The sequence below is a fragment of the Monodon monoceros genome, unplaced genomic scaffold, assembly GCF_005190385.1.
Source record: "Monodon monoceros isolate NGI ecotype Baffin Bay Population unplaced genomic scaffold, NGI_Narwhal_1 Super_Scaffold_2, whole genome shotgun sequence".
Lineage (NCBI taxonomy): Eukaryota > Metazoa > Chordata > Mammalia > Artiodactyla > Monodontidae > Monodon > Monodon monoceros.
The window spans coordinates 63,717,467-63,851,763 of record NW_021703776.1 but is presented as its reverse complement, the minus strand read 5'-3'; the positions used below and the strand labels follow the sequence as shown (position 1 = coordinate 63,851,763).

The 134,297-nt window shown below is 37.7% G+C and overlaps 1 protein-coding gene and 1 long non-coding RNA gene across 4 annotated transcripts in view; both read right to left on the bottom strand.

Annotated features, from left to right (window-relative positions):
* Nucleotides 1-13,177: 13,177 nt before the first annotated feature.
* Nucleotides 13,178-115,982, bottom strand: SEPTIN7 (septin 7). Of its 3 annotated transcripts, none has more exons than XM_029233162.1 (14): nucleotides 115,751-115,982; nucleotides 114,214-114,215; nucleotides 78,377-78,479; nucleotides 60,155-60,261; nucleotides 48,214-48,314; nucleotides 46,914-47,048; nucleotides 41,245-41,362; nucleotides 38,159-38,251; nucleotides 37,161-37,257; nucleotides 35,686-35,737; nucleotides 30,981-31,106; nucleotides 19,262-19,397; nucleotides 15,238-15,377; nucleotides 13,178-14,229 (listed from the first exon to the last, which is right to left on the bottom strand). In XM_029233162.1, exons 1-14 carry the CDS (start codon nucleotides 115,809-115,811, stop codon nucleotides 14,190-14,192), a joined length of 1,311 nt encoding a protein of 436 aa, XP_029088995.1. In that variant the 5' UTR covers nucleotides 115,812-115,982; the 3' UTR covers nucleotides 13,178-14,189. The 3 variants fall into 3 exon arrangements, with proteins under 3 accessions (XP_029088995.1, XP_029088994.1, XP_029088997.1); XM_029233161.1 differs by lacking the exon at nucleotides 114,214-114,215 and adding an exon at nucleotides 108,436-108,440; XM_029233164.1 differs by lacking the exons at nucleotides 114,214-114,215; nucleotides 115,751-115,982 and adding an exon at nucleotides 80,034-80,050.
* A 16,424-nt stretch (nucleotides 115,983-132,406) lies between these two features.
* Nucleotides 132,407-134,297, bottom strand: part of LOC114901246 — a 79,228-nt gene continuing 77,337 nt past the window's right edge. The window contains exon 5 of the long non-coding RNA XR_003795085.1: nucleotides 132,407-132,692. This is a non-coding gene — a long non-coding RNA (uncharacterized LOC114901246). The remainder of the gene's footprint in view (nucleotides 132,693-134,297) is intronic.

Genomic DNA, 134,297 nt, shown 5'->3' with positions numbered 1-134,297 from the left:
GTAGGCTTGATGGAGTCTGTGGCAGGACCTCCACGGTTCATGCCCATCATTTTTGCCTGTCCCCCACCTCACTGGATGGCCCCTGTAGAGCTGCCCTAGTCACCCTCCCAGCCTCAGGACCCATGCATCACTTGCCAGAGCAGGTAGCCCCCTCTTGACATCTTTTCTTTACCTATAGATTCCCTCTGAGCCCACACTCACCTCCCTTACCAGTGTGAGAGAGATCTTTGAATGTATGACACATGTGGTGCCACTGTGTGTTCACATGTATTTTAGATAATAGGAATGGTAGTGGGCTTTAGACCCTGTTCCGTTTCTTACCTTTCTTCCTCAGCCCTGTGTTGTTGCTGTGTATGTATGGTTTGTCGTTCCTCGGGTCTCTATCAGTCTGATGTCAAGAAAACCAAAACCACTAGATGAAAAACACACTTCAGCAGTTTTGTATGGTGCTGACTTGCTGAGATTCCAAGACCCAAACAAATGTTATCCATGTTATCTTTGCATTTCACTCACGAGGAATTATTCTCCTCGAGATGCACATAATGTCAGATTTTCTTCCCTCTGATTTATTATGAACCACCCACTAAAGACTGGGAGGCATTTAAAATCAGTTTCCTCCTTTGGGTCTCACAAAGACTCTGGGTGGGGGTAGGGGTCACACAGCCCCAGAGAGGTCCCCCAGGTGTCCAGACCAGGGTGGCTCCCCTCTCTGGGCAGTGCTGGGCCTCACCCCATAGCACACACACACTGGCCTCCTGCCTCCATCTGGAAGGACCCTGCCAAGGAGGGGGCCTCCAGGGCAACCCCATGCCCTCCCCGCTGGGCCTGCCCAGGACCCTCCACACGGGCCCACCACGCCCTGCAGCCATCTCTCCCTCACAGGTCTGCGCAAGGCTGCTTCTTCCCGGCCCCTCAGAGAGAGAGGGCAGGCTCAGGCCACTGTCTGCTTTTCACACCTCCAAAACACAACACATGCATTCTGCCCCTTTGTGCCATGACAGGGCATCAGCCTTAAAACCACAAAGGTTTTCTGGATGTAAGGAGGGGTCTTAAGAATCTTGAGATCTTAAGGATACCAAATTCTGGTTCTCCTCCTGAAGAAGAAACATAGCTTTCGTTTTTTTCCTAATTAGTCATAAGTCGACTCTGCTCCCACCCCACAAGGATGAACAGAATTACTTAAACAAAACATCCACAAAACTAAACAACCAAAAATTCTCAACCTCTCACCCAGCATCCTGCTACGCTGATATTTACCGAGCACTTGCTGCGCTCTAGATGCTCTGCTAGGCACTTGATAGAAGCGAGCTCATTTTATCTTCACAACGATGCTGCAAGGAAGAGATAACAGTCTCTGTGCTCCAAATGAGGAATGTGTGACTTAAAAAAAAGTTGGGGAACTTCCTCAGCATCGAGTAGTAGAGCCAGGACTGGCACCTACCTGATGCTTGTGGTTGAGATTTGTGTAAATATTCTGGGTTGAATGGATTTTATAACCCAATGCCTTTCATCAATAGAAAACTGCATACCATCTGCTAAGCCTTCCTTTGTCTAACGGTAAGGACAACTTGCTGGATTACGTAGTGGATTCTGCCTGCCCCTCCCAGGGCTCTGCCAAAGCTCCAGAAATTCATTCTGTTATGTCTTGTGCTGCCCTGGTCACTGCCTTCCTGGGATGAGCGGGGCCAGGCTCTTTCAGAAAAGGTTGACAAGAAGTTCAGCCACAAGGAAACTGGTCTCCTACTTCTCCCTCCCCTCACTTTCAGGGGGATTGTTTATGTTCAGTGACAGAACCAGACAGCAAAGGGAAGGCCCTGGAATTGGACATCCAACAGCGGGTACCACAAATCACCCCTCCACAACATCCCCAAGAGAGACTCCAGTTGCTGTGAGGTCTCCACTGGCCAGGTTTGACTTTGACTTTGTGGGTTCTCACTTCTTTTGAGGCCAAACTAGTCTTTCACTCTGCCAGCCCACCCATAGCCCCTTGGCTGTGTCAACTTGAGGAAGCAGGAAGCATCACTCATCTGCTGCATGTTTCTAACTATGGAAAATTAATTCCAAAGGATGGATTCATGAATCCAATTGTAAAGGTGCTACACTGGCACATTTCTTCACTGTAGCAATACCCATGACTATGGGCCAACTGCCTTAAACACGGGGAAATCACTTCCCATCAATTGCTCCTTTTAGTATAAGAATTCCTTAAGCTGTAGGTGAGGAAGAGATCATCCCAGTCAGACAGATGGAGAAACTGAGGCAAAGAAAGGATGAAGGGCTTGTTTCTCATCAGAGAGCTGGAGAGCAGAACCTGTCTCATGCTTTTTCCCTCAGACCAAGTTTTTCCACCTGATGCTGTAAGGACCCACACCAAGTTCATGGCCCTCAAAATGCCTTTTATTTCTTAAAATCCAAAAACATTAATATAGCCCCAGGAACTTAGTGCCACTACAGCTGCTGAGGCCAGGAAAGGTTACTCAGTGGAAGGAGCCTGATGCTGGGCCAGTGCTGCCCCCTGGTGCCCACTGGGAGTTGTGTTCCCAGCTCTCCCAAAGGGGGATCCTGGCACACACTTGCTCCCCGCTTCATCTTCTCCAGAGAAGAGGGATGAGGACAGACCGGCTTCCACCCACACATCCATTCCTATAACTAGACCACCTGCCAGGCAAGGTCAGCAGGCTTTTCAAGTGGCCAAAATAACCCTGTGAGGGCCCACAGAGTGCTGTCACAATCCCAGGAGAAGCACATGAGTGTGTATCAAACCCCTTTTCCAGAGAGGTCCCCCATCCACTGAGAACATGGTAAGGTCACTGGGGACTCCTAGGCCAGGCTGATACTCAGGAGAGGTCAGTGTCTCCCCCTTCCCAGCCACCAGAGAGCTGATGCCCTATTGTCCTTGACCACTGCCCAAAATGGGCACCACTGGGGTGATCATCCTCCCCGACCCTAACTTCTCCCTGACCCAGTCCCATTACTCCTAAGCATTTCCACTGGACACTCAGGCTGCCCTACACCATATTGCAAAGAGAGCAAACTCCCCTGGTATAGGCTGAAGGTTCCTTCCACCTCCTTTCGTTCCACCTCCTGCTCTCCCAGCTCTTCTCAGATCTGGCCTCCTTGTGATGTTCAGGCCCCCATGAGAGTAAGCAAGAAGCAAGGAGGAGAAGAGCCACCGCCAGGCAGGCTGGGCAGGGCCAGGTCAAAATGTACAGAGGCTGTAAACCCTTAAAGACTAGCACCCCACCCCCCATCCATCCAATTCAAAATGAAAACCAATTTAAAATTGTAAACAGTGCCAAAAAAATCCAGGATTCTGACAAAATCTTGTTTCCCATGGAAAATAATTTGATGTCTCTTTAAAAAAATATCAACCAGCAAACTTTTCTCCTCCCCAGTTTTTGGAGACATAAGCGGAAGTTTGATGTGCCTGTTGGGCAATGCACACAGGGTTGGGGAGGGAGGGAGGTGAGGTAGAGTGTGGAGTCTCTAGTAAGAACAGGAGTGGGTGGAGACAGTGATGCGATGGGGAGAGGGAACTTGAGATTTCAGAGGGGCAGGGCATGAGGAGGGGGCTGCTGGAGAGGGGAAGGTCTCTGGAGATGAGGTGACCATGGTAGCCCCAGCCATGGGGCCTCAGGAGTAGAGAGGAGCCTTGGGAGGCCACCAAGGCCTCCTGCCCATTATGGTAATTTGGGCTTTGAACTGGCTGCACTGGGTTCTAGAACAGTCATTGTCACTCTCTGTCTTGGGGAAACTTGGGGCCAGTATGCTAAAGCCCAGGCCAGGTCCAGGCCAACGTCAGTCCCCACTGGAAAGCAAAGGGAGAAGAATGAAGCAGTGATGACTCACCAACTGCTGCTCCCAGGGAAATGCGATGGTGTGGAAGGCACTTGACCATGGCTGCTGGATGCTTAGAGACAAGCTGTCCATAGTGATCTCGCATGGTTTGCAATCAGCTCAAATCCAATCCCTTCCATTTACATGACTTCAGACTCCAGTTAAGTTACTTGACTGCTCCTGCCTCAGAGAGGTAGAATGGTATGTAGAGAGGCAAACTCAATGTTTTCTTTTCTCTTTCTTAACTATTTTTTAAATTATGGAAAATATATATAACATTAAAATTTCATTTTAACCATTTTTAAGTGTACAATTCAGTGACATTAATTACACTGACAGTGTGCAGCCATCACCACCATTTTCAAAAATATTCAACACTCCAAAGCAAAACTCTGTACCCATTAAGCAACAACTCCCCATTTCCCCTCCCCGAAGGGCCCGGTAATATCTAGTCTACTTTCTGTCCCTGTAATTTTCCTATTCTAGATATTTCATATAAGTGGAATCATACATTTGTCCTTTTGTTTGGTGTCTTTTTTCACGTAGCATGTTCACCCATGTTGTAGCCTGTGTCAGAATTTCCTTTTTATGGCTGATGAATATAGTCCACTGTATGTATACACCACATTCTGTTTATCCTTTCATCTGTCCATGGACACTTGGGTTGCTTCCACCTTTTGGCTATTGTGAATAATGCTGCTATGAACACAGATGTGCAAATACCCGCTCTAGTCCTTGCTTTTACTTCTTTTGGGTATATGCCCAGAAAAGGTATTTCTGGGTCATATGGTTATTCTATGTTTAACATTTTGAGGAAACTTTAAACTGTTAATGTTTTCTTTATGTTTGGTTGTAATGTTCTAAGAGTCTAAGTTACTTTTTTTTTTTTCTAAGTTACTTTTGTAACATTCTTAAAACTCTTCCCTCAATAAATTAATAAAAGGTCTTGAAGTGTTTCTGAAACAAAATAAAATCCAACAGTTGAGTGGAATTCAGGGTTGGCGGGTGCTCTGGGAGCCCCCTGGAAAGCCACCTCCTGGCACAGGGTTGCAGGGTGCCTGAGGATGCTGTCACCTTCTGTCCCAACAGCCACCGTCTGCCGCTGACACTTGAATGGTGGCCCGTGAGGTAAGGCAGGGTCTGTATCCACAGATCCTAGCCCCCACTTGACCCCAAGAGATGGGAGGCCCGAGAGGGAACTGGCTGGAAAGGCGCGGGGCAGCCTCGAGAGCTACTTGCATGGGGAGCAAGGCCCTGCGCGGGCTTCTAGCACCGGTGGGGCCAGGCTGAGGCCACTACCTTCCACTGCCTTAATCTTCGAAGCCCCCTTGAGGTGGCAGTGCATTTCTGTCTCACCGAGGAAAGCGGAAGTCTTGGTGTGGGAGAGAGGACACCTGGCTGTCCCGTGCTCAGAGGTCAGATGGAGAGAATGAGAATGAATGAACGAATGGATGGTAGAGAGAGAAGTGACACCTAGGCTCAGGTGTCAACCCGGCCACTGATCCCATCCAATCAACTCACAGGGTTTATTGGTGATGAAGAGGTCCAGGCCCAGGGATGCTGAGTTGATTCCCTTTAAATTTATTTGAAGGAATATGCAAGCACAACAGCCAGAACTGGGAGCTTTGGGCCATAATGCAAAGTGCAGTGTACATAAATATGAACATACAAATATATAGTTGAAGATAAGAACACTCAAGCAGGTCCATGTAGCAAGGGACTGAGGCCTCCTGACATCAACTTGTCAGTTATCTGACAGGATCTATAAATGTTAAGTCTTATTAAAAGCTCATTAAATATCATCAAGTTTTGATTATTATTCTATTATATGAGAATTTCCTTTTTTCTAGGAAATACACACCTAAGTATTTAATATAAAGGGCATCAGGCTTCAAAAGACTCAAAAATGGTTCAGAAAAAAGTACTTTTTGCCAAAATTGAAAATCAGAAGGAAAAAAGTTCATTAAAAACCTATAAATGGGGGGACTTCCCTGGTGTTCCAGTGGTTTAAGAATCCACTGTCCAATGCAAGGGATGCGGGTTTGATCCCTGGTCAGGGAACTAAGATCCCACATCCTGTGGGGCAACTAAGCCCACGCGCTGCAACTACCAAGCCCGCGCGCCCCAACTAAGACCTGACACAGCCAAAAATAAATATATTTTTTAAAAAATCTATAAATGGGGAGGAGGTATTTGACAATCCATTGTAGGTACCAACAGGAAGCCAGCCCTGTGAGGGGGGAAGTGCTGAGATGTGGGCTTTGGGTGCACCCATGACCCACGGAATAGGGGCCAGTGTAAACCCTGGCCCAGGGTGGGCAGCAAGGAGGGAGGGAGAGAGGTGCAGTCTCATGGGGGCCAAGGTTCGGGGGCTGCCTGGGTGTGGGGAAGAAGGCTGTAGGCCAGGTGGAGCTCCACAACAGCCAACACAGGCAAAGCCCGAGCTGGAATGTGGGGTGTGCATGGGGTGAACTGGTTCAAATGCCCAGGTTGGCTGCAGAATTGGTACTTCATTTACCCATAATCCCTAGGGGGAGACAAGTTTGCAGGGGAGAAGTGGTACTGTTTGGCTCACAGTTTTTATTTCTGTGACCACGGCTTTGCCACCCACCCTACTGGGCCTGTTGTAGTTCTTCACTGTGATTTTTCAAACTTTCAGGCAGGGGAAGAACTCCTGCTCTCTTCTCTGGTTGAAACTGTAAAGATGGAAGCCTGGAGTTAATTAAGGCCGTGGGTTGGGCCTGTAGGGACATCTGATCTGAGTGGGGAGGAGGCAGTGGATAAAATATTCTGCGTGATGCCTCCCAGAAACCTTGACAGAGGTTTATGAACCTAAAAGGCACAGACCTGCTGACTTTGTTGATGTTGACACATAAGCCTATAGAAACTCACATATTTGGGCAAGAAGATGTGTACAGAAATGTTCACTGCAGCGTTATTTGTAAAAATGTTTATCAAACAAAATACTTAAATCATTTTATTAAACAAAAATTTGAAAAACTATTTATTAAACAAAACGATAAAATGTTGTAGCAGTGGCCTCCTGGCACTCCAGCTTTTGTACAGCTGCCTCCCACATTGAACAGGGCTGAGCTGCATCAGCAATAAATAGCATATTGAAGAAAGGACATTGTGTGACTTCCAAAGCTAGGTCATAAAAGACATTGTGGCTTAAACCTTGATCTCTCTTGGATCACTTGTTCTGGGAGAAAACCAGTCACCATGTCAGAAGGACATTCAAGAAGCCCTATGGAGAGGTCCATGTAGTAAGGGACTGAGGGCTCCTGACATCAACTCGCCAGTGATCTGACAGAGTCATCTTGTAAGCAGGCCCTCCAGCCAACATCTTTAATGCCATCCCCCAGCCAGAACCACCCGGCTAATTCCTGACCTGCAAAAACTAAGAAAACAAATGTTATTATTACAGTTTACATGTTATCATTACTAAGGTTAGAGGGCAGTTGTTCCTTTGCATACAGCAATGGATAACTAATACAAATATTATATAATTTTACAGTTAAATTTTAGTCTTCTTTTTTGCTTCTTTTTTTATTGGAGTATAGTTGATTTACAATGTTGTTAGTTTCAGGAGTACAGCTAAGTGATTCAGCTTTATATATATATATTTTTTCAGATTCTTTTCCATTATAGGTTATTACAAGATATTGAATATGGTTCCCTGTGCTATACAGTAGGTCCATGTCGTTTATCTATTTTATATACAGTAGTGTATCTGTTAATCACAAAGTCCTAATTTATCCATCCCCCTCCTTTCCCCTCTGGTAACCAGAAGTTTGTTTTCTATGTCTGTGAGTCTGTTTGTTTCATAAATAAATTCATTTGTATCATTTTTTTAGATTCCAAATGTGATATCGTATATTTGTCTTTCTGACTTACTTCACTTAGTATGATAATCTCCAGGTCCATCCATGTTGCTGCAAATGGCATTATTTCATTCTTTTTTATGGCTGAGTACTATTCCATTCAATATATATACCACATCTTTATCCATTCTAGTCTGCTTGTTATTAATGAGGGATTAAAATGGCCATGTCATAAAATTCTACAGATCTTTCACTGAGAATCTATGTGAACTCTGTATTTGGCACATAGCAGGTACTCAACAAACACTTGTTGCTTTGCTTTTCGATGATTTTGTTCCCTTGCCTCAATTTCCAAGTGAGCTTTCTCTCCTTTGATAAATAGGAATTCTTCCCAGTTTGAATACTGTCAAAATGTTCACATTTGGTAGGATGAGTTCCTCAGTCCTCATAGTACAAGTTGGAGAGAAAGCCCATCTCCTCTTTGGGACATGGGTTATACTTGGGTCAATCCCAACTGAATAAAGAGTTCACAGAAGTGAGCTTGCCTCAGTGGCCTCTTCTCCATCTTCCAAGCATGACTACGAGGGATGAGGCCTAATTAAGCACTAATGAAGTAGAGGTTTGGGAGAGAAAATGCCAACTTGAGTTCCTTATACCTTTACCCAGCAACCCGAAGGTCTAAGGAAGATTTAATTTTGGCGTCTGAGTGAAAGAACTGTGTTCCTAAAATGTTAATTACAACACTGCTTTTTTTTTGGTTTGAAACATAAACCACACTAAGCCATAGATTTGTATAATCAAGAGATTTATCCCTAGGAAAAAAATTGACAGCTATCCCAGCTCCCAACCAGACAAAGCATATATTCCTTTACTTCTGAAAAGCAAGGGGAAAAAGCTCACATTAATTCTGGGGTCTGTGCCACGGCACCTATCACTTCACCCACCATTTGCCAAGTTGCTTAAATTAGTAGCTTACCCCAAACACAGGGAACTTTTCTGGGCTTGGAGCATACATTTAAATATGAAAGAGCCCAGTGAAATTCAAAGACAACAGAATTAAATGAGGGGGGAAAAAGTTGTAAGCCCCTGGTAGACCTAGTTCAGTACCGCACACTTGGATGAGAAGCAGACTCCTACTCGTGGGGCTTCTGTAGTCTGCTGTTTCCTTGTAAGTAGCCAGGGTGAAACACTGTTCCTTGCAACACACCTGTAAGCTAGGAAGCTAAGGACTCACTTTGAAGAAGGTAACCAAAAATAGACACTTGTTGGCAGCGTCTTACCATCTCCGCCAATTAGCCTCCCACCTTATGCCAAGTCCTCACAGATCTCTATTCTCAGAAGTGTCAACTACTACTACTTCTCCCTATCCCAAAGGATTTCAGAAAGCCTGAATGGCATTATGTTTCAGCAGGTCCACAAACACTGCATCTGGGTGGCCAGTGGGGTTTCAGGCTACCCTCTGAGAGCCTGGCACAGAACAAGGTCTCCTTTCACTTGACCCTCCTTTGCTAATACAATGCTGTTTGGCTGGGCCCAGCACTCCATGGAGCAAATGTTCAGGCCAAGAATAGTCTTCATTCTTCCTGTGAAGCTTTGAAAGTCTTCTAAAGAACACAGGAAATTGTCAGTCCCTATTTTCTGCTGAAAACGGCTGACACTAAACTCTGAACGTTCTATAGATTAATCCCAAATCATGGGAACCAAGTTTTCTGGAAAAGCAGCAATGTTTTCATAGATGAGATACTGATAAACCATCTCAGCATTACTTCCAAAGAAGTTCAAGTTTTAGAATTCCCATTACTAGCACTGCAGAAAACCTGCTCTTAACCAGAATTACCTTATTTCCATAATGTACCCTACTGTTGAAACATACCTCATTTAGTAACTCCAAAAGGCTGTGTACAAAGAAGCAGGTCTGGACACTTATCATGGCACCATGCAAACTTACCTAAAAGTGGGAAAAGACAATACTTTTGTCATGGCCCTGGCATCACCACATCCATCAACATTCTGGGAGAGGGGGGAGGTGTTGAACTGTTTTTTTGTGTTAATTGAATTTTCTTAAAATTCAAGGATAATCTCTCAAGGTCCAGACACCTTCACATGTGCAGTCACAATGTAATCTTCACTCTGAACCAGCAAGGGAGATATGGGCCCTACTTTATGGCTTAAGAAACAAATATTCAGAAAGGAAAGGCAACATAGTTTATACAGAGATGGGATTTGAACCTAGATGATTAGTGTGTCCAGTGTTTTCTAGCACACACCAGGGGGTCATATGGCATAAGACTGAAGCACACAGGTCCTGGTGTTGCCAAGACCAGTTCAAACTCCAGCTCTGCCAGTTACCACCCGTCTATTGGGTAAGTCACTAACCATCTCCAAAGCTGTTTCCACATCTGTAAAAGGATGACACTGGTATCTATTAAGGATTAAATGAAGATAATGCACATAAACCATTTAGCTCACTGTCTGGGGTAGGGTAAATATCCTAAATGAAGGACATGAACTTTTGTTTTCACTTGCAAGCTATTTATTAGAAAGGATTTCAATTTACTGGAGTGGCAGACAATAATCTTTCCTTTTACATCAAGTAGGACACCACAGCAGTATTCACTAGGACTTCCTTGGGGATTCAACAATAACTGAATATTAATCATCTACATACTACCTACAACCATACTAAATCAAGGGCTTCCAAAGTAGAGTGTACTAGATAATTCACTGGGACTTGGGAAGAGTGCCAAACTTTTTTTCAATTTTTAAAATTTTGTTTCATAATATTCATTAACAGTGCTACATGTATATGATTTACTATACAATTATAATCAGATACATGCTCAAAAATATTTTCTTAAGGAAACAGGATCAGGTTTGGAAACAGTGATCTAGATGACGTGCTAAGTCAACACTTTGCTGTTGTTGCGTTATCAGACAACCTTCTTTCCTTCTTATTTTTCCTCACCTACTATACCCTGACTTCCACATTCCTAGGTCTTTCTCCTAGAGAATAAAAGGCACAAAAGGTGCAGAGTCAGAATCTGTAGGTTGTACTGTGACACTAAGCTAATGAGTCTGAAAAGCAGGAGTTTCTAACTCCTCAGCTTTCTAAATTACAACCTGAGCCACACAGAAATAAGCCGTATGTCCAATTTATTATCAACTTCCCCAGTTACTGGTGAACTTGATAAAATCAATTAGATCTTATTTCCAGTAGGTGGCAGTAAAACTCTGCCATGTGGTGCCCAAGATGTTCACTGGCATTAGTGCATACTTGGTCAGTCTCACTTAATTAAAAAGATGGCATAGTGGTTAATGAGTGACTTCAATTATATAATGCCTCTGACAATGGAGACTAGGTATTGCCCGTTTTGCTGTTTACAAGCTAGCCTTTCCTTATGCCTTCCTGAATGTTATATGTATTGTGAATAATCACCTAACAGTTCTCAAAAATCCACAGGCCATATAACAAAAAAGCCCTCAATATGCTTGAAAAGCTTGGAGCCAACCATCAAAAGACCCAGTCAAGTTGTATGGGTCCTATATCAGATTCAGATAAAACCTTAGGCATGACATGGATAAAGACTATTGAAAGTTTTCACTAGGGAAGTAGAATAAAGGTGACTTTTATTAAGTTATCACAATGTACAGAATTTTTAAATGGCATCTATGAGAACCTTTTTCAGCAGTACTTACCAGTTAGGCAGGCGGTCAATATAAACTTCCTCATTTTGCAGTCTCCAAACTTGGTAGGTTATTCTTAACTTCCTAAAACCAAACTTTTCTGGTTAGGGGTGTTAACCCAATCTCTCTTAACCTAAGAACGAAACCAAACAAAAAAACCCCTGCACATTTACTTACAGCTATTCCTGAATATCTGATTCTGGTCTTGAAATAAAAGCCAATTTTTTTTTTTTTTAAGCCATTTGTAGGGCTTCCCTGGTGGCACAGTGGTTAAGAATCCGCCTGCAAATGCAGGGGATACGGGTTCAAGTCCTGGTCCGGGAAGATCCCACAACTACTGAGCCTGCGCTCTAGAGCCTGGGAGCCACACCTACTGAAGCCCGCACGCCTACAGCTAGTGCTCCACAACAAGAGAAGTCACCGCAATGAGAAGCCCGCGCACGGCAAAGAAGAGGAGCCACCACTTGCCACAACTAGAGAAAGCCCGCACACAGCAGCAAAGACCCAACGCAGCCAAAATAAAAGGCATTTGCACTATAGTATATTCTCCAATAGAAGAAAGCATTTTAGGATTAACAAAAGTTTTCCAAGACAATCTTTAACTAGTAATGGTCATCAAATAAGGGTAAGTATTTACTGCAGTATTTTTTTTTTTTTTTTTTTTTTTTTTTCGGGCCTCTCACTGTTGTGGCCTCTCCCGTTGCAGAGCACAGGCTCCGGACGCGCAGGCTCAGCGGCCATGGCTCACGGGCCCAGCTGCTCCGCGGCATGTGGGATCTTCCCGAACCGGCGCACAAACCTGCGTCCCCTGCATCGGCAGGCGGACTCTCAACCACTGTGCCACCAGGGAAGCCCTACTGCAGTATTCTTAAAATCACGTTTTTAATGCCCTATACCCTATAAGATCTGCTTTAAAAATAGCACTCCAGGGCTTCCCTGGTGGCGCAGTGGTTGAGAATCTGCCTGCTAATGCAGGGGACACGGGTTCGAGCCCTGGTCTGGGCGGATCCCACATGCCGCGGAGCAACTAGGCCCGTGAGCCACAACTACTGAGCCTGCGCTCCACAACAAGAGAGGCCGCGATAGTCAGAGGCCTGCGCACCGGGATGAAGAGTGGCCCCCACTTGCCACAACTAGAGAAAGCCCTTGCACAGAAACGAAGACGCAACACAGCAAAAATTAATTAATTAAAAAAAATACTCCAGGGTGAACTTATATGTAAAGTCAAGATTCTGTAAGGTGAATAATCTTCCTAATATGCTTTACACTTTATATCTATATATCTTTGAAAAGCAACAAGATCTTTCAAGCATACTGATTTGTTTAAACCCACCAGCCTCTGATGTAAACAAAAATATTGGCTAATCAGAAATATCAGTTACTTCCTTCTGCTTGGATCACTAATTTTAAAAAGTAACAGATATGATGAAACTTTTTAAGGTAACAAACTGTGTTGCATTAATTATACTTAAAATATCATAAAGCATTTTGTTAAAATCTATATCATTTGACCTTATAGTGAAAAGAAATTATACCACCCTCCTTCCAGTTAAAAAATTTCAGTCCAAGGACTTGTGAGTTCATCTGGGGAGTTGAAATTCATTCTCAGAGAAATAACGTGTTAATAGGAGACAGAAATGAGTAGAGAGATACTATACCCCGTTAGTTAGTTAGAAAATCAGGACGTATGCATTCTAAATGAAACAAACATACAAGAGAAAAGATAAGAGTTACAATCATGGAGGAGGCAAATTGAAGCTGAAAAGCTTCTTTCCAAACACACTGTACACTCTTGTATATCAACTGTAGAATATTTAAGACCCCACGCTCAGTTACATCACAACATTGTTTATTATGTGAATTTTTTACAATACAAACAAAAAAATACAGAAATGCAATATATGAATACAGCTAAATGCAGAATGGTGACTTTTTTTTCTTTTCAATAGGCCATGATTCCCATTTCTAGTAAAATAAAGAGACTGCACATAGGTAGAAATAGGTTGGTTGTTAGCTTCACAATTTTGCCTAGAAATGATCTATAAATGCATTTTTTCCCCCGCTACTTACCACAAAGTGTAAAAGGGAATTAAAGTTTCCTTGTTGGTTCCTACCATATGAAAGATGCTATATTCTATTTTAGCAGGGCCAATATATGGAAAATACCTAAATTAAATGTTATTACAAAAATGAAGCAGTAATGAGATTCTGGCTAAAGAGGGCACTAAATGAGAATAATATATATTTAAAGAATCCAAAACAAACAAACAAAAAAAGAGGTTGTTATAAAAAAGCTCTAGGTGCATTGTAAGCATATAGGTTTTTTTTTCCATGTGTATTTTTAAACAATGGAAGTGTCAAAAAATAGGGTCAACTGTGTTAGACTAAATTACATTATTGTATATGTTGCACTGAATGGAACCTTTGTATTATAATTATCATAAAGAAGCATAGTTTGCATCATATTATGGCAATTTATCCTCAATGAAAACCTTCCAGAGTCCTTTTATTTTGGAATATCCTGTAAACAATCAAACTACCAGAACATGATTGTACAACAGTAAAATGTTTTCTTGCATTAAATTGAAGACATCTGTTTAATAAAAAAAGAAAACATAGGAAAGGTACTTAGAGCTGTTAGTTTCTAAGTACACAACACCCTAGACAATTAAAGGCATCTTAATCTCCGTCAAGAACAAAAAATAATAATAATAATTTTTGTCATGCTGTTAAATCCATCATTAAGGATAAAACCGGTGCAAATTGGTCAAACGGATCCAACAAACACTGATGTCCAAGCTGGCATGTTGGCAACTAATATGTAACTGGTGGTCAAAAGAGGGTTTAAAAGATCTTCCCTTTCTTCTTGTTCTTTTCCAAGGTTCTAAATGATTAAAGGAAAATAATCAAAATGAGTGACCACTTTATAAACACAGATAACATATGGTAGCAATAGCTAAACCAACTACAACTGTGTTGGATTTTCAAACACTACGATTTCATTTAAAAATTAGAAGATTTAAAGTTAACACTAAGGACAATACTAGTCTACAATATTATTTTCTTGGACAAATATTTGACAAAATTCCAAGACAAACAGTAAAAAAACATGACAAAAACCCATTTTTAATATACAAGCACAATTTTTCCTAAATGAAACAGTGCAAATCAAAAAAGATCAACTGACATCAACCAGAGTATCCTTTTCTCCTACTGCCATTTGCATTCTGAAATGCTTCGCTTTTACAAATATATTTTCTTCTTCCTTGGGGAAAAAGTTAATAAAAGGATAGTGTTGAAAATCTTGAAAATGTTTAGCAGTGAGCGTAAAGTGCAGAATCCTTATAAGGATACAACTTTTCAGTTTTAAATGGGACTAATGAGGAAAAGAAGAAAACCAAAGTACAAATACTACTGATTTTTGTGTAAATTAAGAGTAACTAATTAGCTGCATTAGGAATTAGATATCCAAAATTTTATCTTAATGAAATAATTCAACACAATTAAGACATACCTCTAAATGTATAAAAGATCTTTGTAGCAGTGTTCTCTATGTTTGCCAAAAATTAAATACAACCATTATGTCCAACATTTGATGGGAAAAGGTGAGCAACTGATTATGGTGAATCAACTGAAGAGAATGTTATGAAGCTACTAAATTATGAAGATTGTTAAGTCATGGAAAATGTTTACAGTGAAAAAAATATTGTTATGACAGACTGCATCCATCTATATAAAATAAAAGATTCATCCATGAAAATTATCTGTGCTTGGGATTTATGATAATGGATGATGTCTTTTTAAATGTTATTTTAATGTTTTTCAAATAAATAGGAAAATAATTCTTTAAAATATTAATACACACATTTCTTGGGAATCTGATATTAGATACCTTGAAGAGTTCTGTTGCTCTAAAATACGTTGTTGGGCTTCCCAATTTGCTTTCTCATCTTCAAACTGACGACGTTTTTCCTCTAATTCTTTGTGCTGTGCTTCCAGATTCTTTTTCATTTGCTCATGGCGCCGTTGGAGCTAATTCAGAGCACAATATATAAAATAAAACTGTTTGAGAAATCAGGAGCAGAAGTACATTTCATCCAAGCATCCTAATGAGCATTCAGTTCTTATGCTATAAATTCAAAGTATCACCTGGTTTCAGCACTGTCTAAAATTTTAGCACTAAAATTCCTCTGCCTATAGGACTTACCACCCAAAAGGCCAGTGATCAAAGAGAGTAATCTTGGTAAACAGGGAAAAAAAGAGTACAATAAGCTACAGTGTGTAGCACTTTATAATGGGCATACCCTATCTTATCATCTCATTTTTCCTTACTCACAAAACATGTAGGAAGCTGGGCAGGGAAGACACCACTGCTCCCACTTCATAGATTACCAAACAGTTGCAGAGTTTATGTCACTTGCCCAAAGTCATTAGCCAAAAAGTGGCAGAACCAGGATTTGAACCTGTCTTGTAATTCCAAGTTCAGAAAGCTGAGACAAGTGAAATGAAAGCAAATAGATGAGGATCTAAGAGTTACAAGATCACAGGATAAGGTCCCCGATTCTTAAAAAGCAGTGTTTCTCACATATCAGTCTTCGTACAAATCACCTGAACGCTTGTTAAAAATATATAATCCTGGGGGCTTCCCTGGTGGCGCAGTGGTTGAGAGTCCGCCTGCCGATGCAGGGGACACGGGTTCGTGCCCCGGTCCGGGAAGATCCTACATGCCGCGGAGCGGCTGGGCCCGTGAGCCACGGCCACTGAGCCTGCGCATCCGGAGCCTGCGCTCCGCGATGGGAGAGGCCACAACAGTGAGAGGCCCGCGTACCACAAAAAAAAAAAAATCCAGGAGCTGAGTCTTTATAAATTGGATTATTTAAAAAAAAAATTAATGCTATAAAGAATGCTGGCTGAAAGATGGGGAACACTCACGCAAAGTAACTGCAGAAACAAAGAGCTTATCTAATAGTTCATTAAATAATTCATTTAGGTGCTAGTTAATCCATTTCTGAGGAAAACAGTCATAGAAAAAAAAACTACAATGAATAACTAAGAACTATTAATATTAAAAACTTTCAGATGTCCAGGAACGATGTTTTATTAAAGACTGTTATTACACCAATCAATTATCATCTTGAATTTGGATTGTGATTTCGCCTACAACTTGTTTTCTTAATTACTTTGTAAACCCACAAAAAGTGACTTCATATTCATTCCCATTCCAAATTATTTCACGCAGTTCTTACAAAACAAAACCATCTAAAATATATTTAAGCAAACATGAATCAAATTTGAGGTAACATCTTCCTGATGACAGCAAACAAGTTACTAAGAAAATGTCAGAAAATAGGAACACAGGAAAATGCCTTTGGTTATTTAAAAAAAAAAAAATGCAAGGGAATTATATACACACAATTCAGAATAGTCACCTCTGAAAAGGAGAGAGAGGGATACAATAAGGGAGAGACACAAAGGGGCCTCAAATGAACTGATGATGCCTTATTTTTTTAAGCTGGACCACAGGTTCACCAGTGCTCATCATTCTTTACCTGTACATTTCTGTCACATATACATATCTTTGTGTTAACTGCATGTAGGTTAAAAGTACAGGTCACAATCCCTCACTTCCTAGAAACCCTTGGGGTTAGATGTGTTTCACAGTTCAGAATTTTTCAGATTTCAGAAAGCCAATACTACTTAGAAAGGTCTATATACTCTATTTACAAAACAACTCCTGGGCTGTCTAAGGTAGCACCTATAACCAAACACATTACTATTTTTTGCAGTGAAGTATATAAATATTCACATCAAGTGGGATAAAACTATTAGTTCTATGTCTGGTTTTGCAGTTTTCTGAAATTGTGGATACGTGATTGTGGACTTGTCTACTGATTAAGAACAAAGTTAAGTGTATTCAAATAATGGCTTACAGCTATGCAGCACAGACCAAGTTAATTTATCTTTCCTCTCATGTAAAAAAGGGAAATGGACAATAATATCCATCCTGAAGGGCTGTGGTATGAATTAAATGACATAATCCATGAAAGATGCTTAATACTGTGCCTGATACACTGTGCTGCTGGATATTAGCAACTGTGCCCCGAACAAATATTTCTAGCACTTGAGAAAAAACAGTATTAAACAACGTTAAATAGGTTTCTTCACCTATATATTTACATACTTATATGGCTTACTGAATTAGGAGAAACATGGTCAAGATCTCTTTACAGGTCCTTTTAATGTTAATAAAGATTCTATCCTTCAAAGAGCAGTTAAGTTTCGCAAAACTCTGTTTTCACCATTCACAGTAATCGTAAAAACTCTCAAAGGGTTCTATAACTACAGTTTTATAATTGTTTGTTTATAACATTTACTCTTAGGAGCAGGCCCTAAAATATGTCTATACCAAATGTAAATTCAACTCCTAGATTTTCATCATAATCTAAGTGTGAAGATAATGCAGACTCTTGATTACTCCTGTTTTTATTCACCTTCTGATACGGATATTCCAGATTATTTATTAATTAGTGAAGGGGTAGAGACTTGGATGGATAGATTTAATAAAAAGCTAATTAATAAAAAAGACTAAACTTAATCTCCTAAATGTCGTCTTAATAACAGATGCCAGGGATGCTAGTTCTGCAGTGCTTGGTAGTCTTAGACCAGGAGGAGCTATTCTGTATCCCCACTGAATTAAGCATATGATAAATACAACAACAGCGAAAGTTTTTTTTAATAAGAGATTACATGAAAAGCCCAGTGATTTAAGAGAAATCTAATGTGGAATAAAAACATTTCCTCAAAATTACTGAATACTTTACTCCATGCATTCCTTCTACTCAATGGATCAGAGTATTTTTGGTTATGTATTTAGTCAAAGAAGGTTTATGTATTTTATGCAGTAATTCATTACAAAAGCAAAGAGACCAACTGTAAGGATCTAACAGACTAGATCGGAGTCTCCTTTTAATATATTTAAACACAAATATTATTATATTAGTGGAGTCACATATAAACACAGGGATCTCACTGAATTTTATCGTTAAAAGTAATTTTAGAAGTATTTCATATTAATGTCATCCCATATATTTAAAAGTAATTTTCAGCACAATGATAATAAATCTGTGCTGAGAAATTATACTGAAATTGTTGATTTATTTTGTGTTTACCTAGAGTTTCTTCTACTGCTCTTGGACATCAAGCCAACTACTTACTGTATAGATGCTTGTGTTAGTGTGGGTTTTTGCCTCCATCTTTTATTTCTTATCACTTATTGAAGGATATGTCTTCATGATCTTTTTGATTAATAGAAACTAAATATATGCCTCAACATCTAGAGAGATTCCAAGGTAGTATATCAGCTTGCTGGAATGCTTTGTCACTACCCTACCTGATTTTTGTTAACAGTGGGAATTACGTTGACACTATATTACAAATAAGGCCCAACTCATTTATAAAAATCACATTTCTTCATTTTTTCCTCTGTCTGTAATTTACCCTGGCATGCCTATAGTTTAACTAAGGTTCTTTCTTTTTCATTCGTATGCAAATAAGTCTGGTCTATTATTATTACCCTTACACTAGTTTTTATTCTTACATCCACCTAAAACTCTGATCTTTACTTTTCTTATATTGACTAGATGGAATGGCTTATAATTTCATTTCTTATAACTTGTTAATTATAGCTAATAAAATTTATTTTAAGTATTCTATGTCTTCCTACCAAGTATACTTGTATTCAAATACATATTAAAATATATATTATTGTAAACATAGTGCTTGCTTTTATTTTTCCATTTTATTGTTAGCATATTATATTTGAAAAAATCTAGAGAAAAGTTATCTATGAATTTTATTAAAGGTATTTGTTAAAGGAATATTGTGCCTATAAAAGGTGAAAATATTAGGTTGATTACCTCAGCTTCAGAGTCCTTCAGTTTTTGAACTTTTTCTTTGACCTTCATCTCAAACACCTGCTCCATCTCCATCTCCATCTTCTTCATCTTAGCTACATGCTCCCTTCTTTCTTCTTCCATTTGTGCAAGAGGGCTCCTGTGAACATTAAAGATAATCATTAAATGTCTAAAACTGAAAAGTGTAATACAAAACTCTGAAACAGTGATGAAAACAAATGAGCTGCTGTGTGCCATTACTAAATTCTCTGCTGTTTTTTGAAAACAAGTTTCAAAATAATTTTTCAATTATTCTGACACCACCTTAAATGACATGGAACACAGATTTGAAGTTTTATATATGAACATGTTAAAAATTCTTTAGAAACTTTTAAAATTTATAAATATTTACAATTTAGAACTTCCTTCCATGAAGTTTCATAGTTAACTTGAAAATCTCTAGTGAATAATTATTATGAAAATAGATCTACCAAAGGCAACTATTGGCAGAACGTTTCTCTAAACCTAATGCATATCAAATCTAAAGATAACACATAAAATAAACTGTAGAAGGAAAATGGAAAGGACACATTCCCTAAATACATTCTTAGAAAGGAAAACTAGAAGAAAATTACTTAATTTTGTATTTTAAACAAAATTTTAATGTGAAAAAAGGTACTGAGTTAATGAAGTCAATACATGTAGAATATTTTTAGTTCTATAATTTTCCAAGTGTTATAATCTCTCCTTTTAGACGACTACTGACATCACAATAATTCAAACCTATTTTGGTTACTGAATTGATATGCTAGAAAAAACTACCAGGCAATACCTAGAACACTCTTCGTTTAGGCAAGCAGAGTATTTCTAGGCCACTTAATGTAATTTTAATGCTCTTGAAAAATTCATTCCACCTATGTCAAATATTTTAGTGTCTTAAGTTTTAAAGATGGTCAGTGATCACACACACATGAGAGAGAGAGAGAGAGAGAGAAGCAGCAAATGAATATCTTTACATTTCTGAAATGCCAAACAATAGACACAAGCACAGTTAAATAAAAGTAGTTCCCTCTATTGACATTAAACTCCACAGGCTCAAATCTCTGCACAATTTTGTTCAAAATTTTCATGTTGAAAAATACCACAAATGAGCTTTATGGGAAGGCTATAGTATATTTACAGACACAAGAGAATAACCAAGTATCAGTAACCTATTACAGCCCCAGGGAGGAAACAAAAGTGGGCTCTGTGGCTTTCACGATCTCTAAAAACAATTCAATACACTGGGACAACTTAAAAGAGGCAGGCCCTTTTCTGACTTTATTGATAAAACATGTTTATTTTGCCTCCACAAAAACTGGCTTTGACCATTTAATTGTACATATTAAATTGGCGAACTTTATCTCAATAAAGTGGTTAAAAAGTTAAATCATGGCTTAAAAACAAAGTCAGGCTTTGTATTTCATTTATAACTTCAAGGCTAGTCACTTTAATCCTGATTTGACACACTTGATTATGGTGACTTCTCTCCTTACAAGGCTGAGTATTTTGACCATTACAACACTATTCGACCCTCTCAAGGAGGAGGACAAGAGAGCAAGATGGAAAATATTAAACGAGCAACAGGACAGAAAGAACACTGGCTACTGATTTTTCTTAGCAAAAAGGAAGGACAAAGATGTGATGTACTGTTGTGACCAAAAGGATTTGGTTTTGCAGTTAGTGTAAGTTAGAACAAAATGCTACTTAACTAAAGGATATTCCTTCACCAAAAGAAAACTTACAAACCTTCAGTATGTCTTAACAATTAAACAATTAATCAGAAGTTCTGAAAATGAAAATAAACCAAACATTAACTTAGAAGAAGAATCAATATTCAAAAAGTGAGGTAAACTGAAATAAATTTTAAAGCATAAATATCATTATTTCATTAAAAGCCGATAAGGCCCTTCATATTAATATATTTCTCATCTTTATGGCAGGTGTTTTTAATATAGGGGCCTCAGATCTCTTGGGCAGACTGTCAATGAATGCCCTGAAATGACATACCAAATAAATGTGTGTTTGTGTTGTGTATTCATGCAAGCATTTTTCCAGTGAGACGGTTCAAAGCTTTTGCTTGATTTCTGTAAAACTCACTTCTGCCACTCCCCAAAACATTTTTAGGCTCTAGAAAAAAAAATACTCATAACGATTTTTTAATTGGCAGTCTTAAATAACTGAAACTGTATGTTTAAGCAACTTAGATTATCCAACAATACTGCTGCAATTTGAAAACAAATAAATATATTGTAAAAAATTATAAAAAACTAGAATTTAAAAAAATAAATTAGAATTCACACAGAATTGAGATTTTAAATATATACTCTTACTTATAATAACCTATCTATAAAATGCTCATTTAATTTCATCCTTGGGAGGAATAAGGCAATCCATATAAATGTAAAGAATTTGCAGTATAATTTGCACATGAAAAGGCTACCACCTTACCAAGAGTAAACACTGTCATCTAGATTATTATTTAAATAACTCTTGGGGGAAAATAGAAGACTGCAGAGAAACATGCTATGATGTTTTGAAATTTGCTTTTAAATTCAAATTTTAAATATTAAAAATCTTCACATACTAAAACTGCTTATGTCTTCAGAAAAACAACCACTTACATGCCTTCAACTGTGTCATATCTAGAAGAACAAAAAATACAGAGACTTAGCACACTTAAAGTAAATGACACTAAAAGCAGCAACTAAAGGCAAATCCACAGATTTCACAATAAAAGTATGTGCCCTAAAACAAAAGTTTATGGCCAAATTTGTTGAAGCTAGTTAATTTCTTTTCCAAATTCTGTTAGTAATCCCTATACCAAATCATTATGAAAATAAATAGGCTGTGCAATTATCTTCTGACAGCCTGCTCAAATTTCTAAACTTATTTAAATATGTATACTTTCAAAGAAATTAGCAATATTTCACATTTGAGATACTTTAAGCTTTTCAGCCTTGTAAAACTACTTGACCCCTTAACCAAATGAAGTGATATTACAGTATTATAAGAAAATGGTTACATGTATCTAAAATGAATTTTTGGAAGCCTCTCACCAGTCAAAATGATGTTTCAAATCTAATTTTTAAATTAATTAGCACCCCAATTCTAGTCATTTTTATTAAAGTGATATTTAGAAAACTGTAACACAAAATTGTGCTTATAATGTAGAAAATGCAGGAAAAAGGATCACTTTTTAAAAGATTAATTTTATTTATTTTTTATACAGCAGTTTCTTATTAGTTATCTATTTTATACATATTAGTGTATATATGTCAATCCCAACCTCCCAATTTATCCCACCACCACCACCAGCCCGCCACTTTCCCCCTCTGGTGTCCATACGTTTGTTCTCTACATCTGTGTGTCTATTTCTGCCCTGCAAACCGGTTCATCTGTACCATTTTTCTAGGTTCCACACATATGCGTTAATATACGGTATTTGTTTTTCTCTTTCTGACTTAATTCACCCTGTATGACAGTCTCTAGATCCATCCACGTCTCAACAAATGACCCAATTTCATTCCTTTTTATGGCTGAGTAATATTCCATTGTATATTTATTTGTACCACATCTTCTTTATCCATTGGTCTGTCAATGGGAATTTAGGTTGTTTCCATGACCTGGCTACTGTAAACTGTGCTGCAATGAACTGGGGTGCATGTGTCTTTTTGAATTATGGTTTTCTCTGGGTATATGCCCAGTAGTGGGATTGCTGGGTCATATGGTAATTTTACTTTTAGTTTTTTAAGGAACCTCCATACTGTTCTCCATAGTGACTGTATCAATTTACATTCCCAACAACAGTGCAAGAGGGTTCCCTTTTCTCCGCACCCTCTCCAGCATTTGTTGTTTGTAGATTTTCTGATGATGCCCATTCTAATTGGTGTGAGGTGATACCTCACTGTAGTTTTGATTTGCATTTCTCTAATTAGTGATTTTGAGCAGCTTTTCCTATGCTTCTTGGCCATCTGTATGTCTACTTTGGAGAAATGTCTATTTAGGTCTTCTGCCCATTTTTGGATTGGGTTTTTTTTTTATATTGAGCTGCATGAGCTGTTTATATATTTTGGAAATTAATCCTTTGTCCGTTGATTCGTTTGCAAATATTTTCTCCCATTCTGAGGGCTGTCTTTTTGTCTTGTTTGTAGTTTCCTTTGCTTTGCAAAAATTTTATTACGTCTCATTTGTTTATTTTTGTTTTTATTTCCATTAATCTAGGAGGTGGATCAAAAAAGATCTTTATGTCAAAGAGTGTTCTTCCTATGTTTTCCTCTAAGAGATTTATAGTGTTCCGTCTTACCTTTAGGTCTCGAATCCATTTTATTATTGTGTATGGTGTTAGGGAGTGTTCTCATTTCATTCTTTTACATGTAGCTGTCCAGTTTTCCCAGCACCACTTATTGAAGAGACTGTCTTTTCTCCATTGTATATCCTTGCCTCCTTTGTCATAGATTAGTTGACCATAGGTGCGTGGGTTCATCTCTGGGCTTTCTATCTTGTTCCATTGATCTATATTTCTGCTTTTGTGCCAGCACCATATTGTCTTGATTACTGTAGCTTTGTAGTATAGTCTGAAGTCAGGGAGTCTGACTCCTCCAGCTCTGTTTTTTTCCCTCAAGATTGCTGTGGCTATTCGGGATCTTTTGTGTCTCCATACAAATTTTAAGATTTTTTGTTCTAGGTCTGTAAAAAATGCCATTGGTAATTTGATAGGGATTGCACTGAATCTGTAGATTGCTTTGGGTAGTATAGTCATCTTCACAATATTGATTCTTCCAATCTAAGAACATGGTATATCTCTCCATCTGTTTGTGTCATCTTTGACCTCTTTCATCAGTGTTTTATAGTTTTCTGAGTACAGGTCTTTCACCACCTTTTGTAGGTTTATTCCTAGGTATTTTATTCTTTTTGTTGCAATGGTGAATGGGGTTGTTTCCTTAATTTCTCTTTCTGATCTTTCGTTGTTAGTGTATAGGAATGCAAGAGATTTCTGTGTGTTAATTTTGTATCCTGCAACTTTACCAAATTCATTGATTAGCTCTAGTAGTTTTCTGGTGGCATCTTTACAATTCTCTATGTATAGTATCATGTCATCTGCAAACAGTGACAGTTTTACTTCTTCTTTTCCAATTTGTATTTCTTTTTCTTCTCTGATTTCCGTGGCTAGGACTTCCAAAACTACGTTGAATAACAGTGGCGAGAGTGGACATCCTTGTCTTATTCCTGATCTTAGAGAAAATGCTTTCAGTTTTTTACTATTGAGAATGATGTTTGCTGTGGGTTTGTCGTATATGGCCTTTATTATGTTGAGGTAGGTTCCCTCTCTGCCCACTTTCTGGAGAGTTTTTATCATAAATGGGTGTTGAATTTTGTCAAAGGCTTTTTCTGCCTCTATTGAGATGATCATATGGCTTTTCTTCTTCAGTTTGTTAATATGGTATATCACACTGATTGATTTGTGTATATTGAAGAATCCTTGCATCCCTGGGATAAATCCCACTTGATCATGGTGTATGATCCTAGAAAAAGGATCACTTTTTGTCATCACATTTCAAATGAAAGTTTTTTTATTAGGTGACTAGAAACACCATTTAAATTATATCATTACCTGCCTGCTTTTTAATGAAAACTCTTCTTCACACACGTAGATAAGCTAAAGCTTATAAACTTAAACTTGTCAGAGAAATTTAAAGCAACTCAGTCAAAAAAAATGAAAAGACCTGGTAAAAAAAATTTTTTAAAAAGGCTACAATATAACCTGAACAGCACATTAACCCCCCAAAGATACAACTTAGCTCCTTTCAGGGATCTATTCAAGGGGTGACAGTTCCTGAAAGCCACCAGATGACTTACCCTTTTCATGTGACCAACAACAGAATCACAGCAAGGACCACACTTAAGGCTGACCCAGTAAGGCCCTACTGTGGCTGTCTTACATGACCCACATTTTGAGTGTAATGGAAAGACAACCACATTTAATTTAAATTATGTGTGGTCTTTTCTGAAGAACTCATTAAGCAAATACATTTACATATTTTTGCTTCAGTGGTATGGTAGGTCACTATGCATACAGACATGTAGCAATTTTCATACAAAATTTTCCAAAGGAATTTCACTTAAAATAAGAATTTCAAAGAGCAACAAAAATTTCCAAACATTCTGGGAAACAACAGTTACCAGCATTTTATTTTGCCAAGTGAGAGTGTTAAAAATAAATGTAAATAAAACAACACTATCATTATATTTTCATGAAAGGACACATGAACAAGAGTAAAAGATATAACTGAATAAATTACTTTTTTTTTTGGAAAAACTTGGGACAAATTTCAGAAAATTGTCTTTATATCTCTTTATATCAATGAAAACTTTGTCATGTACCAAAAGAGTTCTGAGGATTAGCCTTTAGAAACCTGTATTTTCAGTCATTTATAGGAATTCAGTTATCCAGAGTTTTCCCAAGACTACAGATGGAGAAGGCTGTAGAAAACTAAAATAAAATTAACATATGGGAAAGAGGTAACTCCAACCTGACCACCTCAATAAAGCAGGACAGATATAGAAATAAAGTGAGTCACAAGTTTTCTGGCTTCTCGGGGCACATAAAAGTTATGTTTACACTACACTGTAGTCTATTACATGTGCAGCAGCATTATGTCTTAGAAAACAATGTATATACCTTAATTGAAAAATATGTTATTGCTGAAGAATGCTAACCGTCATCTGAGCCTTTAGTGAGTCACAGGAGGAACATCAAAGATCACTGATTACAGATGAACATAACAAATATAATAATAATAAAGTTTAAAACAGCGGTCCCCAACCTTTTCGGCACCAGGGACCAGTTTTGTGGAAGACAATTTTTCCACAGACTTGGTGGGGGGCGGTGGGGGGGGTGTTCAGGTGGTAATGCAAGCAATGGGGAGCGATGGGGAGCAGCAGATGAAGCTTCGCTTGCCCGCCACTCACCTCCTGCTGTGCGGCCCGGTTCCTAACAGGCCATGGACCGATACCAGTCCGCGGCCCAGGGGTTGGGGAACCCTGGTTTAAAACCTTGTGAGAATTACCAATGTTAACACAGAGACATGAAGAAAGCAAATGCCGGTGGGAAAATGGCGAAGACAGATTTGCTTGATGCAGTATGCCACAAACCTTCAATTTGTAAAAAACACATTATCTGCGAAGTGTAATAAAGCAAAGTGCAATAAAACAAGGTATGCCTGTAAAAGATGTAAGGAAGACCATGAAGGAAGAAGCAAGTAAAACTTTAAAAAAGCATGTTGAACAAAAAAGGATACCTCTCCCCTTATTGGGGATTACTTTAAGAGATCTGCAATCCTGACATGGTTAATTCTCCACTTTCCTTTACAACCTTGTTGAGTCTCTTTTAATTTGGAACCTGACCTCCCTTTCTGTTACTTCTAACCATCCTCCAGCCTCCGGACAGGGGTGGGCAAGATATACTCTCCCTGAGGAAAACAGATGACTTGATATTTTCTTTGCCAGACACAAGTGATACCTGAACATCTGCTAAGAATAGAGCTCACTTTTCCAGACTCCAGCCTTGAGACAAACCAGTATTTGATAAGACAAGCTCAGCTATGTTTCAGGTTTTAACCATATAATCAAAATCTTGGGTTTTGTCCCCAGCTTTACTGAGATATAATTGACATATAATATTGTCTCAGTTTAAGGTATACAATGTGATGTCGAGGACCGCTAACATAAACAGAAAGGCACATTTTGGAACATATAAACCAAATACCAAATATTTTTATTTTTAACCCATGGTTCAGTACACTCTACAGTCCACCCAAAACTGGCTCCGAAAATTAAATATAAGAAAATTAATCTACTTTATGCTTAACATTAAAAAAAATTAACTTACATTCTAAAACCAAGTGTAATTAGCACTCTGTGGAGTGTACACTGCCAGACAAAGGTTAATGTAACTATAAATTTTAAATAGATGTATATCTGTATGTGTATGTATATGTCTATATATTGTATAAGAACAATTAAAAAACACAGGTCCATCAGCAATCAGATGAATAAATGACCTTATTCGCAAGTTTCTTTCTCAAATTCCCTGCAGATGCTGTTTAGAGACCATACGAAGTAATAAAGTGATAAAATGACCACTTTTTTTTTTTAAAGGACCAAAGTTCAGTGGTCTTCAAACTGAGGTCTCTATTTATATGAAGAGACTTACTTGAGTCTGTGCAGTTTTAAGAGAATCAATTTCCAGATCCTCAACTTCCATACAAAATTTTGCCTAAAGTGATCTGCCTGAAAATTTCCAAGTTAACAGACAGTCCATTTCTCACATTACAGAAGAAAGACCTACTTCTTACCTATCCCTTACTAAGGTACACTGTAACTGAAGGTATGAAAACCTCCAGGTGACAAGAGAGAAGTCTCTTTCAATGATTAATCAAACACTATAACATAAACCTGTAAGAGGGCATGGTGTGGTGTCAGGTGTTAGAAACATGGTATTTGGGTCCCTGTCAGGATGCTCTGAATTAAGATATATAGCAAAGGGAGGTGGCTGGAGAACTGGCAATTTCTCTTTAATGACTCTACCTTTTCCACTCTGAGCTCCCTGAAACCTCAATCTCTCCGTACCACCATTATCAAAGGATGCATTGCTAGGGAGAAAAAAGTCCCATGGGAGCAATACAAATAGAACATCAATAAGAAGCCCAGACTCACATTTGCTTACTTTACATATTTAAGTATTAGCCATTCTTTTCAGTTATCTGTGGATGGGTTCATAGCTATAAAGAAAGGCACCTTACATTGGCTAAAGCACCATAAATTGCTGGTACTGATTTTTTTTTTCCCAAAAATTCAACTGGAATGAACAGCTAACATTTTCAAGACAATACTAGATAGAATCAAAGGATAAAAATTCCAAGTGACTTCTTTCAGGTTCAGTATGTATCATTCAATAAAGTAGTAAAAACCTAATTTAACAAATCATATATCAATACCTGTTCTAATTACAACCATTCCCCAGTTGGTTCAATCTTCAAAAATATTTATTTTTCTATTACTTAAAGTAAAATTAAATAATATACTAACTCCTGGGGCAATCTGCTTTTTAGCAGTACAAACTTTTTTATTATTTTCATAGGCAAAGTTTAGACATGATTCATCTCATTAAGAAATACACTTCCAATAGAATCCTACTTTTCATGTTTTCACCTGGGTTATAGTTTAACTCAAGTAATCCACACTAGAATTCTGTATATGCAGAAGAATTTTAACACTATTTTTCTCTGAATTACCTTACCTGCATCCAACAGTAAAAAATATCCCAATAGCACTATTTTAAAAGCCTTAAATTCAAACTATGGAAAAAAACATCCTTATTTCTAGCACATTAACAAATGTTTAAAAGAAAAAAATCGAACATTAAGTGCATACACTTAATGTATGCATTTAATGAAAGATATGTACTGACAATACATTTCGCTTTAACATATTACAAAATTACCAGTGGCTTTAATTGTGTATGTTTTTCTTTTAAACAGTTAAAAAGTCCATAAACTAGTGAAATGCATTTAAAATGGATTCAATTTTATGAACAATATTCACTATGATGGATCTTTATATTTCTGTGCTAAATAAGAGTTGCTTGATACAAATTCTGCAAAAAAGAAATAGATTAAAAACGTTGCCTTTTTTCATGCACTGAACCTTACCTCAAGTAGAATCTTGTATTTTAAATATTAAAAAACATCAATTTTTAAAATAGCAGTAGTAAATTCCTAGAAGTCAGTGTTTTGCAAAGCATGCGTTTGTTACTAATCACCTATATCGAAACCATCAAGGGTTAAAAAAAAAGGACAGGGGTGGTGGATTCCCTGGCGGTCCAGTGGTTAGGACTCCACACTTCCACTGCAGGGGGCATGGGTTCGATCCCTGGCTGGGGAACTAAGATCCCACGTGCTGTGCGGCACAGCCAAAAAAAACCCCTCAAAAACAAAAAATCATCTAGGGTGCTCATTAAAAATACAAACTCTCAGGCCCATCCCACATCTCTTGAATCAGAATCTCTTGATAATGACTGAGTCTAGAAATTTACCTTTTTACCAATTACTCTTGGACTTCCCTGGTGGCACAGTGGTTAAGAATCTGCCTGCCAACGCAGGGGACTCAGGTTCAAGCCCTCGTTCGGGAAGATCTCACATGCCGCGGAGCAACTAAGCCCGTGCACCACAACTACTCAGCCTGAGCTCTACAGCCCGTGCGCCACAACTACTGAGCCTGCGCTCTAGAGCCCATGCACCACAACTACTGAGCCTGCACTAGAGAGCCCATGCTCCACAATGAGAAGCCCACGCACTGCAACGAAGAGCAGCCCCCACTCTCTGCAACTAGAGAAAGTCAGAGTGCAGCAACGAAGACCCAACGCAGCCAAAAATAAATTAATTAATTAAAATTTTAAAGTAAAAGCAATTGCTCTCCGGAGATCTCTAAAGCCAAAAATCTAGAAACTGATCAATAAATTTCCTCAAATAAGCACGCTAATAATAGTGTAAGAAGAAATTCAAAATTAAGAAAGAGATTAGGGGCTACAACCCAAACATCATGAAGAAAATAAACACAGAGTTAGGTCCAAGATCAGTTTTAAAAGAGAACTGCTTGTGACTCTGCCAATGATTATTAATGCTTTGTGCACTTTCTTATGGAATTTAGGGCCACTGTGGAGACATAACTAAAAAAGCAAAAAGGAACATTTTTCTCTTCCATTATAAGGAATGCTGACCACTATAACACAGTATTGCTACTTTGAGAACTTGCTTCCCTTATTATTTATTATGCAGATGATCCTTCAGGATTATCCTCTAATAATAGCAATACATAACACCTGGCTAAAAATGTACATACGTTGTTAAAATGGTTTTCATAATACTTACGGTCTTCAACAACCCCAAATAAAGGAAAAACAGGGAACAGACATGGTTACCAAGTCTATACCAGCTAACTCACCAGCCTCCTCACACATCTCTTTTCCCTACACCATCATAAAACCACATCTTGAAGATACTAGCTCGGGTGGGTGAAGCTATACACTCAGGAGTCACTCACACCACTCTACCAACCAACAGAAGAAATCCAAACTCCAGCTAATTTACTCCCTGGAAATACACAATAGCAATAGAAAAGGTAACCAAGACTACAATAATTAAACGTTCCTTTGGTTTGGTCCTGTCCCTTATTTCTATATAATCTTCTAGTAAACACTCTGCTTCCAAAATGGTTTATTTTAAAAAGACATAATAAAAGGTAGAAGCTCTATGTTTAGTCTCTTTAAAGAGACTATGGGATATTTATCTTAAAGAGTAAAATGGGTTTAAGGGTTACTTGGTAGAAACTGTTCTCTTCCCTTAAAAAAAAAAATGCTGAAGGAGCTATTTGATTTCTAGTTGGGGATCTATTAAATGTGTTATGTAGGTTATTAAGATGATGGCAAAGACCAGAAGAGAATGCATGGCTCTTTCACTTAAGGAACAAGGTTATAAAACTACACTTCCTCCAACAAACAAAGCTTGACAATATAAATTTGACTGTTGTACCTAAAGAACTTTATCCCAATTTTCTATTGAGTAGCCAAGAGGAATTTGATGAAACAATATGATTATTTACTACATAAACAATACCTTTTCTGGAGGAAACAATGTATACTTACTTAGTAAGCTGCCCTTTATTCTTGTTATTATCAACTCCATTGTAAGTCACAGCTGCCAGTTTTCTGCTCCGGTAGTTCTCATAGTGTACATTATTAGTGACATCTTTCAAGTCCTGCATGTGTGTTCTGTCATAAATAAATGACACATCAAGAGTTTGCTTCTATTAAGAAAGCTTTGGTGTAAATTCAAAATTTTAGTAAAACAAAAATTTCAGACTTAAAATGAGCAAAAGACTATTCTTAAGGGAGATGGCATCCATCTGTCTTCATTCACATGTAAGGCAGAGTAAGACACAATGAGCTAACTTGACACCAATGGAAAATTAGGTTCCAGATGAAAGTTTAGGAGCATAAATCCTCTCAAAGCAGTTACTAAAGAATGACATTTCTAGAGAAGAGTATTTACCTTTTTAGTATATATTTTATTTTACTAGAGAAGGAAAAGTAGATTAGCTCCTACTAAAGTTCACAAAGCAAAAGAAATTGCTTTCCTTTTAGCAATATTATTAATATTTGAGTTTTTATTCAGGTAATACATAGGGACACTTTAGATCACATATCAAGTTGGATGCAAACTGGGGAATTTTAATTTTGAGTAAATTTCTGTTTAATCAAATTGTCCATTAAATGTGGTATTTTGGTTAAATGAATGTCTGCTCATAGCATATCTATCATACATAAAATCAATCCATAGGAGACAACTATACAATACATGAGACAATTTCATCATTCCTTAATGTTTCAAGATGCTACAAGACTCCCTGAGCTGCTCTACGGTATCCTTTACCAATGCAGCAGTGTTTTTGGATATACGTGGTGTGGGAGTATTCTGTATCATTTGATCTTCCCTTTTCTCATCATTCATTCCTGTAGCTGCAATCCCCCATCTTTCATCTCCACCACTTTACCAAAATTCCCTTATGGGAGACAAACATAAAGGTGTTACTCTGTATTTATTCTTCCTGATATCCAGGAAACAGTTACTACTACTTTCCCTTTTGTAAACAGAATGTGATGTTCAATTACTCTGATTCACCTAGTATTGGACATTTCCATGCAGTTTTCTGATAGTTTAACTCCTCCTATTTCTAAGACTGTGTTTTCCACAAGCCTCATCTCCCTTTATGCTCTGTCCCTTGATGAATATATCCTCTCTATGGCCACTAGAGTTACACCTAAAGCTCTATCCTTCTGTACTTCAGTCAAGTCAGACAGTTCCTTACTCCTAGCATATCCAATGACTGGGACTGAATAGTTCATGTTAATTTGTCACTGACTCTCAAACTTCAGAATTCTACTGCTTTGGAAGCTCTCTTTGCAGTCTCGAAGTCAAACCACTCTAACCCAGGACAACTTTCTCCTTGGCGGTCAGTCATTTTTTTGGTACCAATATATGTTATAGGTGACACCACATAACGTTTTCAACTATACTGTAAACACTCCCTTTTACAAAAAACATGCCATCACCTTTTGTACTCTTGCCACAGATAGCACATAATGGGCCCTTTAAAAAGAACTGATTTGAAGCTGAGTTATAATAAACACTGTTGACTTTCTAAAATTACTGTTATCAGTTTCTCTAAGCAGAGAATAATAACTGTGCCAATATGAAACAATCTTCTTGTAATTTTTAAATATTATCTCATCAATGAATCACTGAAAAATAACTAAAGGACCTGAGGTAAAGTACTTTAGCAGCTGAAATACAAGATGTATAAAATAAAAATAAGGTGGACTTATTAACTAGTTGTTAAACTATTTTTGTTAATGTCATCAAATTTTAGATAGTGAAATATTTTTCCCTTTTACTAAAATAGCTTTCTTTATGATTACCTGGTTCTGGTATTTTTCAGGATATAGAAATCTCTATTTCCACTTACTTAAATATTTTACTTTATCCTTTTAAAAATCAACCCGTTCCTCCACTCTGAAAATAATTAGTAATATAGTTTTCTCCACAGTTTCCGGAATTTATTTATCTTTTCCATTTCTTATTGCTGATAACAAAGCACTCTCTTCTCTCCTTTTGTTTTCCTTCTCTATTTGATTTCTGCACTGTCCACTGCCACACCCTGAAACTTATTTTTATCAAGTTTTCCTCTTTCCATTGTCTTCCTTGGTTTGCCTGCAACAGCTAGTTCTCTTAATTAGTAAAGTGACACAGCTTTGAACTTGAGTGTTTCTTAGAAGCAACCACTACTCCTAAATTTAACCTGCAGGATTTCAATTACTTGGAACTTACAGACATATGGAACACTGGCATTGATATTTCCTTCATGTATTTATTAAATATCCACTAGGTGCCTTTATCATAAAGACATGAGCTACATAATATATACATCTTTCTCATCTCTCCTCCGAACTTAAAAGGAAAAGCAATAAAGTAAAATATTCCTAAGCTTACCATTTTCAAAGCATACTTATCAAGGATGTTTTACACGTCTCAAAGACTATAAATGAAAAATTGTGTTAAGAAGCCAAATGAACATCTAGCATAAGTGAACATTTATGCCTTAGGAAAGAAAAACAAGTGTGCTAAAACAAATTTAACAAATAAATGAATTTTTTATTAAGCAAATTTGCCTAATCATCTCCCTCAAGGAGCTGAAGCCAATATCTTCATCCTACTTGTTAAAAATGTTAAGTAGGACCACTCCCAATCCCACAAATAAACATTTAATGACTGTATTTATCCTAATCCATCTTAAGGCATCTATTTCCATGAATCTCTTCCTATCTGACCCACTCCATGATAACATACCACTTACCACTTACTCTGAGTTTCTTTAATACATCTAAGCAACCTCATCACAGCACACATCTACTTATATATTACATAATTTTAGAATTTTTTATATTTTCATACATATGTATGATTGTCCTGTTGCTTTCCTGTACTAAATCTTCCTGCAGGAATGGTCCTTCCTGCTTATAATGCTTCCATACTAGTGAGTCCCACTCACCAGATGTCACTGTGTACCTTCAAATGTTCAAAGTCTAGCTTCTGACTCAGTAACTAGCCTTTTTGTCTATAGTATTTTAGGTATATAGGCAATTATTGATTGCATATTTAAAAAACACATAAGATGGGCTTCCCTGGTGGCGCAGTGGTTGAGGGTCCGCCTGCCGATGCAGGGAACACGGGTTCATGCCCTGGTCCAGGAGGATCCCACATGCCGTGGAGCGGCTGGGCCCATGAGCCATGGCAGCTGAGCCTGCACATCCGGAGCCCGTGCTCCGCAGCAGGAGAGGCCACAACAGTGAGAGGCCCGCAAAAAAAAAAACCAAAAAACAAAACAAAAAACACATAAGACAAACTTATAGAATATCATTGTCTCAGGCACTAGGCAAGTAGCACAGATTTAAAATTGAAGAAAATAAAATCAGAGGGAATACTGGCAATTAACACTTATGAAACATTCCTTACATATATAATAAGAGATTATTAGTTCTTCTGAAGTCACATCTTAAAAATGGAAGTGAAAGGAAAGAGTTCGTAACAGAACCTGAAGTGTTGTATTCTCAAAATCAAGAGATGACCACCCTTTCATATGCATTTGCTCTTCTCCCACTGTGTGAGGCATGGCAACCCCAATGGCTGAATTAACTCCGTCATCCACTTTCTACCAAAACACCCCGTCATGAGGTCTTTTGAGAAAAACCAATTACATGGCAATCTCTTTGACTTCAAAATTCACTTTCATCTCTTGTATATTTCTTGAGGTAGCAGTTTGACTCATATTTTCCCCCACTTTTAAGAATGATCTTATTCTTGTTCCATGATTTCCAATTATCAATATGCATGTTACTACTTCAACATAGCTCAAGAGATTCCTGTGTTTTGGGAAAGTGAATAGTATGAAAATGAAGAGACACCAACTTAAGATGACCATCTAAAACTGGAGGTTGAAGAGAATAGTACATAGTGAGGGTCTGGAGAAGCAAGCAAGATGAGAGAGGAGAGAAGTAGCAAAAGGGTATGAAATGGCATGAGAAAGGAATTTATCTCAGCATGAAAACACTGAGGTTCATTTTGATCCCCTTTCTGTTCCTTGCCCACTAATGTCTCTGGTTCTTTTCAACTTTTTCTTCAGGATTTCCCTCTCTGCTACTGATTTTCCAATTCAGGTCCTGGTCCTCTAATCAGAAAAACCTCAACGTCCTGTTCTCACATGCTTTCCTTCTCTTTCATCAGGTGCACAAGGTACAATTTAGGAGTAATGTTTTCCCTCCTGGGAGGAAGATCAGTTTTGTTCACAGTGTTCCAGTAACAAAAACGCTCCACTCACCAGCTACCAAGCTATGTATTTTTAAATACTCAAAGTCAAGTTTTTGACCCAAAACTTAGCCCTCCCTTCCACAGTTTCCACATTAAAGAAGAGCAAAAGCCTTTTCCTTTCCACTTTCCATACCTCTTTCAGTATTAAACCTTAACACAAAGTATAATGATCAAGAGACCCATTTTCCTATATATCCCTAGCCACACAGCCTATTTTGTATTTTTGCTCTTGACTTCAAAACCTTGGCAAAATAACCCAAGTTGTCTCTATGCAGTGCTTACTGCAGTGCTTACTTCAGGGCTAGAACGAAGATACCACTTTAAATTAGCTAAATTTATACAAGACAAAAAGTTAAATCTGTCTTACTCTAATTTTATTTAGGGGAAGAAAAAATTTATGTTATTTTCATCATTACTCACACTTACCTTATCAACATATTTCTTAGAATTGTAAAATCACAATGTTCACCATTTTCAACTATAAAAAAAAAAATAGGTCACATACATTATTTCCACTAAACCCAGTCTTTTCAGAGGAAACTGGGTGTTAACAACAATGAGAGAATATGCAAAATAGCTTAGATCAATTTTTCATTAAGATTTAACACTGTAACATAGTACTTAATTTAAGGGCACATCAGACGACTGTGCTATATTACTTTATTGTAGTTTAATCCTCAATGATAAAATATAAACCTAACAAATGAGCTCTCCAAAAGCAAACAATTTTGACATTTTGAAAGAGGACATCATATATTTCTCTTTATTGGTTGAAAATGTATTTATTCCATAATAAAATGCATTTTAAAAGTTCAGTGTTGGGGATGAGCAGGGGATCACTTTAGAAAAACTTCCCTGAGGTAACTAAAATGAAAACTTGAGCCAAGAACATTAAGGTTCTTTATTTTTTAAAAACGTATCACTAAAAGAACACTCTTTGGTGGGGGAGGTACCTAAAACTAAAGATACAAAGCAATTTCTTCTGTGCGTATTTCTAAGGGCTGTACTAGTTCTAAAGCCTCAGCTCAGCAACTGAAGGTTACACGGCGATGACAGAGCTGGGAATGAGCACAGTATCACTGGTCGGGAAAGTCATTGATAATGACTAACTTGGAAAATATTCTAAAAATTACAGAATTTTTCAAAGTAATACCAACAAAGAGAACAATCATGACTCAAATCTTGATTCCAAGTTACTATAATACAGAAGATTAAATATTAGTAAAACCAGTATAATAAACACAAATTTGGGGAAACATGTCTATTGCCAAGAAGGCCTTGTTGAGAACTGATGCTATAACTAAGATTTTATTGTTGTTTAACACTCCTTAAAAAATTAGTAGAGGATCTCTTAATAATGAAATCTTTTTGCTCTAAAGATGTAATGCCAAAAAAGGTGACTTCTGTCCTGAGGAAAAGAAACTGTGAATGTTTTAATTGAGCTTCTGACAGTTCTCATTCTTGAGGGTCCCAGACCCATCTGAGACTCAGATAAAAGTGACAGGCCTTTTCCAAAATTGTTCTCAATTTCAGAAGGTTTATTAGATCCCTTGGAAGCAATCTTTGGTCCCCACGTAAAGAACTCCTGCATTGTAAGAGTTTTCAAACAAAAAAACAGGAATAGACTTAATGGTGAGGCAGAGGTGGGAGGGTGGGTACTGACAAGTGGCTTCTAAAGTACTACACCGTTAAGATTTAACACGTACTTGCCTGACTTAGTAGGACACAAGGTCTGAGAAACTTGAGGAAATGAGACTCAATGAAACTGAATTCAGAACTATCTTTGAAAATCTAGACTGTATCAATGCAGTATGCATATCATACTACTTACTATAAATACAAATATTTTTAATCACATTTGTGAGATCTTATAGAAAGCCATTCACTGAAGAAAACCTTACCTTCAGCAACACCCCAAGGATACTGCCTTCCTCTGACCCTTTTGCCATTAACTTCAATGATAGTATTACTACCTACCACAGCAAGAGGTAAACGGTCCTATAAAACAAAGTACTCTTGTTCAAATATATCTCTGTAGTCCTCACAAATTCAAGAATAAAGAAGTTACATTACTCAACAGATAAGCAAAAACAATTATTACCCCGACAGTTTCTGCATTCATTTTTATAGGCCATTCAATTACTATTTAGTAAAATGCCATTATATGGTATTGTCACCAATGTAAACAATAAATAAAATATTTTCACTGAAAATTTAAGAATACTAAGGCATATGCTGATCAAATTATTTGTTAAAACATCATTCCAAAAAGAAGCTGCCCCATATTGGAAAAATTAAAAAGGATAAAAAATATATTAGCAGTTAGAGGAAAAAAATGAGGCTTGTGGCTAGCTTGCCTACCTGATCACAAACCAACCCTAACAGCCCTGGAGGCAGAGAATGCCATTAGTCAGTACATCATTTTTAGGTCCAGGGTACTTAGGAAACCACTATAATTTAAAAATACAGAAAATTATGTCGGTATAGATTTTTGGTTGATTCTTATGAAAGGACAAAAGAAAACATATTTTTGGTCTTAAAACAAAGATTAAGCATAACAGTGCTTAAGAACAAATCCTTTCCCTTCTTATTACGCCCCCCTTTTCTTTCCCATTACCTGTTTTTAGGGGGAAAATTACAAAATATCAAATCAGTTAACTGAAAACCACATGAAGACAAGAATTACATTATTCATCTCTCTATTCCATACAATGCTTTATGATACATAATAGCCAAACAACAAAGTTAATCATAAAGTTGAATTCAATACTGAATAACCTCTCTATTTAGTTTGTAAGTCAACTGTTTAAAAACACTGATATTTTTGGTCTTTCCAGCAGCTATTATAGTATTTTTAAGTCCCTAAAACATTTTAGTATATGTATGGGAATGAACCTACCTTTATCTTTTTAACAAGCTTATTTTCTTCTTCATCATCTGTCTCTGGGAATTCATATATTTTAATTTTATGTTCTTGGATTTCTTTCATTATCTAAAATGAAAGAGGAAGTCAGCAAAAGAGCATCACACATAATTTTAGTAAAGTAGCATTATTTTTATTATACTCTTCTTAAACTCCTGAGTCCTCAGTTCCAGTTCCTTTACTGTTTTTCAATGATGCAAAATGTCATCTAAAACCAAAGTACTATGCTAGTCTTTTTTTTAACCATAAAGTTGATATATAAAAGTACCATTCTCAAAATCCAATTACTGCAGAAGTGTTAAAAGTCATATGGTTATAACCAAAAGAGTTCTAAAAATGATGTAAGAACCCAGAAAGGGATTTCTCTAGCTGATTTCTACTCTAATGGCTTTAGGTCATTTATTTATAATGACTGAGATACTTCCTCTAGATAAACTCTTACCAACTGTTTTATTCATCTAAATCAACAAAGCTTAAACTCACCTAAAATTTTTAGTAGAATTTAGCAAAGGTAAGGAAAATTAAGTATAGCATTGGCTCCAGGAAAAACAAAGTGCACACTTATCAGAAAATATCCTTGCATGTACATGTGCATGCACACAAATCAAGGAGCAACACATATAAGATCAAGCAAGCACACAGGGAGAAAACATGCCCTGGAAATTAAGAAGCTAATGAGTTTATAATAATAATCAATGAGAGTGCAGAAAAAAGAAAGACAAACTTATTAATAACATCAGAATGACCTAGTTCAAATTAAATTATCTTGTCCAAAATCACTCCAAATTCTAATAAGAATACAGACATCTAAATAATGTTGAATACCTACCCAATTCAAACTCATAACAAACTGATGGCTAATATACCTATAGCTAGCTCCCTGCCTGTACTGGTAGTTCAGCGCTTCTCTCACTGCCGGGGTCCCCAGCAGCAGTAAAGGGAACCTAAACAAAATGTGCAACACAGTTACTAAACCAGACAGAAGTAAAACTGCCACTGAGAAAAATAGGACCACATATTTTTTACAATTGAGTTACATATGTCTATATACAAAAAAACCCAAGAAGATAAACGATGAGATGTCAAATACATGACTAGAAGAAGAAAGGAACACTAGCAGCTAGCTCTAGGAGCAGTGGTTCTTAGTCAGAGGTTGTATATTAAAATGGCCTGAGTGAGCATCTTCAAAATAATGAATACAAAAGCCCTATCTTAACCTACAGAACCAACTGGTAGAAATATGCTCCAGTAACTCATTTTGAAAAAGTTCTCTAGACGACTCTGATAAACACCCTTGGTTAAAAACGTTTTTTAGGGCTTCCCTGGTGGCGCAGTGGTTGAGAGTCCACCTGCCGATGCAGGGGACACGGGTTCAAGCCCTGGTCTGGGAAGATCCCACATGCCGCGGAGCAACTAAGTCCATGCGCCACAACTACTGAGCCTGCGCTCTAGAGCCCACGAGCCACAACTACTGACCCTGCATGCCCTAGACCCCATGCTCTGCAACAAGAGAAGCCACCACAATGAGAAGCCCGTGCACTGCAACGAAGAGTAGCCCCCCGGCTTCCCTGGTGGCGCAGTGGTTGAGAGTCCACCTGCCAATGCAGGGGACACGGGTTTGTGCCCCGGTCCGGGAAGATCCCACATGCCGCGGAGCGGCTAGGCCCGTGAGCCGTGGCCGCTGGGCCTGCGCGTCCAGAGCCTGTGCTCCACGGCGGGAGAGGCCACGGCAGTGAGGGGCCCGCATACCACAAAAAAAAAAAAAAAGAGTAGCCCCCGCTTGCTGCAACTAGAGAAAGCCCATGTGCAGCAACAAAGACCCAACACAGCCAAAAGTAAATAAAATAAATTTATTTTTAAAAAAGTTTTTTAAAAGCATAAACGAAGAAAAGAAAATTGTACAACCCTACAATGTGACCAATCCGGAAGTAGAGATCATTGCTTATTCGTCTTTATCTCTTAGTTCTTAGAACAAATACAAATCAAGATACATACAAATCAAGACAGAAGAGGAGAAATGTTATTATATGATTAGTATTTGAACTTAGAAACAGCACATTACAAAATAAAAATGGAGTGAATAAGCGTAAAATAAAAACATATACTCCTGGTAGAAATAACAGATATATGTAGTAAAAATGATACACTAAAACATTATCAAAATTTATACAGATTTAACACAATTTCAAAGCAAATTTCCACAGGCTTTTGTTTTTGTAAAAGTTTCAAGTTATTCTAAAATTCATACTGAAAAAGGTGAAGAACCAAAGTATCTTGTTACAAAGGGGACTATAAGGACAATAAGAGATAATTAACTCTAACATCTATTTAAAAATATTATACAACATAGCCGCAGTTTAAAAGACAGAAAACTGGCCTAAAACTTAAAAATAGGAAATTGGAATAGGAAATTGGAATAGGAAAGTGGAATAGGAAAGTACAATAGTTCCAGAAACTGACCCTACATTTCATAAAATATAATATATAATAAACCAAACACAACAATGAGGGAAAAATAAACCCCTGCTTTAAAGTGTTCAGCTTTTCTGGAAAATTAAATTAAAACAAATTAGGTACCACTTTATTCCAAAAAAGTTTTAAAAATAAAAATGACAAACAATGCTGGCAAGACATTGGAACAAATATACCCGTTATAAAACGAATTTGACTGTTTTATTGGGAAAGCACCATGACAAAATGGGTAGGTGGGGGAGGGAGATAAAATAATCATACCCTTTCAAAAAGTAATCCTGTTCCTGGGAATTCAGTCTAGGAAAGTAATTCTAAAGGGTGTGGGAGGGGTGCTGGTGGAAGCTATACGGAAACATCTAAAATAGCCTATTTAAATTGAAAGGATAAGGGCATATGATAATACTTATGGGCTCCTAGGAGAAAACTAAAGCAGAAGACTATTTTCAAGAGTTATTTTTAATACACTGTAAACAACCATATAGTAAAGTAGCAAGAGGAATACACTGTAACACATTATACTGAAAATATGAAAAACTACAAATTACATGAATGATATTAGAAACCCAAGAGTTCAAACTCATTCTACTTACCTGTTTCTTAAACTGTTGGCACTCCTCTGGTGTGAGTGTGTCTGCTTTGGCAATAAGTGGAATGATATTCACTTTTTCATGCAAACGCTTCATAAACTCAATATCCAATGGTTTAAGTCTGAAATACACAATATTTAATATGACTGGATTGATCAGTTTGGGAGAAGAGATTCTTCACATCCCAACGTTAAATTACATACATTGGAACTACTTTACTTACTCATCAGAAACACTCCCTGAAGGTGTATTGGGCCAGCAACAGTTAGGAAGAACAGGATTTCAAGAAGCATTGGAGTGGCTAAGAAGGCTTTGACTCCTGTCCTTTAACACCCTGGTCATAGGGTTTGGGCCCTAAAGAGGAATTAGAAAAACCAGGAAGGCTCCTAATAGGCTTTCCTACAGCAGTCTCTACATTTACTACTCAAAACTTGGGAAATCTTTGTTTTGTTTTTAAATGAAAAATTTAGTCCTCCTTCACTTCTTGCTACCAACTATATTTCTCAGAGAAGAGGCTCAAAAGAGAATCTTCTTCATCCCTTTTACCTATTACACTCTAACTGCTGCCTCCACTTTGCCATTATACTTTCAAGAAGGTCACCAAATACTACCATGCTGCAAATTAATTAGCAGCAGCCAACTCATAAATACTGTGGTGTGTACCAGTATTTTTTAATTTGCCCATTATGCAACATTGACATTACTCCCTCACAAGCTGTTCACTTAGGGTAATTTTCAGGATCCTCTTTGTAAGCTAGTCTCCTTAATACATACATTCCTCAGAATTCTCTAGAAGGTCTTCTCTTCTCACTCTGCATTCTGTAAGCTTATCATTAACTACAATGACTTCTATTATCCTCTATGGGTCAATGACTCCCGAGTCTTTATACCCAGCTCAGATCTCACTCCTGTGTTCCAGGCTTGTGTCCACCCAGTGGAAATACTACTCGGATATCCCATTTTGGCACCTCAAAATCAAAAGCTCATCTGAGCCCCCACGTTTTCCCTCCCCTTCTGTGCTTTCTATCTCAGTGAACAGCACTACAATCCACCCAATTACTCAAGTCTGAAACCCAGAATTCCTCCTTCCTCTAATCCTCAATTCCAAAGATTCCCCAGGACCTGCTGAACAAATATAAAGATATTTATATATTTATCTCCATTTCCATTACTTTGATTCAGGCCACCAAAGTATACTTTTGGTATGGATAATGACAAGAATCTATCTCTCCAAACCATGCACACTGCAGTCAGAATGGTTTTTCTAAAATCCAAATCTGATCATCAGGTCATTCCTTGACTAAAAACCTTACTAAAGCCAGATTCCTTAGCTAGTGTGGCCTACAAGCCCTGTGAAAACATAGCCTCTCCAGCTGTCCTCATCTCTTAGCATCCCTTAGCATTTTTGCTACCTCCTACTTCCAACGTGCCAGCCTTTTTGAACTTCTCACAATTCCTTAAAAGCACCATACTTTGATCTCTGGCCATAGGCTACTACTGCCTTTGCCTGGAACACACTCCATTCCCATCCCCCTTCTACTTGGCTTGCCTAATTCCTAGTCATCCTTTAGGACCTAGCTTACTATCCTCATTTCCTCTGGGAATTCTTCTCTAACCTAAGACTAGGCATCTTTCTAAGGGATCACAACACTCAATTTGCCACATAGTAACCGCTTACTTATGTATTTAGTTTTCCCATCTTCTCACTAGAAGATCCTCAAAAGCAAGGCCTTTGTCTCATTCATCTGTATCTCTTATATCTAATACAGTGTCAATACTTGAGAAGGTATCCAATATCTGTTGACTAAAAAGTAAGTTGCTGTCATTTTCCTTACATCTTTGAATAACTTTAAATAAAAACCTGCTATTCCTCACATCTAGAATACATTATAGACTAAAAATTAATATTCTACAAAAATAAATGAAGGTAACAGCAATATTTTGCACAGAAATGTGGTGTTCCTTAACTTTTATAAAACATGAGGAAAATGGAATAAAGATCTAATTTCATTATAAATTGTATTGACTAATATTTTAAAATAAAGAGAAAGCCCTTCTTAGGGTTCTCTTAAGAGTACTATAGTTTAATATATATACAATGTTGGGCGTATTGGGGGTCCAGAGACTAATGAGGTATTCCTTTTCACTAACAAATAATACTATATACTTCTTTGTGGTAGTGACGCTGACTGGCAGAAAGATGGGGTAAGGAGGCAGGAAGGCAGATACAGAGAAATAAGATAGCTACCTCCAAGTCTAATTCTCGTCTTAAATCCTCTGAATTTTGATCTTGGCATTCACAGAACACTACAGAAAAAACTTCAGAAAAGAGTGTGTGTCTGGAATAACACTATATTTATCTGTAAATAGCACCCTTACCTCACTAGTGCTAACTGAAAAACCTTTCGATTTCTGAGAAAAAATTTAAGTTTTGATTGTTTCATCAATCATTACATCATGACACTAAAGATAAAAGCCATGGGCCAGTCAATCAATCTCAGATTTGTAAATTTTTAGAGTTCACCTTCCAGATTATACTCATGACAAATTTAAATTACCACCACTACCACCTCATTAAGCTGGTGACAGAATCAGTTAATCTAAAATTTTAATAAATCATAAGAGCATTTAATATAAAATATTAAAATCAAAATCCAAGTTAACAAGATTTTACACTTAAAACAACATTTGCAGAACATTATATTATTTCAACTTTTAAAGAGAAAGATGCTTGAAAATAGCCGTGACAAGGAAATTGGGGAAGTCAGCTTCTCAAATATAAAACAACAGGGCTGAAGTACATTTAAATCAGTTAAAAAAAAATCAAACTTTAAATGTAACCTTTATTAAAGCCCCGATAAAATCTTTCCGCCCTTTTAAATTAGAATACAAATTTCAGAAGCATACAAAATGTCAACAGCAGAAAACACTTATTTCACAGTAGATTACATTCCGGTTGAAATTTTTCCTCTGTCCATTTAGTTTTATTTCAGGTCATCTTTTCCAACAAATTTAGTTTTTAAATGTTTTTTTTACACAATGGAAAGTCCTTTTTAGAATTTCTAGAAGATAAACCCAAATTAGAGGGAAAAGACTATTTAACCTCAAAGCCTACAGCAAAATAAGTAAAATGACTAGAGGGCAAATGACAAGTATTTATTAAATACACATACATATATATATTTCTAAGGGAAAAAAACTATATAAAACTCACTAAGTGACACTTTTTTCAAAGTGTCAACATTCAAAAAGTTTGTAAAAACACCATTTAAAAATTCAAGTTCGGGGGCTTCCCTGGTGGTGCAGTGGTTGAGAGTCCGCCTGCTGATGCAGGGGACACAGGTTCGTGCCCCGGTCCGGGAAGATCCCACATGCCGCAGAGTGGCTGGGCCCGTGAGCCATGGCCGCTGAGCCTGCACGTCTGGAGCCTGTGCTCCACAACGGGAGAGGCCACAACAGTGAGAGGCCTGCGTACCGAAAATAAATAAATAAATAAATAAAATTCAAGTTCAGGGGCTCCCCTGGTGGCACAGGGGATAAAACTCTGTGCTCCCAATGCAGGGGGCCCAGGTTCGATCCCTGGTCAGGGAACTAGATCCCACATGCATGCCGCAACTAAGAGTTCACATGCTGCAACTAAGGAGCTGGCAAGCCACAACTGAGAAGCCGGCAAGCTGCAACTAAGGAGCTGGCGAGCCGCAGCTAAGTAGCCCACCTGCCACAACTAAGACCTGGCACAACCAAATAAATTAAAAACAAAACGAAACAAAACAAAATTCAAGTTCCAAGTCAGTTACCAATCACTGAACAAAGAAAATGAAGCAACAACAGCTGAAATCATAAATTAACCCTTTGTTCAGTGACTACAATTGGTGGGGTGAGATGGGGGACACTGAAAACACGCTGTTGCACCAATTTATATTTACTCCAAAAACAGTACGTTTAAAAAGGGAATCCAGGGATTACCTAGATAAGACAGAAAGGTCCTAATTCATCTATTATGCTGCCTGGAATTTCACTATGTAGTGAGCAGGGAATTTGGAACTCTACGGAAAATTCAGTGTCATATTCTTTCACTTAATCCATAGCAGCACATACCAATGGGCAAAACTTTGCTCCATTTCTAAAAATAGTTAAGCTGAGAAACTACTCAGAATCATATTTTTATACATAAGAAATTAAAATTTGGAACTCTCATCCCTTGTGACAAACAAGAAATGGCCCAAAGCCACTACACATAATTTCAAAATTTTTTCTTTAAATAAAAAAATCGTATTTCCCATGCAATTTTAAGAAATATATTTTCCCGCAGGGAATAAGAGAAATGTGATTTCATGAGAATTACCAAATCTTGGTGAGAGTCCAAAAGATCTAAAATAATAAAACTGGATATAAACTGACAAATTTCTATTGACTTAACTGCAGGTTAAGATTTTACCCTGTTGGCTTCCAGGAAAAAGCCCTAACAAGTTAAACTAGAATGATAAAATATGTATATATATAAATTCAGGAAGACGCTAACAAGGACACAGAAAAAGCTATACAGTGTGGTATTTCTGAGAATTTTTTTTTTGAGTCTTTTAAGTAGATGAGTCAATTTTGTGCTTTAAATATGTAAATTGAATACTGTAGAATAATATTAGAAATAAAAGAAGAAACATTTGCACCACTACAGTCAGACAGTGCAAAACTGGTAATCTAAATAATTAAGGCTTTCTGCTCAACCAAGATGGTGATAATGGCCACTAGCCTATCTAGGCAAAAGGTGAAGAAAAAAGCAAAAAACAGAAGAGAAAGGTACTCTTTTGAAGGAACTGGTTTACACTACTGTAATTTGGGTGTTAGATGACTTAATACTATTTAGTCTGATGCTATAAAACAGTCCAGTTCCTTCTGGTGGAGAGATGGTGGAGTTACAATCATCAGGTGGCTGAGTTATGCTGAGTCATTTACCCAAAGATGAAAGAAGAGTAATTACGAACATCTGCAGTTGACAATGACCCACATATCTACTCAAAATGACAAAGAAATACAAACAACAAAACAAGGATTATAGGCTGGCCATACTAACAGAACAATCAGATCAGATAAACGTCTAGATACTCAGATCTTAATTTTAACTCCTAATAAGTAGAAGGTTAGTACTGATGATATGATACTTAAACAATTTGACTGTGACAGCTAAGGTGAAACAAGAAGACATGTAGATTTAGTGAAGAAAAAAATGGCACATGAGAACCTTGGTATTTAAGTTTTTTTTGCAGCCTTCTCTACCAGATCTATAGTAAATAACATCTTTGGAGCTTCTTAGAATATGTCTAGCTAATTTTGATGGCTGTTTCTCCTTATTTGATCGTTCAATGAGTGGCAGATTGGTCAAAAAGAAAGCTAAATTAGCCACACTGAGACACCAAACATGATGGAAACAATATTCCTCTACATGAAGCAGGTAAAGTCTTATGCATGACAAACTAAGAAGTAAAATCATTGTTAGTTTGTCTAGGACTTAAAAAAAGGCTTCCTATAAGCCATTTTTATATGGAATTTCGAACTTTACAACTGGTAAAGTTAAATGTACTCCACAGAGATGAGGGTTACTAAAATATGCACCCAAAGATGAGTAATAATAAAACAACAACAAAAAAGGTTATCAGAAGCATCAAGGTACTGACCCATGTCCTGAAGGAGCAATGAAGTATAAACAACACTGCACTCTGTTATCAGGCATCTGACGTCTGTTCACTCTAGATTCTGCATTTAGGTAGTCCTCAAACTTACTATCAATGTAGTCGATAACAGGCTGCCAGCTGTAGAATGCAGATAAATAAAATAATTAAGTTGTAATTCTACATATGAACATACAACTGATGACTCTGTTAAAGGGCAATAATCAATATTTTTAAATACACAAAACCTATGTAACCAATGGAAAAAAACACCTCAAATTATTCTACATATACTGATTTAAAAACATATAAATTATGTTGAATAAATCTTGATTCATTATTTCTAAACTTTCCAAACAGAAGAAAACTGTTTAGAGTCAGACACAACTAAATTATCATATTACTTGCATTAATAAATATATCAATACTAAGACACTTTACAATATGAAAAATTATATTCAAAGAGTTTTATATTTCAAATGAAAAGATTAAACAATACAGAAACCTCATAATGAATTGTTACTTAGGTGTTTCAAAAGTTGACAGAAATTTATTTCAAAAAACAATGTGGAACTTGGGACTTCCCTGGTGGTCCAGTGGTTAAGAATCCGCCTTCCAATGCAGGGGAAGTAGGTTCAATTCCTGGTTGGGGAACTAAGATCCCACATGATGTGGGGCAACTAAGCCTGCGCACTCTAGAGCCTACTTGCCGCAACTAGAGAGAAGCCTACATGCCCCAACGAAGATCCCGCATGCCACAACAAAGACCCAACGCAGCCAAATAAATAAAAACAAAACAAAAAAATAGTGTGGAACTCAAAGAAAAATTAAAATATTTTTTATAAGCTACTAAGATATTGCTTCCAATTAGAAAGCCATGGGTGTTTTATTCACTTACAACTTATGGAAAAACTGAAGGTCTAAAATCAGGTTTAAATTAGGATGTGATAGAAAATGGATAAAATTATAGTAATTATATAATTTATATAAATATATATAAAATTACAGTAAAGAATGAAAAGTTGCAAGTTTCTTATAATAATGAGAATTCTTTTATCTATGTTTTAGAATCTGTCTTCAAAATACTTCTATGAAAGGTGTTATCTTCATTTTATAGAAGAGGAAATCAGTTCAAAGAAGTTAAGCAACATGACAAGTGGCCAAGTTGATATATGAACCCAAGTCATATTACATAAAGTTCAGTGACCTTCGCTAAGATGAGAAGCTTTAAAATGTTAAGGTAAAAAAGTCTAACCACCCCCATCCCCAAATGCAGTGGAAAGCAGCAGTGACAAACCCTTCTTACCAATTACTATTATCCACTGCATCTCCAAATCCTGGGGTATCAACTATTGTGAGCAGCAACTGAACACCACCTTCTTTGATTAAAACTTTGGATTGTTCCACCTGTAAAAGTCATTGGTACAGATATTAATACCATACACTATATCCTTGGTTTCCTACAACATAAGAGGTAGGGAGATGAGTGTTAATCAAAACCAAATGGGAAGCTTTTTGCAAACTAAATCTACTCACTCACACACTTTCTTTAGAATCAATTACTGTTAGAAGTCTTGGTTATTTAAAAGAAAAGCACATATGTAAATAGTGCGTTTACGGCTCACTGTTGGTACAGAGAAGGAAAACAGGAACTGACAAAATAATATTAATTACTAAAGCCATACAATACTTATGTAACCTAAATGCAATACTTATGTAACCTAAATGCACATCTAATAATACAAATAAACAATGTGCTTGAATGATTAAGTAATTCATAGAGATCAAATGTAATTAATCAGACAAGTACATTTAATTTATCATTTGCAGTAAACGTTTTCCTGGACTATCTCCATCTAGTTTAGTCCAAACCAATTACTCAAGTGAACTTATTACCATTTGCAAATCTTTCTCAGCATGGCTGTAATTATTTACACTGTGTTTACGTTATGGCTAAGATACAATTCTCTTCTCAAACGTGTTACTGTACATTCAGGCCAAAGCAATCAGCAAAGGTCAAGGCATTGAAAAACAATGTATTCTGGTAGGGTAAAACCTATTAACTCTGATTAAAATCTTCAGTTCTCTTTAGAATTTGTAAAAATCTCCTATTTGAGAAAAGGTATTGGACTTAAAAACAGTAACAACATTTCCTCCTACAGTCTAAGATATTTTTGTAACCCCAAACTGTTTTAGAATGTAAAAATCATTCATCTTGGGCATACCCTGCTGCTACATAAAGCAAACACTGATTCAAACAGAAAACGGGAATCATTCTCCCAGAAAAAGATAGGCTTTCATTCAATTTATATCAAGTGTTTATTAAAACTAGAGGTTTCAATTATGCTGATAGGCTAACTTAAGAGGCAAGAGTTACACTCAAACTTTGAGTGCTACAAGCCATAAGATGGTACAAATTATTGTACCAATAAGTACTATTAGACCTAAGAGGGAAAGGTAATCACATGAAAAGCAACTTCAACTATTTATGTTGGTTAACAGTGTTTGGAAAGGAAGAGCGGCTAATTTCTGGGTAGAAAAAGTTTGGTTCACCTTTAGAGATTACAGAAATGATGATGTCTTTCCATTTCCCTTTGACATTTTCTTACAGATGTTAGCTGATGGATGAGGAGTTGAGACTAAGACTGCTGAGCAAGAAAGTGTATAGCAGTATTGTCCAATAGAACTTTCTGAAATGATGGAAACGTTCTTTGTCTACACTATCCAATATGGTAGCTGCTTGTCCATGTGGCTACTTACCCCTTGAAATGTGACTAGAGTGACTGGGGAGCTGAATGTTTAATTTTACTTAACTTGAATTAACTTAAATTCAAATAACTTCATGTGGTTTAGTGACTACTGAATTGGACAGTGAAGCCTGATAGAAATCAAAAATTATTTTGTTAAGAGTATTATCAAAAAAGAAACTTGCTGAAACTGAAAATACTGCCTGAGATTTGGACATGCATGTTCATGGCGAGGCTTCCAATCTTTTAGACAAATAAGGAACAAAGCTCTTATCTTTTAGACCAATGGTCTTCAGACTGCTTTGATCCTAGTGTAAACTATCAGTGAAAATTTTAAACATCCCAAATATGTTTATTTACCTACCAAACATACACAACTGGCAATCTGAACATTAAATATTAGTGTCAATTTCTCATAAATTAAAAAAGTAAACATCAATAAATAAGAGTTCTGGGCCTCCCTGGTGGTGTAGTGGTTGAGAGTCCACCTGCCGATGCAGGGGACCTGGGTTCGTGCCCCGGTCCGGGAAGATCCCAAATGCCGCAGAGCGGCTGGGCCCGTGAGCCATGGCCGCTGAGCCTGCGCGTCCAGAGCCTGTGCTCCGCAACGGGAGAAGCCACAACAGTGCGAGGCCCACGTACAGCAAAAAAAATAATAATAATAAAATAAATAAATAAGGGTTCTAATATTTTCTGGTCATCTTCAATATCAACAATGGTTGCAACACTGCTTGGGAGACCACTGTTTCACACCACATAGCTGAGATAATACAGTTTGTCTGATATCAGCTTACTGTAATAACATGAGGGAAACCAAATAACTGCAGAAATAATCAGACTCATTAGGGCAGATTATCAAAACTAAAAAAAATTAAGTCATATTACTTCATGTGGCTTAGGAAGTTCACATTCTATATATCTGGTGGTCCTCTATAGTTAAAAATGACAATCTGGTTATATGTCAATTATATCTCCATTTTTAAAAAAAAAAAAGGGGGCTTCCCTGGTGGCGCAGTGGTTGAGAGTCCGCCTGCCAATGCAGGGGACACGGGTCCGTGCCCCGGTCCGGGAAGATCCCACATGCCGCAGAGCGGCTAGGTCCGTGAGCCATGGCCGCTAAGCCTGCGCGTCCAGAGCCTGTGCTCTGCAACGGGAGAGGCCACAACAGTGAGAGGCCCGCGTACCGCAAAAAAAAAAAAAAACCAAAAAAACCAGGTTATTCATTTATGGTAACTGTCATTGAAGCAGAAATATCCAAAGTAATCATACCAGCTCTTCACCTAACAATTCTTTTACATGACACAGTACTGTATATTAGAACTGACGCAAAAATGTAATTGTTCTACATGAATCATCTCCTGATTTTACTCCAAACCATTTCTGGTTCCCTTATTACCAAACAAAGCCCATTTCTACCTTCAGTACTAGATTGTATACTAATCACACACCATAACAACTTAAATTTTAAGATTTTTGTTTCCTTGTTTAAAAAAAATTAGTTGAACTTAATTGTTTATTGAAATGACAAGAAAAATGAATATCTGTATTTTATATGCTTTAACGAGTCTGTTTATAAAGTTTCTTTTCTTCTTTGGCCTATGAAATTCTGTGTATCCATACATGGTCAAATACAAAGACGACGGCAACATATGGAAGAAATCCAGAAAACATAACTGTAAACTAGTGCCATTCATAGGATCCAACTGTATCCTATCATCTGGTTTTGCAAGTATCCTCATGGGATCCATGGAAAACAAATTAGTTCAAGTCCAGGAATTTCAAACTTTTCTTAAGAAATCTATTCCAAATGGCCACTTTCCCATGCACTTTACTTAAGCAGGTCACATCAGCATATTTTATGGCATCAGAGTTCCAAAAGAATGAATCAAGGGCACTTTCAACTGAGTTTCTCTCTGAAAAATAAAACTAAAGCCTATTTTATTGTCTATGTATAATTAATTAATTAAGGGCTCTTTTGGATTCCTAGATTCCAGAAACCCACACTTTCTTCTAATATTTTCAGTTTTTCAATCTGAGAGAAAGAAAAAGTCAAACTTTCACTGTTTATACAGCTTCAGTTCTTCCATTGTTGAAAGACTATTAAACACACTACACTTTTCTAACTTAATGTTTGAGTCATTTTTAAAGATAAATAAAAAGTGTTACTTAATTAACTATATTAAAATTTGAGGAGAGGGTTAAAATTTTCTGTCAGTTTACCTCCAACTATACTTGCTCAGGAGGTAGCATTATAGCCAAAACTCTGCAGAGACTTGAATAGTACATACTTGAACAGCCTGTGATATTCCACTTAGCTCAAACACAAAATCTATTTTGATTATTTAATAACTCAAAAGACAAACATCATCTTAAACACTTATGTTCAACAAGAAACTTAAAGAGGCAATGACCAACAGAATAGTTATGCTTAAAGACTACTTCCCTCTCATCAAGACCCAGAACTAGCTGAAAAGAAACTTGATCTGAAGATTCTAATTCTGCTTCCACTCTCTGAACCACTACACCTCATTCCCTTGTCTCCTTACACTGAGATCTTAATTCCCTTGTCCCTTTCATTTTCTATTAGCAACCTCCCCTCCCAAATCCTTTCTTTCCCTTTCCAGCTCAGATACCTTTCCATAAAATTCATAAACTTCGACAGGAATTTCCATGCCATATGATGATCCTTTTACTTGTTCCTTCATCTCATGCCTCTCACAGTATGGCTTTTATTTGCTCCTTCAACTCATGTCCCTCCCAGTATGGCTCTTCCCAAGCTCTACCTTACAATCTCTGCCACCGTGCTCAGCAAAGCACTTGATCTCCGCTGGAAGAGGAGAGCACCCCCAATTTGTTGTTGCTATTTATTATTTACTCTTTAAAAATTGAAGTATAGTTGATTTACATTGTTTCAGGTATATAGCAAAGTATGTATGTATGTATGTATGTGTGTGTGTGTATATATTCAGATTCTTTTCCATTATAGGTTAGTACAAGGTATTGAATATAGTTCCCTGTGCTATACAGTAGGTCTCTGTTGTTTATCTATGTATAGTGGTGTGTATACGTTAATCCCAAATTCCTAATTAATCCCCCCCCCTTCCCCCTTGGTAACTGTGAGTTTGTTTTCTAAGTCTGTGAGTCTGCTTCTGTTTTGTAAACAAATTCATTTGTATCATTTTTTTAGATTCCACATAAGTGATATCATATGGTATTTGTCTTTCTCTTTCTGACTTACTTCACTTCGTATAATAATCTCTAGGTCCGTCCATGTTGCTGCAATGGCATTATTTCATTCTTTTTTATGGCTGAGTAATATTCCATTGTGTGTGTGTGTGTGTGTGGGTGTATACACCACATCTTCTTTATCCATTCATCTGTCAGTACACATTTAGGTTACTTCCATGTCTTAGTGCTGCTGTGAACACTGGGGTGCATGCATCTTTTTGAATTAGAGTTCTCTCCAGATATATGCCCAGGAGTGGGACTGCTGGGTCATATGGTACCTCTATCTTTAGCTTTTTAAGGAACCTCTATACTGTTCTCCATAGTGGGTTCACCAATTCACATTCCCACCAACAGTGTAGGAGGGTTCCCAACAGCATCCCCAACTTGTTTGAAGCAACACTGAATCTTCCCTCCTGTTCAGTGGAATAGATCCCTTTTCTTCCTAAGGCTAATTTCTCAATCTATGCTGGGGATTTGACCAATTTCCATTTTAGAGTCATTTTGACAACTATTTAGACTATTTCCCCTGTAACTTCAATCTCTTATCTCTTACGGAATGATTCCCCATAGGATACAAACATTCTCAGGTCTTTTTTGGAAATAAAAACCAAACCACTGTCTCTGTCCCCTACACTCAACCTCTAGGTATTCCCTCTCATCCCTTCCTTCATAGCTCTACCCCCATCTTCACTGCCTCACAAATCACTTCTCAATCCACTGTCATCTTCCCCTCTATTCCTACTATTTCACTAAAATATACTTTGCCAAGGTCACCTATACCACCCTATAGCAGCACCTTTCTCACTAAATCATAATTGTTTGCTATATCCTTCATATGACTGTGACATCCTTGAGAACTCTGTGTCCATCATCCTTATAGCCCTCAAACCTGGTAAAAGACATCTGTTTTAGATTCCACATAAGTGATATCATATGGTATTTGTCTTTCTCTTTCTGACTTACTTCACTTCGTATAATAATCTCTAGGTCCGTCCATGTTGCTGCAATGGCATTATTTCATTCTTTTTATGGCTGAGTAATATTCCATTGTGTAATATTCCATTTCAATCATCTGTTCTGTGTATGACTGGTTCAAAAAACTATCAAAACGGGACCAACATCAACAGGAGAGTTTCCTAATTGGACTCTGTAAAAATGTTTCAAGGAGTCATAAGATGTTATCTTAGGGATAGGATTCACTGTTTTCACTTCTTACCTCCAAAATTTTTGTACCCATTTAATCTAAAATAGTGATTTATTGTACTTCACAGACCAAGAAAAAAAGTTTTAAAGGGGACCAACATAAGGCTACCAACAAAGAACTTGAAAAAAAAAAAACTAGCACTGTCATTTCACAAAAGAAACTGAAATGGATTTAGTCTCAGAATAAAGGACAGTCTTTCCCTAGGAGACAGTTGGCAACCTTTTGCTGACATGAAATAAGATATATTTTCAAATATAACAAAATTATAAAATTTGCTACCATATATACAACATTGTATGTAATATTTTTCTTAAAATTTTTGTTAATCTGAGCACCTATATTTGAGATTGGAATATGAAGTAGAGCTCAAGTGTTCAATTTTTTCTATCACTTTATTTTAATCAGTCTATTGGGAAAATATATATATATATGAATGAAAGTGAAAGTAACACAGTGCCATTTCATTCAATTTGAAATATTCTGAAAAAACTAAGGAAAAACAATTCTCTCTCTTACTTTCTTCCCACAGAGATAGGATGAAACCAGTCTGCAGCAGTCCAGAAACACTACAGAGGAGTGGTCCACGAAGTACAGTACCCAGACTGGCAGCTGCATAGTTTAGGAACTTATTGGAAATGCAAATTCTTTGGGCCCTGTCTCAAACCGACTAAACAGAAAACTCTGGGGAGGGGGACTCAACAATCTGTTTGAGCAAGGCTTCCAAGTGATTGTGATACACACTGAACTTTGAGAACCACTGGTATAAAGAACAACAGGACTAGAATGTCAGCTCACATTTGGAACTGCACAGCTCAGGTACCTAAGGCCAAAGATAGGAGGTTGGGAATTAATCTCAGAAGACTTCTATCTATTACTGAAAGTTCACTCAAATCAGAACCACTAATATACTGGAAACTCAGAATCATTTCTCTGCTCAGAGTAGATGGTTTCTCCTTCCTTCCAAGACTGTGAATGTGAAGGAATTTCTTCTTTAAGATATAAGCCTCTTGTAAATAAATAATGCTTAGGGAAGAGATTATGAAATTGTGGTCTTTATTAAAATTTCACTCCCTATTTGCCACATCACAGGATGTTTCTTCTCTTCTTTTTGACAGTTGGAAGTGTTCCAAAAAGGCTTCAGGTCAGGGAAAGTGCAGATATTTGCCTTCTGAAACTCAGGATTGTATGTTTTTCCTGGTCTAATATGTCTGGGCTGAGATGTAATACTTCTGGATCACTCTTCACTAAAAGAATTTAAGAGCTTCTAAGAGCAGATCATCTACTAGATTATCAAGCTTGGTGAAAAGTCAGTCAACTGTAAAAAAAAAAAAAAACTACATTCTATTCTCTAACTACACTGAATGACTAGGAACATGTCATGTTCTCTCCTGGGTAAGTGAAGAAAAGAGTTCAGATGATCTTCATCTTGTTTCCAGTATATCAAGGAATACCTCCATGGTACAGTCAGGAAAAAGGACTTCTCTGGGATTCTAATCAGGATCAACCCAGTTCTCAACTGTTAATGTCTCACTTTTGGTAAAGGGGGGAGATTTAACAGTAGTACACAAGCCTTTGTCTTAAAAATCTTACTAGAGATACCCTTAGTCCTAATTACTCCTTTGTTTTCAAAACAGGGAGAGCTAGGAAGATATTCACAATAGAAGAGGACACTTAATGTTATCTTAAAAAGGAAGGCAAAGTGAGCTTAGACAGGATTATTTTGGAGACAGACCAATGTAAATAGAATTCTGACAAACTGAGAGCCTCTCCCACCACCTTTAACAGATGGCAGCCTGGGAGAAATTATCTGCAAATGACTGAAATGTAAGGGACTATTACCTAGATAAGACACTTCTCCAAATTAAGAAGGAAAAGATAAGAAATATTAAGATTGTCAAAGCACTCAGTGAAATCTGAACAATTAATGAGTATAAAAGACATGTTCCATCTCATAAGAAATCAAAGAAAATAAAATGACGAAATGTCTTTATGCACACACACATGCACAACAGAAATGAGTACTTATGTCCACCAAAATATATATACAAGAATATTTATGTTAGTCAAAAAGTGAAAGCCCAAATGCTTATCTACAACAGAGGATACACTGTGATATATTCATGCAGTGGAATATTATGCAACAATGAAAAGAACTACAGGTACACAACATGAATAAATACCACAGACATAATCTTCAGTGAAAGAAATCAGACAGGAATATACCTAAACGAAGTTCAAGAACAGACAAGATTAATCTATGGAGATAGAAGTCAGAAAGGTGTTTAATTTGGGGGTGGGTATAATACTGATTGAGAGGAGGCATAAGGAAGCCTTCCAGGGTCCTAGAAACATACTATATCTTAATCTGGCTGTGGTTAACTGGATATATGAATACATATATAAAAACTCATCAAGTTCTATGCTTAAATTTGTGCCCTTTTAGTACACAAATTAAACATCAACTTAAAAATTAAGGGCTTCCCTGGTGGCACAGTGGTTGAGAGTCCATCTGCCAATGCAGGGGACATGGGTTCATGCCCCGGTCCGGGAGGATCCCACATGCCACGGAATAGCTGGGCCCATGAGCCATGGCTGCTGAGCCTGCGCGTCCGGAGCCTGTGCTCCACAACGGGAGAGGCCACAACAGTGAGAGGCCCGCGTACAGCCAAAAAAAAAAAAAATTAAATTAAAAAAATTCTGCTCAAAACAAAAATAATCAAAACTTCAAAAAAGATAATCAAATTTAAAATTTCAAAAGACTCTCAAATTTAAAATTATTCCACTTAATCTATGATAGTGTTTTATAAAACTTCACAGACCCAAAGAAAGATAAACAAAACTTCAAAGACCCTCAAAGTTTGAAATATCCCAACTAAACACTAAGTCTTATAAATTTTTAAAACTTGTTTGTTCAGCCATTCAACAAACATGGGATGCTAACATGTAACAGATGCAGTTCTAGGAACTTAGCTTGCAGCAGTGAATAAAGTGAAGTTCCTACCCTTATAGAGCTTACACATTTGGAGCCTGGGGTGGGAATCAGAAGGAGTTTATAGGGTGGTCAGGAAAGGGCTCCTAAGAAAGCAACTTTTAAGCAGAGAACTGATGAAAATTATGAAGCAAGCGAGAAACAGAAGTGGAAGGCCCCTGCGGTGGAAGTAGGAATAGCCTGTTCAAAGAACAGCAAGGAGGTTGGTTTGGTCAGAGCAGAATAAGCCAAAAGTGGACAAGTGTAAGAACTAGGTTGGGGGGAGGGGGAGTAAAACAATCTCTCATTGTTTGAGCAAATACTTTGTTGCAGAGCATGTTAAACTAGATTTCTATGTGATGAATTCCTTAGACTGCATGTGCCAATACTTTCACCTGTTCAGACACTAGCAAAAATCACTGCATTGGGTGAATCAAGAGAACTAGAAATATTGTCCATTTGCCTTTATTAAACAAAGCAAAATAAAACATGGTAAGGTACAAAACTTTTATGAGTTAATTGGCTTCCATCATCCACCAAGCAGTTTACTGGAATTTCAAGCCTAGTCCTACAGTCAGTCAATACCCTCCAGAGTCCAGTTTAAAAATTCAAATCTAATAAGCAACAGCAAACATTACGTATGCACCATTTGATATTTTAAAAATAAAACAAACAAACAAAAAACCACTTCTCTTAAGTATTCCTTACTAGCCAGCATCAGACAGATCAGTCTTATGACCTAATTTTCTGGGTTTTTTTTTTTTAAACTAAACTTTCATATATTACATAACTATGAAGTGATGACTTCACTGATCAAATCATTTTGTCTTCATTTTGTCTAAATTGCCTAACTGGGAAAACTATCTCCATATGTAAGGTTTTTAAAGGAAAAGGCAATATAAATCAAAGAAAACTGACAACTTGTTGGACCAAACATTATTAAAAAGAAAAGCTAATCCACTTATTAAGAAATGGTTAATCTGTTAAAACTAACACTTATTAAATGTCTACAGTATAGAGATAGTACAGTTGATACACTACAGACTAAACCAGAGTGCTTAGATTTGTATCCTAGTTCTGGTACTCTAACTACATGATCTTGGCATATCATCATCTCTGTGCCTCAATTTCCACATCTGTAAAATGGGGAAAAGAATACCACTTACCTCATAAAGTTACTGAAAGAATTAAATAAGTAAATGCATCTAAAGTGTTTGGAATAGTACCTGGAAGATGTTAATGACTGTTGTTTTATTATTAATCTAGACCTGGAATTATGCTATGTGCTAAAACTACAAAGAGGACTCAGAAAATTTCCTCACCAGCAGTAATCACCAGGAACACCACTGGCAGATACGTGACCATCAATATTTAACAGATATTTTACAGTAAATATACCTGAATTTAGGAATCTACACTGTGGGGTTCCCTTAACATTTCTACATACCTAGTTACTAATCCTGGATTTAAATACTTAAATTAAGAAAGCTAAAAGTATATTTTCTTGCTTAGGGTTAAAATGTTGAATACATCACAAAATAAGCAATGCAGTACAGTATCAAGTTTTTATCAACAGAACACATATTTGCAGGTAATTTGAAATCTCAAGCTCCAGGAAGGATATTTTAAAAATTCCTGGGCATCCCTGGTGGCACAGTGGTTAAGAATCCACCTGCCAATGCAGGGGACACGGGTTCGAGCCCTGGTCCGGGAAGATCCCACATGCCGCGGAGCAACTAAGCCTGCGCACCACAACTACTGAGCGTGTGCTCTAGGGCCCGCGAGCCACAACTAGAGAAAGACCATGCGCAGCAACGAAGACCCAACGCAGCCAAAAATAAATAAATTAAATAAATTAAAAAAAAAATTTTTTTAATTCCTAAAACAGAGAAAACTTTAAAAAGGAGAAATAAAATATCCAGCTCCAGAGTCACTGCCTCAATAAAACATGCTCCTGCCAGAACTGTTTACTCCACTTCTCTTCTGCTTCTGTGCTGCATCAATCCATCAACATTTTTTCAATCAATAGTTTAGAGCGGTGCTGCCCAACAAAAATGTAACGTGAGCCACATAATTTTAAATTTTTCAGTAGCCACTTCAGAAAGTAGTAACAGGTGAAATTAATGTATTTTTATTTAGCCCAATATAACCAATTATCATTACTGCAAAATGTAATCAATAGAAAAATTTTTAATGAAATATTCTTTTTTACAAACTAAGTCTTCAAAATCTGGAGTGTATTTTATACTTGCATAACATCTCAATTTGGACTACCCACATTTTAAGAGCTCAACAGCCACATGTGGCTACCAGCTACTGTACTGGACAATGCAGAGCTAGAGAGTCTAGCACTTCACTATATGGGCCAGCAACATGAGCATCACCTTGGATTTTGTTAGAAATACTGAATCTCAGCCCACCTCAGACCTACTAGAACAGGAACTGAATTTAACAAGCTCCCCAAGTGATCTGAATATACACTAAAGATCGAGAAGTACTAAATTAGACCACACATAGCTTGTAAGCCTTAACAAATTGCTATTGCCATTCAACTATCATGTGGTATCATGCCACTCACTAATACAGAACACTGTATTTAAATAATAATGGCTTCCACACGAATCATGTTTTCTCTATGCTGTCCAAAAGAATTTTCTGCAATGGTGGAAACATATCTGTGCTGCCCCAAATGGTAGCCACTTGCCACATATGACTACTGAGCATTTGAAATGTGACTGGTACAACTGAGAAAGTGAATTTTTAGTTTTATTGACTTTTAACTCATGCAAACTTAAATAGCTACTACATATAGCAAGTAGCTACCATAATGCAGCATAACTCCAGCTGTTACTACATCCCACTATACTCTCTAGGAGGGTCCTCAAGACAAACTTATAAGGTTCTAATCAAGAAAATTCCTCTAATTACCTGCACTTCTCTCAATAAATCAATCTCTCTTTTTTATCAGCAACCATGTTTTACCACTTTACATTGGCTAAGGTCAAACTTGAAATCTACCTCTACAGAAATATAAGTTATAGAATGTGTTTTGTATCCGTTAACATTACCCCACCTTATCATCAGTTAACAATATACATACCTGTACAGTCTTTTTTATTCTATGGGAAGGACCTGGATACTCTGGGGAATACAAATCTGTGAGGAATAATGAGTTGATTAATGTTGACTTTCCCAGTCCAGATTCACCTAAAAGAAACAGAGGTGGAAATCTGTTAAACTCAGCTACCTTATCAAGCTTAAATATTCAACCAATGCTATAATCAAACTTGCTTTTATGCAAGTACTTCTTAGTGGGACAAGGAAGTGACATTAGAAATTATACTATAAAGGCTCTCTATTAGAATAAATTCTTTGCCCTCATTTTCTTATCTATCAAATTAGGCTCATGTTTCCAAGGATTTTTACCTTTATAATTCTACCATCTGTGTTCGTTAAAAGTAATGTATCTGTAGTCACCATTTTTAACAGTAATGTATTCCTAGAGATGAAAGTTAGTCATGAAGGAAAACATCCCAGTTGGATTATATATTGCTGCTTCAGTGAAATAAAAAATAAAAGTATAAACGTTTATTACAGACAATGAATGACCAAGGAAACAAATCATGCAGCTATAAAAAGTAGAAATCTGCTGATAAAAAGAAGAAAAATTAATCACAATGCATCTTAGTACAAAAGTGAACCACAAAAAAAATACTTCCAATTTACCCATATACCAATCAGCTTAAGTATAAAGGGTACTTCTCTATAAACCAGACTCCAAAAAGCATGGGTAATTACTTTTTATAAAAATGCTCCTGCCTGAAGTAGGAAAGGAGAGAGGTAAGACACCATTTCCACTAAGATTCACATACTCTTCTCTGACCCTTCATGTCAAGTCTAGTACACCATACCAAATGTACAGATATTTTTTACTAAAATATAAACAGCTTCAGGATATACAAAATACAAAGTTAAAACAGATTAAAAGTCATATAATAATTATCAATTAATATGGCACCAGGTTAAAGAATCTAGTTATTGTTAATAGTTCAGTGAGTTTAATAGGCATCTTTAGCCTAAATAACTGATAGCACAATATTAACCTTACTATTTCTATTTATAGGTTGAGTTCTTTTGATATTGGCTCTCAAGAAAGGTAAGAACCGGGTGACTTCCTTGGTGGCACAGTGGTTAAGAATCCGCCTGCCAATGCAGGGGGCACAGGTTCGATTCCCTAGCCCGGGAAGATCCCACATGCTGCGGAGCAACTAAGCCCGTGCGCCACAACTACTGAGCCTGTGCTCTAGAGCCTGTGAGCCACAACTACTGAGCCCATGCACCACAACTACTGAAGCCCGTGCGCCTAGAGCCCGTGCTCTGCAATGAAGAGTAGCCCCTGCCCACTGCAACTAGAGAAAGCCCGTGTGCAGCAACGAAGACCCAAAGCAGCCAAAAATAAATAAATAAAATTTTTAAAAAAAAAAGAAAGAAAGAAAGGTAAGAACCATTGTAGGTGGTCTGGGCTTACTCCCTTTGAATGAGGGAGAATATCCTTTTTTCTAGACATAGAAGTTTCTAAGTCATGGGAAAATAAGTTATAGGTTCCCCATACCTGCTTCTTTCTAAACTCTTAAACCTTGAATAAAGGAGGAAAGACTAGAATAAAACCCAAGTACTTGGGGATAATCAGAAGTATCTACAATATTTTCATTTAGAAGCAACCCTGCCCTTGAACCATTGCTATAAAACTCCTCACCAAATCCTCCTGGGTTGGGACACACAGTTTTCGAGGCACAAGCCCGCTGTGTCCCCCTTTGCTTGGCAAAGCAATAAAGCTATTACTTTCTACTTCACCCAAAACTCTGTCTCCAAGATTCGACTTGGCACCAGTGCACAGAGGCTGAGTTTTCAGCATCATTCCCTCAAACAAGAAGGAACAGAGCAGACTTTACTCAGATAAAACATTCTAACCTCTTTGGGGCTATCAGAAGGACTAGTGTTGCCTAACTGGGATTTCAGGTTGGAGAAGCACTGGGCATCACTGGTTAAAGTGCAGGAGGACTACAGATGCCTGGAGCAAAAAATTATGGGTGGAGAGACACAACAGACCACCTAAGGCCTTGAGGAGATGCTGAGGTAAAACTCCTTGGAGAATTAAGACATTCAAAAGAAACCATGTATGCAGGGGAAACTGAGAAAGCCACATACAGGCTCAAGCAATAAACATGCTCAGAAAAGTTGTGAAAAGGCATTAAACTTTCACTTTAGGCTGGATCTCTAGGTTCAGAACATGCCCAGCTAATCATCAGACATCTGCCCTGACATATGACCAAGTCTGCAAAGACAGGGCAGGGTGAGTTTTTTCAAATGCATATTTTTCAACAACAACAAATCACAAAGCATTCAAAGAAACAGAAAACACAGCCCATAAAAAGGAACAAAACAAAATCCCAGAAACCATCCCTGAAGCAGCACAGATAGTGGACTTGCTAGATGAAGACGTTAAAATAGCTGTCTTAGAGAAAGATAAACATCATATCTCTTATATGTGGAATCTAAAAAACAGGGGGGTACAAATGAATTTATTTACAAAACAGAGATAAGAGTTTTGTAGAAACAAAGTAGAAAACAACTTATGGTTATGGGGGTCAGGGGGATAAATCAAAAGACTGGGATTTACATATATACACTACTATATATAAAATACATAACTAATAAGGACCTACTGTATAGCTCAGGGAACTTTACTCAATACTCTGTAATGGCCTATATGGGAAAAGAATCTAAAAAAGAGTGGATATATGTATAACTGATTCACTTTGCTGTACATCTGAAACTAACACAACATTGTAAATCAACTATACTCCAATAAAAATTTTTTTTAAATAAATAAATTTAGGGACTTCCCTGGTGGTCCAGTGGTTAAGACTCTGCGCTCCCAATGCAGGCGGCCCGGGTTCAATCCCTGGTCAGGGAACTAGATCCCGCATGCCGCAACTAAGAGCCCACATACCACAACTAAAGACCTGGTGCGGCCAAATAAATAAGTAAATAAATTTAAATAGCAAAAAAATAATAATAATAAATTAAAATAGCTGTCTTAAATATGTCCAAAGAGCTAAAGAAAACAATGAACAATTAATGGAAATCAGGAAAACGACGTAAGAACAAAACCAGAATTTAACAAAGAAATAGAAATTGTGTAAAAAAACCAAACCAAAACAAAACAAAACAAAAATTCTGGAGCTGAAACACACAATTGAAAAAATTCACTAGAGAGGTTCAAAAGCAATTGAGCATGTCTAAAAAAGAATCAGCAAACTTGGAAGACAGGACAATTAAAATTATTGAGTCTAAGGAGAAAAAAGAATGAAGAAAAACACAGCCTAAGGGATCTATGTGGGACACCATTTATTTAACTATTATATATAGTATGAGAGCTTTAGAAGGAAAAAGGGAAAGGGTCAAATAGATTATTTGAAGGAAAAAAAAATGACCAAATTTTTTCCCAATTTGATGACAGACATGAATCTACAAATCGAAGAATCTCACTGAACTAGTAGGATAAACCCAGGAACCCGCACTGAGACACATCGTGATCAAACTGATAAAAAACAAAGACAAAAAGAGAAACTTGAAAGCGGCAAGAGAGAAGCAACATATCACATAGAAGGTATCATCAATAAGATTAGCAGCTGATTTCTCAGCAGCAACTCTGGAGACCAGAAGACAATGTGATGATAAAACTGTCAAATGAGAATTCTATATTTGGCAAAATTGTGCTGAAAAGCTGAGGTAGAAATTAAGATATTTCCAGATAAACAAAAACTGAGGGAATTCATTATCACTACACATCCTCCACAAGGAATGCTGAAGGGAGTCCTTCAGTTGAAATGAAAGAACCCTGGACAATAACTCAAAGCCACATAAAGATCCCCAGTAAAGGTAAATACATGGACAAATATAAAAACTGGTGTTATTATAATTTTGGTTTCTAACTCCACTTTACATTTTCTGTAAGACTTGAAAGACAAATGAATAAGAAATAATTAGAAGTCTGTGTTATTGAGTACACAATGTTCAAAGATACAATTTGAGACATCAATAATAAAAAAAAGTATGTGGGGGCTGTATATGAGTAGTTTGTATATGTAATTAAAATTAAATTGGTATAAATTCAAGTTAGGTTATTATAATTTAAGATTTTATATATACTCTTTATGATAACTACAAAGAAAGCATCTACAGAATATACAAATAAGGAAATGAGAAAGGGAATCAAAACGTGATGCTACAAAACATCAACTAAACATAAAAGAAGGCAGTAAAGGAGAAATGATATATTCAAAAGCTGTAAGACATACAGAAAACAACAAAATGACAAAACTAAGTTCTCCGTTACCAGTAATTACTTTACATGTACATGGATTAAATGTCTTAATCAAAGGCACAGATGGCCAGAATGGCTAAAAAAAAACCCGATCCAACTGTATACTATCTGTAAGATCTAAAGACTTTAGGTCTAAGGACACACACAAGTTGAAAGTAAAAGGATAAAAAAGATATTCCATGTAAGCAGTAACCAGAAGAGGTGAGATGGCTATACTTGTATCAGACAAAAGAGACTTAAGTAAAAAATTGATACAAGATGCAAATTAGGATTTATTATTAAAAAAGGGTCAATTCATGAAGTGGATATTATTACAGAATTATAAACATATATACACCAAACATCAGAGCCTCAAAATATATAAAGGAAACACTGACAAAATTTTGAAGGGGAAAATAGACAGTTTTACAATAATAATTGGAGAATTCAATACTCCACTTTAAATAATGGATAGAAGAAACAGACAGAAGATAAATTAGAAAACAGAGGACTTGAACAACACTATAAACCAACTGGACCTAATAAACATAGACAAAATACTCCATTCAACAACACCAAAATACACATTTTTCTTATGTGCACAGGGAGTATTTTTCAAGACTGACCATAAAACCAAGTACGACTTCATAAACTTTTTTTTTTTTTTTTTTTTGCAGTACGCGGGCCTCTCACTGTTGTGGCCTCTCCCGTTGCGGAGCACAGGCTCCGGATGCGCAGGCTCAGCGGCCATGGCTCATGGGCCTAGCCGCTCTGCAGCATGTGGGATCTTCCCGGACTGGGGCACGAACCCGTGTCCCCTGCATCGGCAGGCGGACTCTCAACCACTGCGCCACCAGGGAAACCCGTAAACTTTAAAAGATTTCAATCATCTTTTCCTATCACAACAAAATGAGACTCGAGATCAATAACAGAAAGAAAATGAAAAAATTAACACATATAAGGAAATTAAACAATACACTCAAACAGCTAACAGGTCAAATAAGAAATCCCAAGGTAAATTAGAAAATACCATGAAAAAAAAAGAAAATGAAAACACAACATACCAAAGCTTATGAGATACGGAAAAGTCGCTTCTAATAGAAAAATTTGTAACTGTAAACACATACATAAAAATGAGGATCTGAAATCAACAATCTAACTTTACAACATAAGGAACTAAAAAATAAAGAACTAAACCCAAAACCAGCAAAAGAAAGGAAATATTAAGGTTAGAGAGGAGATAAATAAAATGGAAAACAGAAAACAACAGAGAAAAATCAACCAAGCCAAAAGTTAGCTTTTGGAATAGATCAACAAAATTAACAACTCTTTTAGCTAGACTGATTGAGAATAAAAGAAAGAGAAGATTCAAATTACTAAAATCAGAAAGTGTGGATATTACTCCCAATTTTACAGAAATAAAAAAAATTATAAGAGAGTACTATTAATAACTGTATGTCAATAAACTGGATAACATAAATGAAAAGGACAAATTCCATAAGATAAAAACTTAGAAACAATGAGGAATTAAGAGAACACATACAGTGAAAGGCAAACAGGCCTCTCAGATACTGATAAAGTGATTAAAAAATGGAAATGATCTAAATAATTAATATGGCTGATTTTCAAAAAATACAAAAGTTCCTACCCAGAGAAAAAACATATTTTTCAAATACCTATGGAGCACTTACATAATCAGATCATGTTTTGGCTATAAAGAAAATCAATCAGTACTGAAAAACACAGAAATCTACAGATCATATTCTCTGACTACAAGCAGTGAAATTATAAATTAACAACAAAATAACACAACCCATTTGCCCACTTAGACATAAAACAGTATCTCCCCTCAACTCTTATCTGAAAAACTACTCAAATACAAACAAAATGAGTAATATATACAAAAATCTAAGATATATGACTAAAGTGGTGTTCAGAGAAAAACCTGTGCCTAATTAAGCCTAAAGAAAATAGATCAACCTTCAGACTGGCTCTTGGAACTGTAAACCAGTATCGCTTTTCTTTTTTTTTTTTGAGGCAAGGAGTAATGACTTTATTCGAAAAGCTGGCAGACCAAGAAGATGGTGGACAAGGGTCCCCAAAAATCCACATTAGTTTGGTCTGAATGCCAGCTCCTTTTATAGAACAGAGAGGGGAAGGAGGTGAGGAAGTAAAGTAAAAAGGCCATAAGCCTTGCAAATATCTCCTAGAATGGCCAGCCTCCGGGAGCAGATGTGTTAATTTCTTCTTTTCTGCAGCAATTCATAGGCAGACAGGGTCAGGATGTTTCCCTGAACAAAGGCACTTTGGTTTAACATTCAGACAGCGGGTCAGGGTCCCGAGGCAGGTCATTATGTATGATTATAATAACAAAAGCAACAAAAAGCAAAGGTTAAATAAACTCAAAGAAACAGATCCAACAAGGAATCCGATTTAGCTCTTCCCTGGTATGGAAACTCAAGGAAAGGGTAATTGGAAGCTCCGATTTTACAGCTGGTGGGTCAGAAAGACCTGGACTTGTGACTGGTGTCTGAAGTGGCAACTGGGGGAAGGGGGCAGTCTTATAGGATTGAGCCTTTAACTTGTAGAATCTGATGCTATCTCCAGGTAGATAGTTTCAGAATTGAATTGATTGTAGGAAACTCAGATGGTGTCCGAGAATTGCTTGGTGGTGTGTGGACTCCTGCCCCCATGTTACTGAACTCAGGTTTGGCTGCTCACTGCTCAAAAGCTAATACTTTTGAGAGACAAGTGCTGGTAGGAATGGAAAGGTTGCTTTATGCAAGAGACTGGCAACTTGTGTCCAAAAACCAACTCCAAAGATTCTGCTCAACCATGAAAGTTTTTAAAGGGAGACTCATTAGCGGAGGGGGTCAGGGTCATTATTATCTTCCACTGTGTGCAGACTTTCTTCTGACTGGTTGGTGGTGAGGTAACAGGGTGGCATTCCAGGAATCTTGGGCTCAGCCTGAAGTTACCATCTTCCACCTGGGTGGGAGCCTTAGTTCCACAGAAGAACTCAAAGGTATTGCTGTGTATATTCCTTGAGGAGGCACCAGGACCTCGCCCCATCGTTGCACTATTGTTTCTTTCTTTTTTTTATTCAAACAGAAAGTCACAAAAACTATAATCATCCTCATCAGTTCACTCAGTCCCATGTAATTAATTTTTTTTTCATCTTGATCTTTTGTTAGCACTTTTCCATCAGAGTTCTGAAAATGCTTATTCATTCAGTTCAGCAGTACAGTCAGTTACCAGAAACATGTACTTGTCAGAGTCTATTCCATGAATTCCTTGAAGATGAAACCCTTTTACAGGAACATTTTTGCAAAAGCATCAGAATACACCCAGAACAGTCTGTAAATGACAGAAGACTTAAAAATGACCATGGTTAAAGATTTGATGAAAGTTCATAATAAGGCAATTGACAAGGAAATTTAGTTATTTCTGAGATATACATTTTAGAGCAATAACTAGAATTATGACTTATAACATTATACCAGAACATATAAGATTTTTAGAAATTTCATGTAATGTCTGAAACACTTATGTTAACATATTTCCAAACAAATAACCCAAAAAAAGTTTAGTAATTAGTTGTGTTTTTTTTTGTTTGTTTTTCTATACTGCAGGTTCTTATTAGTCATCAATTTTATACACATCAATGTATACACGTCAATCCCAATCGCCCAATTCAGCACACCACTATCCCCACCCCACTGCAGTTTTCCCCCCTTGGTGTCCATACGTTTGTTCTCTATATCTGTGTCTCTGTTTCTGCCCTGCAAACCGATTCATCTGTACCATTTTTCTAGGTTCCACATATATGCGTTAATATACAATATTTGTTTTTCTCTTTCTGACTTACTTCACTCTGTATGACAATCTCTAGATCCATCCACGTCTCAACAAATGACTCAATTTTTATGGCTTTTTATGGCTGAGTAATATTCCATTGTATATATGTACCACATCTTTTCTTTATCCATTCATTTGTCGATGGGCATTTAGGTTGCTTCCATGACCTGGCTATTGTAAATAGTGCTGCAATGAACATTGGGGTGCATGTGTCTTTTTGAATTATGGTTTTCTCTGGGTATATGCCCAATAGTGGGATTGCTGGATCATACAGTAATTCTATTTTCAGTTTTTTAAGGAACCTCCATACTGTTCTCCATAGTGGCTGTATCAATTTACATTCCCACCAACAGTGCAAGAGGGTTCCCTTTTCTCCACACCCTCTCCAGCATTTGTTGTTTGTAGATTTTCTGATGATGTCCATTCTAACTGGTGTGAGGTAATACCTCATGGTAGTTTTGGTTTGCATTTCTCTAATAATTAGTGATGTTGAGCAGCTTTTCATGTGCTTCTTGGCCATCTGTATGTCTTCTTTGGAGAAATGTCTATTTAGGTCTTCTGCCCATTTTTGGATTGGGTTGTTTGTTTCTTTAATATTGAGCTGCATGAGTTGTTTATATATTTTGGAGATTAATCCTTTGTCCGTTGATTTGTTTGCAAATATTTTCTCCCATTCTGAGGGTTGTCTTTTCATCTTGTTCATGGTTTCCTTTGCTGTGCAAAAGCTTTGAAGTTTCATTAGGTCCCATTTATTTATTTTTGTTTTTATTTCCATTACTCTAGGAGGTGGATCAAAAAAGATCTTGCTGTGATTTATGTCAAAGAGTGTTCTTCCTATGTTTTCCTGTAAGAGTTTTATAGTGCCCAGTCTTACATTTAGGTCTCGAATCCATTTTGAGTTTATTTTTGTGTATCGTGTTACGGAGTGTTCTAATTTCATTCTTTTACATGTAGCTGTCCAGTTTTTCCAGCTCCACTTATTGAAGAGACTGTCTTTTCCCCATTGTATACCTTTGCCTCCTCTGTCATAGATCAGTTGACCATAGGTACGTGGGTTTATCTCTGGGGTTTCTATCTTGTTCCATTGATCTATGTTTCTGTTTTTGTGCTATGCTATCGCTTTTCTGAGGAACAATTTGGCAGACTATCACAACTTAAATGCACATGCCTTTTGACCGAGCAATTTTACTTTTAGAAATGTACATTATACAAGCTTTTATACGTGTGCCTAAAACTTCAAGGAAATTAAGCATTGTTTAATTGTCCATCAACAGTAGACTGTATAAATCATGATAATCACACAGTACTGAATACCCCATACTCTGAAGAATGAGTTACTTTATGTACAGACATGAATAAAAGTATAATATATTAAATGATAGGGAAAAAAACATTCACAGAATAGTATTTACAGCACAGTACCATTTATATAAAAAAGAAATCTACATGGGAATGACTAGTGTATATAAAATTATAGAAAAATGCCAGAAAACTTTTAACAACTTAATAATGCTTGTTACTAGAGAAGGGACTGGAACTGAAGGAGGGAGAAAAAGGGACTTCACCTTACTAAATGTCTTTAGAATTTACATCTTTTAGAAAATAAAAATGTTTATATTTATAAAATTTTCTTTTTTGGGGGGAATAAACATGTGAGACATTTGAGAACACAATAGAAGGGTAAGGTTGACAACATAATGATTCTAACAGGTACTAGCCTCAAAATAAATAAAAAGAAATGTTGGGGCTTCCCTGGTGGCACAGTAGTTGAGAATCTGCCTGCCAATGCAGGGGACACGGGTTCGAGCCCTGGTCTGGGAAGATCCCACATGCCACGGAGCAACTAGGCCCGTGAGCCACAACTACTGAGCCTGCGCATCTGGAGCCTGTGCTTCACAACAAGAGAGGCCGCGATAGTGAGAGGCCCGCGCACCGCGATGAAGAGTGGCCCCCGCTTGCCGCAACTAGAGAAAGCCCTCACACAGAAATGAAGACCCAGCACAGCCAAAAATAAATGAATAAATTAATTAATTAAAAAAAAAAGAAATGTTGACTGCAGGGAAGTTATGCGGACATTAAATTATTAATTCCTACCTATCTTTAGTAGAGTGATATTTACTTCCAAACCAAAATGTCAGATATCCTATAATCATAATACAAAATATAGTAGCTTTGTCCTAATACTCTCAAAGTGACATAACTACAATAGATTCTTGCTCATTGGCTTTAGTAAACGGAAAGCAATAGCGTTGCTAATGAAAATAACTGAGAGTTAAATTAATCCCATCAGCTCCAACTCTATCTACTTAAAGAATCTGTGGAAACAACCTCAATCAAGTTATTTATCATTATTATTTAAGAATAACAAAATTCAGAATCACACATCCTAGCTTAAGAAAACAAAATTATTCAATAAATATAAACAGAATACCTATCTGTAACATTTTCTATTTCTTTATAATTAACATAATATTTTAAGATGTTAAATGATCCAAATTAATGACACATTTATTTTACTTTGAAATGCACTATAAACGTTCTGCAACAAAGTCATTATCATTCCCTTATTTTACTGACTTTAAAAAGGAAATAACTGGAATTAAATTTTTTTCTGTCCTCATTAAAACAAAATATTGTTAACACAATTTAAGATGTTAAATACTTTATGAAAATTATAAAATAAGAGTAATTAACTAGAGTCTAATATTATACCTGTAGTTTAACATTATCAGCAGGTTAAAATAACCCATTTCCTCTTTATCTTTGAAGTCTAGCCCATGAAACCCATGCCATCATCATTCAAGAGTATTACACTTCAAGCCTAAGAATGAAACAGTCATGAAATGTTTGTTCATAAGGTTTTGAAAAAAGTTAGATCACTATTTATAATAAAGTCACGTTCCTTTAGGTCTTTGGGATTATAAGGGCTCTGAGAAGTCCTACAATTAAAGAAACTGCTTATCTTTTTTTTTTTTTTTGCTTATCTTTGTTTTACCCAGCACCTCCTCAATTCTATAGCCTTAGATCATTTCCACCAACCCCTTGAAATATTTATTAATATCTGACACATGAAACACACTGAGACATTATACCATATAATTCTTTGGTAAATTATTTTTCCTTAACCATATATAGTTATAGCAACTGATATAAATAATACTGTATTACTGTATTAGTTAAGTAGAAAATTCATAGGCAGCTTAAACCTTGAGGATTTTTCCTTTGTATATTGCACATAAACACTTAATCACAGACACTCCTCTGCAGTTCTATCATTAGCAGCTTGGGAAAACCCATTTCATTACACAAATTGTGTAATGAACACATACAATGTGTTCTAAATCATCCTGCTAAATTATGTAGAGTTTCAGAACATTAGAACTGGAATAATCCTTAGAGGTACCAGAACAGCAGTGTTCTAACTCCTAGTCCTCAATTCTGCTCTTCATGTAAATCTGCTTCTAAACGAATTCTCTTGATATTTCTCTACTGGACTCTCCCACTGGGCAGTGGCTTTCCAACTTACTTTACCACAGTTTACAGTTAAAAGCAAACAAACAAAAAAACCCCAAACACACATTTTTCATCAAAACTCCGTATACACAAATATATAGGTATACTTATCTGTACTGTATAAATGTATGTGTACAAATTTACAACTTTCATGAAACAACAGTCTTGCTAAGCAAAATGCAGTCTATTTTCTAATCATTTCTATTTTTCATTCTTTTAAATGATTCACTAAATTGATTTAATGATCCAGCTTGGGAAAAAAAAAACCTGCCAAGGAGCAAAAAAGGTTTAATTCAGATGAATAATCTCATCCCAACATCCTATAGCTTTTCCATTCCAACAGCTATCCTCTGATGGACTATTACAATTGATAAAAAGCAAAGACATAAATTCATTTTATTATTTATTGAACAGCTGCTAAATGCTAGAACTGGGGACATTTTGCCATCAAAAAGTGTAATTTTGTTGAGAAACAAGCTATAGTTACAATTAAACAAAAAATACAGTAGGAATACATAAAGAACACCTAAGTACAGTTTGAAGGAAATCAAGGATGGCTTCACAGAGCAAGCAAGCAGCATTTTACTGAGACATCCGTAGGAACTAATCAAGCAAACCAATGAGCACTTAAGTAATGCTAAAATGTGGAACAGTTCTTTTAAAAAGATAAAATCTTCAACCTCTCGTTTACAATTTGAATGAACAGGAAAGAAAATACAGAAGGATAAATAAGCTTAGAAGTAAGAAATAAAATAATTAGTATTAGAGAAGTAAAAGGCATCTAGTAAGAGCTAATAGGTAACTGAATATAGATTTAACTGGATAAAAAACTACTAAAATAAATAAAGGCGTCTACACAGACTGTTTCACAGGAATCAAGGTTTTTCACTTCTCTTAGAAAAATGAAACTAGGGCCTCCCTAGTGGCTCAGTGGTTAAGAATCCGCCTGCCAATGCAGGGGACATGGGTTCGAGCCCTGGTCCGGGAAGATCCCACATGCCGCGGAGCAACTGAGCCTGGGCGCCACAACTACTGAGCCTGCGCTCTATAGCCTGCAAGCCACAACTACTGAGCCCGCGTGCTGCAACTACTGAAGCCCGGGCACCTAGAGCCCGTGCTCCACAACAAGAGAAGCCACCGCAATGAGAAGCCCACGCACTGCAACGAAGAGTAGCCCCTGCTCGCCACAACTAGAGAAAGCCCACGCGCAGCAAGAAAGAACCAACACAGACAAAAATAAATAAATAAAATAATTTTAAAAAATGTTTTAAAAATTAAAAAAATAATAATCAGAGATGTCACATAAATAACTTCAGCAAAATACTTAAACATCATGTCTTTATTGAAATGTACATAAAAGCAAGTACAAAAATCAATTCTATTAACAAGAATGCAAGCTACCCAGCTAAACCTTATTTATAATGAGAAAAGAACAAGTTTTTTCCCCCTAAATTCTCTCTGCTTTGGCTAAATTACTTCTTTGAAATAAAATTCATATAACATAAATTTCACCATTTTAAATTGTACAATTCAGTGGTTTTTCTATATTTATAATGTTGTGCAATCATCAGTGGTTAAATTACTTTTATTACTAAAAGTAAAATAAAAATACAGAGCTCAGGGAAGAAAATTTTAAAATATTACTCAAAGTATTTCAAGTATCCAACATATCTTAACTGCAGGCTTAAACATAATTCCATTAAATGCCCAACAGCTTAGATACAAAATGGCCAATATTACTTTCAATTTCTTCAACTAACTCTGGATGTTATTATCAATACATCACTTCAAACACCAACAAAAAGGTGGGAGAAAATTATCTATGACTGTCATTGTATATCCTATCACTGACTAAATACCTCCTAAACTTTTACTAATAAGTCATACACAAAAACACATTATGATAGGGCTTCCCTGGTGGTGCAGTGGTTGAGAGTACGCCTGCCAATGCAGGGGACACGGGTTCGTGTCCCGGTCTGGGAAGATCCCACATGCCACGGAGCGGCTGGGCCCATGAGCCATGGCCACTGAGCCTGCGTGTCCGGAGCCTGTGCTCCGCAATGGGAGAGGCCACAAGAGTGAGAGGCCAGTGTACCGTAAACAAACAAACAAACAAAAAAAACCATTATGATAAACTTTGAATCCCAAAAATGCCTAAACCACCATATTCTAAGCTCCCTTCCACCTAAAAAAAAACAGAAATGCCAGTGCCACTAAAAACATTTGATATATGTCGAATACATTATGACAATAAAGAAAACCTCTGCTACAAAAATTTAGCAAAGCTTAATATTATAAAAATGATTGAACTGTGAATTTTATCTTCAAAGAATCCAAAATAATAGACTTAATGCCACTTGTTTTTCAAAATATTTTCTGGTCAGATAAAGCAATCTACAATCTTTCTGAGTTCTACCTGTTTGAAAGATTCTAGTAAAATCAAGATTTTAGAATTAACATTTTATTCTCAGAGCAAAAATTAAGAAGCACACAAACGATTTTCAAATTCCAAGCCCGAATAGGTTTGACACTTGCTGAATTAGAGACCTAACTGTCTTCATTATTTCATATGTCTGACACTGGGTTTTAAAGTAAATTTTCAAATAAAGAGTCAAAATCAAGAATTCCAATCTTTTTATCCTGGAGGCAATGAAGGTCTTCAAAATTTAGGCTAGCCTACCCTTCCAGCCTTATTTCCGACTATTATAAAGTTACCATTTCGGGGTCAGATCCTAAAATCAACATGCAGTGCAAATTAATATTGAACTGCCCCCAAATATATCATCCATAATGCACAATTACATATAAACTGACAACTTGTTTTTCTTCCTGCACTAAAGCAGATACCTGTTTCTTTGATCACATAAGAAGTAACTAGTTTATATTAAGGCACCTAGACTAACTCAGCAAGGTGAGATGCTCATGATATAAAAGTATGTGGAAGCTGAAAATGACTGGGGGAACAGAGAATTCACCTCTTCCACCATGCCTACCCTAGCACAGGCACTCATTCCAGTAGAATGGCAGAAAAAATTGCTTGCACTATTTTACTCTAAAATTCTCATTCATTTCCTCTTTCTCTCTGTCTGTCCCTCTGTCTCTTTTAATTTTTTTAGGGAAAACAATATCTAGTTGGAATCATACAATTTCAAGGCATACTGGACGCACTCTACTGAACTCTGCACTATATCCAGTATTCCCAAATAAGCCTCTGCATAGTGCCTAAGAACACACCAGACTGAGAAACAGACCAGGTTTGGTTCTGGCATCTGCTAGCAGTGTGACCATGGGCAAGTAACCTAACATCTCCATGCTTCAGTTTCTTCATCTCTAAAAAGGAGATAACAATAATATAATACTTACATCATAGGGTTATTGTTAAGGACTGTATGAGTTACATAATAAAGTATCAGTATTTTATGTACTTGAAATATTCCCTGGCACATAATAAGTTATGCAGGGTTTGGTTATTGTTTTCCCAACTGGACTGCCCGCTCAATGTCTATCCCAATTCTATTCTTCAAAAATCTGCCCTAATACCTCCTTCTCAAGTAAGGCAATAATAATTCCAACCAGGGAACCAGGGAAAAGCTCTCCTATACCTTTACACATCTATGGCTCTTAATTTTTGTATGACTCTACTAACTTATATTTACTTACTAAAAATGTTACTTATCTTTTTATGTATACTTTACATTGTCATAAAAATTATTAGCTCCTTTAGGGAAGAAAATATGGGAAAACAAATTATGCCTCTTTTATACAAAAAAGTCACTCAAGTAAATACTAAATATTGCTTATGGAGCAAGGTTACTGGATAAAGGTTTCCCAACAAAGGACAAAGAGATAAAATCAACTGTTAAATACAGATTCTCAGTTTGTATCAATGTATAAGTCTCAAACCAAGAATTGTTATAAGAACCAAAGCTGCTCTGAGCATAAATCTCAAAAATGAGGACTTAGCTCATAAGGAATAGCTTGCAGTCTCTAAGTCAAGAATATTAAAGTATGGAAAGTCTTAGCTTTCTGTGATTTACAAACAACATTGTTAGATTTGGCCTAAAGTCTGAAAAACAATGTATTAAATATTTACTTAAAAGATGACTTTTTAAAGAATATTTACTTATATTTATTTTGGCTGCACCGGGTCCTAGTTGCGGCATGCAGGATCTTTTTAGTTGCAGCATGCGGACTTCTTAGCTGTGGCATGCGAAGTCTTAGTTGCGACATGCGTGGGGGATATAGTTCCCCGACGAGGGATTGAACCTGGACCCCCTGCATTGGGAGCGTGGAGTCTTACCCACTGGACCACCAGGGAAGTTCCAAAAGGTGACTTTTATGTGTTATACACTGCAACTATGTAGATGAAAAGATTTAGACCCTGCACTCAACAAGTCTATACAAAGATAGCTAATTAAACAGTAATGTTCAAGGTATACTGGGGATAACAATAACAATATTAACACCCATTCTCCTTTATCCGCAGTTGAAGTCTTACCAAAGAAGAGAAAAACAAAAGCTGTAGTTGACAAAAGGACTGACCAGAAAAACAAGTTACATTCAGAGATTGTGTATTTACTCTAAAAATCAAGATCAGCTGGTTATTAACTATTTCATCTGGACAAATGTCACAGAAATTTCAAACCAAATATCTGGCCTGGACCACCAGATATTACTCTACTAAGTATATATTCAAGAAGTTATTCTTTTGTTGTTGTTTTTTCTTTTTTTTTTTTTTTTGCGGTACGCAGGCCTCTCACTGTTGTGGCCTCTCCCGTTGCAGAGCAACAGGCTTCGGATGCGCAGGCTCAGCGGCCATGGCTCACGGGCCCAGCCACTCCGCGGCATGTGGGATCTTCCCGGACCGGGGCACGAACCCGTGTCCCCTGCATCGGCAGGCGGACTCTCAACCACTGCGCCACCAGGGAAGCCCCAAGAAGTTATTCTTTAAATTTTAATATTAAAATTTTTTTGGAAATTGCTATGGTTCTCCTAATGCACCTAGGAAGTTTTCGACAAATTAAAAAAATGATCTTATATTTGTCTACGGTGTGTCATTTAAGATCACTAACATTACATAGTAAAGGTAAGATGTAGTATTTCTTCACATATAATGATTATGTTACCAATCTATGGAAGAAAAGGTATGTCCTGCATATTTTATCCACCTATTTAGACCCACACCTCTGGTCTACACCAGCAGTTTGCAAGCTAGGTATACTATGCTTCTTACTCAACCAGAGACAGACAAGTTAACCAACTCTACCAAGTATCAAGTTTGCAGACTTAGTACCACCATGTTTTAACTATGAACTATTACAATGCAGATATTTCCAAACAGCCACAAACCTACCCCCAAGTAAAATACTCTGGTCAGTTGATAAAATATTCTTCCCTTCAATGAAGGGGTATTTCATACCTAATTCAATTAATCTAATTCAACACCAAAATAAAAATACCGGGAGTTGAATGTAATTAGCAAATTTAATGCACAGTACATAAAGGTCCAGCATCAACTCAATTTTCTCTGTCATGGATATAGTCAATCCACTATTCTGCCTTTTACCTTCATAAAACAAATAGAGAAATACCACAAAATCGCATCAAACTGAGGAGCTAGGTTATAAAGTCAGCCTATATGAGGTGAAAATATTATAGTCATTTAAGATAAGATAACTAATCTTATACATGGCAAAGTGTTTTTGCATATATAATGATTATGTTACCAACCTACAGTCAAAATAACCCTTGACAATCTCTTAAAATGGACTACAGGCAGGGAAAGGTGCTCACAGGACAAAACACACTCATAAGAAAAATGAGAATGAACTAAAGAACAAGGAGAGTCATCATATTTCACTAATTCCAGGGCTTATACTTAATGAATGAATTCCCAGGGTAATCATTTGCATGATTATGATCCTCTACCCCATCCTTCTTTTTCAAATTCAGAGAACATATGTTTAAGTTAACTCATGTGATATGGCTTCACTACAGTATATGAGCCAGAGAAAAAAATTATCCTGGGGCTTTCCTGGTGGCGCAGTGGTTGAGAGTCCGCCTGCCGATGCAGGGGACACGGGTTCTTGCCCCGGTCCGGGAAGATCCCACATGCCACGGAGCGGCTAGGCCCATGAGCCACGGCCGCTGAGCCTGCGCGTCCGGAGCCTGTGCTCCGCAACGGGAGAGGCCACAACAGTGAGAGGCCCGCGTACCGTCAAAAAAAAAAAAAAAAAAAAAAAAATCCTGGAGTAGTAAGTAACCACCAGATGCTATTTCCTTTTGTAGCATCATCGATTGAAGAGAACTTCTCCAGCGTTCTATTCAACCACTACACCCCCCACCCCTCTTCTCAACTTTTACTGAGTTTCCAAAACTGTGCCATCTACAAGAAAGAGGCAAGAAAATACTGAAATCCCATTACGCCATCAAGTTAAATTTTTAAATGTATTTGCATAACAAAAGAAAATACAACACATGATCCCTGCAGTTATTTGGGCTATTGTTTTCTCAAATCATTCAGAGTTCATTAATAGTTGGAAACATATCAAAACTCAATTTTAGTGAGAAATCATATCTTACCCACAACCATAAGTGTGAATTCAAACCCTCTCTTCACTGATTTTCTGTATACTTGATTTGGGAGATTTGCAAATCCCACATAGCCTTCAAGGTTCTTCTGTTGCTGAGAAAAGCAAAAGGAGTCCGGTTATTCATATATCAATAAATCACTTCTGTCACACATTTCAAATTCCCTTCATTAACCTATTTTTAGAAAACTATATAAACTAATATTATTCATGGTGAATCAAACTGATTTTACAGTGTTACCAATAAAAGTATTAGTTAATTGCAGAAATGGACAAAATGAATTGAGCACAAGTTGACTGACAATAGACAGTTATAAAAATCCAAAGGAATAAAATAAAAATTAAAGAAACCTGCCTCAGAGCAAAGATTTCAATTTATAGTAACTTACTAATAATAAGATTCTAACCAATCAACTAAAAAAAAAGGAAGGATTTTTCACAAAAAATTCAAATCCCCTTAAAATTATACTAAGGACTCTTTTAATCTTCCCCTTTGCTCATACTAATTACCAGAGGCAGGAGTTTCTTGAAATTTATCTTCTTATTCATGAAATAAAATCAAAACGTGGAGTTTAAAATTTTTCATGAACTCTTAAAAGCTCTCATGATCAATGTCAGTCAGTAACATTATCTTTCAAGCTGTTATACTAGGTCCAATTATGTCACTTCAAGATTTTTACATGAGCCTGCTGCCTCTATCATCAGGGACATCAGATTTATCCAGGTTTTAAAGTAAATTTCAATTCAGTTTTCTGTGTGGTTTTTGATTCTTTGATGATCTCAATAAGTTTCATGAGTAATTCAAAGAACTCTACTTCTAAATTGTCACAGTAAATCAGTCTGATTTTCAACTTACCCATTGGTGAGAAACACTGTCCACAGTTCAGACCATCTGAGTGAGTAGAGTCTTACTGATAAATTTACTTAGGGGTAGGTCTTATTCATTCATTAAAATATAATGGCAAGGGGCTTCCCTGGTGGCGCAGTGGTTGAGAGTCCACCTGCCGATGTAGGGGACACGGGTTCGTGCCCTGGTCCGGGAAGATCCCACATGCCGCGGAGCGGCTGGGCCCATGAGCCACGGCCGCTAAGCCTGCGCGTCCGGAGCCTGTGCTCCGCAACAGGAGAGGCCACAACAGTGAGAGGCCCGCGTACGGCAAAAATATATATATATATGTATATATATATATATAAAATAGCAAAATATTCCTAAGAGGTATACATTTTTCTTAAAGATTTTTGCCACATTTAAATTCTCATCCGAAAAAACTCATATGGGATCAAAGTACTAATTCAATACATTTGGATTTAACAAAGAACAGCAATCTGCATTTCTTACTAGCATCACATATGTAACTAAATATTCCATCCATAATATTTTTACCTTTTTTAAAATTCATATAAACTGATCTTTAAGACAAATATTGAGAAGATAAGTAAGCCAATTAAACTGAAAGGCTAATTTTAAATATACTAGTTAGGATACTGATCAGAATATTTTAAAGTCAAATATTTGAAAGCCTACTACATGCAGAGCTAAGAATATGCATTAAATTTAAGGCTTCCTTGGTTCATATTTCATCCAACTATAACTGAAATTTAACTTAGACCAGAAAAAAGCCTCTCTATAAATTATGTAGCATACTCACAGCTACTTTGTAAAGAACACATTTCCATCATTCCAGTGTTCCAGATTCCAACAGACAGATCCACAGAGGAACAGTAAACGAGGAATTCCAAGAATCATACACGGCACATTCAGTCGAACAGGAGAGAGAAATCCATTGGAACATAGTAAAAGATAGAGGGAAAAAAATGAAAGTTACTTACATGTAACGCAACAAATTAGAGGTAAATTACAAATGAATTGAAGGCAGACTTTTTTCTACTCACGTCAAGGTAATATTTTTTGTCGGATATAAGGCCCAATGAATTTTAATCCATTTCAGCAGCTCTCCTGATCAAACACAGAATCAGAGGCCTCCTATCTATCTTTTTATAAAGAACAATTACTATGCCCTGTACCTGAAGTCTTACAAGAAACGGTGAAAAAAGTGTAAAGTATGATGTTTCAAGAAGATATACAGGGACCAAATTTAAATCCCAAGAAGAAAAAAATGTAAATTTCATACAGTTTTGCTCTGTCAGTCACTGGATTAAGACAGCCCACTTCAGATAAATGCCAATGTTTTAGTTAAAATCTTTATACAGTGCTATATTTCAAGTAATTAAAGTTAAGAACTGGAAGAAATGCAAACCTGTAGATACAGGAAAGGGAAGGAAGCTAAAGATGGCAAGCAGTAACAAATGGAAAGACAAAGTAAATGTGACCTGTAATAACTTAAGGGCAAATAATATAGCAAAGAGAAGAAAACAGACTATCCTTGGACAAAATGTCTTTAAAAAGGGTATGTCTTTATTCTATATTGAAGAAATCTATGAGTTATATCACAACCTAGAACAGATAATGATTATTCAAATGTCACCTTCAAAGAGAGGACTGCCCTGATCACCCTTATCTAAAATTACAACTCATCTCAGCACTTTGCTGCTTTATGTTTTTCTCTTTAGCACTTACCACCATTTAACATACATTTTACAAATCTTGTTTATTGTGATATCCACCCACCCTACCTCCAACTAAAATGTAAACTCCATCAAGGTACAGATTAAATGAACTACGTAAGTTGTGGCATCAAAAAGAGGAAGCCATCTGGGAGAGCTGAAGAAGTTTCAGAGAAAATATTTTAGGTTACATGTTCAAGGAACCCACCATACAAAAAGGTGTAAGAAAAACACCTCCATCTACCCCTGTGTCTTATTTATTGCTTTATCCTCAACTCCTAGAACAGTCTTAGGCACAACTAGGAGACTGAATTAAGAAAAGGGAGAAGAGCATTCTAGGGCTAAGGAATGGGCCCTAAAGTGGGGATGAACTTGGTACTTTCAGGAACAAAAAGAAGGTACATGAACTACAATGAGGTGAAGTAGTGGACCAGGGGATAAGTGATAAAAAATGAGGTCAGGGAGGCAGGCAGGGGCCAGATCATGTTGTACCCAGCCAAAGTAAGAAATCTGGATGTTATTTTAGGCATGATGGGAAGCCACTGGAGGGTTTTACAAAGGCAAGTGACCTGACCTGATTTGTGTTTTAAAGATAGCTCTTACTGCTAAGAGAAGAAATGGAAATAAGAAAACTAGTAAGGAGCCTACTGCAATAGTCCAAGAAAGAAAGGGTATACTGAATTTAGATGGTATGCATGCAAAGAGAGATGAAGATTCAGAATATGTTTTGAAAGAAGAATTGTCAGTACATTGCTGGTGGGTTAGATGTGACTGGCAAAAGAAAAACAAGACAAAAGATGAAGAGACAAAAGATAACTCCTAAGTACTTGGCTTGAACAACTCAATGGCTAGTGATATCTCCAGGGAAACAGGATACAAAGGGGAGGAAAAGAGTGGGCTGTGAGGGCCAAAATCACCAAAATCAAAAATAGCTTTTAACGTGTTAAGTGGAGGTGTCTGTTACATATTCAAGAAGAGATGGCCGGTAGGCAGTTAAACATATGAATTCAGAAATTCCTGGGTTGGTTGGTGCTGAAAATATAGATTTAGGAAACATAAGCATATAGATAGTATTGGGAGAGGATCAGATTCCCAAAGAGAGATTATAGATAAAAGGGGGTCTAGACAGTGTCCTGGAGCACTCCAACATTGAGATGTTAGGCAGAGAAAGAATGAGAAAGATTGATCAGTCAGTGAGGAGAAAGGAAAACTAGGACTGGCTCAAGGTCACTCACTTGTGTTAAATGCTACTGAAAAGTCAAATGAAATACCAGAGATGTGAACATAAAATTTGGAAATAAGAAGATTACTGGTAGTTTTGCACAAAAGCAGTCTCAGTAACAGTGAGGAAGAAGAGTGACTAGGTTGAGAGTAGATAATTCTCTGTACATAACTACTATAACATTTTAAATAATTTCATGTTTTAAATTAAATTATTTTAAAATTAAACATGTTACTTGCCAGTTTCCCAACACAACTTATTTCCCAGGAGAGAATCATGTCATATTCATCTCTACATTCCTAACAGAGTGCTGATACACAGGAGTTATTAAAAAAGATAAAGGACAAAAATATACTTTCAGGAAAGTTTCTTCTGAGGAAGAAACTGTGTCTCAACACAAAAGACAGACTTAGGAAATACACCAATAATATAACACTGGCTGACTAAAACACACAGACTTTTCACATATCATAAGAATCTTTCCTTACCCCAAATTCTAAAATCAACCACAGTCTATAATTCAGAAGACCTAAACTGATTCTTTTTCTGCACAAATATAATGTTCACAGTGCCAGTGTGAAATACAACCTCTGGATAAAGAAATATTACTTATAGACCTGAGTGATATAACTGTGACGTTTATAAGCATGCGAATGTAGATAAAAGTATATTCACCCAAAATAACTTGAGGTCTTAAGAGTATTACTTGATTTCAAACATCAGTTACATAAGAAGAAACAGTTATCAAATCATCTTTTCTAAAAGCATATGTTTACAAAATCTTTTGGTTACTATCTAAAAGATATGCCAAAATCCACATTTAAGAAAATCAAGCTACAGGGACTTCCCTGGTGGCGCAGTGGTTGAGAGTCCGCCTGCCGGTGCAGGGCATGCGGGTTCATGCCCCGGTCTGGGAGGATCCCACATGCTGCGGAGCGGCTGGGCTTGTGAGCCGTGGCCGCTGAGCCTGCGGGTCCGGAGCCTGTGCTCCACAATGGGAGAGGCCACAACAGTGAGAGGCCCGCGTACGACAACAACAACAAAAAAGAAAATCAAGCTACAATTCCACTGCTTGCTATTTCACTGCCTGTGGAAAAATCAACTTAAATACAATATCCAGTAATTTCAGTGTTTAACTTATTTGAACTTTCTTCTAGAAATCAATTATATTCAAAGAACAAGATGCCTCAAAAAGGTTTCAATTGACAGATTATTGGAACCCTTGAGATTTGTTTATATTCTCTTGCCATTTGTTCTTATTCCAAAGAATAAAGTTATCAAAATCTTGGCATGTGAAAATCCATTGTCATTTTAAAGGTTTGAATATTAGTATCTATAAATATTAATATTTATAAATTAATATATATTTTCCAAAGGAGAAAAGTAACAACTTGTTTTGAAAACTGCTAAATATGCTTTTCAGTAACAATAACGAAATTGAGTTGTGACAGGTTGGAAGTGACAAAAGTCGGAATTTGAGGAAAATTAAAACATATTTTTGGTAGGATCTACTATAAACCTTCAGCTCTCCCCATCTTTACAAAAAGAGATATTCAGCCCCAAATTACATAAATATGACCAGGATTCTATTTCTCCCCTTAGTAACCACAATTAAAACAAACAAACAAACAAAAGAACAGACTGCAAAGATCCAAGGAAGGGTTACATCAGTAACTTAAAATTTCAAAGGTAACATTTGATCTTTCCTAAATAATTTCAAGTTCAAGCTGTACCACTTTGGATTTTAAAACACAAACAAACTGTATGCTGTTTCACATACTGACAAATACAATTAACTTTCTTTCTCCTAAAGTTTACGTAATTCTAAATACAAAAAACTACTCACTACAAAAGAAAAAAGATACATAAATTTACTTGTCTACTCATTATTACTAACAAAAGCCTTACATCATACACATAGATGAAACTGTCTAGCACTCAGTCAAATTCCTCCCATTTCTTACATAACTCAAGGGGAAAATTAAAGAACTTCACTATTTAAATGCCTTAAGTATTTTAAATATAACTGGTGTAAAAATACCTAGATTCTAGATTTAATATAACAAGAACACTAAGATGTTACAAGATAACATAAGCTTGTCCTAAATGTTAACTTTGATGTTCCCTCCCCAATTTTCTCTAAAGATCATATCTTAGTTTTGCATGCCCCCAGCTCCTCCCTTTTTACTGAGATGAACAATTGTGTACAAATAAAACCAACTTTTACTTTCTTAATCTTATTCTGGATTCTTGGTTAATCTACTTAAAAGGTTTTAATATTTAATTGTATGAACACATGTAAGAATGAGATAACTTAAAAGTTTAAATACATTTTTTTCTTTGCTCTGAACTTGGAATTTAAATCTCTACTCACAGAATTACTGGCCACACTCATTCAATCAACACAGTTACTGGACCCTTACAATGTGTGTATTAGTAATTAGGGATGTAAAAGCTAATAAAAACAAGGTCCCTGCTTATAAAACTAAGAATCTGAGGTCAGGTAAGTTAGAAGACAATTATATTAACACAGTGATAAATACTATAATGGAGGCAAGCACAGAAAGATGGCTATGAGAACGAAAAAAAGGGTGTTTTCTCCTATCCTGGGGCCAAATCCTTCAGATCCTGAAGGACTAGTAGGCCTCAGTCTGATGAGAAATGTGGGTAGGTACTAGAGAATATGAGCAGGCTAACTGGTAACTGTAAAGGTCCAAAAGCAAGAGGAGAGAGCAGAGTTCTTTATGGTAACTACAAATAGCTCAATACAACTCATTATCAGGGTCCAGAAGATACAGGGTAGGAAAGTTAAGCAAAAGCCAGATTATAAAGGACTTTGTTGGCCACACTGAAGAACTCAGAATAGACTTCATCTTGAAAACTTATGAACAGCATTAAAGGATTTGAAGCAGAAAATTGCACAATCACATTAATTCACATGCCAAGTCACATTCATATTTTAGAAAATTACCACTAACAATAATATTGAGGATGAACTGCAGGAGATAATGGTAGCAATCCCAAGATCTGTTGCAGTAGCCCAGGGAAGACAGAAGCAGTGGGGATGAAGAGAAATTAAGTTAGAATGCTACTGTCCGTAACAGTAGCCACTAGCTACATGTGGCTATTGAGCACTTGAAATTTAGCTAGTCTGAATTGATATATACTCTAAGTATAAAATAGAAACCAGGTTTTGAAGACCGATTATGAAAAAAAGAATAAAGCATGTCAATTTTTATACTGATTACAGGTTGAAATAAAATTTTAGCTATACTGGGCTACATAAAATCTGATACTAAAGTTAAACTCACGTGTTCCTTTTTACTTTTTAAATGTAGCTACTAGAAAAGTTTAAATTACATATGTGGCTTGCATTAACTTCTAATGGACAGTGCTGGGTAAGATATTACATGAACTGACAAGTCTCTGTAACTTGTGGGGGGAGTGGTAAGACTCAAATTTATGAATTTAGGTTGAGCAACTGGATTAATGGTTGTTCCAATCATTAAAAGCAAAATTCATTTGAGTTTAAGGTGCTAAATTGGCTTTAGGGAGACAAATATCTAGTAGGCAGCTACATATATAAAAGTTAGAAGTTCTAGAAATGTCTAGGTTAGGCAGATATTAACATTTTAAGTCAACAACATTTAAACGGTATGAAGGCCATGGGTATGGATCCAATTACAGTATACAAAGTAGGAAGCAGGTCAGAACCAACAGCAACATCCCACTACCACCACCACTATCACCTACACAAACCTAGGAAAAGGGGAGAGAGAAGAATGAGGAAAGTAGTTCTTAGAAGCAGTTCAAGGAGGTCAACTGTAGTGGCCTCCTTCAAGAAGTGGTCAACTGTACCAAATGCTCTGGAGTGGTCAATACAGAGACATAGAAGAATCTATATATCATTATCAGGGGCCACTGTCAGAGCAGTGGAAAGATAGGGGAAAGATAGATGAAGGCAGATTGGAATTAAATAAGCAGTGAATAACTAACTGCAGACAGTGAAGGTAAACAATTCTTTCTGTATGCTTATCTGTGAATAGAAGAGCAATAAGGCAGAAGCTAGAGGACAATAAAGGGTTATGCAAGTTTTAGGAATTAAAAAAAAAATGATAGCTGCATGTTTAAATGTTAATAAATGCTGCGAGTTTGGTGTTAGTAGGTGCAAATTATTACATATAGAACGGATAAACAACAAGGTCCTACTGTATAGCACAGGGAACTATATTCAATATCCTGGGATAAACCACAATGGAAAAGAATATAAAAAAGAATATATATATGTGTATAACTGAGTCACTATGCTGTACAGCAGAAATCAACACAACACTGTAAATCAACTATACTCCAATAAATAAGTTTTTAAAAAATGCTTTAAAAAGTAAAAAATAAGTTTAAAAAAAAAAAGAAAAGATTACCTAGACAGGGACTTCCCTGGTGGCACAGTGGTTAAGAATCTGCCTGCCAATGCAGGGGACACGGGTTCAATCTCTGGTCTGAGAGGATCCCACATGCCGCGGAGCAACTAAGCCCGCACACTGCAACTACTGAGCCCGTGTGATGCAACTACTGAAGCCCACGCACCTAGAGCCCGTGCTCCACAAGAAGAGAAGCCACTACAATGAGAAGCCTGTGCACCTCAATGAAGAGTAGCCCCCGCTCGCTGCAACTATAGATAGCTCTCACACAGCAACAAAGACCCAATGCAGCCAAATTAATTAATTTAAAAAAAAAAAGATTACCTACCCAAGCAGCTGAAGAAAGGAAGGTAAACCAGGATACAGATAACATTCTGGAATGATGGACAGGATTTTCTCTGAACTCCAGAAAAAAAAATCACCTGCTAATCCTAAAAGAGGAGGGATGGACCAGGGAATTTTAAGAGAGAAAGATTTGAATCAGCAACCACCAAAACAAAAAGAAGGGCTAGGAATACACAACAGGCAGCCAAGGAATTCTGTCCACTAGTTTAGGCTGAAGATCTGTGTGAATGTATCCCTGAAGCCACGAGATCTTTTACTCCAATAGCAATCTGAAACTTGAATGTAAGCCAATAAGCTGTTATTTGAAGCTGTTATTTTGCAGAAAGGGTACACAAAACTACAAGGGATCAAGGGAGCTGACAAGTATGGTTGAAGTGATTTAGTGAACAAAATGGAGAGAGTCAAGGATCCAAGGTATGAAGTAAGGAAATGAGATAGCTAAGAATATGAAATTGTGAATAGAATGAGCCATACAATTAAGATTTCAGAGGTGGAACAGAAGTTCCAGATGATGACCACATGGAGCCATTAAAATGATGGCTCAACCATAATCTAGATACTGTGAAGCTAAATTATTGAACAAGTTTTACACATGGGCACGAAAAACGCCCCAGAATGGTAAGATAGCTTGGGGTAGAAAGAAAAACTGAGTGTTTGGTGACATCTTTGACAAATAAGGAGAAAACAGGGATGTGGTAACCAACAAATTTAAGAAGGGTGAGAAAATACTGTTGTTAAATAGCATAAGCTTTAAAGAAGCGGGGCTTTTTTTAAAGGAAGAATGGTCTAGAGTCTAGACAAGGACTATCTGATAGAAATGTAAGGTGAATGACATATGTAATTATAAATATTCTAGTAGACACATTATGGAAGTAAGAGTAAAAAGGTGAAATTAACTTTAATATCATTTTATTTCACCCAATGTATATACAATATTATCATTTCAATATGCAATCAATATAAAAAGTTATTATGACTCATTTTACATTATTCATTACTCTATTTTCTTTTCCTTTGTAATAATCTTTGAAATATAGCATGACTTATTTAGGACTAGCCACATTTCAAGTGCTCAACAGCCACATGTGGTTAGCGGCTACCCTACTAGATATAGAAATAGAAATTTCATAGATAGAGGACATAATACATTACCAAAAGATCTACTAGAGAGCACAAAACTAAATGAATAGTAGTACCCAGTAGTAAGTGAGGATGTGGGAAAACAGGCACTTTCGTACATGACTGGTAGAATATAAACTGAAACCACTTCCCTGAAGATCAATTTGGCCATGTGCATCAAAAACTTAAGTTTTCATGCTCTCACACTCAACAAATCCCACTTTCATGAATTTATAATCTTACAAATATATAAGATTTAGATACAAGAACATTCAACAAAACACTATTAACAATAATGAAAAATCATAAAAACCAAAGTTTCAAAAACAAGTGAAACAAATAATACATTATGGTACTCTCTTGTGTTAAAACACCATGCAGCCATTAAAATTAAAGTTTTAGAACAACAGAAATGACAGATAACAACATACTGAATGGAAAAACTATTATTAGACAGTTGGCGCAGTAATATTTACCTTTAAACATTCTCTTATGTATACACTGGAAAACAAAAGGATATAGACTAGTGACGTTAATGAAATTAGCAGAAGACTTCAGAAAATTCTCTCCTTCCTTAAAATCAAGAGAAAATTTCTTCCAACTCTGGAAATTAACAAAAGGCTTGCAGCAATCCAAAGAGCGCTTATTCAAGAAAAAGGGCTGAATCTCAGTAAAAACTGCAGCATTTGTTGCATTTTAACTCGCCTATTCTTATTTCCCTCATCAGCTCTACAGTAGCCTTGAAAACCCACAGCAGGCAATCATGGCAAAAAATTAGCACCCTGTCAGCAACTGGAATAGGCAGAATAGGCTCCTTCAGAGCCCCATTCCCAAAGAATGTGACCTGTTTGATGATTCCTTGCAAGACCCCACAAATAACCACTAGGATAACCAGAGACTTCAGTGACAACACATGACAAAGAAAATAGACTTTACAGAATTAGTTCCCCAAAAGTCACTAAACAAACAAACAACAAACAGCAATAATAAATAAACCCTGAGGGGTGGAGGAGAAAGGGGAGAGGGAGAACCTGACCACTGGTGTCACGCTGTATCATTTAAAATGTCCAGTTTTCAACAAAAAATTATCAGACACGCAAAAAAACCCCAAGAAAGCATAACCCATATTCAGGCGGGAAAGAAGCAATCAATAGAAACTAACCCTGAGAAAACTCAGATATTAGACAGAGTTTAAATCTGCTATTTAAAATATGTTCAAATAACTAAAGGAAATCATGTCTAAAAAACTAAAAGTATAAGAACTACATTCACCAAATAGAGAAAATTAATAAAGAGATGGAAATTATTAAAAAGAACCAAATAAAAATTCTCAAGTTGAAAAGTAGAATAACTGAAATGAAACTTCACTAGAGAGAGAGGATCAAAAACAGATGTGAGCTAGCAGAAGAATTAGCAAACTTGAAGACAGGTCAAATAACATTTACCAGTCTAAGGAACAGAAACAAAAAAAGAGTGAAAAAAACCTGAACAGTGCCAGAGACTGTGGAACAAAATCAAGCATACCAACCTACACATAACGGGAGTCCCTGAAGTAGTGGAAAGGAGGAGGGAGGGAGAGAGGGAAAGAGACAGGGGGAGAAAGGAAGTAAGAGGCAAAAAGTATGTTTGAAGAAACAACGGCAGACAATATCCCAAATCTGAAGAAAAATATGTTTACACATTAAAAGCTCAGCAACTCCAAACAGGAAAAAAGCAAAGAGATCCACACCTAGACACATCAAAATCAAACTGCCAAAAAACAGAGACAAAAAATCAGGAAAGCAGCAAGAGAGACTTTAAATGACCATATACAGGGGACTCTTAAAATGAATAATGACTAACATGTCATCAGAAACCACAGAGGCCAGAAAGTAGATGGATGACATATTCAAGATGTTAAAACAAAAAGACTGTCAACCAAGAATTCAGTATCTACCAAAGGTATCTTTCAAAAATGAAGGTGAACTTAAGACATTCTCTGATAAGCAAAAACTGAGAGAATTCCTCACAATCAGATATGTCCTACAAGAAACACTACTATAAAAGACAGTACAAATATAATTTTTATTTGCAACTCTCTTCTACCTGATTTAAAGGAACACTTCATGAAGCAATAATTATTAAATTGTGTTCTTGGGTTTATAAAGTAGAAAGAAGAGCACAAAGGAGGGAAGAGAAAATGAAAGTACACAGGAGCAAAATTACTGTATTCTATTAAACTAAGTTGGTAATAACCCAAATCACAATGTTAACAGTTGTTAATTGTAATCACCAGGGCAATAAATAGATAAATAACCTAATTAAATATTGGGCACAGCACTTTAACTGACATTCCCTCAAAGAAGATATACAAATTGACAATAGGCACATGAAAAGATGTTTAACATCATTAGCCATTAGGGAAATGCAAATTAGAACCACAATGATACCACCTCACTCCTACTACTATAGTTTAAAGGGACAGACAATAACAAATGTGGACATGGATGTGGAGAAATTGAAACCTTCACACATTGCTGGTGGGAATGTAAAATGCTACAGCTGCTTTGGCAAACAGTTTGGTAGTTCCTCAGAAAGTTAAACATAGTTACCCTATGATCCAGCAATTCCATCCCAAGGTATAGATCCAAGAGAATTGAAAACGTAAGTCCACATAAAAACTGGTACTTAAATGTTCTTGGCAGCATTACTCACAACAGCCAAAAAATAGAAATAACCCACATGTCCATCAACTGATGAATGGATAAACAAAATTATGTGGTATTATCTATGCAACAGAATATCATTCAGTAATAAAAAGGTACAAAGTACTGATGCATGCTATCAATACAATATAGATGAACCTTGAAAACATCATGCTAAGTGAAAGAAGCTAGTTGCAAAAAAATACTGAATGATTTCATTTATATGAAATGCCCAGAATAGGAAACTCCATAGAGATGGAAAGTAGATTAGTGGCTGCCTAGACCTGGGAATAGGAGAGAATTGGAGTAATTGTTAATAAGTACAGGGTTTCTTTTTGGCCTGATGAAAATGGCCTCAAATTAGATAGTGATGATGATGGTTGCACAACTCTGTGAATATACTAAAAATGACAGAACTGAATTTTATGGCATGTGAATTGTATCTCAATAAAGCTGTTATAGAATCAAGTATGTAGTGTCTATAATACACTACCTTTCATATATAATTTTTATATCTCCTTTCCTACATGTATCTTCTCATTTGTGTAAAAAGATAGGAATAAACTAAAAACTAAGCAAGAAATTATTAAGATTGGTTACCCATATGGATGGGTGGTTAAATGGCAGAAAAAGAAAATGAGAATAGGGTAAAAGAGATGAGAGGTGGAAGGGATACTTCCGGACATACTGTTTTACAGAATTGACTATTAACACCACAATAATGTTTCACATATTCCAATGAAAAAAATAACCAAAATCAGCCAGGATGTGACAAGAGCTCAAAATGGACTAAAAACAGTAACAAAACTAACTGTATTTCAAATGAGTAACATAACACCAATGAACAAGGTGGGTAAGAAAAGAACATAACTCTGGAAAACAGTACGCTGACTGAATAGTATAAGACTAAAGACAAAAAGAAGTGTATGCAATACTACACTCTAGTAAGTAAATATATTTATAACAGCAATTCTGAAACTACACTTATGTGTATACCAGAACTGAACAAATAAGTAAATAAATTGTAGATGAGAGTCAGGTTTTCCACTGTTGCAGAAAGGAGTTACAAATAAGAAAAGAGAAAGGCTAGACTGAATCTTGTGTTAGTAGATTAGAATTGGTGTATTAGTATGAATTCATGGTTTTTAATATACATAAACATATATATTATGTTAACATATATACTATATTATCTATACATATGCATAGATATGTACAGAAATACAGATGTGTGAATGTACACAAAAATATAACTTCCTAGATCTATGTTCAAAACACCTAGAAGCAAAAACACCCCAGGAGTAATGAGCACTTTTAGTGCAGAGACCCTGGCTTCTAAATACTATTCTGAAATAAAAGGAACCTGAACTCCTTGGAAAATGGTCAATTCCAGGGCTTAAGGAAGAAAAATAAAAGACGAATCAGAAAATATGTGCTCCAAAAAAAAATTATGAGGCATGTTGAAAGATGAATAGGAGCTAATGGGAAAGAGCTCCCAATGGTCAAATTCAGGACAATTGGAGCAAAAAGCAATGATAAAATTAATATTCATGTGTCCTAATATTAATAAATAATTGAATGAATGAATGCATGAGATAGAACAATTCTTCCTTACAAAAGAATTCCCATTAAAAAATGTAGCATTGGGAATCCCTGGCAGTCCAGTGGTTAGGACCTGGCACTTTCACTACCATGTCCTGGGTTCAATCCCTCATCTGGGAACTAAGATCCTGCAAGCCACAAGGAGTGGCCAAAAAAAAAAAAAAAATTGGAAACAGAAAATCGCTACTAAGGCAAACAGCACAGTAATAATTGTGACAGACAAGAATTATTAACAGATAGTAGATAAAGGTATGATGAGAAATAAGTTATTTGCATAGTTCAACAAAGGACTAGTATCTAAAATAAACAACTCAATTAGACAACAAGCACAACTTAAAAATGGACCAAAGATTTCAAAAGACCACCAAAGACATAAAGATGGCAACAAGCACATGATAAGATCAACATCAGTCATTAGGAAAATGCAAATTATGATCACAATGAGGTATCTCTACAATTCCACTAGAATGGCTAAAATTAGTAAGAGTGGCCATCCCAGGTGTTGGTGAATATGTGAACCAACCAGAATTTTTATACACTGTTGATGGGAACATAAATGTTAACATCTATGTGGGAAAATGTTTTGGCAATTTCTTAAAAAGTTAAATGTACACCTACCTATAACTTAGCCTAAGTATTTACCCAAGAGAAATGTAATCATACGCCACCAACATTAAAGTTTTTAAAAGTTTACAAAGAAAAAAGAGAAAATACATCCAAATGTTAACACTGGTTGTATTTTGCTTACTGGATTTGGAGGTAAGTCACTTTTATACTATTTCCTATTTTCCAAGTTATTATTAAGGAACCTGAAGCATTTCCATCCAAAAAAAAAAAAAGTCACATAAAAAGAAAATGAAGTCATATATTCACAAGTCACTATAGGTTTTCTTTTTGATAAATCAGATGTTTATTTTCCATTTCTGACATGTTCATTAGACTGCATAGGAAGCAACTGTACAGATAATTCTGACAAGATTTCAATCATGATGTGAATATGGACAAGGCAGATTAACAAAGGCTGGAGTACAAATAAAATAAGATGGATTAATAGCTGCTTAGCTGTATATCAACTTCAACAGAATTACACACCACAAGGATCCAACCCTAATTAAGCCCAGATAACATTATATTAATATTTTGAGGGCTTCCCTGGTGGCGCAGTGGTTAAGAATCCACCTGCCAATGCAGGGCACACGGGTTTGAGCCCTGGTCCGGGAAGATCCCACCTGCCGCGGAGCAACTAAGCCCGTGCGCCACCACTACTGAGCCTGCACCCTAGAGCCCGCGAACCACAACTACTGAAGCCGGTGCCCCTATAGCCCGTGCTCCACAACAAGAGAAGCCACCGCCATGAGAAGCCCTTGCACCGCAACAAAGAGTAGCCCCCACTCGCTGCAACTAGAGAAAGCAAAAGACCCAACACAGCCAAAAAGAAATTTAAAAAATAAATAAAACAAAATTTATTTAAAAAAAATAATAATAAAAATATTTTGATAAAAGCATAAAAGATATACTTTAAGTGTACACATGATAAAAGCTGAAAAAGTAACAAATACTTTATATGACACAGTCAGAACACAAATGAAATTCCGTATGGAAATATGTGGATCCAAACCTTGTCCTTTTATCCACGCTCAAACCAGAATCTGATAGATAAAGTTTCAGTTAAGGGCAGAACTACAAAATGTGATGCAAATAGTAAGGAGGAGGTGGTGGAACACATTTCACCTACTCAATCAAGAAGTTCCTCTAATTTAAAAAAAAAAAAAAAGTGTTGAAAAAGCAAGATGAAACAATAGCAGCACAAGTGGGAAAGGTAGAGACACCTTAGTTGACACTATGCTCCACATGTCAGTAAGGAAATAAAGTTACCCTAAAAGATAACTTAACTTTAGGCCTCGTTAACAGATTTATATAGCACATAGATGGACACAAAAGATAGATTTATTCAAAACTACAATTTAAAGTCACAAGATATTCATTTCAGTTCAAGGTGTCAGCAGGGATATGTACCAAATGGGATATGTACCAAATGAAGAAAGTTCAGAGGGGAGTAACAATGGTTGGATGGATATAACCACCTGCCACATAACATTTTCCTTGTTAAAAGAAATGGAAAGACTACAAGCTGGCACAAAAGATTCAAAGAGAGAATTGTCTTCAAACTATTAAATAATAATATTAAAGACAGAAATCAGATATCTTTTTGGTCTTAAGGAGTAAATGAGTATATCTGAATACAAATATCAAAAACAGATACATATAAAAATAGGAACAGGGTTCAATATGACAGAGTAGAAGGACGTGCGCTCACTCCCTCTTGCAAGAGCACCGGAATCACAACTAAGTGCTGAATAGTCATTGAGAGGAAGACACTGGAACTCACCAAAAAAGATACCCCACATCCAAAGAAAAAGGAGAAGCCACAACGAGACGGTAGCAGGGGTGCAATCAAAATAAAATCAAATCCTATAGCTGCTGGTAGGGTGACTCACAAATTGGAGAACACTTATACCACAGAAGTTCACCCACTGGAGTGAAGGTTCTGAGCCCCACGACAGGCTTCCCAAGCTGGGGGTCTGGCAAAAGGAGGAGGAATTCCTAGAGAATCAAGACTTTGAAGGCTAGTGGGATTTGATTGCAGGACTTCGACAGGACTAGGAGAAACAGAGACTCCACTCTTGGAAGGCACACACAAAGTAGTGTGCACATCGGGACCCAGGGGAAGGGGCAGTGATCCCATAGGAGACTGAACCAAACCTACCTGCTGTGTTGGAAGGCCTCCCGCTGTGGCTCACCGTGAGGACAAGGACACGGGCAGCAGAAGTTCTGGGAAGTACTCCTTGGCAAGAGCCCTCCCAGAGTCCTCCAATAGCCCCACCAAAGAGCCAGGTGGCCTCCAGTGTTGGGTCGCCTCAGGCCAAACAACCAACAGGGAGGGAACCCAGCCCCACCCATCAGCAGACAAGCGAACTAAAGTTTTACTGAGCTCTGCCCACAAGAGCAACACTCACCTCTACCCACCATCTGTCCCTCCCATCAGGAAACTTGCACAAGCCTATTAGATAGTCTCATCCACCAGAGGGCAGACAGCAAAAGCAAGAAGAACTACAATCCTGCAGCCTGTGGAACAAAAACCACAGTCACAGAAAAACAGACAAGATGAAAAGGCAGAGAGCTAGGTACCAGATGAAGGAACAAGATAAAACCCCAAAAAAACAACTAAAGGAAGTGGCAACCTTCCAGAAAAAGAATTCAGAATAATGACAGTGAAGATGATCCAGGACCTCGGTAAAAGAATGGAGGCAAAGATCGAAAAGATGTAAGAAATGTTTAACAAAGACTTAGAAGAATTAAAGAAAAAACACCCAGAAGAATCAAAGAACAAACAAACAGAGATGAACAATACAATAAATGAAATGAAAAATACACTAGAAGGATTCAGCAGCAGAATAACTGAGGCAGAAGAATGGATAAGTGACCTAGAAGACAGAATGGTGGAATTCACTGCTGTGGAACAGAATAAAGAAAAAAGAATGAAAAGAAATGAAGACAGCCTAAGAGACCTCTGGGACAACATTAAACACAACAACATTCGCACTATAGGGGTCCCAGAAGGAGAAGAGAGAGAGAAACGACCCGAGAAAATATTTGAAAAGATTATAGTTGAAAATTTCCCTAACATGGGAAAGGAAAAAGCCACCCAGTCCAGGAAGTGCAGAGAGTTCCAGGCAGGATAAACCCAAGGAGAAACATGCCAAGACGCATAGTAATCAAATTGACAAAAATTAAAGACAAGGAAAAATTATTGAAAGCAGCAAAGGAAAAATGACAAATAACATACAAGGGAACTCCCATAAGGTTAACAGCTGATTTCTCAGCAGAAACTCTACAAGACAGAAACGAACGGCATGATATATTTAAAGTGATGAAAGGGAAGAACCTACAACCAAGATTACTCTACCTGGCAAGGATCTCATTCAGATTCGATGGAGAGATCAAAAGCTTTACAGACAAGCAAAAGCTATGAGAATTCAGCACCACCAAACCAGCTCTACAACAAATGCTAAAGGAACTTCTCTAAATGGGAAACACAAGAGAAGAAAAGGACCTACAAAAACAAACCCATAACAATCAAGAAAATGGAAACAGGAACATACATATCGATAATTACCTTAAACATGACCAGATTAAACGCTCCAACCAAAAGACACAGGTTCACTGAATGGATTCAAAAACAAGACCCATATATATGCTATCTACCAGAGACCCACTTCATACCTAGGGACACATACAGACTGAAAGTGAGGAGATGGAAAAAGATATTCCCTGCAAATGGAAATCAAAAGAAAGCTGGAGTAGCAATACTCATATCAGATAAAATAGACTTTAAAATAAAGAATGTTACAAGAGACAAGGAAGGACACTACATAATGATCAAAGGATCAATCCAAGAAGAAGACAAAACAATTATAAATTGATCTATCTGGACAGATCAACAGACAGAAAATTACTAAGGAAACAGAAGCTTTAAATGACACAATAAATCAGATAGAATTAATTGATATTTATAGGACATTCCATCCAAAAACAGCAGATTACACTTTTTTCTCAAGTGTGCATGGAACATTCTCCAGGATAGATCACACCTTGAGTCACAAATCAATCCTCAGTAAATTTAAGAAAACTGATATCGTATCAAGCATCTTTTCCGACCACAACACTAGGAGATGAGAAATCAATTACAGGGGAAAAAACATAAAAAACACAAACACATGGAGGCTAGACAATACACTACTAAATAACCAAGAGATCACTGAAGAAATCAAAGAGGAAAATAAAAAATGCCTAGAAACAAGTGACAATGAAAACACGACGATCCAAAACCTATGGGATGCAGCAAAAGCAGTTCTAAGAGGGAATTTTATACCAATACAAGCCTACCTCAAGAAACAAGAAAAACCTCAAATTAATAATCTAACCTTACACCTAAAGGAACTAGAGAAAGAACAAACAAAATCCACAGTTAGTAGAAGGAAAGAAATCATAAAGATCAGAGCAGAAATACATGAAATATAAACAAAAAAAAAACAATAGCAGAGATCAATAAAACTCAAAGCTCGTTCTTTGAGTAAACAAAACAGATAAACCTTTAGACAGTCACATCAAGATACAGAGGGAGAGAACTCAAATCAATAAAATGAGAAACGAAAAAGGAAGAGTTACAACGGACACTGCAGAAATACAAAGCATGACAAGAGACTACTACAAGCAACTCTATGCCAGTAAAATGGACAACCTGAAAGAAGTGGACAAATTCTTAGAAAGGTATAACCTTCCAAGAGTGAACCAGGAAGAAATAGAAAACATGAACAGACCAATCACAAGTAACGAAATTAAAACTGTGATTAGGGCTTCCCTCGTGGCGCAGTGGTTGAGAGCCCGCCTGCTGATGCAGGGGACGCGGGTTCGTGCTCCGGTCTGGGAAGGTCCCACATGCCACAGAGTGGCTGGGCCCGTGAGCCACGGCCGCTGAGCCTGCTCGTCCAGAGCCTGTGTTCCGCAACAGGAGAGGCCACAGCAGTGGGAGGCCCGCGTACCCCAAAACAAAACTGTGATTAAAAATCTTCCAACAAACAAAAGTCCAGGAACAGATGGCTTCACCGGTGAATTCTATCAAACATTTAGAGAAGAGCTAACACCTATCCTTCTCAAACTCTTCCAAAAATTGCAGAGGAAGGAACACTCCTGAACTCATTCTATGAGGCCACAATCACCCTGATACCAAACCAGACAAAAATACTACAAAAAAATGAAATTACAGACCAACATCACTGATGAATAAAGATGCAAAAATCCTCAACACAATGCTAGCAAACAGAATCCAACAACACATTAAAAGAATCATACACCAGATCAAGTGGGATTTATCCAAGGGATGCAAGGATTCTTCAAAATATGCAAATCAATGTGATACACCATTAACAAATTGAAGAAAAACCATACGATCACCTCAATAGATGCAGAAAAAGCTTTTGACAAAATTCAACACCCATTTATGGTAAACACTCTGCAGAAAGTGGGCATAGAGGAACCTACCTCAACATAATAAAGGCCATATACGACAAACCCACAACCAACATCATTCTCAATGGTGAAAAACTGAAAGCATTTCCTCTAAGATCAGGAACGAGACAAGGATGTCCACTCTTGCCACTATTATTCAACATAGTTTTGGAAGTCCTAGCCACGGCAACCAGAGAAGAAAAGGAAATAAAAGGAATCCAAATTGGAAAAGAAGAAGTTAAACTATCCCTGTTTGCAGATGACATGGTGCTATACATAGAGATACCTAAAGATGCCACCAGAAAACTACTAGAGCTGATCAATGAATTTAGTAAAGTTGCAGGACACAAAATTAATGCACAGAAATCTCTTGCATTCCTATACACTAATGATGGAAAATCTGAAAGAGAAATTAAGAAACACTCCCATTTATCACTGCAACAAAAAGAATAAAATACCTAGGAATAAACCTACGTAGGGAGACAAAAGACCTGTACGCAGAAAACTATAAGACACTAATGAAAGAAATTAAAGATGATACAAACAGATGGAGAGATATATAACATGTTCTTGGATTGGAAGAATCAATATTGTGAAAATGACTACACTATCCAAAGCAATCTACAGATTCAGTGCAATCCCTATCAAATTACCAATGGCACTTTTTACAGAACTAGAACAAAAATATCTTAAAATTTGTATGGAGACACAAAAGACTCTGAATAGCCAAAGCAGTCTCAAGGGGAAAAAACTGAGCTGGAGGAATCAGACTCCCTGACTTCAGACTATACTACGACGCTACAGTAATCAACACAATATGGTACTGGCACAAAAACAGAAATATAGATCAATGGAACAGGATAGAAAGATCAAAGATAAACCCACACACCTAGGGTCAACTAATCTATGGCAAAGAGGGAAGGATATACAATGGAGAAAAGACAGCCTCTTCAGTAAGTGGTGCTGGGAAAACTGGACAGCTACATGTAAAAGAATGAAATTAGAACACTCCCTAACACCATACACAAATATAAACTCAAAATGGGCTAGAGACCTAAATGTAAGACCGGATACTGTAAAACTCTTAAAGGAATATATAGGAAGAACACTCTGACATAAATCACAGCAAGATCTTTTCTGATCCACCTCCTAGAGTAATGGAAATAAAAACAAAAATAAATAAATGGGACCTAATGAAACTTCAAAGCTTTTACAAAGCCAAGGAAACTACAAAGAAGATGAAAAGACAACCCTCAAAATGGGAGAAAATATTTGCAAATGAATCAACGGACAAAGGATTAATCTCCAAAATATATAAACAGCTCCTGCAGCTCAATATTAAAAAACAAACAACCCAATCAAAAATTGGGCACAAGACCTAAATAGACATTTGTCCAAAGAAGACATACAGATGGCCAAGAAGCACATGAAAAGCTGCTCAACATCACTAATTATTAGAGAAATGCAAACCAAAACTACCATGAGGTGTCACCTCATACCAGTTAGAATGGGCATCAACAAAAAATCTACAAACAACATATGCTGGAGAGGGTATGGAGAAAAGGGAACCCTCTTGCACTGTTGGTGGGAATGTAAATTGATACAGCCACTATGGAGAACAGTATGGAGGTTCCTTAAAAAACTAAAACTAGAATTACCATATGACCTAGCAATCCCACTACCGGGCATATACCCAGAAAAAACCATAATTCAAAAAGACACATGCACCCCAATGTTCATTGCAGCACTACTTACAATAGCCAGGTCATGCAAGCAACCTAAATGCCCGTCGACAGATGAATGGATAAAGATGTGGTACATATATACAATGGAATATTAGTCAGTCATAAAAAGAACGAAATTGGATCATGTGTAGAGACATGGATGGATCAAGAGACTGTCATACCGAGTGAAGTAAGTCTGAAAGAGAAAAACAAATATTGTATATTAACGCATATATGTGGAACCTAGAAAAATGGTAGAGATGAACTGGTTTGCAGGGCAGAAACAGAGGCACAGATGTAGAGAACAAACGTATGGACAGCAAGGGGGGAAAGTGGCGGGTGGGGGCGGGGGGTGATGAATTGGGAGATTGGGATTGACATATATACACTAATATGTATAAAATGGATAACTAATAAGAACCTGCTGTATAAAAAAATAAATTAAATAAAATTCAAAAATTTTAAAATAGGAAGAAAAAAATTAAGTGACAGCTATTGAAAGATGAATGTACTATCTCAGAAGGCAGTAAGTTTCTAACAGACTAAATCAGCACTGTTTGTTAAAAATATAACACAAGTCATACACGCAATTTTAAATTTTCTAGAGGCCACATTTAAAAAAGCAGAAATAAAAAAGTAGGGCTTCCCTGGTGGCGCAGTGGTTAGGAATCCACCTGCTAATGCAGGGGACACGGGTTTGAGCCCTGGGCCAGGAAGATCCCACATGCTGCAGAGCAACTAAGCACGCATGCCACAACTACTGAGCCTGTGCTCTAGAGGCTGCGAGCCACAACTACTGAAGCCCGCGGGCCTAGAGCCCGTGCTCCACAACAAGAGAAGCCACTGCAATGAGAAGCCTGCACACCTCAATGAAGAGTAGCCACCCCGCTCACCGCAACTAGAGAAAGCCTGCACGCAGCAGCAAAGACCCAACACAGCCAAATAAACACATAAATTAATTTTTTTAAAAAAGAAAAGAAATATCAAGAACATACTCAAAATTTTTAAAGGATTAACTTTAGTCAGTTTTAATCAGTCACTACTGTATCTTGTGCACTGATGACATATATGCATTCTGTATACAACACAGCAGTTTTGTCAATGAATTCAAATTATTTCCTGTATATACCTCTCAAAGTAGCTTCTTAAAGACATAAAAGCCATTTCTTGTCAGAATATTGAATCCCATGACTCACAAAATGTTTGACTGATATTCATCTTAGCATTACTTGCCTAATAAAAAGAAATGTAAGTAGGCAGAAAAAGTATTCATTATTACCTGTTTTTTAAAAATTTTTCTATAGCTTACCTACATTACAACACCATACAGAAAAACAGAAATTCAATTCCTGTTATGGACTGACTGTGTACCCCCAAAATTCTTACGATGAAGCCCTAACCTCAATGTAACTATATTTGGGAGATAAGGCCTTTAAGAAGTAATTTAGGTTAAAGGAGGTCATAAGAGTGGGGTCCATCATATGGGACTGGTATCTTACAAGAGGAAAAGACACTAGAGATATCTCTTTCTCCCTCCATGAGTGCACAAAGGCCATGTAAGGACACAGTGAGAAGGTGGCCATATGCAATCCAGGAAGACCCTTCACCAGAAACCAAACCTGCTGGCACCTTGATCCTGGACTTTCCTGTGAGAAAACAAATGTCTGTTGTTTAAGCCAGGGGTCCCCAACCCCCAGGCCGTGGACCGATAGCGGTCAGCAGCCCGTTAGGAACCAGGCTGCACAGCACGAGGTGAGCAGGGAGTGAGCAAAGCTTCATCTGCCCTCCCCATCGCTCGCATTACCACCTGAACCATCCCCAACCCCTCCCCCACCGCCACTGGTCCATAGAAAAATTGTACTCCACGAAACCGGTCCCTGGTGCCAAAAAGGTTGGGGACCACTGGTTTAAGCCACCTCATCTGTGGTATTCTATTATGGCAGCCCTAGCAGACTAATAAAGTTCCTAAGAAAATACTTGTAAAAAATTGCATTGCAAAGTAAATTATTACTGTTGAAATTATTAATAGACTGTGATAAATGTTTCTGTATGTTTATAAATTTACTCTACAACAAAAGATTTGAAAAGCCTGCCTTGTTGAGCTACTGAAGCAACCAAAGTAATCTGATACCTCAAAACAGCAAATTCTACTTTTTTCCATAACCAAGGTCTTTAACATATTTCATTATAAAAACAACATTCTACTCAAGATCAGTACTACATATAGTAAAGATCAGTGGAAGGCTCAAAAAAGCATGCCACCCATCACAATACTGCAACACTACCCCAACAATATTTTTAATATTAAGCATAAATAACTGATAATACATTTTTAAACACTGACAATGCTGTTACCTACTAAGAGAGTAGTCTTAAAGGAGTTTAAGGCAAGGAAAGGATCAAAGACTCAGTTGGGTCAAGTTTCCCGAATGAGTAGTTTTGAGCTGGGCCTTCATTAATGGATGAATGCAACTTCAAGGTAGGTAAGAACACCATAAGCAAAGCAAAAATACAAAACATAATTTTATCTGAATGGAAGAAAAAGCCAAGCAGAGACCCTAAAATGACTTCCTAAGTTTTTAATGAAAAAACATATTAGAGAATCATAGGGCAGTACAGTAGTCCCCCTTTATCTCAAGTTTTGCTTTCCGAGGTTTCAGTTACCAGTTGTCAACTGCGATCCAAAAATATTAAATGGAAAATTCCAGAAATAAGTAATTCATCAGTTTTAAATTGTGTGCAGTTCTGAGTACTACGATGAAATCTCACACCTTCCAGTGCTTTCCTGCTCCGTCCAGCCCATGACATGATTCATTCTTTTGTCCAGTGTATCCTGACTGTTAGTCACTTAGTAGCCTTCTCTGTTAATCAGATCGCCTGTTGTGGTATTGCCGTGCTTGTGTTCAAGGAACCCTTACTTCATAATTTTACTTAATAATGGCCCCAAAGCACGAGAGTTGCGATGCTGGCAATTCAGATATGCCAAAGAGAAGATTTTGTAAAGTACTTCCTTTAAGTGAAAAGGTGAACGTCTTGATTTAATAAGGAAAAAAAAATTGTATGCTGAGGTTGCTAAGATCTATAGTAAGAAGGAATCTTCTATCCGTGAAATACAGAAGGAAAAAGAAATTTCTGCTAGTTTTGCCGATGCACCTCAAACTGCAAAGTTACAGCCACAGTGTATAATAAATGCTTAGTTAGGATGGAAAAGGCATTAAATTTGTGGGTGGAAGGCATCAACATAAAGTGTGTTCCAACTGAGGGCAACATGTCGCGCCAGAAAGCATAGAGTCTGTATGAAAACTTAGCAAGCAAGGGATCCCCTAAAACGAGTGACACCAAGCCATTTACTACATATACGAGATGGTTACACAGATTCAAGAATAGATTTGGACTGAAAAATATAAAAATTACTGGAGAGGCTGAGTCTGCCAATGAAGAAGCCACTGTCACATTTCTGGCAGTTGAAGAAGTTGATTAAGAGAAACACCACATTTTTATAACTTTTATTACAGTATATTGTTACAAGTGTTCTCCTTTATTATTAGCTATTGTTGACCATCTCTTACTATGCCTAACTTATGAATTAAACTTTATCATAGGTATGTATGTATAGGAAAAAACAGTATATATATATAGGTTTTGGTACTATCTGTGGTTTCAAGCATCCACTGGGGATCTTGGAACGTATCCTCCACAGATAAGGGGGGCCACTGTATAAATATAGTTAGAAATCTGAATTCTAGCACCTGCTGTAACTTAAAGCTATGCTCTGTGTGGATAAGCTACATAACCTTTCTGAGCTTTAGACTGGGATAACATATTTATGAGGTTATTACAAAATATATAAGAAATACTTGAAATATTTGGCACTTCAGATACAATAAGCACGATAAACGACAGTTGTGGGACTTCCCTGGTGGCACAGTGGTTAGGAATCCACCGGCCAATGCAGGGGGCATGGGTTCAATCCCTGGTCCAGGAAGATCCCACATGCCGCAGAGCAACTAAGCTCATGCACCACAACTACTGAGCCTGCCCTCTAAAGCCCATGAGCCACAACTACTGAGCCCACATGCCACAACTACTGAAGCCCGCGCGCCTAGAGCCTGTGCTCCACAACAAGAGAAGCCACTGCAATGAGAAGCCTGTGCATTGCAACAAAGAGTAGCCCCCACTCGCTGCAACTAGAGAAAGCCCACGCGCAGCAACGAAGACCCAACACAGCCAAAAATAAATAAATATTTAAAATGTTATTTCCCCCTTTAAAAAAAAAAAGACAGTTGTTACAGTGGTTGTGCAATACACAACAGCTATTATTAAGGCCTCTGGGCTTTTACCTTGCAGTGAAATGATTTCCAAACTTGGCTATAATCAGAAGCATCTGGGAAGCTTGATTAAAAACAAATACCTGGGCCCTAGCCTAGAAGCAGGGAACTAGAATGTTGCTGGGAGGGCCCAGGAAATAAGGTTTTGGTTTTGTTTGTTTGTTTTGTTTTGTTTTTTTAACAAAAACCTTAGAAGCTTGTACTATAACTGAAAGATATTTAAAGTTCTACAATAGGCCAATTATTTTATGAAAGTAGTGTTTTAGTACAATAATCTTACAAAGATTCATTAAATGAAGTGAGAAGAGTCTGAAAGCAGTTAAGACCAATGAGGAAACTATACTCATTAGGAAAAAAAGTATTGTTCACCTTAGTTAGATTCTAATTTGTTAAATGGAATCCACTAGTGAATAAGAACACTATCCTGGGACTTCCCTGGTGGCACAGTGGTTAAGAATCCACCTGTCAATGCAGGGGACACGGGTTCAAGCCCTGGTTTAGGAAGATCCCACATGCCGCAGAGCAACTAAGCCTGTGTGCCATGACTACTGAGCCTGCGTTCCAGAGCCTACGAGCCCAAGTGCCTTAGGGCCTGTGTGCCGCAACTACTGAGCCCCCGGGCTGCAACTACTTAAGTCCACGCGCCTACAGCCCGTGCTCCGCAACAAGCCACCGCAATGAGAAGCCCGTGCACCACAACGAAGAGTAGCTCCCGCTTGCCACAATTAGAGAAAGCCGGTGTGCAGCAACCAAGACCCAACACAGCCATAAATAAATAAATAAACAAAAAACAAACAATACCCATCCTTCAATTAAAAAGCAACGGCATCTCCCAGCCCTATCCAGAAACCTTCAACACAGTTTTAAATAAAAGATGTCGCCATCAAGCATAAAACTTCTCCCTTTTCCCTTGCTCCTGGCTAGTACTAATGTTGATGGTACATTTATCTCATAATAACACACTGTATATGCATGTTTTTGGTATTACTTCTGCACTTCCTCCATGTTCACCAAATATTTAACTTTCAAAAAGATAGGGGCTACAACTTTTCAGCAAGTCTACAATTATTCGAAAATTTCAAAAAAGTAAAAAAAAAGTAACTACATCTATATAATTACTTTTTAACAGCACAGCACCATGGTCAAACACAAGTATTGTTGGTTTGCCAGATAAGTTATTCTAGTTTTCTTTTAGGCTCACAGTTGAATTAATCACCTGGTTAAGTAACTCCTACTTTTCTGTATTAGATCAATTTTGATATTCTAATACAAAACACAAGACAGGACTGACTATAGTTCTATCTAAGATCACTAATTTAATCCTTTCATGCCAAGTTCTCATGTCTACTCAATTTGCCCTTCTCAGTAATCAGAAAACAGACTACAAGTTGTACTCAGAGCAACTGTGGTTTTGCAAATTATACAATGAATACATATTTTGGTTTTCATGGTTGTTTTCTATTTGCACATTATTTTATATATCCATAAAACAGGAATCATTTCTACTTAATTTCCTTTTCATTCAGCATGTCAGAATATACTGTACAGAATATAGATGGGAATTAGAAATGGAAATCTAACCCAATACTTAACAGATAGCAGAACTTCAGTAAAGAAATGAACCAGGGACTTCCCTGGTGGCACAGTGGTTAGGAATCCTCCTGCCAATGCAGGGGACATGGATTTGAGCCCTGGTCCAGGAAGATCCCACATGCTGTGGAGCAACTAAGCCCGTGTGCCACAACTACTGAGCCTGTGCTCTAGAGCCTGTGAGCCACAACTACTGAGCCCGTGTGCTGCAACTACTGAAGCCTGCGTGCCTACAGCCCATGCTCCGCAACAAAGAGAAGCCACCGCAGTGAGAAGCCCGCGCACCGCAACGAAGAGTAGCCCCCACTTACCGCAACTAGAGAAAGCCCATGCGCAGCAAAGAAGACCCAACACAGCCAAAAATTAATTAATTAATTAGTTTTTAAAAAAGAAATGAACCAGGAAATAAAGACTGAGCAGCTAAAACACAAAGATTTGTAACAGCAAACTGGATAGCTACAAACTTCAAGGACAGAAAACATCCATGAGAGCAGAAAAATGTGAAAAACTATGTATAATTTAAAAACAAAAACGACTCTCATGCTGCATTATTTAACAGACCCATATTATAAGTCACAGCACAAAACCAAATATTCCTGATAGTGCCTTTAACAAGTTCAGTATATTCTAATGAAAGTAGGGAAGCTAACTGGATTATACATAACAAAAATCTCTCTCCAGTAATGTAAGAAATATAAATTAAAAACAAATTTAAGATACTAAACTAACAAATGACCTGGAAAATAACTAGGGAAAGCAGAAGAGGTTTAAAGATACTTCTTTTTTTTTAAATAAATTTATTTATTTTATTTATTTATTTTTGGCTGCGTTAGGTCTTTGTTGCTGCACACAGGCTTTCTCTAGTTGCAGCGAGTGGGGGCTACTCTTCATTGCGATGTGCGGGCTTCTCATGGTGGTGGCTTCTCTTGTTGCAGAGCACAGGCTCTAGGCACGTGGGCTTCAGCAGTTGTGGCACGCAGGCTCAGTAGTTGTGGCTCACGGGCTCTAGGGTACAGGCTCAGTAGTGGGGCGCGTGGGCCTACTTGCTCCGCGGCATGTGGGATCTTCCCGGACCAGGGCTTGAACCCATGTCTCCTGCACTGGCAAGCGGATTCTTAACCACTGCACCACCAAGTAAGCCCCAAAGATACTTCTTAAAATACTATTTATAGGGGCTTCCCTGGTGGCGCAGTGGTTAAGAATCTGCCTGCCAATGCAGGGGACACGGGTTCAATCACTGGTCCGGGAAGATCCCGCATGCCGCAGAGCCACTAAGCCTGTGTGCCACAACTACTGCGCCTGCATGCTAGAGCCCCTAGGACACAACTACTGAAGCCCACACACCTAGAGACCATGTGCCACAACAAGAGAAGCCACCGCAATGAGAAGCCTGTGCACCACAACAAAGAGTAGCCCCCACTCACCGCAACTAAAGCCCGTGCACACAACAGAGACCCAACACAGCCAAAAATAAATAAAATAAAATACTCTTTATAATAAATTCTAAAATACTGAAACTACTAAATGTCTCAAAATAATAAATGGCTAGATAATTAGGATATCAACATTGAAACACCATATACATACTTAAAATAACCTATAGGTGAATACACCAAAAAATACTATTAAATATTAAGTGAATAATACCTTGTTTTGTATAAAATTTAAGAGTTTACAGAGTACTTTTACATATATTACCTCATAATATATAATTTACATCAGAGGTTATCAACCCTGGCTATTCATCAGAATTACCTAAAATACTTAAAATGCATATTTCTGAGCCCCACCGCACACCTAGTGAATTAATGAGCCTCCAAGTGTATTAAGCATTGGAAGTGTTTCCAATGCCTAACCAGTGTTAAGAACCACTAACCACAAATATACGACTAATTACAATCATAAAAAAAAATGTAATTAAGAAAACACAAATCAAACTTCAGTGATTGAAATAATTTAATGGCTTTTTTTCCCACCTGGTTTATCTGTTTAAATTAATCGTAAAAGGAAATAAGTATATCTATTAAACTTTTTAAAATTAAAAATGGTTTAAAATGTTGATGCTTGAAGGTATACTAGTTACTGAAAAAATTTTCCTTGTACAGACCCCAGAATGCTACATGTAACAAATGAGGGAGTACCCTAGTTATTTTAATAGTATAAACAGAAAGCACCAAGATAAAATTGCTATGAAGATTTGCCTCCTCTTATACAAATAATTATCTCACTCAAAATACTTCTAGTATTCTCTAAAACTGATTGACAATATATACCAAAATCTTCCTCAAGAAAGAAAGAACTCTGATTAGTCTGAATGGACAATTTGTCTAAGGATACAAAACGTCACTCATATAAAGAAACATTAGCAAGAAAGTCTGAAACAGCTACTGCTTTGTAATGTACCAGTAAAAAATTTTTAATAACTAAACATTTTAGTACTACTCAAGAAATCGGCAGGACTTCCCTGTTGGCACAGTGGTTAAGAATCCGCCTGCCAATGCAGGGGACACAGGTTCAATGCCTGGTCCGGGAAGATCCCACATGATGCATAACAACTAAGCCCGTGTGCCGCAACTACTGAGCCTGCATTCTGGAGCCTGAGAGCCACAACTACTGAAGCCCACGCGCCTGGAGCCCGTGCTCCACAACGAGAGAAGCCACCGCAATGAGAAGCCCACGCAACGCAACGAAGAGTAGCCCCTGCTCGCCGCAACTAGAGACAGCCCGCGTGCAGCAACGAAGACCCTACACAGCCAAAATAAATAAATAAATTTATTTTTTAAAAAAGGAAAGAATTTGGTCACCTCAGTCTAACTGTGAAGAACACATAAATTTCACACAAATCACTTTATTTCAATTTCCTTCAACTCTACTCACCAAACCAAAAATACCAAGTCTTAAAAAAACAGTACCAAAAAATTTACTGACCAAACTAGAGTACAGCTTTTGTTCAATATAGCAGATTCAATTACTAAACATAAAAATTCAAATCACAAATGAATAAATTTACAAAAACCTTAAAATGCTTATTTTCCATCCTAGATGTCTCTCCTAGTATTGAGACTCTACCAGACATGTTCACTTACCTGTCCTGCAGTCCTCTTGATTTCATGTTTTAAATTACCTCTTTCAAGAAATGGTATCTACTCACCACCCATTCACTCAAGCCAGAAAGCTCAGATACTATGGATTCACTACTCACTACCTACATCTCCTCACATACTACTTAACCTCACAACCATCCCCTACACTTCATACCTTTTGCCACTGCCCTAATTCTGTCCTTTAGCTTTCAGTCCTAGGGCTGCTAAGTTAACCACCCTCCATTGGATAGCCCCACCTTGGTACTTTATCTATCCCTGGAATTATCACAGTGGTAATATATCATAGTTACCACTCTTCTTTTAAAATCCTTCAATAAAGATTTTTTTTAAATCCTCAGCACAGCACACCAGATCTATACTTATCTCTCTAGCCTCATACCCTACACTACCATGATTTCTCAGCCTAGAATAAGTATCCTTCCTCTTCTTCTGCCTAATCATTCTTACCCATCTTTGAAGATTCACTTTTTTCTAGTTTGGAAAAGGTATCTCACTCTGTACTTCCACTGTACATTCTACATACCTTTAAATCATACCACAAATGATTTACTATGTAAATGTCAGGTTGGGAATACAAAAGTGAACAAAATACAGTCCTTGACTTTAAGAAACTTACAATGGAGGCTGAAAAGTAATTGCCATTTAGTTTGATAACTTTTTTTAAGCTAACATCTGAGTGTTCGTTATATGCTGGGCTAAGAACTTGACATGTATTTTCTCATTTAATTCTCCAATAACTTTATGATCCCCACTTTACAGAGAAGGAAAGAGAAAAAGCTGTTACTTGTCCAAGGTTCAGTTAAGCTTTAAAGATGTGAATCCAGGTCTGAGTCCAGAACCCAAGCTCTCCATTACAATGACTTCTGTTTCTAAAGTCACAGCATTTTACTCAGTTTCCCCAGTGTCCAGCATACAGCAGGCACAAGATGTATATTTGTTAAATAAATGAACTTGAGTCTTGAAATCCCAGCTGGTAATGACTTAACATCAATACTACCACTTTAACTGATAATGTCTTGTGTCAAAGAGTTCAAAAGCTCTGAGATGCTAACACATGTGAAATGATCAATGTCCCAGGTTACTCATCACGTCAAGGTTTACAATAGCAAAGTATTGGAAATAAATGTCTATCAGAAGGGGACATGTTAAATAAATTATAGCCTATCCATATTATGGACCTATGCAGCTATATAATAAGAATGTTCTTCATGTACCGATATAAAATAATCTAAGATACACTAAGTAGAAAAAAGTAAAAGATGAGAAAGAAATGTGTATCTGATGCTATCATGGGTGGGGGCAGGAGGGATATATGGTTGTTGTTTGTATGTACAAAAATCACTCTTCACATTTCAAATCTTTCACAATGAAGAAGTTAGGGGGAGAAAACCTTAAAAAGCTACCCAGAAAAACCAATCTAATTGAGTCAACTGTAGATGGATTATATCTCAATAAAGCTGTTTAAAAAAAAAACTAATCTATAGATACTAGAAATCAGATCAGTAGATACCTGGAGCATTAGGAGGATAACTGTACAGGGACACAAGGAACTCTGGAGTGATGTAAATGTTCCGTGTCTTGTTTGAAATAAAAGCTACAAGGTGTATATATTTGTCAAAATTCATTGAACACTTAAAATCTGTGCATTTTACCATGTTTGCTGACCTTATGTAATTATCTGTCATCATTCTGCCACAACATAATCACAGTATGTGAAGATTAAAGAAAACATGATTTAAAAAAAAACCTGTGTGAAAGCTATACCTCAATAAAGTTACTTAATAATTTGGAAAGCATTTAGAAATGCAGACTCCTGGGCCCCTCTCAATGGCTATGAATCACTGGGTCTGTGGTGAGAACCAGTTAATCTGCATTTCTAACAAGAGGTTCTGGATGACCCCCATGCATGAGGTTCATCAGTTATATTTTGGAAAATACTGACCTACCATAATGTTGTATATCCAGTAATTGCCGATCATGTTTTGCAAAAATTCATGAATTAAATGATAAATTTACACAAACACACAAGCTACCTAGGTGATTCTGATTCCCAAGTTTGAGAAATACTAAGTTTTAAGTGGTAGGAGTTCTAGGAGGAAGAATTATAGACTAGATGGTTAAGAAAGACTTCTTTTCTTCTCCATCTGCTACAATCCTTCAATGGTTCTCCATCGCCTAGTGTGATGGTTCTAAATCTGGCCACCCCAGGTGACATTTGGCAATGTCTGCAGACATTTTTTTTCAGTGTCACCACTGGGGAGGGGGAGTGCTACTGGCATCCAGTGCTACTGGCATCCAGGGGTGCCAAAAAAAAATTTTACAATGCACAAGACAGCCCCTCAAAGAATTCTAAAACTCCAAACTGCACTAGTGCCCAGTTTGAGAAGCCGTGACGTGAGCCTCACCTCAAATGAAGCTACCAAAAAGTACTTGGTTGTGGCCCCAGAGGTAAACAAAACAACAGAATTAACATATTACATCTTCAGGCAAGTCAATTTTTACTTCCAGTTTGGTGGGGAAGAAGGAGTGGGGATCATCTTTATATTGTATATAAGTCAAACAAATATAGATAAAATGCAAATGTCCCATGATTACCTAAAATAAATGTCACATGAATACCTAAGATAAACTTCAAAATAATGTAAGCAGGATCAGGCTTTACTCCCCAACCTTAGGGGATCTTTATGTACCCTTCTCAGTCTTCAAGTACTTTTGAAGTTAAAAAACATTTGCCTAAAATAAAGTACATAAACTTCAGCATGACAGGCAAGACCTCATCTTTAAGCTACTCCCACTAAGACTTTTAGGGCTATTTGTTACTGCAGCATGGTCTAACCCAGTGCTATTCAAAGTGTGGTCTGTGCACCAGGGAGCCAGTCTGATTGTTTACTGGTTTACACCAGAGAAGTACAAACATAGAGAGCATAGAAATGGAAATTTTTATACCAGAATAATTTTATGTCTATTGGATCTTTAAAAATTGCGGCTTTTAGTTTTGCCTTTTTAATTCCATCTTCATTACTAAAAAATTTGCAGTAATTTCTATTTTACAATTTTGTCAGTCAACAGTGAACTGGAAATTTAAAAAAAGAAGAAAAAAGGTCCTTCATCAGTTTGAGAAGCATTAACCTAACCTATCCTGACTGATACATCTAGTAAGTGGCAAAACCAGGATTTGACCTCATGTCTGTCTGACACCAAAGTACTTTTTCTTAGTCATTACACTATATTTCTGTTATTATTAATACTTTGAATTCAAACACCTATGTGTAATCCCTACCTCTGCAGAGCTAGACTGCACAAGGTATGAATCACAATGACCTTTTGTGCGTCTCACCTAAGGCCTTCAACACTGAATGCAAACCAAGCTGCCTTCTTGGCCCCTTTTCCCCAGGCTCTTGCTCAAAATTTGGCTCTCTTGATCTTCAATGATGCAAAAGGACAAGCCAAAAAAATTTTTTTTCTCCTCGAGGTCAAGAGCAGAGACATAATATTTAATGACATATTTAATGTGATAATACTATCAACCCTGCTTTCTATATGACTTTGGGAGATGACCTCTGCTCAAGGAGAAGTAGGCCCCAGATTCTCTAACCACACTAGCTACATAAAGTATAGAATTAATCAAATATAAGAAAAAGCCACATAGACTTAACAGCATTTAGTCTTCCCTCCTCACACTAAGACCTCCAACCTCTACCATAAAGTTTAAAGACATTCGACCTGACCCATCCATACTGCACATCCCCCAAGTGTTTTTATAAACTTCTTTGATCACAAGTCTTAATTTCAAAAAAATGTTATATCCCAGCTCAATACACAATACTTATAAAACAAAATTTATCCCCCCCAAATTTTTACCAAGTGCAATGTACTGCTATTTTTTAATTTCTTTCCTACTTTTTAAAAACTATTGGAAGAAATCCACAAAATTGATTTCAAGACCCACTAATTGGTCTCATCCTGCAGTTTGCAAGACACTGCTGTAGAGACCAACAGTCTACATTTAACAGTATGCTCTCATCTGGCAAGCCTAACCCATAATCACGCTACCTTAAAATTCTACTCCTCAAAAACACATTTTTTTCTACATCAGTTTCATTGTACAATAAACCTTATGTCATTTACAGTCCAAACTTTGTACAGAAAAATACAAAAGTTAGTTTTGTCTCAAAATTTAGTAAAATGCATAAATGTTAAAGTTAAAATAAAAATGTTTAACCTCTAATCAAAAACTGAAGACAGCTTATTAGCTCAAAATGTGAAAAATGTTCTCAGCTGGTAATTTAATTAGATAACAATGCTCTATTGGCAAATCCCAGAATAGAGTCTATAGTGAATATGCATACCATCAATTTACAAGTCTGAAACCAACTTGCTCTATCTTCACTTCTTGCACTATCTTCTTGCACTATCTTCACTCCAACTGGTCTACTCATCTGACCACGCCCCATTATTGAGAACTGGAAATCTAACTCCTTGTCCTCCGCGCGCGCGCGCGCGTGTGTGTGTGTGTGTGTGTGTGTGTGTGTGTGTGTGTGTTGTCATTTTTAATTCTTGACAATTGCTCTAAAGTCTGCCAGGGGTCCCACCTTGTCTCACACCAGCTCAGAAGTCCTGTCATGTACTTACTTAAGATTATTTCTATGGGAAAATACACAAATCCAAAGAATCAATTTCATAACAAACTTCTGAAACATAATCTATAGGTAACTGTATTTGATACATAATTTACCTTTCATGTAGTTACGTACTGAATACCTTATCTCCAAATCAAAACCAGAAACCAAACATTTCTTGATTTCCACAATTATTCTTTCTGTAAATTAAAATCTACTTGACATAAACACAAAATAAATTTCTCAGTTATGAACTTCAATTCTGTGAGCCTCAGAGTGCATGTGATATTTTTAATAACTGTATTGAGAAGACCTGGCTCCATCATGTTGTCCCAACACAGAAGTACACAATGCTACCATACAAACCATCTATGTAGCTTCCACATTTATTTCATAGCTCCAGTCAACCCAATCTCCTCTAGCCCCACCCACTGAACAGCTGGGTGGGATGAAAGATTGTTTCCTGACCGCCCTCCAATGCCCTGCTCCTTCCCCTGCTATTTGGAGGAATAAGGGATCCAAGCAGCATTTAACTAGCTTCTTAATTGTTTGTATCCTGCTAAGGCACTATCCTTTAGTCTATCAGGATTTCATAAAGTTCATCCATACCTGTACACTTAATGCCTAAAAAGTTTCCTCAACTTGCTTATAAACTTGGGGGGTGGGGGGCTGACCATACTCATCACCTGCATGTACATAAATACGTAAAACGAGTAAAATGCTTTTGAATCTAGATTATCTGCTCATTTAGATTATCAAGGGCACCAAGGAAAACATCGTTCCATTTCATCAAAATAACAACGCGAAAAGAAATCGTTAAGTTGAACTATAACAATATAAGTCGCAAGAATAAATTATCTCGGTATCTAAGCAAACACCTGATCTTACAAGTTCTTTCCCTGCACTATAAAAACCCAGATTTGAAAAGTGTACTCTCAAAATGTAACTTAGCAAATGGAAATGTGTTAGAAAAATCTCAATTGCTTACTTCCTACTATACACAGTATGAAATGGAACTTGGGAGTGGAAAATGTGAATGAAATGGCCTTGTTCTTTTTCCAATACGTGGAGGAGGAAAGGAAATGAAAAGCCTTCTTAAGAGAATAAATGAGAATACTAAACTATTTTCAAAAATTAATTTCCTTAAACATCACCAGTCCGAATCTCCAACTCCCTCCCTTTTCCAGAGACCCTTCCCACCCCTTCCACTCCTCGGGAGGGCGCCCTTCCTAAATATTCTCTTTTCCCTTTTTCTTAAAAATTAAGCCCAACCCAGGCTCCTTATCCTCCTTGCTCAAGCCTTGCCCGCCATCCACCGGCCTTCAGGGCCGCGCCTGGGGAAAGGAAGCCCCAGAGGCGGGAAGGGGGAGCCAGGAGGCGACACAGTCACTGGAGCCGCTGCAGCCGCCGCCTCCACCGCAGCTTCAGCCTGGTGCATCCTTCTTCCTCCCTCCCCGCCGCCGCCCTCCCGGGGCCGGCCCACACAGCACCCTCACCCGGGCGCCCACACACATCCCCACCCTCCTCGCCAGGCCCACTCCCCACGAGAGAAGCTCCGCCGCGGGTCCTGCGACCGCCGACGGAAAGAAGCAGGGCCGTGAAGCCGGCTGGCCCGGCGAAGGCGACCCCTCTCGGGTTGCTCGGGCCGCGGCGGCGGAGGCCGCGGCTCAGGTCTCGCGGCTCACGTCTCCCGGCTCCCCAGGCCCGCCCGCCGCGGCACAGGAAATGCCGCCGCCTCGGCTCTCCTCACATTCAATTCAAACTGTCACTGCCGCCGCCTCCCCTCCCCCCGGGCCCGCCGCCGCCGCCGCCGCCGCCGCACCCCGGGCCCGCCGTTGCCCCCACCCCACCTCCCTTCGCCGCAGCCCCCCGCCTCGCCTCAGGGCGTTCCCCCCGCCAGGTCAGGGGGCCGCAGAGCCCCTCCGCGTCCCGAGCCGCCGACCCGAGTCGGGACGGCCCAGAGCTGAGACTCACCCATGGTGCTGCTGTTGACGCTCCTCTCCTCAGCAGCAGCGGATCTCGCACTGACCGACATCCCCTCCCCCCTCCGCGACCAGCCCGGGCGCAGCGTAGCCCGCGGATTCTCCAAAGCCGCCTACGCCGATTCCGCGGCGTAGCCGCCCGGCGTCGCTGCTTCGCTTACGCAGGCGACAGCAGGCGGACTCCTCCACTGGCTCTCGCCCGGCTCCTGCTCCCTCCTCCGCCCCTCCACCCCTCCACCCCTCCGCCCCTCAGCCCCTCTGCCCCCTCAGTCGAGGCTTCCGGGCCGAGCGGAGGCTGGCTTCGATCTCGCGAGATTACTTCATCGCTGCCCCACCGACTTGCTCGTTTTTCGAGCATGACTTCATTGGCGTCAGCCCTCCTTTGCTGGTCGGGTTTGGCTGCCATGTTAAAATTGGCGGCATTTGGCACCTCCGGGGTCATGGATAGTCAGGCCTCTATGCGTGTTTCTTGAGCACTCCCTCTAAGGTTAACGCCTTACGTTTGTGGGTGAAAACCCTGGGGACGCTGAGAGGGAGTGGCCGGTGGGGTGCGAGGGTGTGGTTTTGCCCGAATCAAAGATGGCCGCCGTCGGTGCAGCCTCGCGCAAATTCACGTCAGGTTTTGGAGCTGGGGGAGCCTCGGGGTTGCCCTCTGCGCCTCCTTACGAAATTGGCCTAAGGCGAAGAGGCCAGACTGGGGGGCTACGCTCTGGGCAGGGGCCGCGTCCACGCTTCCGCTCCTAGCTACTGACCTGGCGGCATTGTGAGTTAAGTGGAGAGACACTTTGAGGCAGGTGTCTGTGCCCCCACCGTCCCTGTTTCCTCAGCTTCTTTGACTTTAGGAGTGAAAAGTGAGATTAGGCCCTGGTTGCCCCGACATTGCCCTCGCGCTGTCACTTTCCGGTGGCCTGGCACAGCCAGCAGGTCGGCTGCTGCAGCTTCCACTGCGGATTCTCCACGGTCACACTCGTATTGGCTCAGCCTGTTGGTGCCCGGCTCGGTCCTCCTGGCGCTCACACTCTAGTTGAGAAGCTGAGTGGACACACGTGAAACTATTGGGTATCAGTTAAAGAGTAATTAAGGGTTAAAATGTGTGGTCTCGTACTATTAATTAGCAGTGAATGTCGCTTGGTCGTTGGAGCCGTCCCTAAATATTTTCTAGTGAAAGTAGCCTCGTATTGCTCAGAACAACCCGTGATCTTTTGTACCTTTCATAAAAACTAATCGCCGTCTTCGTTTGTATAGTTCATGCACACGTATTATCTTTCCTGTTAAACTGCATGTTATGGAATATATACATATGTAGTTATGAGCCCGCACAAGAATGTTCATAGCAGCATTGCTTATATTAGTGAAACAATTTAAATGTCCACTTACGGGAGAATGGATGAACAAGTTACATTATTGGACAAATTGACGTACACAGAATGCTAAAAGATGGAAATTAATGAACTAAAGCTATTAGTAATATTAATTTAGAGTTCATTAACATAAATTGAGGAAAAAAGCAACTTACAGAAAGATGTATATGGTATACCATAAATAAATAAAAGTTTAAAAACAAGAAACTGTGAGATCAAACTGTGAAAATCATGTAAGGAAATGATAGATACCAAATTCAGAGTAGCGGTTAGTGCCAGAGAGGAGGAGAAGGGAATGTAACCGGGTTCACCTCATAGAATGTTTCATTTTCTACCAAAAATAATTTGCAGAAAATGTGACAAAACATTAAAGGTAGGTGGAGGATACATGAGTGTTAAATTGTAACTATTGTCTGCACTCCTCTGTATACTTGAAAAGTTTCCAAGTAAATTTTTAATGGAAATTTTATCTAAGGAAACAGCTTATTCTTGATACTGTTTCTGAAGTCTCCATTGTTACTAAATTGCTCATAAAGTGTGTTACAATTTGTCTGCTCAACCAATCATTGTGTTACATTTCTGAAACCTCACAGGAGCCCTTTACTTGGAAAATTTTGTTAAATTTCTTGTTTGAAGAAGGCAGTGCAGCAGAGAATTTAAATGTGTGGCCTCTGGAGTCAAACTGCGTGGATTCACATCCCACCTCTACCATTTTCTAGCCAAATGCCCAAGGACAACTTTCTTAACCTTTCTGTGATCCAGTTTCCTCATCTATAAATGGAAGTAATACTTATCTAATGGAGTTTTTGTGAGAGTTAGATGTGCCCAGTCCATAGTATATGCTTAATAAATGTTACCTATGCACAGATTATTTTAAAATATAAAATTATTCTGAATACCATTATTGTTTAATAAAATCTAATAGTTTATAAAAAAGAAAATCTCTGCCTCCCATCTCTGTGGATATGTTTCTTTGAGGGGGATCTCTTAATGGATGTGAGAGAGGTGAATTTTGTTATTTTGCTCTCTGAAAAATGGATAAGTTCTTAATATAAATAATAAGTTCTTTGCCTGAGGTTTGTTCATATTGTCCTACAAATTCCATCCCACACAATAATAGCTTCACCACTTTCCACTGAAAATTAAATGGAGGGTTACAAGCAGTGAGATGATGACATCTTATGGAACTTCCTCCCTGAGGAGTTCTAATAGTCAATGATATTATACGTAATGCGTGTGATTTTGTGTGCATGCACCTGTGTATTATAAATTATATTGGGAGGGGATGGAGAGAGAGAGAGAGATAATTATTGTATTAGTTTCATGATCTCTACTGCACTGTCTACAGTATTATATTTGTAAATAAAATATAGTCTAGACCTTAACCTTCTGATTCAGAAATAGCTTTTTAAAAACCAAAAACTGACCTGAAATTCCGGATAGACTATGTGGATTGTTTTCACTACATATTTATAATGTCCAATCTTAAATGGGCCTTCAACTTTGCCAAGCAATGCTTGTTTCCCTAGTTAGCTCTCTTCCACAACAGCCGCTTCAGATTTTCTCCACTGTTTTCAAACCGACTCCCTCATTTATTCTCAGCAAAAATTAGAATGCATCAGCAAAGAACTCCAACAACTTCCTGCCTCCACATTCATAAGCCTACCTACATCTACACCCACCTTTCAGACATCACAATGGATCAGGTGTCCCCCCCGTCTGAGGCACATATTTCTACATGTTCTCTGTATTCCATCTCTTTGGCCTACTCTTTGGATTCTGTCTCTTCCTACCTTCCCAGGAACTTCACTCAATGGATTATTTATTTACTCAATAAATTTCTGGGTTCTGTCTCTATCACTCCACTGAAATTCTCAACAAGGATCACTAACAACCTTTTCGTTCAACCTAGTGGACACTTTAAAAAAAAATTTTACTTGAATATTTGATACTAGTGACCTGCTGTATTTACATCCCTTGATTTGTGAAACCACACTTTCCTAGCTTTCCTCCTAGATCTCAGGCTTCATTTTACCTTCTAGAACCTTTATCTTCTGCCTGTCACTTAAGTGTCCATGTACCTCAGAGATATATCCTAGTCAGTTTATTCCTATCTCACTTTTTATACTCTCCTTTAGTGATCTCATTCAGTTCCATGGCTCAGTGACCATATATAGACTGATAACTCCTAAATATAAATTTCTAGTCCAGTTCTCTCTCCTTTCTATAAATCTACATACCTGACTGCCCTCAAAATATATGTCTTGATGTTCTCAAAACAGTGTATCCCAAATTAAACTCATTTTCATTATATGTGCTTTTATGTTGCCAGTCTCTAAGTGGTATCATCATCAACCCAACTGCCTAAGCCAGAAATGTGGGTGTTAATACTCGGCCCCTCCCTCTCTCTCACCTCCTACAGCCATCAGAAAGTCCTGGCAGTTTTTCTTTCTCATATATCTCTAATTTCTGCATTTCTCTCCATCTCCATTACTACTATTCCAGCTAGGCCAATATTATCTCCTGCCTCAACTCTCTGCAATAGTCTTTCTGCCTGTCACCCTGTTCTACTCCAATTCATTCTTCACATTGTACCTAGAGTGAACTTTCTAAACTTATGTCAGTCCCCTATATAAAGTCTTCAAATTATCCCTCAGGAAACTTACATGATACATTTTCTTATTAATGGTCAATCTGCCATGCCTTGCTCTCTCTCTAAACTCTAGCAAGTCTTGCTTCTCCCTATGTCTGGGACACTTCACTCTCCTTTTATACTTGCATTCCTTACCTGGCTTTCTCCTTTAAGTCTCATCATGTTCTCTAAAATCCTTCTTTGATGTCCCAAGATTGGGCAGGGTACCCTCTTACACCCCACAGGATCTTGTATTTACTCCAGTGGTGGTACTGATAGCACAGTTTTGTAAATATTTGTCTCTTCCGTTGGAATCTAAGCTCCTTAAGGCCAGGGACTTCTGTCTTGTTCATTTGTGTGTCCCCAACACCTAGCACAAGGTATGGTATTCATTACTTCATTCAGCAACTATTTCTTGAGTCACAACTGGATCCTAGACACTAGCTCAGTGGTTAATGTGTGGAATGGTGAACGCTTGAGGGAGGTAGGTCTCTGAGATGTGAGGGAATCCATGAGGTCAAAATTATTTTAATTATAATACTAAGACTTTGTCTTTTTTTTTTTTTTTTTTGCAGTACACGGGCCTCTCCCGTTGCGGAGCACAGGCTCTGGACGCGCAGGCTCAGCGGCCATGGCTCACGGGCCCAGCCACTCCGCGGCATGTGGGATCTTCCCGGACCGGGACACGAACCCGTGTCCCTTGCATCGGCAGGCGGACTCTCAACCACTGCGCCACCAGGGAAGCCCTGTCTTTTTTTTTTTTTTTTAAACTTTTTCATTTTCAGTCTCTCATGAGCGTAATAGTGGAGTTTTCCAGACACTACGTGAAGTGTGTTAACTGCAGCAGAATGAATGTGAGAACACAAATAATCCAGTTGTCTAATATTAAGCCAGATATTAAAGGGATTTGCAAAAATGTAAAACAATGGCATTCAAACTATTTTGTTGTTGTTGTTTTGGAAGATATGGCTATTTTTCATACAAGTGTGTTATTTATGTTAACATTTAGTGGATTTATTGTTTTTTAATGAATAAATCATATTTTTAAACTTATCAGTTTTAATTTCGAATACAGTAATATCAGTAAATACATTCCACATAAACAAAAAGTCTTTGGGATCCTCAATAATTTGTAAGAATGTAAAGAGATCCTGAGCCCAAAAGTTTGAGAATTGCTGCACGAGCACATATTATGTGTGTTCAATGTAGATGTGTTAAATATAATTAATGAATGTCAGTTTGCCAAAACTCTGGCACGCAGCTGCTGAATGTTTCTTAAAGCTTCTCCCCAAATGCCCAGAATTAATATCTGAATAGGGAAAAAAACACCCAGGCTTATTATCTGAATATGCATAAGTGAAAGTATTTTTTAGGTGAACGTACTTTGTAAACTATGAAGTGTTATACGAATGCAATTGTTTTGGTAATTGTCTATGATAAATATGCTACGTTCTAGCTTTGGTAATAGAGCAGGACTACCTATCATAATCTGATAGTTGACTTGACGATAAGAATTTTTATAGCCAGCCATTTCTCATCAATCAAATTTAATTGATATAACAATGTTGTGGAATAGATATTACCCTTATTTTTCAAACGAGGAAACCAATGTTCAGAGAAGTGAAGTGATTTACTCAAGGTCTCAGAATTTGTAAAAGCCTGCAACAAATTCAAATATCTCACACTTTTCAAATACACAAGATATCACATGGAGAGATTTGTTCCTCTGTTTTCCTGAATCCTATTCTCATTTGCTAGACATTTGGTCTGGTGAAAGGGTAAGATGGGTTTTCGTTTGTTTGTTTGTTTTTTACAGTTTTCAGGTACTTCTTCCTTTAATGCAAGAAGAAAGACATGTGAATGCTATTAGGTCTATCCAAAGGTTTTCCTTAAGCACCAATTCAGAAAATGACATTATAAGTGAGATGGTGCTTCTTATAGAACAAGTTGGTCCTGTTTACTACATTGCTAAAACTTAGCAGACATAGTCCGGCTGGGTGGTAGGAGTGGAGCTTGAAATTTCAGATGTGTATTTTATGAAGTGGGTTAGGCAATCTGTAATATTTCTTTGTTTACAGTAATGTCCAAATATCCAAAAAGCCCTTGGGTACTTTTCTCCTTTGAAGAACAGTAGAAGAACATTAAGAAATGATATGTAAAATAAAGTCATTAACTAACTAAAACTTTTTTTCTTGTGAAAAAGACATAACTTATTCACAAAAGCTGAAGCTAATTTAGTTTCCTATTATTAATGAATATGGGAGTATATTTTGTTCAAGTCACATTTTGAATATGAAACCTCATAATTCAAGATATTCCCCAACAGAAATATTCTACCACCCACAAAATCTGTTTTAAGTGTAATGAAATACAAACACAGGCAATCAAGGTAAGTATGGTTTAAATACTTTTGTATTTAAAATTTAAATATTTGAAAACTAATAGTGCATTCTAGTGTTAAATTCACGATCAAATAGCATAGTTATCAGAGAAAAGTTCTATTGAGATCAAAGAATTTAACTAAAATAATTGGCAGTGTTATGTTTTACAAATGAAAGGGAATAGATATTGACATGCCCTTTTTTAGATTAAGAATCTATACGGTACAGGAAGTCAAGTGACACTTGCAAGGTTATACAACGAGTGAACAGAAATTAGAAAAATTAAAGCCTCATACTTCCTCTTCCTTTGTAAAGATCAAACTTTACCCCACAGAGGAAGAGAGGCCAAAAGACACAGCAGTAATAACAAAACAAAAAAATAAAATAAAATGAGAGAACCATGCAATTTGAAGACCAGAGATTTAAACAAACAGCAAATAGCTCTCATTCTTAAATTCTTTACCTTAGAAGGAGGAGTTTTTCTTTTTCCCACCAGCCAAGGAGGGAGTGGGGGAGAAAGCAGCACAGAAATAGGATGTCTGAATCCAGACTGCCCTGGGAGGCCTCATTTATCTCAATTAAACACTGGAGCCTCAAGGAATTTTCAAATTCCAGGGCTCTCCTGGAAACTTACTTCTAATGCAGATGAGAGTCCCACTTTCCTCTGAGGACTCCATGTCCCTGGTAATAAGATTGGCAGCACAGTTGCCTCTGGGATTGAGGGAATAGAGGAAGTCATTTACCTTGAGGCTTCCTTGCCAGTCATCACCATGTTGTGAGCCATCCAATCCGATTACATGGTAGAAATACCACTGAGCACAATATTGGAGAAAAATCCAAAGTACATTAAAAAAAATCTATTATAAGTGGAAAATGCCATTGTTGCCAACTCCCTTTGGCATTTCCTACCACTGAATAATAAACTGACTGAAATAGGAAATAGGGACACATGGTTTTATGGGAAACCAGCTGCCTTCAACAACCAGACTTAATATATTGACTTTGGCAATGACTGAATGCCTCCTGCTATATAAGAGGTTTGTGAAAGTGAATTGAATTGTACTTAAGTTTGTGTAGATGGAACGTGTTACATTAGAACAAGGCTGTCACTTTAAGCAATAGGAACTTACCCTCTCAAAACCACTTTTCCTAGCAGACCTCTGAGTGAGTGACTAGTTCCTGAAGGTGGACCTCAGAGATCTCATATCCAGGAAAACAGGAAATTCAGAGAGGAAGCAAATGCCTGTGCCAGACTAATGTGCTTGCTTTATGGAAGCAATTGCATTGGATTACCATGAAGGTTTACTGGCGGAGGACAAATGCTTAGTAATAGTTAAAATACTGTGTCATTACTCCCTTTATGAGGCTCCCAACAACTTAAAGACTCTTTCTTGTACTATACCTTTAAGCATTTGGCATTGATTGGTACCTATTTTAGAGAGATGCTTATGTGTCTGATAAAAAAATAAAAGATCAAATGATAATGTTTGTGATTGTTACCCATGATGTGATCCATTTCATGGAAGGAATTGTGATTGAGATTCATTTATTTATTTACTTTTTAGCTGATACTCTTTTTCCTTGATTTGCTTCTAGAAATTTGGCAGTAAATGATAACATCTTGCCAGTCAACCACTATAAACAGATAAACACATTTTATGAAACAAAAATAATGGCCATCTTTAGTATCCAAAATGGTAGCAGCACAGCATTAAACAATAATGTTGAACTATAGGTATTTCCTCCTGGAATTCTTATTTCAAAAGGCTACATTTGTGTCTTAATAGAATCTAATATCTTAAGAATTGGAAGAGGGCTTCCCTGGTGGCTCAGTGGTTGAGAATCTGCCTGCTAATGCAGGGAACACGGGTTCGAGCCCTGGTCTGGGAAGATCCCACATGCCGCGGAGCGGCTAGGCCCGTAAGCCACAACTACTGAGCCTGCGCGTCTGGAGCCTGTGCTCCACAACAAGAGAGGCCGCAATAGTGAGAGGCCCGCACACCACGATGAAGAGTGGCCCCCACTTGCCACAACTAGAGAGAGCCTTCGCACGGAAACGAAGACCCAACACAGCAAAAATAAATAAATTAATAAACTCCTACCCCCAACATCTTCTTAAAAAAAAAAAAAAAAATTGGAAGAAATCTTATAACTACATCAGCCACCTACAAATTCAAAAACTTCCTCAAATATTATTTTTTCATGTTATGTATAAGGCCACGAGACCAACTACTGAAACTATAAATGTTAGAATTTGTATTTAAATGAAGCAGATGTATTGCAGATGACATTATATCACTTTATAGTCCTATAGTTCACATATGGTGTGGGTGTAACCCTTTTCCTTTTACAATTTACAACATACAAGTGAGCAAACTATCCTGAAATCCTTGTTTCTGATAAAAGTGTTCATTTAATTGCTTATTATTTCAAAATATGTTTTTGGTTTGAGCTAAATGTCAGTGACATTTAGATGCTGTCAATGAGCATTAGACAATTAAAATGTTTTCTCTTCTAAAATTTAGCTGCTTTTACAAATCTATGAGCTAATATGACCATGAATTACTTTTGCTATTGAAACAGGAAGGAAGTGGGCAGGGCACAACCTTGAAAAAAATGACATAGGCATAGGACATGACAAAAACTGGTTAAAACCAACCTGGTCCAAGATGGCAGAATATTCGACTTCTAATGGACCTTGAGCCTTATCATACTCTCATTGTAATACATTAGCATGCTAAATGACAGTCCCACCAATGCCATGACAGTTCTAAGGCTAACCATAAAAGGCCAAAAAGTGGGTGGTGGCCCAATTCCTGGAAATCTCCACCCCTTCCCTGAAATAATAGGAATAATCCTCCCACTAATTAGCCTATGAAATTACCCAGCCCATAAAAACTAACCACGCCATATTTCGGGGCCTCTTACCTTCTGAGATGGCCCATACTCTGTCTGTGGAGTGTGTTTCTCTCTAAATAAATCCACTTCTTACCTATCACTTTGTCTCTCACTGAATTCTGACTGCGACGAGACATCAAGAACCTCAGATTCACCGGGAACACTGAGACTGCAGACCCTAAGGATAGACAAAAGCTTAGCTATCTTTTTATTTTGTGCAAACCCAGCATAATGCCTTGCACCTAGTAGACACCCAAATTTTTTGGAAAATACCAAAATGTTTTGGAAATAATTGCATATGTTTATAGGGTTCATATGTGTCATAGGAAACTGAATAGAGTAGAAAAAGCAACACCAAAAAAGGGCCAAAAAATGGAACTTGAGTATTGCAAATAGGAAGGATTATTATCTTCATATTTGCTCTTTAATTTATCCTCAGCTTCCATTACACACATACAAACACATTAAGAAAAAAGTCATGCAAAAAACAAAACCAAAAAACACTTTCCTACACAATCTCCCCTTCACCCCCAGATAGATTTATCTGTTTTTTTTTTTAACATCCCCATGAGATTTCTGTGTTTGTTTGCTTTTGGCATCGTCCTGACACTCAAATGAAAGGCTTAGCTGACACTTCTGTTAGCAAGGTTGCGCAGAGAGAAGAAGGTCCACCTTTACCCCTCTTGTTTCATCCTTGCTGCCTCTCACCCTTCTCTCTCCCTCCTGATCAGTTCGAAGTAGAGGCAGGCCTGACTCTTAGCCTCCTAAGATATATTACTACCCTGTTGGGGAAAAGTAAGCACAAGCTCCCCAAACCTACGGTGTGGTGTGGTACATAAGCAACCAACGTGTACTCTGAAAAGAAAATACAGAGAATGAAGAGATCATACAAGTATAACCCTTTTTTCAGTCAATGGCAGGTACTTTCCCTCTTCCTTTCCTTTTGTCTCTAGCACACAGCAGTCTCCAGTAAAGCAATCTCTCACTTTACAAGTAAAAGGAATTGCTGAAGGAAGAAAGAAATATTAGGAGACCTTGAGACCAATTATTCCATCTACTGTGGCTGTGTAATTTTGGGTGAGTCACTCTTCTTCAGGAAATTGAAAGAATGTCAAATATGCGAAAGTTACTGAGGATGGCTGCAGAGCAGAATGTGGATCCTCGGGTAATTTCAAGTTTCCTCCCTACTTTCGCCCAGAAACACACACATCAGATATAATGAAGGCTGAGGGGGAAGGGATGGTCAGGGAGAGGGAATGTGTTAAAATGAGGTCTCAAGGGGTGTGTGAACTCGACCTAGCCAATCAGTGGAAGAAATGTAAGCGAAATTATGTGGAAAAGATTTTCTTTGTTTCATAGTTCACATAATGAAAATGGAGGATAAAGTCAATGGGAAAATACCTTAATATCTTCTTCCTGTTATTTTAATGCCATACCAACCAGAATGAGGCACATCAAAAAACAAATTGTTCACAAACATCCAAACATCTTTCAAATCCCCCAAGGGTCATAATAAACACCCCTTATTAAATAAACTGCAATGAGCAAGGAGAGTGAGGACAATAAAGGAAAGGACAGAGAGAACATGGGATGAAGAAAGTAGGGAACAAGTGGCTTGAACAGCTTGTTTATACCACACGGACCTCAGCTCAAAGCAGAAGGGCCACAAGGACCTTGAGAAAAACCCCTCTGTATTAGTTTGCTCAGGCTGCTGTAATAAATACCACAGCCTGGGTAGTTTAAACAACAGAAATTTATTTTCTTATAGTTCTGAGGCTTGAAGCCTAAGATCAAGGTGACTGCCTTCTCCAAAGGCCTCTCCCCTTGGCTTGTAGATGAGTGCCTTCTCTCTGTGTCCTCACATGGTCTTTCCTCTGTGCATGCCCATCCCTGGTGTCTCTTTGTCCAAATTTCCTCTTCTGATAAGGATACCAGTCAGACTGGATTAGGGCCCACCCTAATGGCCTCATTTTAACTTAATCACCCCCTTTAAAGGCCCAAATACAGTCACACTCGGAGGTACTGGGAATTAGGGCTTCAACGTGAATTTTGAGGGGACATGATTCAGCCCATAACACTCTACGTGCAAGCTGGCAGAGTCTAGTTAATATGTGTGTCCTGGGGCTTCCCTGGTGGTGCAGTGGTTAAGAATCTGTCTGCCAATGCAGGGGACACGGGTTCGAGCCCTGGTCCGGGAAGATCCCACATGCCGCGGAGCAACTAAGCCCGTGCACCACAACTACTGAGCCTGCGCTCTAGAGCCTGCGAGCCACAACTTCTGAAGTCCGTTTGCCTAGAGCCCGTGCTCCACAACAAGAGAAGCCACAGCAATGAGAAGCCCATGCACTGCAACGAAGAGTAGCCCCTGCTCTCTGCAACTAGAGAAAGCCCACGCACAGCAACGAAGCCCCAACACAGCCAAAAATAAATAAAAATAAAATAAATTAAAAGAGCCTGTACCTATAGCTTAACCCTTAAAAAATATATATATATATGTGTGTGTGTGTGTGTGTGTGTCCTTTGACTAGGCTATTCCTCTTCTAGAAATTTATCCTAGAAAAATAACTAGCATATATGCCAAAAAATTTTTTCATAAGGATGTTTATTGCAACACTGGTTGAAACAGCAAAAAATAGTAAATAACATAATTGTCCATTTATAGGAGATTTGTATAATAAATTACAGTCTAACCCATACAAATAGAATACTGCGTCTGGAAAGATGTCCAAGATCTTATATAAAAAACTCAAGTAACAGAACACTGTGTATAGTATAAACTCATGTTTAGAAATTATATCATATATTTGTATAGGCCTAGAAAAAGGTCTGAAAAAATATATATCAAACTCTTAACAGTAGTTACCTCTAAGGTATGGAAGTAGGGCCTTTCACTTTTTATTTGTACACTTATATAATCTGAATTTTTGCAACAGATGTGTTTGCTTTTGTAATTAAATATGAAAGCATTAATGAGGAACATGGTATAGACAGGTTTAAAGCCTATGAAGTTTGACAAATACTGTAAAAAAATAATAAAAATGGCCTGTATTGAGCATCTACTATTTATTCATTCAACAAAAAAGTTTGAGTCCCTATGTCCCAGGCATTGTTAGGGACTTAACATATCATATATTACACGCAGTCCTCACAAAAAACTTCTTCAGGCAAGTTTTACCATTTTGATTTTATCATGGCAGAAATCAAGGTTCAGAGAAGTCAAGTAATTTACAAAAGTTGCACAGTTAATAAGCAACGAAGGGACTTCCCCGGCGGTCGGTCCAGTGGTTAAGAGTCCGTACTTCCAATGCAGGAGGAACGGGTTTGATCCCTGGTCGGGGAACTAAGATCCCACATGCCATGGGGTGCGGTCAAAAACTTAAAAAAAAGCAACAAAGCCAAGCCTTTGGTCTACTTTACTATGTTGCCTTATAAAATTACTGTTCTGTTTTATATACAGGATACAGAAAATTGTCATCCAGCTTAATGTTATCACATTTACAGGTCATTACTATATTGTTTCAGCAAACTACCACCTTTATAAAGTTTATTTATTTTTATTTATTTATTTTTGGCTGCATTGGGTCTTCGTTGCCGTGCCCGAGCTTTCTCTAGTTGCGGTGAGCGGGGGCTTCTCTTGTTGCGGAGCACGGGCTCTCAGCACGCGGGCTTCAGTAGTTGTGGCGCATGGGCTTAGTTGCTCCACAGCATGTGTGATATTCCCGGACCAGGGCTTGAACCCGTATCCCCTGTATTGGCAGGAGTTCTTAACCACTGCGCCACCAGGGAAGCCCCAAGCTACCACCTTTAAATCTAAATCAATCTATGTATCTATCCATCCATCCATCCACCCATCCATCCATCTATCTATCCATATTTCATAGCCACTAATCAAAAATATTTGCCAAAACATTTTTGAACTTACAAGTGATTTTGATAAGTAGAGGAAAATTCCAGAATTTCGGGTTCTCATTAACAATGATTGAAGGGTGGTGGGTGAGTACCAGGAGAGCCACTCTTGTTTACTCTGTTTATTGTAGGGTAGGGCAGTACTGGTATTTGGAATATTGATAAAGCAGTGTCTGGGTCTATAACTTCAGTTATCAAAAGAAAGAGGCTTTGATGGATTATGCCCACTGATTACCATCTCTGTGAGAAGCACACACATATGTATTGTTTCCTGTGAAAATGAGGACTTTGTACAGATAGGCTGGTACTGTGGGATGAAAAGTACTTCAAGAGAATCTCTGGAGCAGCAGGACTCTTGATCATCCCATCCCCTGAAATGTTATCATTTCTCTTCAGGCAGCAATAGGATCCATTTGAATGTGCTACCACCTATCTACAAGTGTGATTTCAGGAAATTCAGCATATCTCCCCAATCCTTCCTAGCTCCTGCCTCTGATATCAACGTCATTCCTCTAACTGCCTGCTCTTTGTTCGAAAGCAGTAGGTCCCAAAAGCAAAATGCTTTCACCTGTCATCAGACATGTACTACTTGATGTGAATGGAGGTGAAGATCATGAGGACAGTAGGCCCCTTCTCAGCTATTGGGGAAGAAACAGGTAAAATTGGGGATGCTGGGGACACAAAGACAAATTTGCCAATTTTACTACGTTGCCTAGGACATAATCTGGGAATAATGAGAACCCTGTCAGCCACGAGTCACTGGGAATTTATTTTAACCACTAGTGAGTGGAGTGAGGATGGAAACAGTCAGCTGCCTGATGCCTCATGTGAGCAGAGTCCTTTACTGTCAAATGATCTTCCTAGCTATCACCCCTGTGTAAGCCTGGCAAGCCTTTGCCCCAGTCCCTGTAGATACCACAGAGAGACAGAAAGAGTATAGGCTTTGCATTCAGAATAGACTTAGGTTCAAATACAACTCATCCACTTACTGGCCATCTGACCTTGGGCAAGTCAACCTGTCTCACAGGGCTGTCATGAGGATGAAATGAGATTTTGTAAGTAAAGAGCTTTGCACAGTGCCTGTTACACAAAAGGGACCGAATGAATATACAATCAATCCTTTCTGGGTCCCTGCTGAGAATTCCACCAGGACCAAAGCCCAGCCTTGAACCTAAGCCCAGTCAGCTCCGAGTCCTGACCACTTGTCCAAATCCTGCTGAGTTTTTCTCTAGGCTTGCACCCTGTTTTCTTAGCCTTTTCAGCATCAGGATGAAGCTGCAAACACATATCCTGCCTGCTTTACACCCACCAACTACACTCCATAGATGGCAGTGCCAGCTTCAGTAAGACTAGAGTCTGCTCTGGTTCCCATCAGACTTGGTGAGTTAGACCAGGGGTTCCCAACCCTTTTGGAACCACCCAGACCTAAACTTCTCTGTGTGCAGAGCCTGGGGATATGCATTCTTTAAAAAGCTCCTCTTACCTCATTGCAAGGACCATCTCACTAACCATCACCCATTCTTGCTTCAGTGCAGAAGTTCCTAGCATGATGTGCAGCCAAGACTGGAGCATCTACCTTGCAGACAGTGGGTGCTCAATAAATGTTTATGGAGCAAATAAAAGTTTTCTGTTGGGTGTTATTTTTTTCCTTACAAAGATATTTAGCCATGGAATTTTAAAATAATGTTAAAATAATGGCACATACTAGATGTTCAATGAAGATTGGTTACTGAATGATTAAAGCCTGTTTTCTTTTGGGATAGCAACTATTTGGAAGAATGCCTGTGAGTACAGAAGTTCCATGGAAGTAAATGAAATGACAGCATATGGAAGAGTTTTATGAAGCGTGAAGAAATATTTGAAATAATAATGATGTTATACCATTCAAATCTTAACGTTAGTACATTCTAATTTGTTCTGGAAAAAATGGAACTGGGATAAGCAATTTCTGATAGGTTACAGTGTATGTCAGCAGGAAGGGGAAAAGCAAGAAAGGGGTCTCATTGCTATACAAGCACAATAAAAGGACTTATCTCCTTTTTTTGCCTTTAAAACAAAACTTGTTAGTGTGGAAAGTTTCAAACATATTTAAAGTAGGGAGAAGAGTACAGTAAATCTTCATATCCATCACACAGCTTCAACAATTATCAACACTGTCTATATTGGACTAACCTGTGTGATGCAAAAATGGGGCTTCTGAGTTTAAAGATGGTTTGAAAAGAATGTGTAAATAAATGCTTTAGGACTAGGTCAACATTCTTTGAGAAGATTTAGAGATAACGTGTACTCCCAGAGCCCATTTGCATGTATTTTTCAACATCTGGCTAACAATTCCTATTTGAGTTGGATGATTACAACATCCCAAACTCTGCACAATCTCCTGATGAGTGTATATAATAGAGTACTTGTCTCTAAAAAAACAACCTATTTTTAGAACTTTAGAAAATTGTGGCTGTGTCCGCATCTGGGCTACAAAGGACCAGTGAGCCCAGTTTACTGTGGTTCCTGCATTCGTGACTACAGATATCCCACCACCATGCTAGTATTATGACAACCCAGAGTGAGAGAGGCTGCAGGTCTGGGTTCATCGACTGTAGAAAGAGTCTCTGAGTGTGAGTTTATACTCTAAGCCAAAACATTAGGGAGTGGTTAGTAGTTTCATGCTGAATATGAGTAATTTCCTGGGAATCACTATTATTTACTTGGTTCAACCATTCATTTAAGTATATGGTGATGTGACAAGGTTTAGCTTTTCTACCGTTTTCTTTCTTCCAAGTTTGTATTTTCCTTTTTTTTTTTTTTTTTTTTTTTCGCGGGCCTCGCACTGTTGTGTTCTCTCCCGTTGCGGAGCACAGTCTCCGGACGCGCAGCGGCCATGGCTCACGGGCCCAGCCGCTCCGCGGCATGTGGGATCTTCCCGGACCGCGGCACGAACCCATGTCCCCTGCATCAGCAGGCAGACTCTCAACCACTGCGCCGCCAGGGAAGCCCTGTATTTTCCACTTTTAGTATGAGGTCATCAGGTGCTAAGTTATACTCTTTGACAGTGGGAAGCAAAATCTTAATCTTAATGAAACCATTGCTTGGGAGGAATCCACCACATCATGTTTACTGCATATAGTTTCACATTAAACCCACAGCTCAATATGTATTTATTGAATGAACAAGGTTGAGTGTCTTCCTTCCAAGTATTTTTCTAGCTGCTCATGTGTTTTAATATCACATTAATGTGTTTTTAGTCGTATAAAAAAATCTCACCTATAGCCAGTGTATTTCCCCTTGGGATTCAAATTCCATGTTGATAATCTTTCTAACTCTCTGACCTATCAGTTCCTTTACCTTGAGCTCTGTGGCTCCATCTCATTCTGCCTCAGATCTCCCTTAGTGTCGCCACACCTTAGTTTTCACCATCATCCATAACGTCTCCACATTTGAGACTCTCAAACTTGAAAAGTTTCCTCTGACCACTATCTGTCTATCTCTCCTATTACCTCACTTTTTTCTGACCCATCCTTCACATTTTCAGGCCCATACCCTTTGCTCTTTCTCCATTTGCCAGCATTCCTGGCCTCTCAGGATGTCCCAAGCCACCTACCTGAGGAATCTCAGGGACAGTTCTTCCCACTGTGCTCGCCAGACCTGCAACCTAATGACTTATTTCACTCATCTTGGTTCACAACTGTCGTGTCAACCTCCAGACCTGGTTAAGCCAACCATCTGTTTCTTCTTGTTCCTTTTCTAGGCAGCTGAAGAATTCTGGAGAAAATAGACATAACCAGGTTGATTGGATGCTCTAAAATATATTTTTCCAATATGTCTGGGAATTCAATAACCCTGGGAATTCCTTTTCTTACCTATCATCAATTCACCCTTATAATACACATAGCTGTTGTTCCAATCTTCTGTACTCCCTTTCAATTTCTACGCCTACATCCACCCTCTTTTGCTACCTACATTATGGGAAGCTGGAGAACACCTGATATGAATACTACGTAAATTTCATTCTGTTCAAATTACCACCCATTCCTTTTGTCTTCCCTCCAGTCTCTGAAGACTTTTCCTGATTTCCTTCTAAGGCCAGTGTTTCCATCTCTCCTTTTCTCTCCTCCCTCCCTGGGTCCTTCTTGACTTTGATGCCCTTCCATTTTCTCCCCTTAATCTATTACCTTTCCATTTTCTGTGCATCCCCCAACCCCCCTTGATATCTACAAACCTTTCTTTCCTGGCCTAATACTCTCCCTTGATTCTAATTTCTGTTCATGCTATTTCTGTCAATCATCTTCCTCTTCATCTACCTTGGTTTCTTCTCCCTCTTGATCCTCAGCACCATCAGCCTATGGAAAGTCTTAAAGCCAAAACGACCTTCTGCTCAAATTCTGATTTCAGCAGAATTTGACAACATTGACCACCCTCTTCTTACTAGAACTCTCATCTCCACTGGAGCCCACATTACATTCTTTTGGTCCTCCTGCCTCATGGACTGCTTCTGTTTAGTTTTCTCCCAAGATTCCTAACCTGCCTCACACCTTCCCTGCCTTAAAACAAGCCCTTTAATCTGAAGATTCAGTGTTCAGTCCTCTCTACTTTAAGTCTTGACAGTCCCTTGGTAATCTCATCCTATTTTACAGCTTGATCTATCTAGCTATCCTCTTTATAAGACTGACTCCCAGCTCTGTACCTTTAGCCCTTATCTGTCTTCCCTTATTTACACCCTGTTCCTAACTATATGCTGAGCATCCCACACTGATGTATTAAGTCTGATCTAAATTAAACTCATCACTTTTCACTCCTGGGTTTTTTGTTGTTTTTTTTTTTTGCGGTATGCGGGCCTCTCACTGTTGTGGCCTCTCCCGTTGCGGAGCACAGGCTCCGGACGCACAGGCTCAGCGGCCATGGCTCACGGGCCCAGCTGCTCCGCGGCATGTGGGATCTTCCCGGATTGGCGCACAAACCTGCGTCCCCTGCATTGGCAGGCGGACTCTCAACCACTGCGCCACCAGGGAAGCCCCACTCCTGGGTTTTTGATCTTGGCTAATCAACCCAATGGGATCTCTTTCCACCATTATCTTTCAAATCCCATGGGATCTCTTTCCACCATTATCTTTCAAATCAATCTCCTCTGTTTACTACCTTTCTTCAGAAAGTCATTAATTCTTGCCTGGACCATTGCATAGCCTCCTAAATGGTCTCCTTGCTTTCAGTTTGTTTTTCCTCCATTTAGTGGAATAATAGCAAATCAACTTTGCTATTCACATGTTAAGTGCTTTTGCATTAAACAACAACAACAATAACCCTTTCCCTTTCTTTGGTTCATTTAATTGTCTTTCCCCAGTAATACCTTAAATGTTGGCTTTTCTGAAC

Bases quoted from the DNA above. Each gene is read 5' to 3' on its own strand.
- SEPTIN7 (XM_029233161.1), bottom strand. From the start codon at position 115,811: ATGTCGGTCAGTGCGAGATCCGCTGCTGCTGAGGAGAGGAGCGTCAAC. The intron at 38,252-41,244 runs GTAAGTAGAATG...CTTTCATTTTAG, and splicing joins GCCAACAGTTTAAGAAACAG to ATAATGAAAGAAATCCAAGA. The intron at 15,378-19,261 runs GTAATCAACCTA...GCTCTGAATTAG, and splicing joins TGAAGGACTCTGAAGCTGAG to CTCCAACGGCGCCATGAGCA.